At 38.6% G+C, this 128,578-nt stretch overlaps 1 protein-coding gene across 2 annotated transcripts; it reads left to right on the plus strand.

The window, feature by feature from the left end:
- The first annotated feature begins 42,968 nt into the window (after nucleotides 1-42,968).
- On the plus strand, nucleotides 42,969-118,137 carry LOC117345098 (sex peptide receptor-like). Of its 2 annotated transcripts, none has more exons than XM_033908049.1 (3): nucleotides 42,969-43,594; nucleotides 62,171-62,233; nucleotides 115,697-118,137. In XM_033908049.1, the coding sequence occupies exon 3, from the start codon at nucleotides 115,742-115,744 to the stop codon at nucleotides 116,849-116,851; it is 1,110 nt and encodes a 369-aa protein (XP_033763940.1). In that variant the 5' UTR covers nucleotides 42,969-43,594; nucleotides 62,171-62,233; nucleotides 115,697-115,741; the 3' UTR covers nucleotides 116,852-118,137. The 2 variants fall into 2 exon arrangements, with proteins under 2 accessions (XP_033763940.1, XP_033763941.1); XM_033908050.1 differs by lacking the exon at nucleotides 42,969-43,594 and adding an exon at nucleotides 50,898-51,136.
- Nucleotides 118,138-128,578: the final 10,441 nt, after the last annotated feature.

A 128,578-nucleotide genomic window follows, 5' to 3' on the forward strand; every position in this document is an offset into this window, starting at 1 on the left:
TGCCGAAATACACACACACATATTTGAAAAAAAAAAGTTTTTCTCGATGTTAAATTATAATTTTATGTTGTATTGTGTTTCGGCATAGTATCGTGATAACATATCTTATATAACATAATGCATTTTAAGGGATAGGAGATCTAACAATGCTATATAGTTTACATTCAGCACGTATCTGAATTATAGCTGTTAGATTGTCTGACATGTGTAAAGAGCTTTCAGATACCCCCTTTCCTCGTGGAATCAATTGAAATCTACTTTTACCTGAAATGGTTTTACATGTACGTCTAACTGCAAAAAAGCAAATACTTGAGACATTTAAAAACAAATATAATCTGTTTAGTATAAAAAAGATAATCTGAATTGTATAAAATAAATATGTATTGTAAAAAGGGAATGGTAGGGGAGATAAACAGAAGAAAATTAAGAGAATTTAGACTAGCGTAAAGCGAGGGTCTATACGGACGGAATAAACCACCTAGATGGACTAAATGGGTGTTCCGGGGTAAATAAATATCTCATTTATCCATACATGTAAAGTAGGTGTTATGTCACACCCGATTTTATTGTATTTGCACCAAATTCTTAGCGACACCAAACGGTGTCGGATAATTCCGTGTTTTCATATAGTAGTGCGCTCTGGCCCTACACCAGACATGGTGACAGGGCCAGAGAAAACTCGGGCTACACCAGACATGGTGACAGGGCCAGAGAAAACTCGGGCTACACCAGACATGGTGACAGGACCAGAGAAAACTCGGGCTACTAGGGACAGCATTCATATTTTGTGCATAGATAAGCTCATATAAACAAGGATGGATAGTATTGCAACAGCAATACAAAGTCCCCTGCCTGACCTAGGAGTGCACCTGTTCATTTCCCATTTTTTAAACTGTTATACTGATCATGTATACCAAGTTTCGTTAAAATCGGAGTAGTACTTTAGAAGGAGTTGTCCGGACAACAACTGTTGCGTGACAGACAGACAGACAGACAGACAGACGGAAGGACGGACGGACGGGCAGACAGACGGACGGAGGGTAAACCTAAAGTCCCCCCGTTTTTCAAACGGCAGGGGACTAATAACAGAGTTTTTTCTTTCTTTGTTGTGTTTGTTTGGTTTTTTGTTGTTGTTTTTTTTTGTGTGTGTGCGTTTTTTAAAATATTTTTTTGAAAACTGATGTGTACGCAACTGCGTATTTGCGTATAGGCAGCTAGGCGCCTGATGAAAAGGGCAGATTTTTAAGAGGGGTCATCAATCTAGTATAGATGAATCTCGTGCTTTTTTCGAAATAAATTCACTTATAATTGTAGATCAAATAAATTCTTCCTTCACAGAAAAAACCGTTTGGTGATATGAATTATGTGGTTATCTGTAATCACGGATCGCCTCCCCTGACGTCTCTGATAGGGGGCACCACCCATTCACTTCAGCCTACACGTCCAGGCGCTCAACTGGAAAACACCTCTGATCAGTCAGTCGATCAGTGTTTATAAAAGTTTTAAAATGCTACGCGTGTGGGCATATCTTTTGGACTTTAAGTTATTTGTTGTATATGCATGACGAACGAAAGAGCGCATGCTTTGCTAGTTTATACGTGCAAGAACTCAATTACATTAAATTTTACTTCATTTCAAGTTCACTAGAATATTCTTGAAATCGTTACTTTTATGATCAAGAGATAGCAAGTTACGCCCCTCCTTTCCTTCCTCCCTCCTTCTAGACCCAGAGTAACGGCGATGCTTTTGAACACCATTGATCCCGAAATTAGTTACATAACTGTAGGAGCGCTTCGTGTGACAAAATGCTTAATGCAATATGTGTATATGTGTATATGAGTGTGTGTTTGTGTGTGCATGTGTGGGTGTTAGAAGCGTGCGATATACAATGTACATGTACCAGTAGGCGACAGTTGTTTTTTGTTTTGTTTTTTTCTTTACCAATAATTCAACATTAAATCGCACTGCGCATGTGCGTTTTTAGCGACAGAATGGATGGAAATAAAAACAGATTTTAAAATTCTGATCGACTTACGGAGTGCTACCCATAAGTCGACAGTCAAATCACTATATCTCACAAGTCAACCTGGGCGTTAGTCTGTCCCTTCGTTTGCATTTTCCCATGGTATCGCTTTCCTCTGTGCCTCTACATATTTGTTTGTAATGAAACTTCATTACATAATCTATGCAAATATCTGGCCGCCTTTTGATGTTGCTCAGATTTCCTTGACAATTCTATAACTTCTTCATTCATTAACCGAATTTCTCAAACCTTTAAAATACACATTTTTAAAAACCACTATCACTTGATCAAGTTCGCATTTTTACACGGGGTTGATGCCCTAATATGTTTGTTTTTTCAATTTCCTTGTCAGCTATCTAATGCCTTTGAATCTCAATCGAGTTTCATGAAGATTAATACACTTTTTAAAACTACTATTTCCTGAATAATTTCCTTCTTGAAGACCCAGAGTTATATTTCCCTTCGTTTATTCTGCTAAAATTCACTTGTCGGCAATTTTTAAAACACTGATCGAATTTTTGTACCTGAAAGAATGCAGTTTTAGAATCGGGATTGATTGTTGTCTTCATATCCATCATGCGTCATCGTACCGGAAGTTGTTATTTCTCCACCATTCCAGGGTCATAGGTCATTGTATCCGAAGGGGGGCCGCGGTGGCCGAGTGGTTAAGGTGTCCCGACACTTTATCACTAGCTCTCCACCTCTGGGTTGCGAGTTCGAAACCAACGTGGGGCAGTTGCCAGGTACTGACTCTAGGCCGGTGGTTTTTCTCCGGGTACTCTGGCTTTCCTCCACCTCCAAAACCTGGCACGTCCGTAAATGACCCTGGCTGTTAATAGGACGTTAAACAAAAACACACCAAATTGTATCCGAAGATTGGAATATAACATGTATTGTGGTTGGCTATCCTCTCATCACCAAGATAACTTTATGATTATTTGGTAGCATGTCGCGTTCGATTCAGTATCTTTACAGTAATTTGGATATCTGAGCCCTTTCTATCACATGTCAGTTTGTCAATGACGAAACGAGACTAGATTGGACACGATGGAGCCATGACAAATCTAATCAGGAGGATACGATCTTCACATGTATCAACGTCAAATTTGACAAACAGTAATTTGGCTATTGTTTTGTCGACATTCTTTTCAAGGTTACACGGACACCTTAAATGTGTTGTGTTAATGGAACTCTATGTTGCATCGTTTTTCAGATTTGAGAAAAATCTGTCTCCCTTCAAACAGACCGGATCTGAGCGGACACGTGCCCGACACTGGGGTAAATGAAGATTCTGTCTTAATCTGATAGAATTTATCATAGACGAAAAAAATGTCTGATTAAAAGATGTAATATACTAAGTGATCGTTCTCCATTGTAACTATTCACGCCGGTGGTGGTGATTTTAATAGCGATATGAGCCAATCTTGTATGATAATGTCGGCATCGTTAAACAGCGTAGATCTACGATTTGGGGTGCGTTCGCTTAGGGAGAATGAGATCTATATATGAGGAAACGAAGAAAGCCAGACATATGATAAGGATGATTCATTACATATTCGAACTAGTTAAAGAAGAGAGAGACAGACTATCACAACGTTAAAAATATTTGTGCTGCCTTCTTCAAAAATTGTCACCCTTCTGTCTGTCAAAGACACAAAATGGTTACTGGGCAGAGAGATAATGAATTTAAATGGTATTTTAAGCATGATAATTTGAATGCAATTATTGAAAAAAAAAACACTTTTCTTCCAAAATCTTAAAGAAGAATGGAAAATTATGTCGCAAGCACTTCACGCAGACTTCCGGGACAATGTCACTTCATATTACCGAACACGTGACACATTTCCTGGTAATCTCGGCCGGCTACACGCTTGAATTGGTAATGATGAAAGACTGTGCGGTGTAATACGCGAGTTTCGGAATCATGAGCAGTGCACTGGTTAATTTTGAAGAGTTTTCAAAACAGAGTAACTGACTGAACAAGTATCACTTAAATATTTAGACGGAATAGAAATATACTCTAAAACAGTAACGTTAATCGGGTAATAAATAATATCTTAAAGCTAAAGAACACATTAAAAACCTGTAATTGCAGATATATCGAGACAATAACAACAACTGGACAACTCTGGGTAGAAGTCTCGCTGACACATAGCAGGTTTCTTTTGATAGGGGTTAGACTACCCATATCCGTCCTGTCTTTTTTCTAAATCAGTGGTTTATGTTGAGAACCCCTTAACATCAAGTTCTGAATGTTGTTGTTTAATAATAAGTACTGTATACAAGTATCGACAACAGTACATAAGCGAAACATGGATGCGCATCGTCTCTGAATCGAACCAGGATGCGCATCGTCTTCGAATCGAACCAAAAAGCCAACATTAATGTTTTATCTTCAAGCATTCACATGTAAATAATAATGACACGATGCTACATACATGGACATACATCCGGATAAATATTGTCATGTTGGTCAAAATTATCATACAAACTAGCTTATATAATTTACAACATTGAATTGCTTAAACCCCTTGCTTTTAAGCTAACATGTGGAACTCAAATTCCATCAGCGTCAAATGGTATGAAATGACTTTCCACCTGTGCCCTAGAAGGGGAACCGAGTATTACACAAATTACAATTGTGTTTTCCTAGCGTGCAAAATGGCGTGCGAATTTTTTTTTTCTTTCAATATGAAATGTTCAACTCCCAACCGTTCCACGAATCACCTTAACGCTCTCATTTAAGGATTGGTCTATCGTCGATTCCATAAAGTGATGGATTGGATTTGTCTTATTTTACAACTTTTATGAATTGCGACTGGAAAGCAATTCTTATTGAATTTGTATCAAACCTTAATCAATTACCATTCCATGAGAGCATGAAATCAAAATTCAATTTCGAATCAAGATATGTAAGTTATGTTTGGAAGTTGTAGTCCGCCTTTGAATGACTATTTTCGTACACGTGTTACAATAGATATTTCTCTGCACAGCAATTTTAAATGGCAGCAAAAATATGTTATGGTTATTTTCCTGTATTTATATTTTGATAATTTCGACATTTCAACGTCTCCTGTGGCGGATTAGGAATGGTAAGATTGGTATGAAATTAGGTACATATTCATACACACAAGCAAATGATAAATTATCAAACTCACGCAGTAGTAAACAGAAAACAGTTATTTCGTCGAGGTTCGAATATATGTATCTAATTTGGACGTGGAGATACGGATCATTATGGTTGGTGAACCCCCTCCATTATGAGTGACGGTCAGTGCTATATGTATGCTATATTGACGGTCACGTACAGACCGGCGTCCGTAATACACTTTGCGTAAATCAATTTTCCTCATTGATGAGACAACACTTTTATTACATTTGGACATGTACTGTGATTATATATAACGGTAAATTTGACGGACACTCGTCAATGCCACACACAAATAAAAACTTGTCCGGTTTGTGGCGATCTGTTAATTACAAATCCTTTATAATACAGAACATTCCTTCGAACTCCAAAGGGTCATTTGGCGGTCAAAATCAAATTCAGATTCATGAATAGGAAAGTAAACTAACAGACCAAGACAAGTAATGAATTGCTTCAGGTTAATCGGACGAATTTGTAGCTAGAAACATATCCATCCTAGAGGTCAGGGGTGTAAATCTCTGTTGGGTTTACAACACAAAAACCTTCCAAAGGTCAGTGTAGGTATAGAAACAAACGATACACTTCCGTCTAAGTTTTTTTCACCCAAACAATTAAATCGATATCGAGACAATGCCTTGGCAGCGGGTTAACGGTTTTTGTGGATAGAATGATGTATTTTGCCATCCTTTCATTAAGAACTTACAGAGTTACAACACGTGTATCTTCAACTCCGCATTTATCGCAGTCTTTGTAGTATTGTTTTCTGATCGGAAATGTTTTCTGAAATATAGCTTTAAAAGGAAATATTGAACTTGCCTAATTCACATAAAATTTCAGTAAAATTTGTATTTTGCCGGATATATATTGTACATTATACTAGATACCGTATTTTTGAGGAAAAAAATAACCTAGTTCTTATTTTGAGAATGTGATGTTACCCGGATTTGACCTAGATTTGTATTGTGGATATCGTGGATTTGACCTAGATTCGTATTGTGGATGTCCTGGATTTGACCTAGATTTGTATTGTGGATGTCGTGGATTTGACCTAGATTTGTATTGTGGATATCGTGGATTTGACCTAGATTTGTATTGTGGATGTCGTGGATTTGACCTAGATTTGTATTGTGGATGTCGTGGGTTTGACCTAGATTTGTATTGTGGATATCGTGGATTTGACCTAGATTTATATTGTTAATTTCGTGGATTTGACCTAGATTTGTATTGAGGATGTCGTGGATTTGACCTAGATTTGTATTGTGGATGTCGTGGATTTGACCTAGATTTGTATTGTGAATGTCGTGGATTTGACCTAGATTTGTATTGTGGATATCGTGGATTTGACCTAGATTTGTATTGTGGATGTCGTGGATTTGACCTAGATTTGTATTGTGGATATCGTGGATTTGACCTAGATTTGTATTGTGGATATCGTGGATTTGACCTAGATTTGTATTGTGGATATCGTGGATTTGACCTAGATTTGTATTGTGAATGTCGTGGATTTGACCTAGATTTGTATTGTGGATATCGTGGATTTGACCTAGATTTGTATTGTGGATGTCGTGGATTTGACCTAGATTTGTATTGTGGATATCGTGGATTTGACCTAGATTTGTATTGTGGATATCGTGGATTTGACCTAGATTTGTATTGTGAATGTCGTGGATTTGACCTAGATTTGTATTGTGGATATCATGGATTTGACCTAGATTTGTATTGTGGATATCGTGGATTTGACCTAGATTTGTATTGTGAATGTCGTGGATTTGACCTTGATTTGTATTGTGAATGTCGTGGATTTGACCTAGATTTGTATTGTGGATATCGTGGATTTGACCTAGATTTGTATTGTGGATATCGTGGATTTGACCTAGATTTGTATTGTGGATGTCGTGGATTTGACCTAGATTTGTATTGTGGATATCGTGGATTTGACCTAGATTTGTATTGTGGATATCGTGTATTTGACCTTGATTTGTATTGTGAATGTCGTGGATTTGACCTAGATTTGTATTGTGGATATCGTGGATTTGACCTAGATTTGTATTGTGGTTGTCCTGGATGAAGAAGAAAACGCTTACTCTTCCGCAGCATCTGGGCTTATTCTCTGTGTACTTTTTCAAGGTTTCTTTGGAAATCTATGATTTTGTTTAAATGTTGTCCTCGTTTTGTCGAATTAAGTTAGAATTACGGTTTTTGTTTTAATGTCGGATTTCTCTGTTGTTTTATGATCCGTTGATAAGTACACCCATATTAGTAAACTCTCGTGACACGATTTAATGGCTTAATAGGTTACCTGATGTCGCCAGGATTATTTAGGACATTAAGTCCCAGAAGACTATTAAACATACATTGCTATTTATTTAACGGATAAAACAAAGGAGGTCCTGTCGAAGTTGACTTTGAAATATTTATCATACACCGTGACCTGGTAAGGTTTCCCGTGAAAGCTTAGATCTATTAACATCTTATTTTCTCTATGGAAGCGTATCTCGACATAACCCAAACCATTCCGTTTGTATTAAGTCTCCACGACGTCCATTGTCAAACAGTCTCTCGTGAGATTATTTTAAACCGGAAGTTCGGTGGCGCCCTCACACGTTTACTAGACGTTGTCTCCTATCGAACGATTCATTGAAGAGAGAGAGAGAATACCACAAAGTTTGAGAGTAGTGTTGATGTGTCCTAAACAATTCAGACATGACATTACTGGTGTGGCTTTGTCTGTCCGGCTTTTATTCGGCACACCAAACACTTCCCCCGCTGGGACTCCTACATTAGTAGGATCCTGCGCCCTTTGATTTCGACAATAGAATATTTTCATCCTACTGAATATTGAATCCGTTACGTGAAAAACATATAAAAGCACATGCATGTGTGTGCGCTTTTGTACATCTAGACTGGATTAAAACAAGTCTGGAATGTAATAGAGTTCGTTATTGTATTTGAATACCTCTTAAGTCTCCATAACCCGAGTAGGAAGCAGCTTGTATATAACCAGGGCGATCTCCCATTCCAGAAAATAACTCGTCCTATAGTTTTCTAGAGGAAAGCAGCGATGCTTTTGAAAAAAAACGGTTATTCTTTTCGATATTTCCATAGTCCCTACATGTAACAGAGGTAAATATTATCTTTTTTTTTTATTGGTCCCGCACATTATCGAAAAATTCCCTGGTCGAGTCAGTGGAAAGAAGCCGGAGTCTAACAATAGTGACATATGAATTACATTTTAATTTATTTTTTCCCATTACATCTTTTGGCTTCAAGAGAAACTGGATACTATTTACAGTATTATATGGTAAAACTGACTTTACTAACATTTTTACTTTTATTTGAAAAGCCTTTTAAACAAATCAATATCTTCACTTCAAACGAATTAATTAATTTTGAACTCAAACTAATAGCTCAAAAACCCGCCTAAAGTAAAAAAGCATTCCGTTACATTATCCGTTCTATGTTTTAGTACACCAGAAGCATTTCCGGTTCATGTGAACAGTTCCTTTACATAATACGTAATTAGGTTATAATTCAATCAGTGTTAATTAGATTTTCGTTCATTAACTATTCCCTAACTTTTTACGGTTGCAGCATTCAATTCAATTCAACTTTATTCTGTAAATTTTATTCCTTATTGGATAACATAGTAATTTTACAAGAAAAATTATCACTCTATGCAAACACTGACTAATAACGCGATTCGTGTGATATTTAAATACAACGTCATTTCAGTACCAAGTATAATACTGTGTTCTCACTTACATAAAAAATCTCTATAATTTTCGGTGGCGTAATACCTGATGTTTTAAAATTCCCGTGGTTTCCAGGGTTTTCCCGTGGTTTCCTGGGCTTTCTCGTGTTTTCTTTGGCTTCCCCATGAATTCCATACAGAACTTCACCTACGGTTTCTTGGTCTCTATATGGTTTCATGTGCCTCCCCTGTGTTGATTGGGCTTCCCCGAGGTTGCTTGCCCCCCCCCCCCCCCCCCGTTTCTTGCCCCCCCCCCCGTCTTTTCTTGCCCCCTCCCCCTTCCGTCGTTTCTTGCCCCCTCCCCATTCCGTCGTTTCTTTCCCCCTCCCCCTCCCGTGGTTTCTTGCCCCCTCCCCTCCCGTGGTTTCTTGCCCCCCCTCCCCGTCGTTTCTTGCCCCCACCCCCCATGTGTCTTGCCCCCTCCCCCTCCCGTGGTTTCTTGCCCCCTCCCCCTCCCGTGGTTTCTTGCCCCCTCCCCCTCCCGTGGTTTCTTGCCCCCCTCCCCTCCCGTCTTTTCTTGCCCCCCTCCCCCTCCCGTTGTTTCTTGCCCCCCTCCCCTCCCGTTGTTTCTTGCCCCCTCGCCCTTCCGTTGTTTCCTGCCCCCTCCCCCTCCCGTGGTTTCTTGCCCCCCTCCCCTCCCGTGGTTTCTTGCCCCCCTCCCCTCCCGTCGTTTCTTGCCCCCCCCCCCCTCCCCTCCCGTCGTTTCTTGCCACCCTCCCCCTCCCGTTGTTTCTTGCACCCACCCCCACTTCCGTGATTTCCAGGGTGTCTTGTAGTCTTACATGTAGTCCTATCGCATGTCGAGGTAGACTGATTAAATTAGCGCTGCGATAAAACACGTCCCTGTCTTAGATTGTTTCGCTGAAGTTGTTTTTTTTTGTACTTTTCATTGTATGATCTTTTTATATTTGATTACCACTATGATTTAAGAGTTGGCTATATTTATTTGTGATGTGAGAGTACTCAAGTACTCCAGAATTCATTAGACAGACTGTGGGCTGGGTAAACTGGTAGGATATTGTGTCAGTTGAATTACAGAGCTACTAATTAACGCAGAATAATTTCCAGGGCAACGAACTAAATGTAACAGAGCCTACACTGCGCATGTCCTTAAACGATAACATCTACTCGGCAATATTAGCTTCATGCGAAGTTTTTGATTGTTCCACGTGAATATTGTTTGCAGGAAGTCCAACGTGGGCCAAGAAGTTATCAGAAAAAAACCTCACCATACACTGATATTTAAAGTTGTGTTAACATCTAAAGCATTACAGTAGTTATTAAAAGGTACGTTTTCTTGAGTCTATCATAAAGATAATGAAATAAGTATTAGTAACAAAGTATTTCTCGTTTTAAGTTTTCTATGGACAATGGTGAATTTTGACGAATTAGACCGAAATAGAACATGGCACTAATACATGTATCATAGCAATCTATAAGATGTGACAGTTTCTCGCTTAATACATCGTACATAATATATTTCATTTAAAGAAAAATAAGTTCAAACTTTGAAATTTAATTTAAGAAACGAAACACTGAGAGTATTACCAACGGCACAAAAGCCAACAATCTTCTTTCTACAGTGTCGAAATTTTGCATCACATCCAAGCTCCGAATATTGGTTGACAGAGAAATGACAAACAGGGGGGTAGTTTTCCGGAACACCTCGTGAAATACACGGAAAGTGGTAGGCTTCCATTTACAGTGGAGCATTCTTTCATAGCATATTCCGGTTTTAAGCACATGCGTGAAAACTACTTTCGAGTCCCGGATATGAAACTCATTTCAATTCCGTGGATTCGAATGCACTATTTCTATTCTACACCGATCTATTCTAAAGACTGTGATGTCCTTTAAACTTACTCCTTATGACGTTATATATTTTTTGATTTGTTTTTGTTTAACGTCCTATTAACAGCCAGGGTCATTTAAGGACGTGCCAGGTTTAGAGGTGGAGGAAAGCCGGAGTACCCGGAGAAAAATTTAGCAAGTATCTAAATAATGCTGATAAGCCAAGGACTTGTCGATTGTATTGTATTGTTCTGCACTCTTGATGCTTACCCAGTATTCGGAAGGTCTGGTAGCCCGAAAGCCCGATAGTCCGAAGGCCCGATAGTCCGAAGGCCTGGTAGTCCGAAGGCCCGGTAGTCTGAAAGTCCGATAGTCCGAAGACCCGATAGTCCGAAGGCCCGGTAGTCCGAAGGCCCGATAGTCCGAAGGCCCGGTAGTCCGAAGGCCCGGTAGTCTGAAAGTCCGATAGTCCGAAGGCCCGATAGTCCGAAGGCCCGATAGTCCGAAGGCCCGATAGTCCGAAGGTCCGGTAGTCCGAAGGCCCGATAGTCCGAAGGCCCGATAGTCCGAAGGCCCTGTAGTCCGAAGGCCCGGTAGTCTGAAAGTCCGATAGTCCGAAGGCCCGATAGTCCGAAGGCCCGGTAGTCCGAAGGCCCGATAGTCCGAAGGCCCGGTAGTCCGAAGGCCCGATAGTCCGAAGGCCCGGTAGTCTGAAAGTCCGATAGTCCGAAGACCCAGTAATCCGAAAGCCCGGTAGTCTGAAAGCCCGATAGTCCGAAAGCCCGATAGTCTGAAAGCCCGATATATAAATCAAGGCCACATAGATCAAGCGTGGAAATCCCACTATATAAGAGATACGTGGACCAAGAACTGTTTACCCTTAAGTTGTAATGAAGGTTTATATATGTACCAGGAATGTTTTGCCGTTGTCTAGTCGTTTGTTGGTTAAATGCTACACAATGTTTCATACTTATGATTCAGATTACGCTTTTTGTTGGTAGCCATAATTGAAGAGACATGAATTTATTAACACAGAATACCACATTTAAAAAACTTTATACACTTTTATTTAGCACCATGCAACGATTTCCAAAATAACGTCATTCAACGGGCTGAATCATGTAATCAACAAAGAGAGTTGTTTAACAACATTTTGTAAAATGCAAAGAAAGATTCACTTTTATTGTCGCATTATTATTATTACGAATGTTTCAGAGCTTTTTGGATGTTTGCGATGCATTTGCTTTCATGCTTTAGAAATTTAATTATTTGTTGTGACATGAATATATTTCTGGGTGCATCAGGAACAGAGACACAAATTGTTGCGTACAAATACAGAAATACCCTGTACTGATAAATAACGAGACCCCTAGTCCGAAGGATTCTAACTATCTGACCCCCTTAATATTGTGTTGTGACCCACAAAGCCGATCATTTAGCTTGAACCCTTCTGACATCGAGACACCTGGAATCTTTATCTATTGTATTTAAAAAAAAATTAAGCATGTCATTGACATCAACGCTTATAATTAATTTTTAAAAATGATTTTCTAATTTAAAACATGTTTTATGTACAATTTCACTGGTTTTAAATGGGATTATTTTTCTCAAATCAATACGCAACGTCAATTGTCGTATTGTGACATCACATTTTTCGCGCCATTCTCGGAATTTCTTTCATAGAAGAATGAAAAGAATTTTCCGACCAATCACATTTGAGTATTTACCATGAAAACAAAGAAAAACTAATTATAAAAGAATGTTTGCTAAATTAAAATTATTATAATAATCCACAATACCAGAAAAGATCCGGATAAATCATTGTAAACTTTCCTTTCAAACAACTACAATTATAGCCATTCGGAATATCTGGCCTTCGGACTACTGGACCTTCGGACTATTTGGCTGTCGGAGTAACGGGGCCTTTGGAATACTGGGGGAAAACCGACTGGACAGAGAGAGAGAACAATTGGCGAGCCATGGACCTACCGCAGACATCGCCTGATACTCTCAAGTAAACTCGGATGTCTTCTTTATAGCGAGGAAATCAATTGGACGCCATTAAGAATATCGATACTTTTCGCGGAAATAGGCTTGTATTTGCTGGCATCTTGTACAGAAAACACATTGCTATCATAAGTATACGAATCGGTCCTATAATCACGCATTTTCGTGTCACCCATCAACGCTCTCTGTACACAAATAAACAATGCTTTGACAACTCATCAAATCGATAGTTCATGATTGAACACCACCTGTTGTTTCACACTCAAATCATTATCGTATATGTCTGTGTGGACTTCTTCACGTAAAGGAAATATGAAAATCATTCAAGAACAATAATTTCAAAGATGCTACTTCAATTCATATGCTTTTTAAGAAATTCCTTTATATAACTTTAGAAACTTTCAAGACCTTTGAGAGCTGTAATTTTGAAATAGTTTCATTTGTAAACTCGTTTCATTCAGTGTTGTTTTGGTCTTCTTCCAAAAAGGGCCGCGATAGCCACGTCGGTTATAGCGCCGGCCACGTAAACACTCAGTGATGCTCCGAGGGGCGTTGTTCTACCTATACCCGTGCCGGTTTGTATTTCTCGGTAAGCTGAGAAACGGGTCGGTCTATACTGTTGTGGTTGTGTTCTTAGACACGACACTTTACCCTTATTGCTCTGGATGACATAAGACGGGTCTCTTGTATGTTGTTCATTTAGGTGGTCACAAACTACTACAAGGAGAACCCAAAATGACACTTCCTATCAACGGGGCGACGAACCCAGCAAATCTTCCACAACAAATGACGAATGTTTGTCTTTACAAAGGATTTCAAAACTTAGCTTTTAACAGCTAACGACCAGCTAGACCGCGTAGGAATTTGTACTGTAACACGTTCTCACAAAGCGGGTTCACTGTTCATCATCAGGGCCTGACAATTGGATTGTGGCGGGACTTCTAAGAGCCGTGAAGGCTCCTTTTTTATCGTCCATCACAACCACAAGGTGAAGTAACAATTTCACTTGACACACAAAACGTCGACTGGGACGCCCTCATTGGAATCCATTATAAATTCCCAACAGGCCATACAGAAATATTTTTGATGGATTACTTGAAAGTATTTGTATTTTATGACTGTGTTAGAGTACCATTTGACCTAATGACTACCATGAGAATTGTCTTTATTTGAAAAATTGTTTGTGTGAAAATAATGACATTTTATTGAAGCCATATTATGTGTTTGATGGTGGGGAAGATGGACTTTTAATGCCATAAATTTGGTTACGATACGAAAGATTTCGGCACGTGTCATTAGTGTATGACACGACATAGAGAAATTGTCACAACACTCACCCGTGATACACACATGAATATACTAGCGATATAAGCAGAATGACAAGGTTTTATTCCCATAAACATATAAAGTGTAGAGAATTGTATACATACAAAATTATACAGGACATATGATATAATACATGGATACATTTGTTAAGCAAGACATTATAGTGTTGAGCCATATACTTATTTGCTTAATTAATTTCACAGGTGATTTCAATTCTACGAAAGCCGGTTGGAACCATTTTCGTAGAAGAAAATGATATTTTTTCCCCGTTATATCGCGAAACTTTCGCGTTATTATGAGAAACTAACGCGTTATATCGCGAAACTAACGCGCTTATATCGCCAAACTTTCGCGTTATTACGCGAAACTAACGCGTTATATCACGAAAATATGTTAAAAATACTGTTTAAAACTACATTTATAGTCATTTGTCTTTCTGATATAATCTGCGATATATATATTGATTAAATTTCATAATATTCATATTATTCAGACAAACCAAATTGATTACGTACGTGCCGGTTTGTAATCGGGTACATTCTAACAAAACATCGTCCGACCAATTATATCCGGAATTCGACCGGTCATTTTCGATCAACTAATCCAAACCGAACCCTCTGTAAACCGAACAAATAGCAATGTCCCATGCGTGTTCGGTTTATAGAGGTTCCACTGTATATATATATATAAAGTATCGGCTACTTTTGAATAGTATCGACATGAGGCATGGCAGTTTAGTGAAATTCTATTTTTAGCTTGGCCTATCCCAAGCTTTTTTTAGCAATTTTTTTTAGTTTTTTAGCAATAGTAGATAGAGTTGTTCTAAGCAATTCAACACTTAAACGATATTTGAAACGACAGTGTTTCACAATAAGGAAATAAGTTCTCGGTTGCATTATTCATTCTCAATGAATTACAAAATTCTGGACAGTATTACTGTGACATATTAAGTTAAGCAGGAACGTCGCGTTATCAGGGTTCAATATAAGGAAGTTTGACTATCATTGCTACTTACATTGTACTTTCATTCCCAAATCTGACATTGTATACTCGAGTTTTGTGTCCATACCTAAATGTAAGTAAATTACAACAACACACGTGCTTTATGTGTCACCCGTCAGATAACGCGCATCCATCCTGATTCAGGATTCTTTCATTCATTCCCATGATAAAGTAGTGTTATTGTTTTGTACTAAGAATGACGTCAAACCTTGTACCTTACACCAAAATAGCGGTCATTACATTCTCAAACGTATGACGTTATTTTACTCCAGGGACGTCGACGTACGGCAGGATCACGTGACCTTTGTTCTAAGGGAATCACGTGTTTACTTGTTTTGGGTTGTCTGGAATGGTTGACGGATACATTACTCATTTCGATTAGTATTACATTAGATTAGTATTACATTAGATTAGTATTACATTAGATTAGTATTACATTAGATTAGTATTACATTAGATTAGTATTACATTAGATTAGTATTACATTAGATTAGTATTACATTAGATTAGTATTACATTAGATTAGTATTACATTAGATTAGTATTACATTAGATTAGTATTACATTAGATTAGTATTACATTAGATTAGTATTACATTAGATTAGTATTACATTAGATTAGTATTACATTAGATTAGTATTTTCATGTAGGAGATTATTTGGCTTTAATTGTTTATTCTTAACTGATCTTTATCGATCTAAACCGATCTTAACCGACCTTTATAGATTGCTTTTCTTATATAACACGTCATTATCACAAGAAGCGATTGATATACATGTATCTATATAGGCGAGTATATATATATATATAATACCTGGTAAGAACGTTTCAATGGCGCAATGATCATAGTTACAAATCGATTTGTAACTATGATCATTGCGCCATTGAAACGTTCTTTCCATGAACCTCGATGTGGCGCAGTGATCGGGTGATCGCATGAGGTGACCAATGTGGTGAACAGTGCGTGACCTGATCGTGAGAGACAACCAAAGTGTGACGTGACAGTGAGATGGGACCAATGTTAGGTGTGATCGATATATGTGACTAAAGTGTGACTTGATCGAGATAGATTAACAGAGTGTTGCTTGATGGTGAGATGTCACCAAAATGTGGTGTTATCGAAGGAGAAGACCAGTGTGTGACGTGATAGTATGAAGTGACCAGTGTGTGACGTAATAGTATGAGGTGACCAGTGTGTGACGTAATAGTATGAAGTGACCAGTGTGTGACGTAATAGTATGAGGTGACCAGTGTGTGACGTGATAGTATGAGGTGACCAGTGTGTGACGTGATAGTATGAAATGACCAGTGTGTGACGTGATAGTATGAAATGACCAGTGTGTGACGTAATAGTATGAGGTGACCAGTGTGTGACGTGATAGTATGAAATGACCAGTGTGTGACGTAATAGTATGAGGTGACCAGTGTGTGACGTGATAGTATGAGGTGACCAGTGTGTGACGTGATAGTATGAGGTGACCAGTGTGTGACGTGATAGTATGAGGTGACCAGTGTGTGACGTGATAGTATGAGGTGACCAGTGTGTGACGTAATAGTATGAGGTGACCAGTGTGTGACGTGATAGTATGAGGTGACCAGTGTGTGACGTGATAGTATGAGGTGACCAGTGTGTGACGTGATAGTATGAAATGACCAGTGTGTGACGTAATAGTATGAGGTGACCAGTGTGTGACGTGATAGTATGAAATGACCAGTGTGTGACGTAATAGTATGAGGTGACCAGTGTGTGACGTGATAGTATGAGGTGACCAGTGTGTGACGTGATAGTATGAGGTGACCAGTGTGTGACGTGATAGTATGAGGTGACCAGTGTGTGACGTGATAGTATGAAGTGACCAGTGTGTGACGTGATAGTATGAGGTGACCAGTGTGTGACGTGATAGTATGAGGTGACCAGTGTGTGACGTGATAGTATGAGGTGACCAGTGTGTGACGTGATAGTATGAGGTGACCAGTGTGTGACGTGATAGTATGAGGTGACCAGTGTGTGACGTGATGGTATGAGGTGACCAGTGTGTGACGTGATGGTATGAGGTGACCAGTGTGTGACGTGATAGTATGAGGTGACCAGTGTGTGACGTGATAGTATGAGGTGACCAGTGTGTCACGTGATAGTATGTGGTGCCCAGTGTGTCACGTGATAGTATCAGGTGACCAGTGTGTGACGTGATAGTATCAGGTAACCAGTGTGTCACGTGATAGTATCAGGTGACCAGTGTGTCACGTGATTGTATCAGGTGACCAATGTGTCACTTGATCGTGAGAGGTACCAATTTAACACAAGGAATCAAGCCTTCTATGATTGGTCATGTTTTGCTGTCGGGAACAGAATTGTCCGGTGTAGCGTGGGTCCGGTTTATAGTTGTATCTGTTAAACAGAACATCGATATTACTGCCAGTCTTTATTAGCGTGATTTACGAGAATATGAGGTAAATAAAACTTAACGAACTCAATTTCTGAAGAAGCGTATAAAGTCTTCAGGAAACGTTTAATTATACTCCCAATAAATGCGTCTCGAGGGAGGGTCGATATAGGAAGATCGCAGACAGGATAGGGTGGCGATCTCGCGACCCGAGGCCAGACTGAGTCCATATTGACACTTAGTGTCCAAATAACAAGGTTAGAATGTAAATCGAGTACAATGGCAGTCTTCAGAGGAAAATCTCAAACCATATTGAACTGACTTCTCGCGAGTGGGAATCAGGAGCCTGGCTTAGGAGAAACAATAACAGATACATGTATTTATAAACATGTACATGTATATTCTCTATGTTGGGTATGCTATTCAAACAAACAGCATGTTCTCTCTAGATCAGAAGAGATGATTATCGTATCTATAAACATATAGGGACCCTGTGTACTCTTACAATACTTGGTGGAATTAAGGCAGTTCAGGCGGAGAATCATATCGAGATCCTATTATAAAGTCTGGTGGATATTCTTTACGGGCACTGTTTTTATTAGACATCAGGGATGCCCCTGTCACACTTTACCGGATTGGGCCACCGGACGTGAAACGGATAACATTTTTGGATATCCGGTGATGTTCGTCAATATCCGTTTTGTGTCCGTTTTATGTTCGGTTCATTCGTTTCATGTCAGGTGATGTACGGTGCGTCCGGTGGTATCCGTTGGAAAGTTTTGTGCATGCACAAAACTTGAAACGGACAGTAACGGATAAGAATATTCGTTGGCTGTCCTGTGCATGTCCGTTTTGTCCTGTATATATCCTGTCATTGTTCGTTTATATGCGGTAGGTGTACGGGGGGCATGCGTTACCCAGTCCGTTGATGGAACTTGAACGCATACGCCACGCATAAACCGGACCTTCAGCGGACACATAACGAACACATAACGGACACATAACGGACAAACACAGGATGCTTGCAGGATTAACACCGGACACGACGAATAGACAAACGGATTGAAAACGGATAACACGCACAGAACGGATGAATACAGAATACCTACAGGATACCTATAGGGGGAGGAACTGACTACCGACAGAAACTGATTAATTATCGCAGGCATATAAAAAGGTTCTTGAAAATTGTTTTTTGTCATGTGTATTTATTTGCATACTTTTAAACATTAATTGCTATGTAAATTAAAACAAAAAATGAAATAATGTACGACATGCTTCCAGCATTTTGTCATACACAGGCCTATGGTTTTACGGTGTTGTCCTTACAACCGAAGAAATATTAGGGTTATCCTACATTAGGCATTATAAACACAATAAAAAGTTTTTTAGTAAAAGTCTCTGTGCAACATGTGTCTGTTGTTTTTTTTCTGCACGCGCGCGTTAATGTCCGTTAGGTGTTCGGTTTGTCCGGAATGCATCCTGTACACGTCCTGATTCACCGGTTCATGTTCGTTTGTTGTTCGTTACTCATTCGGAGACACCCGGTTGGTAGTACGGTAGCCGTACGTTACATGTTCGTTATTGGTACGTTTTATCCGTTCCATATTCGGTGCAAGTACGTCGTCAGTTTGGATTTTTCTACCGGACTGACAACTTTGCCACCGTATACCACCGGATAACAAAAATTTCTATCCGTTGATGTCCGGTACACCAATCCGGTCAAGTGTGACAGGGGCATTACACACAATCGGGAACCATCGGCACTTTCCGTAAACGAGAAAACTTCTCGTTTACGGAAAGTGCCGCGGTTCCCGATTGGTGTTACACGGTGCGACATGTTGTAATTCCAACAAATGATTACGATTTATGTCTCTAGGAAGAGAAAAACAGTGTAGATAAACTTGGTGTCTCATCTGTGAGCATTTAACTAACGAAGTTTAATTTTTCTGTATAACTGAGCTATGCTGTTCTCCAACAGCTCTTGTTCTATTAAACTGATAGCGACTGAACCTGATATCGGACGACACTTTGTTGTATTTATACTGGTTATGGAGTATACATGTATAGTAGTTAAAGAGAGGTATGTATTTGTTTATCCACGTAGCCCGTCTCAGAAAAACAGGACCATGTAGTCTGGTCAATACACTATGATAAAGAACTTACGACTTGGCGACTCTTGCACTTCCATTTTGTATTAAGGCATTGCGTTTATACGTTTTGCCTGCTTCACGTGGTTTCTTTTCAGCTTCACTATTTTCAGTTATAGTTTGCTTCATTTTTTTTTTATATATTTATTTATGTATTTTTCAAGCCTCACGTTTTTCATTTTTTGTTTTTTTTTGTTTTTTTTTTTAAACATGAACACATTTTTATTTATTTTTTTTCGTGTATTTTAGGCTTCAAACTTTTGCTGTTTTGTCTTGACATTTTTTGTTTTTACGCTTCACGTTTTTTTACGCATCACGTTTTTTATGCTTCACATTTTTTGACTTCGTTTCTGTATTTAAGCTTCACGTCAGGTCTTTTGTATTGTTATATCTTTGTTTATATTGTAGATGCGTTTTATGTGATGCTGTTAAGAAAGATGTCTGCAATGTTGTTTGTAAATGAGTAACGTTCTAGTGGACAATCAGTCTCTTGTCTCCGTATGAGATATTAATAGACTATCAGATTCGTACAATTCATGATTTAGAACAATGTAGCTTTGTCTATTGTTGTTTTGGGGAAACACTTCTCAGTACAAAACTTGTCAATACGTTTATGTGTAAACCGGACGTATTTATCGGAAAATGCAATTTTACAGTTTTCAAGCACAAAATCGGCTGGATCACTCAGATGTGACGAACAATTAAATGCGTAATATGTCGCCTCATTATAGGAAGGCGTGAATATACATTTCACATGTGGAATCACACCAAGCGCGAGACTTATTATCACGGAATGATGTGTTGGTTACAAGTATGTATATTATCGTACTTTTGTCCCACAGTAAGAAAAATAACCCTAAGATTAAGAAGTCTTTCATGACACCAACTGAAGATCTTCGTCATTTCGTCTCAATAGGAGACGGAACGGCGAGAATCTTTATTTCGTCCAGCGGGACACAGAACGAAAATTGTTACCACATCTCGTGGTGAGATAGAACGAAGATTATCGGTATTTCGACTCGTTGGGAGACAAAGAAGATAATCGCTATTTCATCTCGATAGGGAGACAGGGAATCGAATCCCCGAACCAGTCGCGCTGATTAGTTCCGGATGATAGCTAGTGATAGAAAGTGTTAATCCGCCAGTAAATCAACACATGTTTTAAACCAACATTACTCCCAACATTCACTTAATTGGTTTCCTTTTCAGCAGTTAACGATTTCACTGCCAACCCCTAGTGTATGACTTTAACTTAGTGCACACGTATTTTCAATAACTTCAAAACAAATTATTGGTTTTGGTGAAGAGTTGAACGCCTTCGCGTGTTTTAATTATCTTGTTCCCAAGTTATCGCCATACTTTTAACAAAACATGAAATATTTTTAACAAAGGAACTGATATTAATCCAATTAATCAATATTTCAATTTGAAAGAGCGGGTCAATGTAATCTCGTTGGGACGATTGTTTCTCTGATTAAATCAATATTCAGAATATTTTCTTCTAGAGAGAATCTGCCGGTCATTCTCAGAAGGATTGATCTGTATAATAGTCTGGTGCTAACAATAAATCTTAAACCACACCTGATAGAACAGCGACATTTAAAAATTATAGTCTAGGTGACTTCCCTGCTCTTAAATTTTAGTCGCGCGAATGAATTGATCTTTCGAAACTTTTGAGCACGATGAAAAATATTGTTCCATCAGAAATAATGCAGCTTTTAACGTCTGAAAAAACATTAAGTGATGACTACCGAAAGATATTCTACGGCTCAGGAATTCAAGAAGGCGTTTAACATATAGAGATACTACAGCTCGTGACTCCCGACAGAAATGATACAGCTCGTGACTCCCGACAGAAATGATACAGATCGTGACTCCCGACAGAAATGATACAGATCGTGACTCCCGACAGAAATGATACAGATCGTGACTCCCGACAGAGAATCTACAGCTCGTGACTCCCGACATAAATGATAGAACACGTGACTCCCGACAGAGAATCTACAACTCGTGACTCCCGACAGAAATGATATAGCTCGTGACTCCCGACAGAAATGATATAGCTCGTGACTCCCGACAGAAATGATACAGCTCGTGACTCCCGACAGAGAATCTACAGCTCGTGACTCCCGACAGAAATGATACAGCTCGTGACTCCCGACAGAAATGATACAGCTCGTGACTCCCGACAGAAATGATACAGCTCGTGACTCCCGACAGAGAATCTACAGCTCGTGACTCCCGACAGAGAATCTACAACTCGTGACTCCCGACAGAAATGATACAGCTCGTGACTCCCGACAGAAATGATACAGCTCGTGACTCCCGACAGAAATGATACAGCTCGTGACTCCCGACATAAATCATACAGCTCGTGACTCCCGACCGAGAATCTACAGCTCGTGACTCCCGACAGAGAATCTACAACTCGTGACTCTCGACAGAAATGATAGAACTCGTGACTCCCGACAGAAATGATACAGATCGTGACTCCCGACAGAAATGATACAGATCGTGACTCCCGACAGAGAATCTACAGCTCGTGACTCCCGACATAAATGATATAGCTCGTGACTCCCGACATAAATGATATAGCTCGTGACTCCCGACAGAAATGATAAAGATCGTGACTCCCGACATAAATGATACAGCTCGTGACTCCCGACAGAAATGATACAGCTCGTGACTCCCGACAGAGAATCTACAGCTCATGACTCCCGACAGAAATGATATAGCTCGTGACTCCCGACATAAATGATATAGCTCGTGACTCCCGACAGAAATGATAAAGATCGTGACTCCCGACATAAATGATACAGCTCGTGACTCCCGACAGAAATGATACAGATCGTGACTCCCGACAGAGAATCTACAACTCGTGACTCCCGACAGAAATGATATAGCTCGTGACTCCCGACATAAATGATATAGCTCGTGACTCCCGACAGAAATGATAAAGATCGTGACTCCCGACATAAATGATACAGCTCGTGACTCCCGACAGAAATGATACAGCTCGTGACTCCCGACAGAGAATCTACAGCTCATGACTCCCGACAGAAATGATAAAGCACGTGACTCCCGACAGAAATGATACAGCTCGAGACTCCCGACAGAAATGATATAGCTCGTGACTCCCGACAGAAATGATACAGCTCGTGACTCCCGACAGAAATGATACAGATCGTGACTCCCGACAGAAATGATACAGCTCGTGACCCCCGACATAAATCATACAGCTCGTGACTCCCGACAGAAATGATAGAACACGTGACTCCCGACAGAAATGATAAAGCTCGTGACTCCCGACAGAAATGATAGAACACGTGACTCCCGACAGAGAATCTACAGCTCGTGACTCCCGACAGAAATGATACAGCTCGTGACTCCCGACAGAGAATCTACAGCTCGTGACTCCCGACAGAGAATCTACAGCTCGTGACTCCCGACAGAAATGATACAACTCGTGACTCCCGACAGAAATGATACAGCTCGTGACTCCCGACAGAAATGATAGAACTCGTGACTCCCGACAGAAATGATATAGCTCCTGACTCCCTACAGAAATGATATAGCTCGTGACTCCCGACAGAAATGATACAGCTCGTGACTCCCGACAGAAATGATAGAACTCGTGACTCCCGACAGAGAATCTACAGCTCGTGACTCCCGACAGAAATGATACAGATCGTGACTCCCGACAGAAATGATACCGCTCGTGACTCCAGACAGAGAATCTACAGCTCGTGACTCCCGACAGAAATGATACAGCTCGTGACTCCCGACAGAAATGATATAGCTCGTGACTCCCGACATAAATCATACAGCTCGTGACTCCCGACCGAGAATCTACAGCTCGTGACTCCCGACAGAGAATCTACAACTCGTGACTCTCGACAGAAATGATAGAACTCGTGACTCCCGACAGAAATGATACAGATCGTGACTCCCGACAGAAATGATACAGATCGTGACTCCCGACAGAAATGATAGAACTCGTGACTCCCGACAGAGAATCTACAGCTCGTGACTCCCGACAGAAATGATACAGATCGTGACTCCCGACAGAAATGATACAGCTCGTGACCCCCGACAGAAATGATACAGCTCGTGACTCCCGACAGAAATGATACCGCGCGTGACTCCAGACAGAGAATCTACAGCTCGTGACTCCCGACAGAAATGATACAGCTCGTGACCCCCGACAGAAATGATACAGCTCGTGATTCCCGACAGAGAATCTACAGATCGTGACTCCCGACAGAGAATCTACAGCTCATGACTCCCGACAGAAATGATACAGCTCGTGACTCCCGACAGAAATGATATAGCTCGTGACTGCCGACAGAAATGATACAGATCGTGACTCCCGACAGAAATGATACAGCTCGTGACTGCCGACAGAAATGATACAGATCGTGACTCCCGACAGAAATGATACAACTCGTGACTGCCGACAGAAATGATACAGATCGTGACTCCCGACAGAAATGATATAGCTCGTGACTGCCGACAGAAATGATACAGATCGTGACTCCCGACAGAAATGATACAACTCGTGACTCCCGACAGAGAATCTACAGCTCGTGACTCCCGACAAAAATGATACAGCTCGTGACCCCCGACAGAAATGATACAACTCGTGACTCCCGACAGAAATGATATAGCTCGTGACTCCCGACAGAAATGATAGAACTCGTGACTCCCGACAGAAATGATACAGCTCGTGACTCCCGACAGAGAATCTACAGCTCGGTACTCCCGACAGAAATGATACAACTCGTGACTCCCGACAGAAATGATACAGATCGTGACTCCCGACAGAAATGATACAGATCGTGACTCCCGATAGAAATGATAGAACACGTGACTCCCGACAGAGAATCTACAGTTCGTGACACCCGACATAAATGATACAGTTCTTGACTCCCGACATAAATGATACAGCTCGTGACTCCCGACAGAAATGATACAACTCGTGACTCCCGACAGAGAATCTACAGCTCGTGACTCCCGACAGAAATGATACAACTCGTGACTCCCGACAGAGAATCTACAGCTCGTGACTCCCTACAGAAATGATATAGCTCGTGACTCCCGACAGAAATGATACAGCTCGTGACTCCCGACAGAAATGATACAACTCGTGACTCCCGACAGAAATGATACAGCTCGTGACTCCCGACAGAAATGATAGAACTCGTGACTCCCGACAGAGAATCTACAGCTCGTGACTCCCGACAGAAATGATACAGATCGTGACTCCCGACAGAAATGATACCGCTCGTGACTCCAGACAGAGAATCTACAGCTCGTGACTCCCGACAGAAATGATACAGCTCGTGACTCCCGACAGAAATGATATAGCTCGTGACTCCCGACAGAAATGATACAGCTCGTGACCCCCGACAGAAATGATACAGCTCGTGACTCCCGACAGAAATGATACCGCTCGTGACTCCAGACAGAGAATCTACAGCTCGTGACTCCCGACAGAAATGATACAGCTCGTGACCCCCGACAGAAATGATACAGCTCGTGATTCCCGACAGAGAATCTACAGATCGTGACTCCCGACAGAGAATCTACAGCTCATGACTCCCGACAGAAATGATACAGCTCGTGACTCCCGACAGAAATGATATAGCTCGTGACTGCCGACAGAAATGATACAGATCGTGACTCCCGACAGAAATGATACAGCTCGTGACTGCCGACAGAAATGATACAGATCGTGACTCCCGACAGAAATGATACAACTCGTGACTGCCGACAGAGAATCTACAGTTCGTGACTCCCGACATAAATGATACAGTTCGTGACTCCCGACATAAATGATACAGATCGTGACTCCCGACAGAAATGATATAGCTCGTGACTGCCGACAGAAATGATACAGATCGTGACTCCCGACAGAAATGATACAACTCGTGACTCCCGACAGAAATGATATAGCTCGTGACTCCCGACAGAAATGATACAACTCGTGACTCCCGACAGAGAATCTACAGCTCGTGACTCCCGACAGAAATGATACAACTCGTGACTCCCGACAGAGAATCTACAGCTCGTGACTCCCTACAGAAATGATATAGCTCGTGACTCCCGACAGAAATGATACAGCTCGTGACTCCCGACAGAAATGATACAACTCGTGACTCCCGACAGAAATGATACAGCTCGTGACTCCCGACAGAAATGATAGAACTCGTGACTCCCGACAGAGAATCTACAGCTCGTGACTCCCGACAGAAATGATACAGATCGTGACTCCCGACAGAAATGATACCGCTCGTGACTCCAGACAGAGAATCTACAGCTCGTGACTCCCGACAGAAATGATACAGCTCGTGACTCCCGACAGAAATGATATAGCTCGTGACTCCAGACAGAGAATCTACAGCTCGTGACTCCCGACAGAAATGATACAGCTCGTGACTCCCGACAGAAATGATATAGCTCGTGACTCCCGACAGAAATGATACAGCTCGTGACTCCCGACAGAAATGATACCGCTCGTGACTCCAGACAGAGAATCTACAGCTCGTGACTCCCGACAGAAATGATACAGCTCGTGACCCCCGACAGAAATGATACAGCTCGTGATTCCCGACAGAGAATCTACAGATCGTGACTCCCGACAGAGAATCTACAGCTCATGACTCCCGACAGAAATGATACAGCTCGTGACTCCCGACAGAAATGATATAGCTCGTGACTGCCGACAGAAATGATACAGATCGTGACTCCCGACAGAAATGATACAGCTCGTGACTGCCGACAGAAATGATACAGATCGTGACTCCCGACAGAAATGATACAACTCGTGACTGCCGACAGAAATGATACAGATCGTGACTCCCGACAGAAATGATATAGCTCGTGACTGCCGACAGAAATGATACAGATCGTGACTCCCGACAGAAATGATACAACTCGTGACTCCCGACAGAAATGATACAGCTCGTGACTCCCGACAGAAATGATAGAACTCGTGACTCCCGACAGAGAATCTACAGCTCGTGACTCCCGACAGAAATGATACAGATCGTGACTCCCGACAGAAATGATATAGCTCGTGACTCCAGACAGAGAATCTACAGCTCGTGACTCCCGACAGAAATGATACAGCTCGTGACTCCCGACAGAAATGATATAGCTCGTGACTCCCGACAGAAATGATACAGCTCGTGACCCCCGACAGAAATGATACAGCTCGTGACTCCCGACAGAAATGATACCGCGCGTGACTCCAGACAGAGAATCTACAGCTCGTGACTCCCGACAGAAATGATACAGCTCGTGACCCCCGACAGAAATGATACAGCTCGTGACTCCCGACAGAGAATCTACAGATCGTGACTCCCGACAGAGAATCTACAGCTCGTGACTCCCGACAGAAATGATACAGCTCGTGACTCCCGACAGAAATGATATAGCTCGTGACTGCCGACAGAAATGATACAGATCGTGACTCCCGACAGAAATGATACAGCTCGTGACTGCCGACAGAAATGATACAGATCGTGACTCCCGACAGAAATGATACAACTCGTGACTGCCGACAGAAATGATACAGATCGTGACTCCCGACAGAAATGATATAGCTCGTGACTGCCGACAGAAATGATACAGATCGTGACTCCCGACAGAAATGATACAACTCGTGACTCCCGACAGAGAATCTACAGCTCGTGACTCCCGACAAAAATGATACAGCTCGTGACCCCCGACAGAAATGATACAACTCGTGACTCCCGACAGAAATGATATAGCTCGTGACTCCCGACAGAAATGATATAGCTCGGTACTCCCGACAGAAATGATACAGCTCGTGACTCCCGACAGAAATGATACAACTCGTGACTCCCGACAGAAATGATACAGATCGTGACTCCCGACAGAAATGATACAGATCGTGACTCCCGATAGAAATGATAGAACACGTGACTCCCGACAGAGAATCTACAGTTCGTGACTCCCGACATAAATGATACAGTTCGTGACTCCCGACATAAATGATACAGCTCGTGACTCCCGACAGAAATGATACAACTCGTGACTCCCGACAGAGAATCTACAGCTCGTGACTCCCGACAGAAATGATACAACTCGTGACTCCCGACAGAGAATCTACAGCTCGTGACTCCCGACAGAAATGATACAGCTCGTGACTCCCGACAGAAATGATACAGATCGTGACTCCCGACAGAAATGATAGAACTCGTGACTCCCGACAGAGAATCTACAGCTCGTGACTCCCGACAGAAATGATACAGCTCGTGACTCCCGACAGAAATGATACAGCTCGTGACTCCCGCCTGAAATGATACAGCTCGTGACTCCCGACAGAAATGATAGAACACGTGACTCCCGACAGAAATGATATAGCTCGTGACTCCCGACAGAAATGATACAGCTCGTGACTCCCGACAGAAATGATAGAACACGTGACTCCCGACAGAAATGATATAGCTCGTGACTCCCGACAGAAATGATACAGCTCGTGACTCCCGACAGAAATGATACAACTCGTGACTCCCGACAGAAATGATACAACTCGTGACTCCCGACAGAGAAACTACAGATCGTCACTCCCGACAGAAATGATACAACTCGCGACTCCCGACAGAAATGATATAGCTCGTGACTCCCGACAGAAATGATACAGCTCGTGACTCCAAACAGAAATGATACAGATCGTGACTCCCGACAGAAATGATATAGCTCGTGACTCCCGACAGAAATGATACAGATCGTGACTCCCGACAGAAATGATACAGCTCGTGACTCCCGACAGAAATGATATAGCTCGTGACTCCCGACAGAGAATCTACAGCTCGTGACTCCCGACAGAAATGATACAACTCGTGACTCCCGACAGAAATGATACAGCTCGTGACTCCCGACAGAAATGATACAGCTCGTGACTCCCGACAGAAATGATAGAACTCGTGACTCCCGACAGAGAATCTACAGCTCGTGACTCCCGACAGAAATGATACAGCTCGTGACTCCCGACAGAAATGATACAGATCGTGACTCCCGACAGAAATGATACAGCTCGTGACTCCCGACAGAAATGATACAGCTCGTGACTCCCGACAGAAATGATAGAACACGTGACTCCCGACAGAAATGATATAGCTCGTGACTCCCGACAGAAATGATACAGATCGTGACTCCCGACAGAAATGATACAGCTCGTGACTCCCGACAGAAATGATATAGCTCGTGACTCCCGACAGAAATGATAGAACACGTGACTCCCGACAGAAATGATACAGCTCGTGACTGCCGACAGAGAATCTACAGCTCGTGACTCCCGACAGAAATGATACAGCTCGTGACCCCCGACAGAAATGATAGAACACGTGACTCCCGACAGAAATGATACAGCTCGTGACTCCCGACAGAAATGATAGAACACGTGACTCCCGACAGAAATGATATAGCTCGTGACTCCCGACAGAAATGGTACAGCTCGTGACTCCCGACAGAAATGATACAGCTCGTGACTCCCGACAGAAATGATACAGCTCGTGACTCGCACAACCATTTCCTTGTCGCCATTATCATCAGATCGTGGTGTGTCCCTCATACAACCATCGCCTTGTCGCCATTATCACCAGATCGTGGTGTGTCCTTCATACAACCATCGCCTTATCGCCATTATCACCAGATCGTGGTGTGTCCTTCATACAACCATTGCCTTGTCGCCATTATCATCAGATCGTGGTGTGTCCCTCATACAACCATTGTCTTGTCGCCATTATCGTCTTATCGTGGTGTGTCCCTCATACAACCATTATCATCAGATTGTTGCTGATACCACACGATTTTGTGGATATTTTTTGTTAATTTCCCGGATTAATCGAAACAATCCCTAACACTATATAACATAAGATATTGTTCTGGGAACCTCCTCGGTCATTAGTTCAAACCATATAATGCGGTCCTGAACTCCCGGGTGACTTCCGGCCGTGACATACCCCCTCTCTGTCACAAAGATTACTCCACATTTCTACGTGGATTTTTTTTATTCTTTGGTAATTTGGGACCCGCATATCGTAGCTGAGTATTTCCTTAGCGATTTGTCAGCGAAAAGACATGAGAGTGCCTCCCCTATCACGCCTCAGTTACCTAGGAACGTCAGGACTTAATTACAGTTGGTGTTCGTACGAGGTATAACCATCACCTGTCCTCGCCAGTGTCATCGTCTGATTGGTCGATTAGGGTAGTGATAACAATAGAATTGGTAATTGTACTATTATATCCTTCTGTGACGTACATGTACAAATTGTGCCATCAACAACTGACTTTACGACAGTGGGTACGACAACCTCGTTCGCTACATATAAATAAACCCGGTATATCTAAAAGTACGACACCTCCCGTTCACTACATATAAATAAACCCGGTATATCTAACAGTACGACACCTGCCGTTCCCTATAAATAAACCCGGTATATCTAACAGTACGACACCTCCCGTTCACTATAAATAAACCCGGTATATCTAACAGTACGACACCTCCCGTTCACTATAAATAAACACGGTATATCTAACAGTACGACACCTCCCGTTCACTATAAATAAACCCGGTATATCTAACAGTACGACACCTCCCGTTCACTATAAATAAACCCGGTATATCTAGCAGTACGACACCTCACGTTCACTATCAATAAACCCGGTATATCTAACAGTACGACACCTCCCGGTCACTATATATAAATAAACACGGTATATCTAAAAGTACGACACCTCCCGTTCACTATAAATAAACCCGGTATATCTAACAGTACGACACCTCCCGGTCACTATATATAAATAAACCCGGTATATCTAACAGTACGACACCTCCCGTTCACTATATATAAATAAACCCGGTATATCTAACAGTACGACACCTCCCGTTCACTACATATAAATAAACCCGGTATATCTAACAGTACGACACCTCCCGTTCACTATAAATAAACCCGGTATATCTAACAGTACGACACCTCCCGTTCACTATATAAATAAACCCGGTATATCTAACAGTACGACACCTCCCGTTCACTATAAATAAACCCGGTATATCTAACAGTACGACACCTCCCGTTCACTATAAATAAACCCGGTATATCTAACAGTACGACACCTCCCGTTCACTATATAAATAAACCCGGTATATCTAACAGTACGACACCTCCCGTTCACTATATATAAACCCGGTATATCTAACAGTACGACACCTCCCGTTCACTATAAATAAACCCGGTATATCTAACAGTACGACACCTCCCGTTCACTATAAATAAACCCGGTATATCTAACAGTACGACACCTCCCGTTCACTATAAATAAACCCGGTATATCTAACAGTACGACACCTCACGTTCACTATATATAAACCCGGTATATATAACAGTACGACACCTCACGTTCACTATAAATAAACCCGGTATATCTAACAGTACGACACCTCCCGTTCACTATAAATAAACCCGGTATATCTAACTGTACGACACCTCCCGTTCACTACATATAAATAAACCCGGTATATCTAACAGTACGACACCTCCCGTTCACTATAAATAAACCCGGTATATCTAACAGTACGACACCTCCCGTTCACTATATATAAATAAACCCGGTATATCTAACAGTACGACACCTCCCGTTCACTACATATAAATAAACCCGGTATATCTAACAGTACGACACCTCCCGTTCACTATATATAAATAAACCCGGTATATCTAACAGTACGACACCCCCCGTTCACTGTATATAAATAAACCCGGTATATCTAACAGTACGACACCTCACGTTCACTATAAATAAACCCTGTATATCTAACAGTACGACACCTCCCGTTCACTATAAATAAACCCGGTATATCTAACAGTACGACACCTCCCGTTCACTATAAATAAACCCGGTATATCTAACAGTACGACACCTCCCGTTCACTATAATAAACCCGGTATATCTAACAGTACGACACCTCCCGTTCACTATAAATAACCCGGTATATCTAACAGTACGACACCTCCCGTTCATTATAAATAAACCCGGTATATCTAACAGTACGACCCCTCCCGTTCACTATAAATAAACCCGGTATATCTAACAGTACGACACCTCCCGTTCACTATAAATAAACCCGGTATATCTAACAGTACGACACCTCCCGTTCACTATAAATAAACCCGGTATATCTAACAGTACGACACCTCCCGTTCACTATATATAATCACCCCGGTATATCTAACAGTACGACACCTCCCGTTCACTATAAATAAACCCGGTATATCTAACAGTACGACACCTCCCGTTCACTATATATAAATAAACCCGGTATATCTAACAGTACGACACCTCCCGTTCACTATAAATAAACCCGGTATATCTAACAGTACGACACCTCCCGTTCACTATAAATAAACCCGGTATATCTAACAGTACGACACCTCCCGTTCACTATATATAAATAAACCCGGTATATCTAACAGTACGACACCTCCCGTTCACTATAAATAAACCCGGTATATCTAACAGTACGACACCTCACGTTCACTATAAATAAACCCGGTATATCTAACAGTACGACACCTCCCGTTCACTATAAATAAACCCGGTATATCTAACAGTACGACACCTCCCGTTTACTATAAATAAACCCGGTATATCTAACAGTACGACACCTCACGTTCACTATAAATAAACCCGGTATATCTAACAGTACGACACCTCCCGTTCACTATAAATAAATAAACCCGGTATATCTAACAGTACGACACATCCCGTTCACTATAAATAAACCCGGTATAGCTAACAGTACGACACCTCCCGTTCACTATAAATAAACCCGGTATATCTAACAGTACGACACCTCCCATTCACTATAAATAAACCCGGTATATCTAACAGTACGACACCTCCCGTTCACTATAAATAAACCCGGTATATCTAACAGTACGACACCTCCCGTTCATTATAAATAAACCCGGTATATCTAACAGTACGACACCTCCCGTTCACTATAAATAAACCCGGTATATCTAACAGTACGACACCTCCCGTTCACTATAAATAAACCCATTTAAACGGGTCATTGATATACAGTACACTTTGGCATTTAAACGGGTCATATATATACTGTACACTATACAGTACACTTTATTGTACACTATGACGTTCCACGTGGAGTTTTAGGTATATGATTGTTTGTTTCTACGCTAACTACAGCGGCTTATTCGTCGTTTTCTCCTTTAAAATCTTACTTTATTGTATTTCTAACGTTTTTTTTCATTCCTTAAATCTTGTATGAAACACAAACTGATCGCAGATGTTGAACATATATACATTTATACCCGAATGATTGATAAAAGAAATACAAATATGATTTCAGACAATAAAGTTATGGGTATCTTATTGTAGAATAAACAGGGCAGATACAAAATTCATGTAATTACCAATGCATAAATACACCATGCCATCGGTACAGGCAATATTGTTCTGTTAAATGATCAATAAATGTGTTCTTTTATCCATTCCGCGGACTACAATACTATCACATATACATGTATATTCCTTACTTTGAAATTGATTGTAGATCACATTTCAATTGTACTGTAGGTCACATGTCGGATCTTACTGAAAATGGCAAAATAAATCAATTTATTATGAAAGGCGTGTAATCAATATGAGATATTTTTTCCATTAAACATTTTCCTATAGATTATTCAAAAATTGGTTAGTAAATTCCGAATCATACGATTCACATTTAAACACATCTGTATAACACCGATTATGCGCACTCCAGCGAGAGCCACGCGCAACATGCTACGTTTTGTGCAGATGAATCGTTTTTTTTCCTTAACTCGGACTAACATGAGTTTTATTTGTAGAACCACGAGACGCTAACATAATTACACTAGAAGCTGTAGCTGCGAGTTGGACAGTTATTGTACAGGTTTGGCTGAAATACGTCAGCTATACAAGACGTTTGGTTTTAAAACTGACACTGTATTAGTCTAGGGACCACAAATGGTGTCTATAGTACCACATACAATAGCTCCGAGTCCTCTAATTTGTCTCCGTCGTTTCCTTTGGTGAGTGATGCTCTTAATGTGCCTTTGTCACGCTCTCGAAGACGACGGAGAATACCATTATTTACCTTTAACGTGCTAGTCCGTACCGAAATGTGTCTTTAGGCGCGTGAAATGCATGCTGACGACGTGTTACGATATCCAGCTGACGTGCAAATCGTTTATTTATTGGAGACCATCCATTTGTAACTCCACTTGTCCCACCGGTAACAAGTACACATGATGATAGGTTACAATATTTCCAGATAAGGACCTATGTTTCTGTAGGTTATTGTACCTTGTACATGTATATCCCGGGGCATGCAACAATTAATGTCTGTTGTATTGGCTCGGAATGGTACATGTGTATCATATACGTAAGTGTCAAAGAAAAAGAAAAAGCATTAGAAACAAACATTTTCGTCAAAATCTTAAAAGATTCGATAAAAACAACCTACAATTTAACAACAAAAACAAAAAACAAAAACAAAAACAAACAAATCAAAAACAACAAAAGAACAGTTTCCTAACGCGATGACAATGGCACGAATAATCGAATGTTCCTTTAGAATCTTTGTCAAAACAACAACAACAACCAAACAAACAAAATTTTAAAAACCAAATAAAAAAAAAACAAATAAAAAAAAAAAAAAAAAGGTTTAATGATCACTTTGCCTTTGTTGCTGCGGAAAGGCTAAAAGCACACCTTCCTATCTAATTTTTCAAAGATTTAAAGAGATCACATTTCGCTTTTTAGTGGTGACAAAGCACCAGTTAATGAAAGCGAATTCACTGTTTTTGCGGCAACAAAACGGTTGTTTAAGAACAGAAAAGGCGGTTTTCTCGGCGACAGAGTGGAAAACTAAATAAATCTTCCGTCATGTTAGGATGAAACTGTACAAGATCGAAAGCACCACGAAAAGAGTGTCAGATAACGGGTCGCTATAACTCAAGGGTCAGGATGCCATGTCATACTAATATCGGACCCAATACCTTTCCCGACTTCCTTATTTACGGAGTTAATTTCCGGCACCAGCCTCAACGATTGAAGACAATGTAAATATGTTTTGTCAGGATTGGTTGAAATGTGTCACGTGATTGCCGTGCATGAGATAGTCATCTATACAATTACCGGATATTATCTTTTGTTGATGAAACCATATCAAAGTAACTTGTCCTCCAGTATTGTCTCACAACGTGAATTTTTATCTTACCTGTAAACATACACAACGCAGGCTAACTACACATGATATCATCTTTATTTAGCATTCCATTGTTAAATAAGACGTTTTCACACGTGTAAATATAACTGTAATGATAATTTAACAACATGATAGAGTAATGTCCCCTTAGTGAATGACCTTCACCCTTATGTTCCTTTGTACGGAGACCCCGCCCATTGCCTTTAGCTTAATCTGGAATGAGGTCTGTACTACATATTACCTTGCCCAGGGATAAGACGCCTTATTGTCTCCCAAAACTGATCGAAGCTCACTTTTTCGAAGAAGAATTTACATCCAATATTTATCAGATGACCACCATTCTGGTCGGGGCTTCAGTTTACCCTGTGAAGAATTTACGTCACATTTCGGACTCATTTGTCTTCATTTTAGATATAATGGCTACCTGTTTTCGAGGACAACGTGTGTTATAGGCAGATATTCGCCGAAAATGTGTAAATTCTGCCCAACAGTCTATCTTAGAATGTTTCTTATCTAGTTACGTGGGTAAGGTCAGATGTATATTAGAGATAGCCGGCGCCATCTTTGATACATTTAGACTACCCTGACCAATATTACTCACTGTACTCTGCTGAACTTTCCAAATGAATGCATGTATCTTTTATCTCCCTATTTAATCAAAATTTATAGTTAAGCTTTTCTCATCATTTTGTAAAATCGATACCTTGATCACTTGGACCCAAAATTAATTTCCTCGTTATCAATATTTGATGCTAGATAAATATTACAAAATGATATTAGAAATGTGTTAGAGAGCTCCTGATTACAGTTCCGGATTTAAAGCGACCACGAGTCCCGCTCGACTCCCTCGTGAAAAGATAATATCTGTCTTATTATTTTTCCCCATCAAGAGGCTACAGTTACGTTAGACCGTAATTGTGAATGATGCCAATCGCTGAGAGAGGTATTAAATGATAACAGGTGATACCCCAGTAATCAGGAGGATTCACATTGCGATATCAATTCTGCTTATTAAACATTGTACATGTATACTGTATCCGTCGAAATGCGGCCTTAAAAAGTCGGATAAACTTACTTTAATCCGCTTTCTGGCTGGTGGTTGTAATCACAAATAGCTTCAAATATGACGTCAGTCATAGATCACGTGACGGTTCTACAGAAGTAAATTACGATACATGAGTATCTGCGTACAGACCTCGCAGGAATTGGTTGTCTTATTTTTTTATGATTTCATAATCTCATACTAGGTAATCACGGACATACGGACAAAAAAAAACGCGAAAGAGAATCCAGTTTCGAACACCTAACCGAGCACGTGGCATCTACACGTAGTGGGGACTGAGGATAATGATAACAACAATATTGGAAGAAAATGCAACAAGATGGATTTAGATATGGATGGGCATTATCTAAACTCCTCCTGTCCAACATTGTGTAATCAGAGACGTAATCGTTTAGATCACTTCGGTCCTGACGACATAGCAAATTAAATACCAAAACGTGACATTCGTCGACATGTGTCTTGTACCCCATGGTCGGTATCACGCTCGTCACGTTTCTCCTTCAAGGTCGACATCACACTTGTCACATTTCTCCTTAGAGGACTACATCATGCTCGTCACGTTTCTCCTTCAAGATCGGCATCATGCTTGTCACGTTTCTCCTTCAAGGTCGGTATCATGCTTGTCACGTTTCTCCTTCAAGGTCGGTATCATGCTTGTCACGTTTCTCCTTCAAGGTCGGTATCACGGTTGTCATGTTTCTACTTCAATGTCGGTATCATGCTTGTCACGTTTCTCCTTCAAGGTCGGTATCACGCTTGTCACGTTTCTCCTTCAAGGTCGGTGTTACACTTGTCATGTTTCTCCTTCAATGTCGGTATCACGTTTGTCACGTTTCTCCTTCAAGTTCGGTATTACGCTTGTCACGTTTCTCCTTCAAGGTCGGTATCACGCTTGTCACGTTTCTCCTTCAAGGTCGGTGTTACACTTGTCATGTTTCTCCTTCAATGTCGGTATCACGTTTGTCACGTTTCTCCTTCAAGTTCGGTATTACGCTTGTCACGTTTCTCCTTCAAGGTCGGTATCACGCTTGTCACGTTTCTCCTTCAAGGTCGGCATCACACTTGTCCGTCATAACATCAGTAATGACTAACAAAATCCATGAAAAATTTATGTCAAAAACTTATCCGTGTTTTCTGATCAAAACAGTATTTTCGAGTCGATTTTTAAAGAAACACTAATGCAAAGCCTGATTGATTTTGACAATAGATGATAACGTTTTCCCCGTCTCCATGGTAATTAGCAAACCTACCGCATTGCACGAAGTATTGCATCGACACGTTTGAATCACACATTCTATCATTACAGCACAAACAGATACTTCCCTTAAGTAAGTTCAATTTCAATGTCGCCGGAACTAATTTCACTCTAATGTAAAGACAGATATTCATTCTGCGACTTTCTTCTGCACAAAAACAAACGCGAGTAACAACGACTGATTGGTTATAACACATGATGACAGTTTCCAATTTTCAAAAAGTAATGATTAGAAAATAAAAACACGCTATAACATCGCCCACAAGCATTATCTCCCTCCCGACCCCACTTCTCAAATTTAAGTTTGTTTCAAACTCATGGATATTTTTATTTTAGTCTATCAGTTTCTCTAAAATCAATTACAAAATTACATGTGTATGTTCGTGCTTGGTTGGGTTACTGATTCCGGTTTTTCCCCCTATATGACTCTGGGTTTCGTCTTACGGAAGAAAGTCAGTGTTCTCTGCGTGAGATTTTCATGTTGAAAGTGTCAAGGTTTGAACGTGTTTTTTTCTGTAGATGAATTCATAACAAAGAAAAATTCGTCTGGTGGCTAACGTGTGCCATATTTTTGTTTGGTCCCATCGTCCTATTCAATCGAAATGACGATAATTTTCACGCACAAGATCGAAAAAAATCTTCTCGACAACTGGCTACCCCAATTAGCAAATCATATACATTTGTACAATCATTCTTTTGTCGGCAAAAATGACAAAATCACCCGTTTGCACTTAATAAAATCTCATTCTTTTAGGTCGAAAGTTAGAAAATAAGAATTATTTTAGTAGTAATTTCGGGACAAAATAACAAAAAGATGAGATTTTGAAAAAAAAAAAACCCATGTCAATGCACTATAAAAATCGTCCTTTGGGAAGAAAGGACGAAACAGCGGAAATTGATGGGATATGATTACCGTATTTTCGGGAAGAAATAACGAAAAATCACAAATCAGTCACATTAGGCTCTGAAGATAAGTAAGGTTTAAGAGAGAACTGAAGGATTGCTATGGTTCTACTGAATGATGGATACATTCTCGTCAAAGTTATACCTTGTAGAGAAGTACATCGCCCTCCGGTACATTGATTAAGGTTGACTTACACAATCTCACTCTTAACAAGATGATGTCGCTACATTAAATATAAGCTCCATTATGGTAAAGAAACTCAGTAATTAAACCAAGCTTTTCGTCGCTAATGAAATCTCGTGATTACCATGACTCCTGAGCATGACGATAGGTGGCGTTGATCATGTGACACATGTTTCCGGAACATTGGATTAACAGTCAGTGCTTTTATCGTGCGGCGTTTCGGGGGAGAAAAGAGCGTCTCGCTGAAGGTTCCAACATTTATTCTTTTGTTTTCTGCCTTTGGTTTAACGACAGTGTCTATAAAAGGAAACAGTTCCATTTCTATTTCGGTATCGATATCATAACGATTCATAGGCAACTTAAAAATAGTATTTCGATGTAGTGAAAGTACCATCAAACAACTTTATTTGTGTTAAATATAAGATGAAGGAGGTGCAGTACGCGGTCTCATCACAGAAATCATCCAGGGACAGACAACATTCGGAACACCTCGGCAGATTATAGGTACTGTACGGTAATCGAGACTTCAATGTACAATATTGGATAAATGCCCGAGGATCATCAAATGACGGACATTCACATGTACACCAAGGTATAGCACAAAATGTAGGATACCTGCGGAGATTATTGAATGGTATAATATTATTGTATAAACAACACATGGTTATATATCCGAAGTCATCGAAAGACATATACTACATACATATGTATGTACAACGCAAGGGTACATCTCCGAGGGTCATCGAATGACATCCGCGTATACTAGTATACAAACGCGTTGATAAATCTTATACCAGCATACAGTAGAGAAACGGAAATTAAATCAATAAGAAGAGAACCGATAGAAATGAACCGTTACACTTCTTCGAGATCCGTTAACGAAATCAGTGCTATGACGTAACCCGTACCCTATTATAACATCGAACCCAATTTGTGCCCATATTTTGTCATTATGATGGCCATTTAACCTGGAATCGGGGTAAAGATTCTTGACGAGTATTTTGTATTCTCGTTTGTCTTTATCAAGCACTACATTCGTTAAACAGAACCACAGTCAATAGAATCACGAGTACAATACGACGGGTCAATCCCAACAACACCAACAACCATCTGTTTTCCGATAAATACGTTTGTTGTGAGGAAACAAGACTTCCCTGGCACTGCTTCTCCGATCAGCGACGCCCTTTTTCAATTAGATACAAAGCTGTTCACAAGACGTTAAGTCAGTGAAACCTTTAAATCAAATATCTAGATGTCTGGGACAGCTGTGGGTCAATACTATAATTAATGTTATTGATGATGTCTATATACATGTATATAATTGTTATCATCAATTCACATCATTGAGGTAAGGCAGAATTATCGTAAAACTGAATGGATTGGTTAGATCTGCTTTATCAGCATTTTATCTTTATCAAATCGGTCATGATGAAATAAATGGGATGATATTTACATCGCATAACACGAACATACAGATTGGTCTGAATATGACAGCTCTGAAAACTTAACCAATCAAATAGCAGTGTTATAAAAACCTACGCTGTACTGTGCTGTGATTGGCTCTTCCAAATGAAGACATTTTGAAGCGCCAATCATCCCGTGACCTATCACGGACCTATTCTTTTGGTGAGAAATTATTGTAAATATATTAGTTCTTGCTTCAGTTGAAAGGAATATGACGTCATAAACGAAAACATGTATCTATACATACATAACAAAAGCCAAATGAACAAGATTAGACTCGGTTCTATAACGATGCTGGTGTATGTATTTTATGTTTGACGTCCAATAACACTAGGCTGGATTGCATGCCGTCGTCTTACTACCCTCCGCTATATACAATGTGTTAATGAACACAGCGAAGTGGAGAGAATGACACTAAGTCAGGTAATCCAGTCAACCAATAACTATCCCCCAATTACAACGCAATTCGCATTTTAAAGCTAACATGCGTCAACTGGGATTCGACAGCTGAATATCAACATAGAAGATGCACTAACGTGTCTGTATACCCGTGGACATTAGGCGTTACCACCCGGTGTAATTTGGACAGTGTAGATTAAATGGCGCAGTGATCACACGTTTTTTGTTGATCCTAACAGCCTAGAGGCCGTTTGTATTTAATGTTTTGATAACAACGCTCTCTATTTCATGTAGGTCTATGTACAAACATAACAGGACGGACTCTCCGACCTGTACATCTATGTACGGACGTAAGAGGACGGATTCTCCGCCCTGTACCTCTATGTACGGACGTAAGAGGACAGACTCTCCGACCTGTACGTCTATATACGGACGTAAGAGGACGGACACTCCGCCCTGTACGTCTAGGTACGGACGTAAGAGGACGGACTCTCCAACCTGTACGTCTATGTACGGACGTAAGAGGACGGACTCTCCAACCTGTACGTCTATGTACGGATGTAAGAGGACGGACTCACCGCCATGTACCTCTATGTACGGACGTAAGAGAACGGACTCATCGCCCTGTTTCTCTATGTACGGACTTAAGATGACAGACTCTCCACACTGTATCTCTATGTACGGACGTAAGAGGACGGACTCTCCACCCTGTACCTCTATGTACGGACGTAAGAGGACGGACTCTCCGCCCTGTACGTCAATGTACGGACGTAAGAGGACGGACTCTCCACCTTGTACCTCTATGTACGGACGTAAGAGGACGGACTCTCCGCCATGTACGTCTATGTACGGACATGAGGACGGACGCTCCACCCTGTACCTCTATGTACGGACGTAAGAGGACGGACTATCCGCCCTGTACGTATATGAACGGACGTAAGAGAGGACGGACTCTCCACCCTGTACCTCTATGTACGGACGTAAGAGGACGGACTCTCCGCCATGTACGTCTATGTACGGACATGAGGACGGACGCTCCGCCCTGTACGTCTATGTACGGACGTAAGAGGACGGACTCTCCGCCCTGTACCTCTATGTACGGACGTAAGAGGACGGACTCTCCGCCCTGTACGTCTATGTACGGACATGAGGACGGACTCTCCACCATGTACGTCTGTGTACGGACATGAGGACGGACTCTCCGCCCTGTACGTCTGTGTACGGACACGAGGACGGACTCTCCGCCCTGTACGTCTATGTACGGACATGAGGACGGACTCTCCACCCTGTACGTCTATGTACGGACGTAAGAGGACGGACTCTCCACCCTGTACGTCTGTGTACGGACGTAAGACGCTGTCTCCACCGTTTTGACACTGTCTGGAACTTTTTAATTCGAAACACTGCTTAAATTGTGATATGTTAATCTTTACTCCTCACATGTTAAGATAAAGTATTAGTGACCTTGACCTAAATTCACACCGTGTCTTTAGGATTCATGGAACTGGCTGTGGGGATGTTCTTTAGCATGTCACAGTGAGAAAATCTACTGTTTGTGGAAGCGTTGAACTTTATAGTGTCTTTGTGACCTAGATCATGTTTTGGTAGGCTTCATCGCCTCAGCCAACTTTTAATTTTCTGAAATATTAAAGTATGCAAGAAATTAATCAATTTGATTACGAATGTTGAAAACAGAAAGTCACTTGTTATAAAAGAAAACTGAGAACATTTCTTTATTAGATTTCAAGCTTTATAAAATGAAGCCTCCGTGATGAATTGAACCGAAAACAATGATATGAGGTGGTGTTCGCCGTAAACATACGTACTGTAACATGCCAGGGGCATTATTGAAAACAGCCGTAACCTTTTTTCCCTTTTCTTTCTGTAACATTTAATTTCATTAAAACCTTTTGTTTTGTTTAAATGCATTATTTCACTGTAAACTGATGTGTCCACGGCGTGTGACGTGTGTAATATTTACCACCTACTAGGAGCTCACTGGCTGTATTTGTTTATACTACAGGTAGACGTGTGATGCGCTTAGCCAATCATTATTAATAGTAATTGTTAATTGTGTAAGCCCGAGCTCCTCTTCCGATTACTATATACCTGGGTAATGGGTTATTGACAGACTTTACACAAACTCAATATTTCTGATCCCGCGTGATGGGATATTGACAAAATACACGTCAACATCCACCGAGATATATATTTTTGACAAACATTGCAAGCTTTATACAGGTGTAAGCTATGTTTTAATGAGAGTAAAGTAATACAAACTTATTATTATTCTCCAGCCTTTCTTGAAAATAATCAACTTCCACTTCGGGCGCGTGAGAATATCACGTCAGACAACGTACGCATTAATGGTCCGCGAGGTAATATAGTTCCAAACTTGTTTCTAGTTAAATTGCTGTTTTTCTTTGTTAATTTCAATAACTTGACAAACACGGTAATCAAAATCACACATTTTAACCTTGTTTTCTATTTTAAATGCTATAATCAAATAATTCGTTTAGAAGATTCTGCGAATAAACGCACGAGCTAATTAAAACCGTGTCACTGTCGGAAAACAACGAGTTTAAAATGTGGTGAGTGACAGTCCTGATTACAGAATGAATTATTTAGACATCTTTTTTTTCTGATTGGTATATATTATGACTTACATACCGTTTTTAGATAAGAAAATAATATTTGTAATTACCTGTAATATGTGGACATATGACGTTTATTTGGTTTCATATTTCTGAAACATCTTACGTCGCCGCTAATTTCCCCTCTCTTTCCTGTGTTGTTTTAGATATGAACGGTTGCCACTTCCGGAGAACCATCATCAACTAGACCTCGATGCCGGAAGCCAAAGAGGGTTTGGAAGCTGTAAAATATTGATATGAGGGGTTGTACCTGACCGTATCGATCGTTTTCTGCTATAAACCGGGTATCTGTTGCGACACGTTCACGTTAAGGGGACAGTTAGGCCCAGCCACACTCGTTTCCGGAGAGACCCATCCTTCGCTCTGCGGTAGCATTGTGTGTATAAGCGGCACCTACCTCAGTTCAGGTGGGACATTCTGTGAGGAGTATCGGGCCTCCATAACTCTCGTTCGCTGCTCTCGCTGTGTCAGGAAAGCTAAGAGTGCTAACCACAACGTGACAGAAACAGTGTAGCTCTCCGGGCTCCCGGATCTCGGCGATTGAGATATATAGTGTCATTAGTAAACATTACGAGTAAATCTGGTTTGGAAATCACTATAATAGTAGTGTGGTTTGAGTATATGTACTTGGGAAGGAATACCGTGTCAGGGGCGACGGACACTTATTTTGTCTCAAGTTTTATTGTCACTTCTACATTGTTTACAAATATACACGAAAAATAAGAGCCGACGGATTGTATACTTATTGGAGAATACTGACATGGAAATACGGAAAACTGGTAGCAACCTTCGTGCATGACAAGGTAAGAATTCATTTTGTTTGTTACTGTTATTGGAATAATATATATAGTGTATTCCATGCCTCGCTGTAATCAATTTAGCGGCAGATTTCTGAATGGAGAATATATTTGTTTACGCTTCGGTTAATTGATCATAGAAGTGAGAGGGATATTAATTCCTCATTATCGCCAAACTGGTCCAGTTTAATTGGACATTAACGTTCAATGCAATTGTACTTTCAGATAAAAATAGAGTTGTTCAAGTCAATAATATCGACAAACAGTATTTCACTCTGTCATCACAACTGACATTACAATACGACAGTGAATCGAACTGAGGCTCCGATTTAGACATAGCCTTGTATATTGAACCGTTTGTTTTAATTACAAAGAGAGAACACATCGTCGGCCTTGTTGCCGTGAAGCTGCTTTAGATTTCTGGTTCGATCGAGAGATTTTCATCCTTGATTAGAGTAGGGAACTACAAATAGTATTTCTGTACAGGTGTTTACAGACGGAATACAATATCGTACCTGTATATTGTAAACCTATTATATAGGTGTTTACCATTGTAACACTTTTAACATGTGATGTACAGGTGTAATACAGGTGTTTGTGGACCATATTATTGTCCTACCTGAATATGTATACCTGTTTTAATTTATCTTTGTCACACAATACACAGATATAATACAGGTTTTCTAAGTGTGACATTTTGAGGCGGGGTATCATTGTAGTAGCTGGTGGCTACTTCATTGAACAACAGACAGGAGGTGCGTCATATTTAGAACAATATGTGTAAACATGCCTTACCCAGGTAAAAAAAAACACGGCGCTTCATTATTCCAGCTTCATGAGAAATGCTATCGTCCTTGAATACATCTTCACTAGAGACCAGTTGGTAATATATGGTATAATGTTTAATTCAGTCTCACATAGACGGGATTAGCGATTTTATCAGTATATTATTCAGCTGTATTTAACGAAAAAATAGCTTCTACAAAATATTTCCATGTCTTTCTAAGAAATCGTCAGAAAAAAACAAGAACAAAACAAAAAACAAAAAGCAACAACAACTAAAGACTGAAAATAGGGAGGTACATAAAATGTGCGTGCTCGTTTTGATTCCTGTTATTAAGTTATGCGACTTTTTTATGTGAAGCCGTAAGTTGATAAGGCTAATTAAATTGTCTTCGTTTACCTGTGGGAAAATCTTGAGCTGAATCGGTCAGTATCGATAAATGTCCTGGTCATTGTACTGGGCATGACATGTACATGGTAACCAAGTGTGTTTGGTTCCGTAAACAAGGAGCTTGTAGGTCTCCCAGCAGACAGGTATGTTCTGTGTACATGTACCAGCATTCATATTACTATAACACCAATATCTGTGAAGTGTACAAAAAAACTGTACGATGTGCATTAAGGGACAAAACGTATCCGGTTTTACATGTTTGTCTAGGGTAACTATCTGTGTTCTGGACAAGTTTCCTAAGTTACATAACATCCGGCCACTCACTCATCTCATTTCCAACCTCCCTAATAGAATATAGTCCCTCGTTCGAGTACAATTTGAAACAGTAATACCGGTAATCACTATCAACTGTTTGTTTGTAGTATTTTGTTAGTCTTATATGTAAAATACATACGTTAATCAACTGAAACGGCGCCAAAACTTTTTTCTGAAATAAATGAAATGAAGGAAAAATTAAAGAAAATTCTTCTGGGTGGTTTGATGATACAACTTTAGTATTTACAACACTTTTGAGGTAGTCCACCCTTTCCTGCGGAATCCCTTGAACTCTCACATAAAAATTTCGCAAAAGTGCAAAGATGATTTTATGAAATTAAAACATTCTGACTAATCTGGTGCTTTTTGGAAAAGATTTAAAAAGGTGGGATTTTTAGCACCTTTTCGTATTTTAACAATCAATTTTGTGTGTATTCGTTCGGTATGTTAATTTACTTTTCACGAGATGAAAGCAAACAGTGTCAACCATTTAATCAAACACAACCTGTAACATCAGCATACACTTTAGTTATATTGTACCTTTCTGAGGCTGCAAAAATATACATATTAAAATGTAGATACTACAAAGCTTTCATATCATATTTTCTCAAGTTTGCAGGTTGAAGAAAGAAAAACAAAAACAAAATTTTACAACTCAATATTTCATTGTTGTATTTGATATCTCGTGTCCCACTTTTAGGCGTATAAAACAATATGTTTGACGTGTCACAGACTTAGGACCTGTTTGATTGTCAGGGTAGTCAGTACATCAGTCTCCCTGTTACCTATCAGGCGTTGTAATCCCCTATATGATTACCTATTGTCTCACACCTGGTCATCAACCCATTGTTACCGTGTGGTCGTTTGCGGTTTTAATATCAATTGATGGATCCTGTTCTCATCACCACAATCCTCGGAAAACACATCCTCTTTCATCATTTGTCTTAATTTCATTTTGCAATTTCATTTTAAGAACATTTTAAAATATCAAAATACATTAGTAAATATGACATTCAAAACCTTCCCGTGGGTGTTGATATTCTGTTACGAGTTTACTCATTCAGAACATATGAAGTGTATAACGGTTATAGAAATTAGTCATGCATGGTTTATTGGAATATGTATTACGACAGTAATGCATCCATCACTGCTGCGTGATATAATCATGAATATTTGGCTGCAAGTTTATTTAATTGGTGAAAATGATACCAAATTGAACATAAAAAGTGCAGAAAGAATATCATTTTTCACCCCCAACAGGCTCGGTATTTTAGTGATCTACTTGGCAACGAAGCATTAAACATCAAAACTGTTAGGAATGAAAAGTAAATGATTTGATGATTGTGCCGTGTGGTGCGTCACTCGATGCGGTGCTGTATCATGTAATTGTCGTGCATTGTCACGTGGTGTCGGGCATTGTCTCGTGGTGTCGTACAGTATCACGTAGTCTTGTGCATGGTCATGGGGTGTCGTTCATTGTCACGTGGTGTCGTTCATTGTCACATGGTGTCGTGCATTGTAACGTGGTGTCGTGCATTGTAACCTGGTGTCGCACATTGTCACGTCGTGTCGCAAATTACCACTTAGTGTCGTGCATTGTCACGTAGTGTCGCACATTCTCACGTGATATCGTGCATTGTAACGTAGTGTTATACACTGTCACGTGGTGTTGTGTATTGTCACGTGGTGTTTGTTGTCCATTGTTACATTGTAATGTGCATTGTCACGTAGTGTCTGCAATGTCACATTATGAAGTGTGACGTGTCACGTGGTCCTTTATTGTATTTCATCCTGTTGTTCTGTTTCAGGTCCTAAGTTTTAAATAATCCTACCAGCAATTAATGCAGTAACGACCGTTGATTGTCCTAATTATTCAGCATGATTCATTAACATAATCTAAATTCTTATTTTGGAATGAGGCGACTAATGTGAACCTTGTTCTAGGAGGTTCCAATTAGCTGGATATTGTCTTTTTGATTGTGTTTGGAACCTACGCAATCTAAATATCGTTGGCAATTAAAATGCAGCTGTGAAGGATAAGACAACTTATGTCAGACCTGTGAAAACCATGGTAACCAGTTAAACATTGCGAAATGTCATGATTTTAGACCCACAACGACACAATTCCCGACACATTTTTTCTGAAACCTATTTGAAATTAAATATCTCTATCCCAAAGACAGAATTAATCTTGTTTTGACATATGTTCACCATTAGATTTTTCTGCTATCTTATCTCGTCTGCTACACACCATTGTTTCCTGCAATTGATACTTTTCCTGTGTAAGCACACTTTCGAAAAATCCGGAAATTTATAATCTCGAATACTTTTCTTTTGTTTAAGCGACTTTTACGTTAGATGTCACCCTCGGGAATCGGAGAGTTTGGCATATAGATAATAAAATTATCCAAAATAAAGCGATACACGAGCATATACCGTATACTTTGCTGTTTTGTACATGTTTGCGGGGTCAAAACATTGTTCACTTCGGCCTACTTTGAGCGTCAACTATTTACTCTAGGATGTTGTTCCATTTTCATTCATGGCATTATAATGTATATACTATTTCTTACTGAATATACCAATTATAGTCTAAATTATGTTTTCATTTTTTCTGCAAATCACAAAACAGGAGTCATATCTCCTTTACAAAAAGATCACTTGCTATCCCACTGTGGTCTGCTACCTGATGTGATTGTGGTTAGTATCATGCTACCGTGATAAGTTGTTGTTTCATGCAGCTATCACACATTAAAATGGCACCATCAGTTGCCCTATCCACAGTAGAGGCCAGATACAAATTCAATTAGTTGTTTAGAACGCAAAACTTGAAATTCATCTTCCTGACTGGTACATGTGTAACTAGTGTCGTGTCCCAATCCTAGCTAACAAAAATATCACCCCATCCAGCTAGTCTATACAGAGTACATCCTTCCTTACCAGGAATGCTGTAGTGGAAGCGAGTACTTTAAAATATTCCAGTTATTATATGGATCAATATGTAATGTCAAAAATATTCAAATAAGATTACTTCAACATCCAATGTACCGTGAAAAGTTCCATTTCACCTGGTTATGGCGGACTAGAAGTATTCCCACGAGGCCACGCCCCTTCCTGTATCTAATAAAATGTTTATTACAAGGAAAGTAACATTACAATAACATTGGAATCCAATAGGATTCAACTAGAAATCATCACAATGTTTTTATTATTATTATCATTTATTCGAATTTGTCCTCCTAAACTTAATCAATTATAAACCCCGTTTAAATGATTACTTCAATTTGATTCTTTGCGCACTACAACCTTCGTCTGTAAATCAATATCACTAATACGATATGGGACTCTGACATCCACATAAAAGAGTCAGTATCATAACAGATCTTGTACATTTGGCATGTATTCATCCACAACATATTTACACGGGTTCGTTTCGAGCATACGAAATACAATTACGTTGAATTCCGTTTTATCGCCCTCGCTCTGGACCTAAGGTTATCGGCAATTACGAGGAACAATTATATACCACAGAGGTCTTGTAATACTGTGTAATATGTTGAATTTCTCTGCCAAATCATAACCAGAAATCGCTCACGTGTTGCTACAATAATAGCAGACTCCAGTATGCCGAGACCTATTGAACAGCCAAAATATTTCAAAAAAGTATCGCTCTGAGTTAAGGAAACTTTTCTTTTTGGCAGTATCTGTGTCTGATCTGGCTTGCGATCTATGTTAATACAGCACCTAGCTCATGCAGCCTATGTACACATCACTGCACGTGCTGGCTCGTGCTTTATCATTTATTCTTTTATTTGATCAAATGTTTTATTTTAATGATATAGAAATATTTCTACTAAAATAGAACGACATTATATAGATACCACAATAAATGGCCTTTAACAAAAAGATCAGATACAATATATTGTCAATATCTTGAATTAGTTTTCCGATGGAGCAAAAATCGTGCCGAGAAACATCAGCTGGTGTTAACGTCAGCCCGTTAATGGGCGGGGCCGAATAACGTTCGTTTGGTAAGTGATGTCATTAAATATAATTATTCCATAAACTTTAATTACTTAATGTCTTAATTAAACGTTAAAATGACATTTGAAAATAAGTCTTCTTTTCAAGAAGACCTCGTCCCATATCTAGTCCGAGTTTCCCTGGCCCCAATACCAGACTTTAGACATTTTGACAGACAGATGTCTGGCGAGGGATATTATATGTCCGTTAAAATGTCTAAACTCTGGTGATTAGACCAGAGGAAACTTGGACACGAGTGTTTCCCTGGTGATAATCTATAACCCTGTGTATGAGTTGATTATACGAGTTCAGATTCAGATTCAGATTCAGATTGAGTACTATGCATTTTTTTTATCATACGATAATCATTAACACCATGCGATATAATAAAACACACAAACTGTCATTTAAAAATGTAATGGTTTAACCTTCCAAAGGGAAATTCGATAAAACGTAAAGATAATTTACATTCTATGTAAGATCACTTATATCTCGGTATTTGACGATAAACGTCAGGTAAACCTTACGCGCCGTGTGACCTTGGAACACGTGACATTGATACCTCGTCCCCTCCTCAATGTTACGATACCGGCGGTAACCCGGACACCTGTCGGCCACACCTAAAATATGGATTGCTCTACTTATCATCAGTTTCATTTCAAAAAGCAAAATTTAGATTGTGCACATGTCACGTATTTCGAAGTCCGCCCTACACATTTCGATTATTTCTCCTCTCACTCTTGATAATGAAATTTACGGCAGCATTCAAGTGAGCTACGCTATGAGTAGAAAGATGATGTTGGGTTGTAAGCGCTGCTGGTAAATTATAAAGTCCGCGAGGTTTGCCGTTACCCTGCATGCCAAGTTAAAAAGATGTTAAACGCATACATTATGCGTTCTGTAAAAAGAATAAAAATATCCGAAAACATATCCCCTCCCTTCCTCTTTCTATTTACGTGTAGCATCGGTTGACCCATTTTCCCCCACCCCCTCAAACGGATAAGCAACAGCATCCGGTACGAATCCTAGAAGGTTGGAGCAGCTGTACCGATAAGTTTCATATCCATCAATATATAATTCAGCATGTTATACACAGTATATATAATTAAAGTGCTATTTAAAGATGCTGTAAGCCCGTGTATCGTTTGTACAGTTAATTAAACTACCAGGGGGTTAATTGATATCACGTGCGATATTGTTGTCCTAAAATTAAGCTGATCTTCTTGAAGTCGGAACTTTGGTTTAATTTTCCGTAATAATTAAAACAAAGTCAAATATTTGGGCATCTTAATTACCTGCATGTCGAAATTTGAAATTATGTAGAGAATTTTAGTACGATCGTCTGCAAAACAAAACCTCTTAATTTGTAACCATGGAAATCACTTTGACTTACAGTATTTATATAGCTTTACACTGGAAGAATGATTATTTAAGTTCATAACTTCATTTCGTAATAGAGGGGATATCAGAACGATCATCGATAAAATTATAAAATATTTGTGAAAAGTTATGTAATATAACTCCGCAATAACGAGCCATGAATCACTTAAGCTGGCGTTAACAGACGAGGAACATCAGGATGTTGTTATCAAATAAGAAAAATCCAATGCCACCCTTCGAACAATGTTCTCGCCAACAAGGTCGATTTGGTTGTTTGCGATGCATACCCTTATACTGCTTTGACAATGTTATCAAAACAACTTCTCCGTGACGTTAGGCGAACCAATCACGCCCGGATCGATGGGTGAAAGCATGGACATAGCAGCTGGAACGTCCAGACAGTGATGGACTGGTCAGTCTGTCGGACTGACATGGTCAGTCAGCTGGTGGAAGTGTATTCCGTAGCAATTGTAGAGAGCAGTGACTGGTAAAACATGTTAAATTTATACTAGTATTAAACGTTGATGGTGCTATACGCCAGAGCCGTGGGCTCCCTAGGATAGTATACACGGATCGGGAGCGATCTGCATTGCGTGATGAAACCACGCTGTTGTGAATGAGAGTATTTTAGAGCCCCGTAAGCTCACCACTGTCAGGTACGTATCATATATACATACGATGTTGATTTCATATTTAACAACGGTTGCCAATTAAAAACGGGGGATCATATTTGTACAGATATTTACTGCATGTGACCAGGAAGTGTCGGTGATATTAGATTAATTTATGTGCGTTATTTAAGTAGCCAAGGCTTAAATAGATATACCTGGAATATCAATATAAGTACCAGGTTACCTTGTTATATAAGTAGATTTCCGGATATTAGCAATTCTCCGATTAATAGTTAATTGATACACACTGCAATAAGAGACAAAATAAGACTATCATACGTGTACATGTTACGCCGTAGGTGTAATTACGATAGTTTTCTAGATAATGTACTACCTTGTACATTATACACGTATCTTGGTGTTATATATATAAAGGTACCCAGATGTTATGAATATAAATAATTAATGTACCCTAATTTTTTAAATGTTTTTACCAGAAATTATTATCCGAATGCTATGTTATATTAACTTTTTATAGAGGTACCCGGATGTTGTAGATACGGGGTATTTTAGATATCCAGGTGTAACAGATACCGGGTATATTGGTTACCGTGTATGTAGCTACATATGACCCATAATATTACATATGTATGTATAGATGTAGCTACATATGACCCGTGATATTACATATGTATGTATAGATGTAGCTACATATGACCCATGATATTACATATGTATGTATAGATGTAGCTACATATGACCCGTGATATTACATATGTATGTATAGATGTAGCTACATATGACCCATGATATTACATATGTATGTATAGATGTAGCTACATATGACCCGTGATATTACATATGTATGTATAGATGTAGCTACATATGACCCGTGATATTACATATATATGTATAGATGTAGCTACATATGACCCGTGATATTACATATGTATGTATAGATGTAGCTACATATGACCCGTGATATTACATATGTATGTATATATGTAGCTACATATGGCCCGTGATATGACATGTGTATGTATTATGTTTGAGTAGGCGTAGTGCTAACTACACGGAGAGTATTGCCGTGTTATTTAATGTTACAAATGACACATCACATTTTTCAAAACGATGGAAATATAGATAACATGTAGACATATGTAAACACATGATTATAGGATTACAGATGTCGGTGAGTGATAGGGGGAAATCGAACAGTTTTTCGCTTTCAATGTCACTCATGCAAATTATCCACATTTACAATTTAAAATCGAATTTGTACAATGTCGATTTTGAATAACAGAGTTGATTTTTGTAATCGTCATATAATATGAAGCTTGTGTATCACTAAGTGGTGTTTGTATAGTGATTACGATACTTAACTTACGATATTTACCTTTTAATATCGACAGTGCTGTAATGATAAAATCTGTAGATTTGTCGATGTAGTTATATATATACATTTAAAATGTCCGACATCTGTTCTTTGATTGATCCTTGTCACTGTTTAGATTTTAACGAACGAGGCATGTGTCCTCAGCTATATTTAACTAAATCACTGTGTCAGATGACCTTCGAACATATGCCGCTCGTAATTGCACGTGGGGTTAAGTGTGTTTAATTTACTTATATAAATTCCGAGCGCACGTGCCACTGTGTGGTCCTATTGTAGTTATTTCGTGACTGGTGTACGGCGCGCGTGTTTTGACGTATTCAAGTGACTCCCATTCTACCTATTGTTGTATACATTATATATATCATAGGTAGGTAAATCGCTATCACGTGTCTCGGTTGTAAACTCCGATGGTAACATCGAGGCTGTATATCATTTGTGTTATATTCGTGTAAAAAACAAGCATATATATATATGTAATTGTGTGTAATTAAAAATATATAATGTCCTTTCGATGGATATACTTAGTAACTATAATAAAAAACACAAACCAGAAATTCACACTATATATATATATATATACCTACCGGTGCATTTAGTATTTGCATTAGTCTGTTCATTGATACATGCATAACCAAGACAACGGCGATACAAATCCCCTAGCGTTCTGAAATAACTTGCAATAAGTTCTGCGGTCAACTGATTGGTGGTATTCTCATACTTGAAATGTATTATTGAGTTTGATCAAAATCCATTAAATAAGGAGCTGATCAGAGCGCTGACAAAGATTTTATATAAATAGTAACAATGACCTTGTACTTGACCTTAGTACCCCACACTCGTTCGACGCAATTTCATCAAAGTCCGTTTAAAAATAAAGTCACTTGAGCGCTGAATAATATTTCCTATGAATAGAAAGTGACATTGTTCGTGACCTTGGCACCCTGAAACACAAACTCGTTGATGGTATTCTCATGCTTGACCGTAAAATTATGAAGTTTGACTAAATTCGTTTAAAATGAAATCATTATAGAGTGCTGAAAATGATTTTCTATAAACAGCAACAGTAGCCTTGTATCGACTTGCCATCCTGAAACACGAGCCCGTTCGAGATATTCTAATACTAATTCGTTATGAGGCTGCAAGAGAGCTGACGTACATGAAAATCCAAACGTACAAGAGAGGCTTTATGCAGTGTTACTGCCGTGCTGTGTATACAGACATTACGTACAATGTACGTACCCGCGTACGGACGGACGGTAAAACCCGTCCCCGACTTCGTCGCGAGATAATAACGTCACAAGAGTAGTTTTTTTTATGTGTAATACATTATGTACATGTAATTATGAAAATAATTTTAAAATGTTTTAGAGAACAATTGGCAACTCAACTGAAAACGTCAAAAACAATCTATCACCTTTACATGTATAAGGATTTCCGGTGACGTCAGCGATAAGATTGCCTTTCCGATATGTGACGTTCACCTTAATTATAATTTTACACCCAGTTGGGCTATGTATATTTCTGAGCACTATTTTCTCACGATCGATGCTTTTTTTTCCATCATATATATACTCACACATGGACCGCAAACAATTGCTTTACATCGGAGAAAACAAAGGCACGAAATAAAGATCCCATACTGATTATGTTTTCATCCTCTCCCCGGGGTCCAAATTAAACAGGGTGTGTGTTTATACGTAGAGAAGTATATCTGTTCGATGTTACTGCCAACGACTGGGCGGACAGACGCGTCATTTGCCAATTATGCAACCCGAAAAGACCCACCATTTGAAGATTATGATAAACTTTGACAGGGAATTATATGACGTATACGTGTTAAAATGTACTCTATCTTTATATGTGAATATATTACTGTAAATGTTACGGACTGATTTAACTGATTTCGGATAGTTTGAACAGGTTTGCTTTCGTTTTTTTGTTTTTTTGTTTGGTTTTTGTTTATGGCTGGGGTTTTTCTTTAATATCCAGAATCCACTATTATGCCTGCCGTTTCCCCTGAATCATGTTATGATAAAAATCTAAAATGTTTACTTAATTTCTTTACAACAATTGCAAAAAAAGTGATATCAAGATACATTAATCACGCTTGTTGGCCCGGATGTAAGTGCACGAGGGGTCTTACTGTGCGATAAAGTCTGTGTACCCAGAGAAAGCACACGTGACCCCATACCTTCTCACGTCCGGTCGGGAATCGAACTCCGGCCGCCTAGGTGAAACAACAGTGTGCTAGACAAGTGTGTTACCACTGTGCCAACCGATCACCCATTCGGTTATGATCGTGGAAGTGTGTGGTTGTTGTAATGTATTACTAACAAATGGTTATAGAAATGACGAAGACTTCCGCTAAGCTAACGAAGCCGTAATCATTACTCAAAATCGATGAAACGAGGAGAATATGCACACAAAATATATGTACGAGACGACCCCGCAATGGCGAGCGTCTTCATCTTTGACGTCACCTTCCATGCGTATTTAGACATATATGTGTCTAGCTACATGTAAGAACACTTTTCCTTGTCAGCAACAAAACAATATATTACCGCGCCGGTTACTACACCAGGTGGCGCTCACTTTATCACAGAAATGCATTACTATCCGAATTCAGCGAGGCCCCCTCCCCCGTTTTCCCCCCGATACATTATCGTCTTCAAGCGCCACGTGAGTCGTACAGATCAATATATAGGAGTGTTGAAAGTGCTGAGACGCGAAATCTGCCAAAAATAGAATGAATTTTCGCCCGGTATGGTGTTGGTATGGCAGAACTGATGTAGAATGTCCAGGGAATTCAGTACGGAAAGTAAAAGGCGAAGTCTACTTTCAATTTACACTTAAGCAGGATATTGCGTCATCGCTTAATTAATCTTTTGATGACAATTAATTTGGATGTGATTTCTCTAGCAAGCATAACTCAGAACTCATTATTTATTTCGCGCCGAAAGAATGGACAACATCCATCCATAGACATGTCAGATCCCAATTCATTACCATAATTCGAACAATATGATTCGCCGGACTCCCCCTCGACCTTATTACAGATGTTTTTTCCTAAAACATACAAATTCGACAGTCGGACAAATCATTGATCAACATATATCTACGTCACGAAGTACCCAGATAAATCCGAACACTAGCTTATCTCCCCTAGTTTGAAACTTTAAATACAACAATGTTCAAGTTCAATTATATGTATAATTATGATATTCTAGAGACAAATGTCGGTTTTCAGAGTGACACCAGCCATTATATTAATACGTTTCCAAAGATTCGGCACAGCCGACAAAAGAATTTAATGAAATGATGAGAATAAACTAAGGTGAAAGGTCACATCATGTTGTGTTGTCAACCAATCAAGTGTTTAAGCTTGTTAAGACGTCTTCATATTTCTATAAAAGATCCGACATAGCACATTATGAAGAAATTATAAGTGAAAAGTAACAGAAGAGGTCAACTCTAGTTGTCCAGGATTCCCGTCCGGACACCAGACATATTGTTAACAGGATCGGACAGATTTAGACGCGGCGGTCACTTTGTCAGGGAGACCGGGCAACTGCTAATCTTATCATATTCGTGTCTCACTTACAAGTGACGTTTAGAGTCATGTCGGCGCTTGTAAGATACGTACAGTACATGGAAACGTTTGTAAGATACGTACAATACACGGAAACGTTTGTAAGACAAGTACAATACACGGAAACGTTTGTAAGATACGTACAATACACGGAAACGTTTGTAAGATACGTACAATACACGGAAACGTTTGTAAGATACGTACAATACACGGAAACGTTTGTAAGATACGTACAATACACGGAAACGTTTGTAAAATACGTACAATACACATAAACGTTTGTAAAGTTTCTGCTACACTGTCATGATTGGGGTCACAAATTACCAAGAGTACTGGCGAGTTGTAACCAGCGACAATTAAAATACGAAACTCGTCACAATATGGCATTGTCCTCATAAAATGAAGCCTAGCCTAGAACTGTTGAATAATCAAGCTCTGTACTCGTTAAAAAACAAATTATATCGAATTGTATACGACAGTGTGTTATTTAAGAAATGCCATCTCGTGAAACTGGATCAAATACCCCAGTATGACCTAATACACTAATAGTACTTTTATACGTATAGCTAATGTCAGTAATTACTTACGAGAGGACATCCGACAGACACTGCTGCTTGAAGCTCCCGTTTTATTGTCCCTCGGGGAATCTACAATGAAGAATGGCACATATTTGGTAACTTTGCATATATATAACGCCATAGAAGTTAAGAACGCCGGGGAACGTTAAATCTTCTGGCTAGCGAAGATTTATGACGATGGCTTTACTTAGCCTAAATGTTCTCGGCATTCTATCGCACACAAGAAATACAGATAAGGTCATTAAAGTGGAAACGATTTTGAAAAAAAGAGTGAATTACAAAGATAATCAAACAAGATCTTTGTCCTAACTAGACAGACATATCTGTCGGATAATGGAGAATTTAAAGAAGGGTAGATATATTCCCTGAAAGAAATCCAGGGATCAATGGCTTAGGTATAATATATGAACCTTACAAATAGCCATTTTATAAAGTCAGTGTCCGTTACAATAGGTAACGAGAGGTCATAAACCGAATAAGTAAGAGGTATATGTGTTTCCTGAGAACTGCCCTCTGATTATCTACATATCCTTTAAGTGTTTTCTGTATCTTGCGGACTCTGGCTTTACTACAAATACGAGGAAAGTAAGAGATAAGTAACAGTGACGTCATTATAATATCAAACGAAAGTTGTGACTCTCACTTCCGGTAAACGCCTTAGCCAGAAGTTTGATGAATGAAAGCGTAGGGTTCAGAGCCTGGCGCAAGAACAGGTGTACACACGAAACTCTGCGTCTGGTTGGAGAGGTAAGGCAGACAATCGCCATTGTCCTGACTTCACCTGGTCATATAGTGCTGGGTTTGGGGAGGGGACAGAGTACAGAGTACGCGTACAGAGTAGGGTGGGGTAGAAAGGTTTGGGGAGGGGGCAGAGTACGCGTACAGAGCAGGGCGGGGTAGAAAGGTTTGGGGAGGGGGCAGAGTACACGTACAGAGCAGGGTGGGGTACAAATGTTTGGGGAGGGGGCAGAGTACACGTACAGAGCAGGGCGGAATACAAAGGTTTGGGGAGGGGGCAGAGTACACGTACAGAGCAGAGTAGGGTACAAAGGTTTGGGGAGGGGGCAGAGTACACGTACAGAGCAGAGTAGGGTACAAAGGTTTGGGGAGGGGGCAGAGTACGCGTACAGAGCAGGGCGGGGTAGAAAGGTTTGGGGAGGGGACAGAGTACGCGTACAGAGCAGGGCGGGGTATAAAGGTTTGGGGAGGGGGCAGAGTACGCGTACAGAGCAGGGTGGGGTACAAAGGTTTGGGGAGGGGGCAGAGTACGCGTACAGAGCAGGGCGGGGTAGAAAGGTTTGGGGAGGGGGCAGAGTACACGTACAGAGCAGGGCGGGGTACAAATGTTTGGGGAGGGGGCAGAGTACGCGTACAGAGCAGGGTGGGGTACAAATGTTTGGGGAGGGGGCAGAGTACACGTACAGAGCAGAGTAGGGTACAAAGGTTTGGGGAGGGGGCAGAGTACGCGTACAGAGCAGGGCGGGGTAAAAAGGTTTGGGGAGGGGGCAGAGTACGCGTACAGAGCAGGGCGGGGTAGAAAGGTTTGGGGAGGGGACATAGTACGCGTACAGAGCAGGGTGGGGTACAAAGGTTTGGGGAGGGGACAGAGTAAGCGTACAGAGCAGGGCGGGGTACAAAGGTTTGGGGAGGGGACAGAGTACACGTACAGAGCAGGGCGGGGTACAAAGGTTTGGGGGGGGCAGAGTACACGTACAGAGCAGGGCGGGGTACAAAGGTTTGGGGAGGGGGCAGAGTACACGTACAGAGCAGGGCGGAATACAAAGGTTTGGGGAGGGGGCAGAGTACGCGTACAGAGCAGGGCGGGATACAAAGGTTTGGGGAGGGGACAGAGTACGGGTACAGAGAAGGGCGGGTAACAAAGGTTTGGGGAGGGGGCAGAGTACACGTACAGAGCAGAGTAGGGTACAAAGGTTTGGGGAGGGGGCAGAGTACGCGTACAGAGCAGGGCGGGGTAGAAAGGTTTGGGGAGGGGACAGAGTACGCGTACAGAGCAGGGCGGGGTAGAAAGGTTTGGGGAGGGGGCAGAGTACGCGTACAGAGCAGGGGTGGGGTACAAAGGTTTGGGGAGGGGGCAGAGTACGCGTACAGAGCAGGGCGGGGTAGAAAGGTTTGGGGAGGGGGCAGAGTACACGTACAGAGCAGGGCGGGGTACAAATGTTTGGGGAGGAGGCAGAGTACGCGTACAGAGCAGGGTGGGGTACAAATGTTTGGGGAGGGGGCAGAGTACACGTACAGAGCAGAGTAGGGTACAAAGGTTTGGGGAGGGGGCAGAGTACGCGTACAGAGCAGGGCGGGGTAAAAAGGTTTGGGGAGGGGGCAGAGTACGCGTACAGAGCAGGGCGGGGTAGAAAGGTTTGGGGAGGGGACATAGTACGCGTACAGAGCAGGGTGGGGTACAAAGGTTTGGGGAGGGGACAGAGTAAGCGTACAGAGCAGGGCGGGGTACAAAGGTTTGGGGAGGGGGGCAGAGTACACGTACAGAGCAGGGCGGAATACAAAGGTTTGGGGAGGGGGCAGAGTACGCGTACAGAGCAGGGCGGGATACAAAGGTTTGGGGAGGGGACAGAGTACGGGTACAGAGAAGGGCGGGTAACAAAGGTTTGGGGAGGGGACAGAGTACGCGTACAGAGCAGGGCGGGATACAAAGGTTTGGGGAGGGGGCAGAGTACGCGTACAGAGCAGGGCGGGGTAGAAAGGTTTGGGGAGGGGACATAGTACGCGTACAGAGCAGGGCGGGGTACAAAGGTTTGGGGAGGGGACAGAGTACGCGTACAGAGCAGGGCGGGGTACAAAGGTTTGGGGAGGGGGCAGAGTACGCGTACAGAGCAGGGCGGGGTAGAAAGGTTTGGGGAGGGGACATAGTACGCGTACAGAGCAGGCCGGGGTACAAAGGTTTGGGGAGGGGACAGAGTACGCGTACAGAGCAGGGCGGGGTACAAAGGTTTGGGAGGGAACAGAGTACGCGTATAGAGCAGGGTGGGATACAAAGGTTTGGGGAGGGAACAGAGTACGCGTACAGAGCAGGGTGGGGTACAAAGGTTTGGGGAGGGGGCAGAGTACGCGTACAGAGAAGGGCGGGATACAAGGGTTTGGGGAGGGGCAGAGTACGCGTACAAAGTAGGGTGGGGTACAAAGGTTTGGAGAGGGGACAGAGTAGGCGTATAGAGCAGGGTGGGGTACAAAGGTTTGGGGAGGGGACAGAGTACGCGTACAGAGCAGGGCGGGATACAAAGGTTTGGGGAGGGGGCAGAGTACACGTACAGAGTAAGGTGGGGTACAAAGGTTTGGAGAGGGGACAGAGTACGCGTATAGAGTAGGGTGGGGTACAAAGGTTTGGAGAGGGGACAGAGTACGCGTATAGAGCAGGGTGGGGTACAAAGGTTTGGGGAGGGGACAGAGTACGCGTACAGAGCAGGGCGGGATACAAAGGTTTGGGGAGGGGGCAGAGTACACGTACAGAGCAGGGCGGGATACAAAGGTTTGGGAGGGAACAGAGTACACGTACAGAGCAGGGCGGGGTACAAAGGTTTGGGGAGGGGGCAGAATACACGTACAGAGCAGGGCGGGGTAGAAAGGTTTGGGGAGGGGACAGAGTACACGTACAGAGTAGGGTGGGGTACAAAGGTTTGGGGAGGGGGCAGAGTACGCGTACAGAGCAGGGCGGGGTACAAAGGTTTGGGGAGGGGACAGAGTACACGTACAGAGTAGGGTGGGGTACAAAGGTTTGGGGAGGGGACAGAGTAAGCGTACAGAGCAGGGTGGGGTACAAAGGTTTGGGGAGGGGACAGAGTACACGTACAGAGTAGGGTGGGGTACAAAGGTTTGGGGAGGGGACAGAGTAAACGTACAGAGTAGGGTGGGGTACAAAGGTTTGGGGAGGGGACAGAGTACGCGTACAGAGCAGGGCGGGGTCCAGCGTCTCTTAACGAGATCTGTGTAGAAAATGAGATGATAGTATTATTGTCTTTTTTTATGTTGCTAAGCTGAACATGTTTAGTAATTCATAAGAGTGAGCTTAACTTTATACTTTGTTATAATGAACTTGACATTGTTTTACTTTGTTATAGTGAACTTGACATTGTTTTACTTTGTTATATAGTGAACTCCATTTTGTACACTGTCAGAGTAAATGTATTAATAACACAGTGACGTTTTGTAAACGAATAGACACACCTGAGGGTTCTAACTATGGGAAGAAACCGGGGTACCAGGAGGAAATCCACGTGGTTGGGCTTCGTGAAAAGGGAGTGCGTTACCACTCCGACACCCGGCCACCCCGAACGTCTGTGACTTATAAACATAGTCCAATATCTCACTAGAAAGTGAAGTAGGGTAACATCGCATATTAATCATAAAACATTTTTGTAATATTTATGCAACATGTGGTATAAAACCACACCAATCTCGCCGACATTTATTAGTTTTTGTATATATTTTATTATTGATCAAAACTGTTTAGTATTCAGTAAACTGAAACATTGTATATAATATACATAATTACATACTGTTACCATGCATATACGTGCCTATTTCAATGTCACTTGATATGTACACATATTGTAACGGTTTTTAGGTTAGCTGCCATGGACAGTAAACGTTGATATGATCATGATTAAAAAATAAAATAAAAACAAAGGCGGTGACGAGACATGTGTTGTAATATAACCACGGAAAAGATTCGACCCGAGACGAACAAATAATTAAATAAAAATCACAATAAATTATGCATTTTTATACCCCATTGTATGAGACATGCACGAGCTGCTGGGACTACGTGTTTGACTGACGGAGGGGTAAACAAACGTTATAATGTACAGAGTATAATGGTGATCTGAATGAGCTAGATGGATTCCATATCATACACATACTATAACGAAATCATCACTGTGTCATAAAACAATTACATAACCCTGTCAATGAATGTGTACTTAGAACTCGATATTGCTGAAGAATCATTGCCCATTATTTATCATACTTCATCATTCGTTTCGCATGCTGCTTTATTGCATTCGAATGTATGTGTGTATGTCTGTCTGTCTGTCTGTCTGCCGTCTATCTATCTGACTTGTCTGTCTGACTTGTCTGTCTGTCTACTTGTCTTTTCGGACGTGTGTATTTTCTGGCCAAGTGAGTTTAGGACACGTCCCGTAACCACAAATCATGGCACAAATCGCCTTATGTACCCTTGCAGGCCGTACCAGACCCAAGGGTCGAACTCCTTGACTGGGCGATGACGTAGATAAAACGGGGTAACCCCGTCTGTTTGTAGACCTAATAATTGGATGGCAATTTGGCGAGCTTTCGCTATTTGTACTACACGATATAGGATAGTATGTATTTGGGTTTCGGTGGTTACGAGATTCACACGCCTTGACTACCATACGGGATTGTGAGCGTGTACCAGTGTGATCTCGTGCATACTGTGGTTTGTCGGAAGCGACCATTTAGTATTTAACCCAGACATGTTACTTACTCAGACTGTTTTACACTTTCAGTGCTTGCAGACGTGTCTTTTGGATATCGACGTTGAATTAATAATTCGATACCGGAAGTTACAGGTGAGTAACTTCCCTTGTCATTTTCATTGTCATCAATTTTTGTAGTACTAAAGTACTCTTGATTCAAAAGATTACTAATGCTGATTGACCATGTACAATATGAAGGACATTTATTGTCATTTTGGAAGTTTTGGGAAATTCGGAATTCACTGCACGTATTCGTCGACGTAAGAGTTTTATTTTAGTCCTGCCCCTATCTTAAACGTTAGCTTGGTCCGTAATTTTGTAAAATCTATTTAAATATAGACACTTGCAATCCTATGAGTAACATAAATGTCACTACCTATATGATTAAACAGGAACACTGCCAAAATGCATTGTAGGGTTTAGATTTGACATTATGGAATTCGACTCTGATTGGCTTTGATGTCATTTTTTTTATTCATGATTATAACCAGAGATTAGTATATAGGTCTCTGGTATAACTGAGTGAATATGAAATAGTCTAAATACCAAGGTAACATCGCCGCGATATTGGTCGAATTTAAAGCCATCAATGGTGCTAGTGATTTTTTCGAAGCGTTCGGAAAACAAATCTTATAAGGAAAACTAGTATTTGTCTTTTTCCAGGTCATAAGCTATATAGCACAGAACTTACCTTACGACAGGCTATAAAGAAAACATTCAATTGTGTGAGGATTTCTCGTGCTATGAGGTTCTGTGAGGTAGTGTTGCCAAGACCAGATATCCTGATGCCGCCCCTACAGAGCTAATGCTATAATGGAGATTTAGACTTTTACACTTGTCTCGAAGTCAGTGTAATGGTTCCTATGGATCGAATAAAATTCGTCGAATTAAAGGCTTAACCTTTTCGCTTACTCGGCGAAATATCAATTCAACTCTTGGGGCGTGAGTACAGTCATAAAAATCCTGGATTTGTATCTATTTGACACAAGTTCCATTTCAGTGAACTTTTGCCTTATTCTCTTTCAGCCTTTGAGAGGTCTGTAGTATAGACTGTATAAATACTGAGAGTTACCAGTATAGACTGTACAAATACTGAACGTTACCAGTATAGACTGTATAAATACTGAACGTTACCAGTATAGAGTGTATAAATACTGAACGTTACCAGTATAGACTGTACAAATACTGAATGTTACCAGTATAGACTGTATAAATACTGAACGTTACCAGTATAGACTGTACAAATACTGAACGTTACCAGTATACACTGTATAAATACTGACGGTTACCAGTATAGACTGTATAAATACTGACAGTTACCGGTATAGACTGTATAAATACTGAATGTTACCAGTATAGACTGTATAAATACTGACGGTTACCAGTATAGACTGTACAAATACTGAACGTTACCAGTATAGACTGTATAAATACTGAATGTTACCAGTATAGACTGTACAAATACTGGATGTTACCAGTATAGACTGTATAAATACTAAGAGTTACCAGTATAGACTGTATAAATACTGAACGTTACCAGTATAGACTGTACAAATACTGAACGTTACCGGTATAGACTGTACAAATACTGAATGTTACCAGTATAGACTGTACAAATACTAAATGTTACCGGTATAGACTGTATAAATACTGTTACCAGTATAGACTGTATAAATACTGAATGTTACCAGTATAGACTGTACAAATACTGAATGTTACCAGTATAGACTGTACAAATACTAAATGTTACCGGTATAGACTGTATAAATACTGAACGTTACCGGTATAGACTGTACAAATACTGAATGCTACCAGTATAGACTGTACAAATACTGAATGCTACCAGTATAGACTGTACAAATACTGAATGTTACCAGTATAGACTGTATAAATACTGAACGTTACCAGTATAGACTGTACAAATACTGAATGTTACCAGTATAGACTGTATAAATACTGTTACCAGTATAGACTGTATAAATACTGAACGTTACCAGTATAGACTGTACACATACTGAACGTTACCAGTATAGACTGTACAAATACTAAATGTTACCGGTATAGACTGTATAAATACTGAACGTTACCGGTATAGACTGTACAAATACTGAACGTTACCGGTATAGACTGTATAAATACTGAACGTTACCAGTATAGACTGTATAAATACTGACGGTTACCAGTATAGACTGTACAAATACTGAATGTTACCGGTATAGACTTTACAAATACTGAATGTTACCGGTATAGACTGTATAAATACTGTTACCAGTATAGACTGTATAAATACTGTTACCAGTATAGACTGTATAAATACTGAACGTTACCAGTATAGACTGTATAAATACTGAACGTTACCAGTATAGACTGTACAAATACTGAACATTACCGGTATAGACTGTACAAATACTGAAAGTTACCAGTATAGACTGTATAAATACTGAACGTTACCAGTATAGACTGTATAAATACTGAGAGTTACCGGTATAGACTGTACAAATACTGAATGTTACCAGTATACACTGTATAAATACTGACGGTTACCAGTATAGACTGTATAAATACTGACAGTTACCGGTATAGACTGTATAAATACTGAATGTTACCAGTATAGACTGTATAAATACTGACGGTTACCAGTATAGACTGTACAAATACTGAACGTTACCAGTATAGACTGTATAAATACTGAATGTTACCAGTATAGACTGTACAAATACTGGATGTTACCAGTATAGACTGTATAAATACTGAGAGTTACCAGTATAGACTGTATAAATACTGAACGTTACCAGTATAGACTGTACAAATACTGAACGTTACCGGTATAGACTGTATAAATACTGACGGTTACCAGTATAGACTGTACAAATACTGAATGTTACCGGTATAGACTTTACAAATACTGAATGTTACCGGTATAGACTGTATAAATACTGTTACCAGTATAGACTGTATAAATACTGTTACCAGTATAGACTGTATAAATACTGAACGTTACCAGTATAGACTGTATAAATACTGAACGTTACCAGTATAGACTGTACAAATACTGAACATTACCGGTATAGACTGTACAAATACTGAAAGTTACCAGTATAGACTGTATAAATACTGAACGTTACCAGTATAGACTGTATAAATACTGAGAGTTACCGGTATAGACTGTACAAATACTGAATGTTACCAGTATACACTGTATAAATACTGACGGTTACCAGTATAGACTGTATAAATACTGACAGTTACCGGTATAGACTGTATAAATACTGAATGTTACCAGTATAGACTGTATAAATACTGACGGTTACCAGTATAGACTGTACAAATACTGAACGTTACCAGTATAGACTGTATAAATACTGAATGTTACCAGTATAGACTGTACAAATACTGGATGTTACCAGTATAGACTGTATAAATACTGAGAGTTACCAGTATAGACTGTATAAATACTGAACGTTACCAGTATAGACTGTACAAATACTGAACGTTACCGGTATAGACTGTACAAATACTGAATGTTACCAGTATAGACTGTACAAATACTAAATGTTACCGGTATAGACTGTATAAATACTGTTACCAGTATAGACTGTACAAATACTGAATGTTACCAGTATAGACTGTACAAATACTGAATGTTACCAGTATAGACTGTACAAATACTAAATGTTACCGGTATAGACTGTATAAATACTGAACGTTACCGGTATAGACTGTACAAATACTGAATGTTACCAGTATAGACTGTATAAATACTGAACGTTACCAGTATAGACTGTACAAATACTGAATGTTACCAGTATAGACTGTATAAATACTGTTACCAGTATAGACTGTATAAATACTGAAAGTTACCAGTATAGACTGTACACATACTGAACGTTACCAGTATAGACTGTACAAATACTAAATGTTACCGGTATAGACTGTATAAATACTGTTACCAGTATAGACTGTACAAATACTGAATGTTACCGGTATAGACTGTATAAATACTGAAAGTTACCAGTATAGACTGTACAAATACTAAATGTTACCGGTATAGACTGTATAAATACTGAACGTTACCAGTATAGACTGTACAAATATTGAATGTTACCAGTAAAGACTGTACAAATACTGAACGTTACCAGTAAAGACTGTACAAATACTGAACGTTACCAGTATAGACTGTACAAATACTGACAGTTACCGGTATAGAATGTACAAATACTGAATGTTAACGGTATAGACTGTATAAATACTGAATGTTACCAGTAAAGACTGTACACATACTGAACGTTACTAGTATAGACAGTACAAATACTGAACGTTACTAGTATAGACTGTACACATACTGAACGTTACCAGTATAGACTGTACAAATATTGAATGTTACCAGTAAAGACTGTACAAATACTGAACGTTACCAGTAAAGACTGTACAAATACTGAACGTTACCAGTATAGACTGTACAAATACTGACAGTTACCGGTATAGAATGTACACATACTGTTACCAGTATAGACTGTATAAATACTGAACGTTACCAGTATAGACTGTACAAATACTGAACGTTACCAGTATAGACTGTACAAATACTGAAAGTTACCAGTATAGACTGTACAAATACTAAATGTTACCGGTATAGACTGTATAAATACTGAATGTTACCAGTATAGACTGTATAAATACTGAATGTTACCGGTATAGACTGTACAAATACTGAACGTTACCAGTATATAGACTGTACAAATACTGAATGTTACCAGTATAGACTGTACAAATACTGAATGTTACCAGTATAGACTGTATAAATACTGGATGTTACCGGTATAGACTGTACAAATACTGAACGTTACCAGTATAGACTGTATAAATACTGAATGTTACCAGTATAGACTGTATAAATACTGAATGTTACCAGTATAGACTGTATAAATACTGAATGTTACCAGTATAGACTGTATAAATACTGAATGTTACCAGTATATAGACTGTACAAATACTGAATGTTACCAGGATAGACTGTATAAATACTGGATGTTACCAGTATAGACTGTATAAATACTGGATGTTACCGGTATAGACTGTATAAATACTGAATGTTACCGGTATAGACTGTATAAATACTGACGGTTACCAGTATAGACTGTACAAATACTGAACGTTACCGGTATAGACTGTATAAATACTGAATGTTACCAGTATAGACTGTATAAATACTGACGGTTACCAGTATAGACTGTACAAATACTGAAAGTTACCAGTATAGACTGTACAAATACTGGACGTTACCAGTATAGACTGTACAAATACTGAAAGTTACCAGTATAGACTGTACAAATACTGAAAGTTACCAGTATAGACTGTACAAATACTGTTACCGGTATAGACTGTACAGATACTGACTGTTACCAGTATAGACTGTACAAATACTGAATGTTACCAGTATAGACTGTATAAATACTGGACGTTACCAGTATAGACTGTATAAATACTGAACATTACCGGTATAGACTGTACAAATACTGAATGTTACCGGTATAGACTGTACAAATACTGACAGTTACCAGTATAGACTGTATAAATACTGAACGTTACCAGTATAGACTGTACAAATACTGAATGTACCGGTATAGACTGTACAAATACTGAACGTTACCAGTATAGACTGTACAAATACTGTTACCAGTATAGACTGTACAAATACTGAATGTTACCAGTATAGACTGTACAAATACTGAATGTTACCAGTATAGACTGTATAAATACTGAATGTTACCAGTATAGACTGTATAAATACTGTTACCAGTATAGACTGTATAAATACTGAATGTTACCAGTATAGACTGTACAAATACTGTTACCAGTATAGACTGTACAAATACTGGACGTTACCAGTATAGACTGTATAAATACTGAATGTTACCAGTATAGACTGTACAAATACTGTTACCAGTATAGACTGTACAAATACTGAATGTTACCAGTATAGACTGTATAAATACTGAATGTTACCAGTATAGACTGTACAAATACTGAACGTTACCAGTATAGACTGTACAAATACTGAATGCTACCAGTATAGACTGTACAAATACTGAATGTTACCAGTATAGACTGTACAAATACTGACAGTTACCAGTATAGACTGTACAAATACTGAACGTTACCAGTATAGACTGTACAAATACTGAATGTTACCAGTATAGACTGTACAAATACTGTTACCAGTATAGACTGTATAAATACTGAATGTTACCAGTATAGACTGTATAAATACTGAATGTTACCAGTATAGACTGTATAAATACTGAATGTTACCAGTATAGACTGTATAAATACTGAATGTTACCGGTATAGACTGTACAAATACTGAAAGTTACCAGTATAGACTGTATAAATACTGAATGTTACCAGTATAGACTGTATAAATACTGAATGTTACCAGTATAGACTGTATAAATACTGAAAGTTACCGGTATAGACTGTATAAATACTGAACGTTACCGGTATAGACTGTACAAATACTGAATGTTACCAGTATACACTGTACAAATACTGAACGTTACCAGTATAGACTGTATAAATACTGTTACCAGTATAGACTGTATAAATACTGAATGTTACCAGTATAGACTGTACAAATACTGAATGTTACCAGTATAGACTGTACAAATACTAAATGTTACCGGTATAGACTGTATAAATACTGAACGTTACCGGTATAGACTGTACAAATACTGAAAGTTACCAGTATAGACTGTACAAATACTGAACGTTACCAGTATAGACTGTACAAATACTGAATGTTACCAGTATAGACTGTATAAATACTGAACGTTACCAGTATAGACTGTATAAATACCGAATGTTACCAGTATAGACTGTACAAATACTGAATGTTACCAGTATAGACTGTAAAAATACTGAAAGTTACCGGTATAGACTGTATAAATACTGAACGTTACCGGTATAGACTGTATAAATACTGAATGTTACCAGTATAGACTGTACAAATACTGAATGTTACCAGTATAGACTGTATAAATACTGAATGTTACCAGTATAGACTGTATAAATACCGAATGTTACCAGTATAGACTGTATAAATACTGAACGTTACCGGTATAGACTGTACAAATACTGAATGTTACCAGTATAGACTGTATAAATACCGAATGTTACCAGTATAGACTGTATAAATACTAAACGTTACCAGTATAGACTGTACAAATACTGAGAGTTACCGGTATAGTAGACTGTATAAATACTGAACGTTACCGGTATAGACTGTACAAATACTGACTGTTACCAGTATAGACTGTATAAATACTGAAAGTTACCAGTATAGACTGTACAAATACTAAATGTTACCGGTATAGACTGTATAAATACTGAACGTTACCGGTATAGACTGTACAAATACTGAAAGTTACCAGTATAGACTGTACAAATACTGAACGTTACCAGTATAGACTGTACAAATACTGAATGTTACCAGTATAGACTGTATAAATACTGAACGTTACCAGTATAGACTGTATAAATACTGAATGTTACCAGTATAGACTGTACAAATACTGTTACCAGTATAGACTGTATAAATACTGAATGTTACCAGTATAGACTGTATAAATACTGAATGTTACCAGTATAGACTGTATAAATACTGAATGTTACCAGTATAGACTGTATAAATACTGAATGTTACCGGTATAGACTGTACAAATACTGAAAGTTACCAGTATAGACTGTATAAATACTGAATGTTACCAGTATAGACTGTATAAATACTGAATGTTACCAGTATAGACTGTATAAATACTGAAAGTTACCGGTATAGACTGTATAAATACTGAACGTTACCGGTATAGACTGTACAAATACTGAATGTTACCAGTATACACTGTACAAATACTGAACGTTACCAGTATAGACTGTATAAATACTGTTACCAGTATAGACTGTATAAATACTGAATGTTACCAGTATAGACTGTACAAATACTGAATGTTACCAGTATAGACTGTACAAATACTAAATGTTACCGGTATAGACTGTATAAATACTGAACGTTACCGGTATAGACTGTACAAATACTGAAAGTTACCAGTATAGACTGTACAAATACTGAACGTTACCAGTATAGACTGTACAAATACTGAATGTTACCAGTATAGACTGTATAAATACTGAACGTTACCAGTATAGACTGTATAAATACCGAATGTTACCAGTATAGACTGTACAAATACTGAATGTTACCAGTATAGACTGTATAAATACTGAAAGTTACCGGTATAGACTGTATAAATACTGAACGTTACCGGTATAGACTGTATAAATACTGAATGTTACCAGTATAGACTGTACAAATACTGAATGTTACCAGTATAGACTGTATAAATACTGAATGTTACCAGTATAGACTGTATAAATACCGAATGTTACCAGTATAGACTGTATAAATACTGAACGTTACCGGTATAGACTGTACAAATACTGAATGTTACCAGTATAGACTGTATAAATACCGAATGTTACCAGTATAGACTGTATAAATACTGAACGTTACCAGTATAGACTGTACAAATACTGAGAGTTACCGGTATAGTAGACTGTATAAATACTGAACGTTACCGGTATAGACTGTACAAATACTGACTGTTACCAGTATAGACTGTATAAATACTGAAAGTTACCAGTATAGACTGTACAAATACTAAATGTTACCGGTATAGACTGTATAAATACTGTTACCAGTATAGACTGTACAAATACTGAATGTTACCAGTATAGACTGTACAAATACTGAACGTTACCAGTATAGACTGTATAAATACTGTTACCGGTATAGACTGTATAAATACTGTTACCGGTATAGACTGTATAAATACTGAACGTTACCGGTATAGACTGTATAAATACTGTTACCGGTATAGACTGTATAAATACTGAACGTTACCGGTATAGACTGTACAAATACTGAAAGTTACCAGTATAGACTGTACAAATACTGAACGTTACCAGTATAGACTGTACAAATACTGAATGTTACCAGTATAGACTGTATAAATACTGAACGTTACCAGTATAGACTGTATAAATACTGTTACCGGTACAGACTGTATAAATACTGAACGTTACCGGTATAGACTGTACAAATACTGAAAGTTACCAGTATAGACTGTACAAATACTGAACGTTACCAGTATAGACTGTACAAATACTGAATGTTACCAGTATAGACTGTATAAATACTGAACGTTACCAGTATAGACTGTATAAATACCGAATGTTACCAGTATAGACTGTACAAATACTGAATGTTACCAGTATAGACTGTATAAATACTGAAAGTTACCGGTATAGACTGTATAAATACTGAACGTTACCGGTATAGACTGTATAAATACTGAATGTTACCAGTATAGACTGTACAAATACTGAATGTTACCAGTATAGACTGTATAAATACTGAATGTTACCAGTATAGACTGTATAAATACCGAATGTTACCAGTATAGACTGTTTAAATACTGAACGTTACCGGTATAGACTGTACAAATACTGAATGTTACCAGTATAGACTGTATAAATACCGAATGTTACCAGTATAGACTGTATAAATACTGAACGTTACCAGTATAGACTGTACAAATACTGAGAGTTACCGGTATAGTAGACTGTATAAATACTGAACGTTACCGGTATAGACTGTACAAACACTGACTGTTACCAGTATAGACTGTATAAATACTGAAAGTTACCAGTATAGACTGTACAAACACTGAATGCTACCGGTATAGACTGTACATGTACTGACAGTTACCAGACGTTTGGTCGGAATCGAAATCGTTAAACTAAAAGTAGTTTGCTGATGCTAATGAAACTCGAACTTCTAACACCTCTGATGAGTGGAAGGAGGATTCAGGAGTGATGCAAATTTATATTAATTATTTAGCATATACGGCTGTATTACTAAATTCCTGTTGTCAGAATATCATCAGTTTATACAGTCGGGACTTGTAATCTCAAAGTCAGCACCGTTATAAAAACTCACGAGATATACCGGACATTAATATATTATTTGTTGTCCGAATACATTTTTTAAGCAGGGATTTCGAGTTACCAGAACTCGAGATAAGTTTGGTGATATATATATTACAGAAAATGGGTTGCGCGAGGTACAGAAATCTCATCTCCGAGGCGATGTTACTCGAGGTTTGTAGGCTCAGCGCCGAGTCTATTGTCAGTGGTGTCGGACTCGTCATGGGAACCGCCTCACTACCGTATACCTTTTGTACAGAGAAAACAAGGTTTGATGGTAAATTAAGGTTAATGATAGAAAACCCCTGTTACTCCGAACGAAAGAAATGGTTATTTAATAGGCTATCATAATGTCGAAAGCTCTTTAACGTTCGTTATTACGGAAAGTGAAAAGACAGGCGTTTCTGGGGGAGTTGATTGATGTGTGATCGTGTTATCTAACATTGCCTCTGTTCTATCGACTGTGCGTGCCAACATACATCCACAAGTATCTCAAAATATAATCTTCTGTTATCTCACTGACCGATATCATAAACAGAAGTGGTTATTTTAGTCCCTCATCGGAAATATCCCTTTCAAACTAATCTGACCAGGGCGGGAGAGGTCAAGGTTATTCGTATCGTAAGAATCTGTTCTGAATACTACTTCGTCAAATTAATATTTGAAAAGTACGACTGGACAAAGTTTTCAAAGTCATAGTTCAGACCCATTTTAAAATGCAGCTTTTCATTTAGTCTGAAAACAACCGTATGTGGACATAATGCCGTTCTTTTCACCTTGCTTTCAAATTTTGCTAATTCATTTATCCAACAAAAGCTTTATCGATCTGACATCTCCCGAGCCAAATGTTCTTAGAGTATATATCATTTGTTGTTGGCGATTTAAATATATTATGTAGACATACACCCCCTCTTCTCGCCACAGTAATCCATTTTTTAACATGACCTACTGGGTTCTAGGTGAAACGGAACGTGTGGTTACTGTCTGTATAAACAAACGTGATTACTTTCCCTGTCGTTCATGAACGTCTTAATAAAAGCGAAACAAAACGGTCGGGCATTAATACGTTTGTATATTTACGTAGAGATGGTATATTTATAATCGTTTTAATTGGATAGCTCGTGTTGGCACGTGTTGGCACGTGTTGTAAATTGACCAGTAGATGCCTTCCGTCACAGTTGTTCGATCTCCCAGTGTGTTGACAAGGCGTTTACTCCGTATCTCCAGGAATGCTTTTGTACTTCAGGTGAAGACGTGTTTGTTTATGTTGCGTCTTTCGTCAAATCAGGACCTTTGTCCAAACAAACCTTTTACACTTTTTATGTACAGATGTACGAAGTTACGCTCAATACCGATAAAGGTCATTTGATATACCGCCGTCACAGTGTACAGCGCATTTGTGACCATAGCAGAACTGTTTGTTAAAATGGAATTTTATGAATATACAAGTTTTATCAATTGGATGAAACCGTAAACTAGTTTTAAAATAATGTCTTGGTGATCCTTTCTTTGTATTTTAAGATAAAAAAAAACAGTTTTTTACGTCTTAAAAATGCAATTTTGTTCACATGGTACGCCATTAAGCTACATGTGTCGCAGTGTTTTGAAAATTGCGCAACACAGTCGTAGATTATTTCTGATATCTCTCAAAGACACCTTCGATACACCTTGGTTGCGTGCGATAACCGTTTTACTAAAAAAGATACTTTCAAGAACAGTTACACTAAAAGCAAAATTCCTCACATTGTAGGCAGCAATGGTAGTCATGTAGGTATTATCCAATACTGTGGCGTGTTATCTGTGATCTGCCGATTGTAATGTTTTTCTTTTTTGTATGTTATTTCAAATTTTGAAAAATACTGTAAATGTTGTTTATCGCTAACATTCTATTTCGGGTAAATACTAAATTATTGTTAAGAGTCCCTAACACTATCATATCGCCTATCTGTAGAGACTACAGACATGTGTACTTTACGGAGGGTGTTAACATCTACACTTGTTACGTAAAGTCTCACACCATAAACCTCCACAGTTGTAATCTGGTGATAGATCTACATTACAATATCGGACAGTAAACGACTTCTAACACCTGTGGTACACTGTCATAACGTACGGTTTGTTTTTGTTTAACGTCCTATTAACAGCCAGGGTCATTTAAGGACGTGCCAGGTTTTGGAGGTGGAGGAAAGCCGGAGTACCCGGAGAAAAACCACCGGCCTACGGTCAGTACCTGGCAACTGCCCCACGTAGGTTTCGAACTCGCAACCCAGAGGTGGAGGGCTAGTGATAAAGTGTCGGGACACCTTAACCACTCGGCCACCGCTGCCCTAACGTACGGTTCAAGAACAGTTACACTATCACTATCTCTTCACGTAAATATGAAGACTCATTAGTAATTAACTCCGAAATTACGGGGTTGGGTAATTATACCTTTCATTTTTAAGACACGTTCCTCACGCAATATACTAATCTACAAACGTATGAAATCACGTGATTTCTCCACATGGCATCAGTACTGTGTAAGCAATCACGTGACTTGCCCCTGGGAATCTTTTGGAATTGCTGTTAAAACTGTCATGCAAGTCGATACTTGTTGTGCAGTTTCAATATATTTCGTTACAGAGAGGTAGATTTTTTCGTCGTTCTCTGCAGGGAAAATGGATTTGCCATCACTGCACGTGCAGACATGGTCCATTTTGTAATGTTACAATCCATCATACAGTGATTGTTTAACAATACAAAACCTTATCCAAACCAAATCACCAAAGATAACGGGCTGGAATCTGTAATATGTTCCAATCACATGATAACGGGCTGGAATCTGTAATATGTTCCAATCACATGACAACGGGCTGGAATCTGTAATGTGTTCCAATCACATGACAAGTCCATCAGCATGCTGGCATGCTCCGTCATGGTCATAATGCTTCACAGGTCTCGTACGAGACGTCATCAACTTTGAATTCAAAAGAAGCCACTTTTCTTTAAAATTCACGGTAATTGGTTTTGCCGGCGCATGCTGATTCAACAAGTTTTGAGTTCCAGCTATCACGACCTTGTGGTACCAACCGCTAACCATCTGGCGGTGCCATGCCGTGATGATTGAGGATAAAGTAAATGCTATAATATCCTCTGGCAAATAACTGCAGTCGCCTGGTCCCAAATGTAAAAGAACAAAAAATAGTATCACACACGTGCAATATCCTGCTCCGACAAAAGCGCCGTCGTGATACTGAGAACTGCTTCAAACAGCAGAAGACCAATGCGGTACTGGTTTTGATTGGATATTCACATGTATTGATTAAACTCTAATTATACAACCACGCATAATGTACTTAGTGTGGGCCTTCCGTCGAGAACAGACCCGCTGGTCGGTGAGAGGGACAGTTCGGAGCCTGGATATCGTTCCCTAGAGTTTGGACCATAATAGGGTAAACTCTTGTTGTTACGTACTCATAGTTTATAATGGAAAAATCTATTAAAATAACAATGAAAATCACCTACTTTCTGAAGTCTTTGCACTTTATGGAATCAGGCGAGAAGATGTATGGTTCATAGTATAACGATGCGGGGAGGTATAGTGGCCAAATGTCTCATTAAATTTCTATGAATATTTCTATGAAAAGGTGTCAAAATGATAATATAGAAACAAGTCTTTAATATAACGTTTTACATCGAGGTATCCTAGCTATATTATCTTCATATGAACAGCAAGCAGTGCTGGGTTAAACTACCTCGTCATTTTGGAGCCATGTTGTTTTACGTTTCTTCGACGCTTTGCATGTCGACTGAAAAAAACACAGATGGAAGTTTCTATCAAACATTTAGACGACTCTGGTTTTCAGGACGCTTTCCAGCAAATAAACAAACACACAAAAATACTGTATATTTCATACAAATACAATGATTTTTGGTAACATTCCATAGAAGATATAATTCATTACATCAGGTATACCAAATATGTTAGTTGACTGATTAACACACCAAGAAAACTACATTGCGAAATGTTTACATATCCATATTGATATAAACTTGTTAGGGCTCAGCACATAATCAGGGATACTATGGGGTAAGTTTGTAAACTGACTACTTTTAGGAGCTTCTTCAGGTATGACATTCCGTGGCAAGGAAAACTGACCAATGTCTAGAATTCAAATCGGAAGAGGTCACATTTTTCAATGCGTCGATTTGGAATCAGAATTGGGATTCTAATTTACCATTCTGATGCTCTACCTAATCAACATTGTATGACAGTGGTTTAAATCATTATAAACATTGTGTGACAGTAGTTTGATTGATTATAAACATTCTATGACAATAGTTTAATTGATTATAAACATTGTTTGGCAGTAGTTTGATTGATTATGAACATTGTATTACTGTAGTTTAATTGATTATAAACATTGTATGACAGTGGTTTAATTCATTATAAACATTGTATGACAGTGGTTTAATTCATTATAAACATTGTATGACAGTGGTTTAATTGGTTTAATTGATTATGACGAAGTCGTAATGCCTTATAAGCATTATCCAGTAAGAGTTGCTTGTTCATTAACGAGTCGTCTGAACCGTGGACAATTAATCTGATTTTTGTATGAAATCTCTGCGTTAAGTGTAAAATCGAAACATTTTCATTTCTAGATACGATATACCACTAACACAGAACAATGTAGTATTGAATCAAATCATAGACATACCGGGAATAAAAAGTCTCCAGATTCAGACATTGCCTCTTACGTCTAATGGACGCAATCATTGCCTGGGGATTCATGAATGGCACTTGTTAATAGTGAGAACAATCAAGTGAATGTTCCGATAAAACAATCAAATAAAATACCTCGACAATTATCCGCCTCACTTGTACATACAACTCTCGCGCTCATGCGGGAAGCACGTGTGGCCTTGCTAGGACTGTTACAGGGATTAGTATAGCTTTGATTATCGGAACCGAGATGTGATGGATTGTTATAAGTAAGATATTATCTGGTTTTTTTTCGTGTGATTGTGGGCCTTTTCCTGAACTTCAGTCACTGTAGCTGAACAACTTAGACCCGGTGAACTTTTGACTGCCAACTAGTTTGCATGGTTTTACGGTTGAGTGACTTGGAGGAGAAGTATGATACGGATGAGAGTTTTTCCTGTAGTCCCTGTGGAGGGTAATGGGCCGAACATTTGGCGATACACTATCCATATCTACAATAGAATGAACTCGATCATTCTTGTGCCTAACCTGACGTACCTTTGTATGACGTCAGAAGGGAGACGGATGGACTTCTGTGGATTTTGAGAGTATAGATAATGAAGTATATATTCTTTGAGTTATCTTAAAAAGGAACTATATTTTTAATTTGAAATCAAAATAGTGTTATACCTGTCATGCGACGATTTCGTAGTGTCTGCCGATTACAGGGTCTTACTGGATAAAGAATCGCCATCTGATCGATAGATAACGGATCAAGGTATGTAATACTCATCTAATCGATAGATACCTGATCAAGGTATGTAATACTCATCTAATCGATAGATACCTGATCAAGGTATGTAACACTCAGTTATCATTGAATGTTCTACATCACATGTAGTTTATTCCCGATGTTGACAATGATGAGTTTCTACATGATATCAATTATGCCGATACGTCATTAGATGGACAGACAAAGGTGATAAGCCATTGTTGATGAATTACATAAGTGTTCCGTAACATTTCTCCCTTTGTTAGAATGTGCGACCTGACCTCATTACATGTCTATTATCACCCCTGGTTAACCTTTGATGGTTTCTAGTAATAAACCATCTAGTTGTACCTGTAATTGGTGAAAACTAATTAGTTACTAGTCCGTAGTGTGCCACGAACGCAATACTTACATTGCATGCCTTATTCTGAACTGGTGCAAGTATTGAAACGTATTTTGTGTGTTCTTTAAAAAGACCATCCACTGTTTTAAAATACTAGATTATGGCGTCAATGTACAACGCTATGTATATTTCAACACGAGTTTACTGTTAGGAAATATTGTTCACTGTAGTGTTTAGACCCATTGTTTACTGTAGAGTTTAGACCCATTGTTTATTATGTTTAGACCCATTGTTTATTATGTTTAGACCCATTGTTTATTATGTTTAGACCCATTGTTTACTGTAGTGTTTAGACCCATTGTTTATTATGTTTAGACCCATTGTTTACTGTAGTGCTTAGACCCATTGTTTACTGTAGTGTTTAGACCCATTGTTCTATAGTTTAGACCCATGTTTATATGAGTTTTTGACCCATTGTTTATTATGTTTAGACCCATTGTTTATTATGATGTTTAGACCCATTGTTTATTATGTTTAGACCCATTGTTTATTATGTTTAGACCCATTGTTTATTATGATGTTTAGACCCATTGTTTATTATGTTTAGACCCATTGTTTATTGTGATGTTTAGACCCATTGTTTATTATGTTTAGACCCATTGTTTATTGTGATGTTTAGACCCATTGTTTATTATGATGTTTAGACCCATTGTTTATTATGTTTTTAGACCCATTGTTTATTATGAGTTTAGACCATTGTTTATTATGTTTAGACCATTGTTTATTTATGTTTAGACCCATTGTTTATATGATGTTTTAGACCCATTGTTTATTATGTGTTAGACCATTGTTTATTATGATGTTTAGACCCATTGTTTATTATGTTTAGACCCATTGTTTATTGTGATGTTTAGACCCATTGTTTATTATGATGTTTAGACCCATTGTTTATTATGTTTAGACCCATTGTTTATTATGATGTTTAGACCCATTGTTTATTATGTTTAGACCCATTGTTTATTATCATGTTTAGACCCATTGTTTACTGTAGAGTTTTGACCCATTGTTTATTATGTTTAGACCCATTGTTTATTATTATGTTTAGACCCATTGTTTATTATGTTTAGACCCATTGTTTACTGTAGTGTTTAGACCCATTGTTTACTGTAGTGTTTAGACCCATTGTTTATTATGTTTAGACCCATTGTTTACTGTAGTGTTTAGACCCATTGTTTACTGTAGAGTTTAGACCCATTGTTTATTATGTTTAGACCCATTGTTTATTATGATGTTTAGACCCATTGTTTATTATGTTAAGACCCATTGTTTATTATGTTTAGACCCATTGTTTATTATGTTTAGACCCATTGTTTACTGTAGTGTTTAGACCCATTGTTTATTATGTTTAGACCCATTGTTTACTGTAGTGTTTAGACCCATTGTTTACTGTAGTGTTTAGACCCATTGTTTACTGTAATGTTTAGACCCATTGTTTATTATGTTTAGACCCATTGTTTATTGTGTTTAGACCCATTGTTTATGATGTTTAGACCCATTGTTTATTATGTTTAGACCCATTGTTTATTATGTTTAGACCCATTGTTTATTATGTTTAGAACAATTGTTTATTATGTTTAGACCCATTGTTTATGATGTTTAGACCCATTGTTTGTTATGTTAAGATCTATTGATTACTGTGCGGTTAAGACCCATTGATTACTTAACTGCTTAGACCCTTTGTTTATTATGTTAAGAACCATTGTTTACTATATTGTTCAAACCCTTTGTTTATTTTCCCGACTTCACTTCTAAATTTCCACACTGTTTGCCCCTAGCATCTCTGAAGAATCTTGAAGGAAATTATAAAGTACAGTTTATATTCATTCTTCAACACATCCTGTACAATTCAAATGTATTGTTAATTTCTTTTGTCCACTCTTGGTATATCATTTATAGGCTTTTTCGATGGAGTTGCTATGATGGAGACGAATTTGATAGTATTGCCCTAAACGCTCTCTGTGATCCAGTGGTAAATCCACTGTAAGGAGGCGGCCATTTAGTGGTGCTGAGTGTACCACGTGACCCTCTTATATTGTTTTGTTTGTGACAGCGGTCAGTTACATTCGTCAAATCTTCTTTGTCAAACCATCTGATTCAATATGAATAAGCACAGCACTTCTGATATCCAGACCGTGTTATATCCCGCTGTAGGCAGGTGAATTTGATCAACAGAGCTGAAGTGCCACGCTCAAAGACGGAATCACCTCCCCTGGGATCCGAATCTACAATCTTTTAATGATTAACCAGACATGTAACTTTTGAGCTATGAAGTCCCAAGATATATGCAGTCATAAATGCGAATTAGGGAATTAAATACCGGCGTAAATAATATTCTGACGACGATGGGTTGGGGCTACAATGGCGTCGATAAGAAATTGAGACCAATCCATCTGTTCTGCTATTGAGTTCTATGATGTCACCTAGTGCATTTTACTTGTTTTGAAGTTTTCTAGAAGTGGATCTGGTATGTTCGAGGCGTATATCGAACGAGACAAGGGCAAGCCTAGATACAGGCCCCGGAAACCAGATAAATATCGTATCCTGGTTTTTCGTGACTCGTATCAATGACACTCCGTGTATATAGCCATCAAATTAATAAATGACATCGTCAATCTTACATGTGGTTAGTTCTATTGACAGGATACGGGTACTAATGACTTTATGATATACAACACAACACGTGACATGTGTGAACCAATGACATCAAAATATATAACAACACGTGACTTGTGTGAACAAGAATGACATAACTATATACTACAACACGTGACATTGTGAACCAATAACATTACGTTATGCTACAACACGTGATACGCGATATGTGTTTAACAATTGACTTACAATATATTACAACACGTGTAATAACATTTTAATTTTCAAATAAACAATCATTTGGATAAAGATGTTATTTTACCATGCGCTATGTGTGAAATAACGATGTGTACATTAGGATGGAAACGCTGTTTTATACCCTTTTAAGCTATCAAAACTCAATTTCTGGTAATCTCCATGGACTGTTTAGTTATTTAATCAAATTCGTTTCGTTTTAATTTTTGAAGACTTTAAAAAATTGCTGTGTATTTAATTGTTGCGCGGTCACATGTATTCTTCGTAACTTAATTCTAGGTCGACCACGGCACGCGATATTGACGTGCAGGTGTCAGCCCCTAGGACACTAATTAAAAAACTGATATGATTTAATCTTTTTCTGTGACGTATAAGCGTACGTTTGCTGGGACTCCTTGGGTGGTGTTCTACTGTTGATTTCGTGACTGACATGACAAGTTCTTAGTACCAATTGTCGAAAAGTCACGTGGACACGGCCATCAAATCATTTTCTCTATTGTTTATTTTTTTAATGATGTATGTAAAATACGTGTTCGGCCCGATTGACCTTTTAATTAATTACTCACTCTGAGGCCTCAGGTATGAGTAATTTTCCCGAACTTTCTAAAACAGTAGTACATCACCCGCAATAACTCCAAGAGAGCAGAAAACATGATTCCGAAGAATAGTACGACGGTTCATTAATGATTAAACGACACTCAGTATTTTTGTAATGCGAATATTATTGCCTACATTCGGCAACTTCTGCCAGATGAAACCAAATGTGATGAATGTTTACACTCTGGCCACTTACGGTTTTAATTCCAACGCAAAGAGGACCACAGAGAAAGTTTGTTTTAATTGCGCTGCGGTTAACGCCTATATCGCCCGAACAGGAAATGAGTGTACAGTACTTTAACAGATACGTAATAACCTACACTAAAACATAGATATGATATCTTAAAAATAATAGTTCTTCAATAGTATCGATATGTTTCCAACAGTTTGGACCAGCCCCTGTTTCGATATATTGTGGAGGGAAATAAAAACAAAAACAAGGCTTCTCTTCGAAAATCCCCTGGCGTATTGAAGAAAAAACGAGCATTAAGAAATTGGTGCGTTTCTTAAGGTAAAACGGTTAAAATGTGTTTGTCTTAATCCTACTTGTCGTGGCAAAAGGACGCCTCACCCTATCAAGTGGTTGTGATGCCTAGCCCACTTATTGCTGCAAGCATTCTTACTGCTTTGCACGGAAGAAGATTTACGAGCACGCGACACGAACAAAGGTTTACAGCCAAAACGACATGGAACAGAAACTGTTAGCTGTGCAGTATTCTAAACAAGAGCTTAAGACTGAATTCATTGCATAACTGCCGCCCACCTGAGAATAAATTTTTGTATTAATATTACCATCTGATTTTAATACGGTGCGCCAAGACGGGGCATAAAATACGAAAATATCGCTAAGATTTGGAATGCTGTCTCCGTTCGTTTTTATGTGATATTCCCGGAAGATATAGTGATGGTTAAGCAGGAGAAGGAAACGTCTGGAATCGGAAGCTCTGTACGCGCATGGCCCCAAACGACTCCAGTTGTCGGTGAGCTGTAAAACAATACAACAATCAAGACCTATACATATATGTACGCGCCAAGTTGCAGGTGATTCGACTTGACAAGTCTGGAAACTTGTCACATCGCGTATACCTGTTGTCGTTATGGTAAGGATAGAAGGTGATGAACGACAGTTTCAAGATAAAAGCGACTGGTTACAATTTGGATGCAGATTCTTTACCACCTTCAAACAACAAGTAACAGTTTTGCGAATTATCTGGGGTTTTTTCTTGAACATTTCTCAAGTTTCTTACAACCGTGAGCTGTCGACTTTGTCATGAAGACCTGTCATGAAGGACCTGAAGACTCAAGGGTTGGTAGATTAGATGGTATATCGACAGCAGAACCCTTGGATTTGAGAGGTAGTATTGGTTGTACCCTGATAGATAGCCACAACCACATAAAGTGATAACCAAACACATCCGATTATATAGACACATCGTGGCAGGGGACTGATTTACGATTTATTGCTTCAATTCACGATTTCCGAAATGAGTCTGATATCAAAAATGCAAACGGCCTTTCTCGAAGTACTTCTTGTGTTTTGGCCGAGTAGTACATTACATAGTCTGTCTCACGCGCGCACTTTAATTAGTAGCTCCTGCACGTGTCGTGACATGGACCTACAACTACTATAACCCAAACAAACAACTCGCTCACCGCAGCAAATGATACAGATTAAGAATGGTATTAATTATTAAGCAACCCTGGGGCTGATTAAGAAAAAGAATAACATTTTCCAGGTAATTCAATCAGTGTGATGATGTTATTACGTTTGTATAAACACGTAACGCTCGCGTGGCCCGTGTATAAATAGTACTAACAAGAAAGAGTGCACGTGGTGGCCATAGGTATAATTATATATCGTTATAGTTTTAATTAATACAAGCTATAAGACAGTATATACAGTGCGCCTGAGAGGTTTAGGAGTGGTACAATTATTTCAGATACCTGGTATTTATTTAGACCATGGCGGTGTACTTCACAACTTCAGGTACTCGCCTCAACGCTCTGAAATACAGTATAGCAGTCATTACAGTAGTAATGATATTCTAACTATAACAACTAGCCTCCTCCTATCACACTCATCACTATTGCTTGTTTGCTGGATTTCTCTGAAGTGAGCCTTCTTGTAGTAGCTGGTGAGTTGCTCATGAACACAAACGCAGCATCAGATAATGACCAATTACTTCAGCTCAATGAGAAACGCAGTAGGGATAGCATAGCACACCTGGGATCTGCTGAGCCTTAAGTTGCATCGGTTACTCTTGGCCATACGAGTAACATGTTCGCCATCGAATCATATAAGGTTTTTAAAATAAATTATTTATTTTGTTTTCTTTACGGAAAGATCGTACTTACGTTTGTTTTTACTTTCGGCAGGCAACAAACGGCAAAGTCAAACCATTCGGGAAATTTCGTTGTTTTCTTTTTTCGTCAGGGCCGTCAAACGCGGATTTGAATTTGACATCACAAAGTGAATTTAATTCTGCATAAAACATTAGAAAGTTTTGGTTGTCGACATCAGACATATACACGTTATTCAATGTACACTAGTCACACCTACATACCTTGAGTCTAGGTATCTGTATATAGGTATACGGTCTTCATGTATAATGGAGTTTTATTGGGTACCTTGGTTACGGAAGTTAAACAATAAAACGCATGGTCCTCCCAAAGCTACAATAAAGAACAGGTACGGAGAGAGCGCGCGCTCCTTCCTAGCACTTTTGGCTGTTTCCGGGATTACAATTGTCATTTAATAACTCCCCGATGAGGAGAACGATCTCTCTTTCTCACGTAGATGGAATCTGTGTTTTCTTGCTGTGACTTTGTTTAGCATTTACTGACGTCAGAAAGCCATGGCGTCGTTAGATGTAGGTTCTTTTTGAAGAATTTTGTTAATGGTTTGGTAGATGTAATTAAATAAGGAACTCAATTGACTATATCTAAATCTTAAGGTCATTTTCATATTCATTAATACTTTTTTTCTAATGAATTTATTGTTGATTAATCACAGTAATTTCTACTACTTCTACTCCAATTGACATGAGTTTGAAATTTACTGCTTTTAGACCAGTAAAAATCTCGATTCTAGACCAGTAGAAATCACTCGATTCTAGACCAGTAAAAATCTCGATTCTAGACCAGTAGAAATCACTCGATTCTAGACCAGTAGAAATCACTCGATTCTAGACCAGTAAAAATCGCTCGATTCTAGACCAGTAAAAATCACTCGATTCTAGACCAGTAGAAATCTCGATTCTAGACCAGTAAAAATCACTCGATTCTAGACCAATAAAAATCTCGATTCTAGACCAGTAAAAATCACTCGATTCTAGACCAGTAAAAATCGCTCGATTCTAGACCAGTAGAAATCTCGATTCTAGACCAGTAGAAATCACTCGATTCCGCGAATTTTCAATATTCGTTCTGGTCGTAAACTAGTGGATAACTATATTGTGATATTTTTATCCATGCGTGATTAATTGTCTTGATAGAGCACTTCTTATAGCGTGTTAGGGGTGCATCCTCGTTCTGTCATTAGCGTAATCAACAAAGTTATAATTGATCAGCAGTCGTATAACATTACCGAAATAGACTATAGAATGGCTGCTAACAGAACATCCAAAGTTTCTAATGATATATAACCGTTCTCCCTGCGATTGATCTTACTGTTCGAACGCAAATTACATAAGTTGTGCTTTGTCTGTGTAGCATTCTTTAAACCTTTTAGCTTTTCTTTTGACGAAGATAATTATAGAAGAGCTAGCACACAATACGATGCTTACCTGCAAAGTACTGTCATTCACAACGACTATGAATACCATTACAAGAAAGTTCAATGCTTAAAGGTCTTTTCTTCCTTTTTCATGTTTCTAGTTTTTTTCTTTTATTTTCTTTGTGTATGTATGCTCGTTCTGATTTGTATAAATCTTTTATGTTTGCGCGGAGAACGCCGTTCTTTGCACGCGAACGAAGAAATTTTAAAACGTTTGCGAACTGTCTAGATCTCGCTACCAAAGGCGCCTTAGATTTTAGAGGGAATCATTATGATAACGACTCGATAGTGGGGCATTTCGTAGGGAGATAGTTTAAACAATCAATTGATTAGGTGTTAATGTGCAAATGAGGTGTAGGGTCGAACACTGGAAATTTAAAACTGTGAAACATTAACACGCTTTCTGTTAGATGGGGCAGATCGGCATTTCAAATAACGCCACAGAGGACACGTCAAACGAGAGTGTCGAATCAATGCTCTATGTTAACATCAGTATACCATTGTCTCTTGTCTCTTTGGGGGAACAGTCAAAACTATCATCCCGAGATAGTCGGAAGTTCTGGGGAACTGTTTGCCCGAGGCCGGGAGCCAGATTACAGTTCGTCTTTCCGTGAAAACAGTTTTGAATTTTCATGACAAAATGTCAGAAACGGTAAAACAAATAAGATATAATTTATATAGAGTATTTGGTAAGTACTTGGGTTAAAACCTACCGGACAGAAGTGACCAGACAGTACATCTACATTCGGCAATATACTATTAATCACGTGACCGTTATGACGACAAAGCTATGGGGACGGCGACACCGGTCAAATGGCTCTTCTATCTATGCTAGTTTCAACCGAAACAAACTCTACAGCAAATGGCGTAGAAAGCGTTAAAATGATTACACGCATTGTGTTTATACAAAGTTGTGTCATTAATATCTCAATAAATGCCGTAGTAAGACGGTTCAGTTCTTGAGTATCAGCAGTAACTGCTATTCAATGTCTCGTCTAGGAATCTTTGGTTTACGAGTCTGACTCTCGGCTAAAAGCACCGAACAGAAATTCTTTAGTCGAATTGTTTGGGAGCAACTAGCATTCCACCAAAGTGACATGCTCCCCACCAAAGGAAAACAGCAATGAATTTCAACATATCTGTACATGTACGTAAATAGGTAAGGACGAAACCACGATTCAATTCAAATCGGTAAAACTGGCGCAAAATATGAACAAAATATAGATTTGCATTGAGAACATTGAAAAAAGAACAAGGAGAACAAGACCATATGTTCCGGTAGAGTAAGCGTCTTCTGCTTCATTGACGATACACGTCATACAAATACAGGTCAGTTCTTGGTTACGTCACATTATCAAAATGAGCACTAGAGTGGTGACAACGGAACCACGAAGCTATCAACGGAGCCACGAGGCTTATCAACGGAACCACGAGGCTTATCAACGGAACCACGAGGCTTATTAACGGAACCACGAGGCATATCAACGGAACCACGAGGCTATCAGCGGAACCACGAGGCTTATTAACGGAACCACGAGGCTATCAACGGAATCACGAGGATTATCAAAGGTTTCCCGTAGTAACCAACGCCGTTTGTCAATATTGACAGTATTCCTGGGTCCATACACGGGTGTCTATGTAACTAATTCGTGTATTTTTCGGATATCTGCTCCAGGGATAGAAACAGGGGTTTCTGGTTCATTTGTCTAACGTTCTACAGAATTAGTTGAGAGAGATGGCCTCCATTGTCGACTTGTTAAGAAGCGGATGATATTGATCATGGTGACGTCATATCCGTTAGTTACATGACAGCTGTCGCAAAATTACGATATATACTTTTATACATTTAAGCATTGATGTCATTTTTTTTTTAGTTTCATCGGGGTATGAAACAAATTTTGTTTGCAAACTGTATGAATCCGCGTAGCGGACCGATGAAACTAAAAAATAATTGACATCAACGCTTATAATTAATTTTTGAAAATGATTTTCTAATTTAAAACATGTTTTATGTACAATTTATCTGGTTTTAAGTGGGATTCTTTTTCTCAAATCAATACGCACGTCAATTGTCGTATTGTGACGTCACATTTTTCGCGCCATTCTCGGAATTTCTTTCATAGAAGAATGAAAAGAATTTTTCGACCAATCACATTTGAGTATTTACCATGAAAACAAAGAAAAATTAATTATATGTACATAAATATGTATATTTAAAAAAAAAAAATTATTCTCATTGTTTTCCGTGTGAAAACATGAGCTAAGCTGGAAAATGGTGAAGGCTGTTTGGCAAAAAGAGTAAAATAAAAGATGAGAGATAGATTTTGTAATGGTATTGGCTTTGGTCTCGCGGCAAACCTAACTAGGTCTGTGACGTTTGCTTATCTAATGATGGTGTCACGCTTCCTGTCATGTGGTGTTTTCGTCCTAAACTAGTGAATAGCTATATTATGAATATACATTAATTGTATTTTTGCCTTTCATCAAGGAAAGAACAAAATTTTTAATTATCACCTCGGGCAAGAAATAATCTTGACATATAATGTTTTTTGTATAATAAACAGGTGTTTGCGTCCTGGATCTGTTGTAGAGTCATTGCGGACTCCGAACCTCGAGGCTACTGGTGTATGTCGCTATTGCCTGACTTTCCCTATTTTGTCGCTAAAGCACGAACAAACCAAAAACGAAATTAGACTGCATGCACTTTTGTTTAATTAGAGTTATTGTTTGGGGACACGAATCTACGATGTGACATGTGCCGAATTGTCATTAGACGCGCGTGAGAACGTGACATTATCAGTACAGAACTACCTATCACAAGATACCACGATAGTAGGTGTCGAGATTTAAGTGTTTCTATCTGAATATAAGTTGTGTGTCGACGTGTACTACAAGTGTCGGTAGTCCCCAATAGATCACTCCGATGGAGATTCGTATGTGATGAGTTTACCGCGGAGATAGGAGCCTAGATTGGCCGTCTGAGTGTGGACTAAGGCAAGGAGTAATAGCACTGCTTCATAGGGATTAATTAACTGGCACGTGCTTGACGGATCCGATTAAACAAGCACGTTTAAGAGATTTTTGTTGTTCTTTTAATTTTGAAGAACTTGTACGATTTTGTACCATACTTCGTCGGATACCCAAGGTTAATTGCTACTTATGACATGGTGTGATCAGTGAAGCGTAGCGAAGTGCAGTCAACCGTGGGTATATCCGACGATTATATATATATATTAGTATTTATAATACGATGATAGATCGCCGATGTAAAATATATATTTGATTTAGGGAACATAGTCCATGGACGTGTATGACGTCACTGCTATCTGGTTGACGTTATTAATTTACGTTTCACTTTCAACAGAAAATAATTGGTATTTCGATATCTGTTAAATTGGAAATAAAAGGATGTATATGTAAATAAAAGATAACAAGGACGCTATCTTTATTTCCTAGCCAAGTTGTCCGTCAGCTTCGTCTATTCACCCTCCGATTTCATGTTTCCCTGGCTCCAAGATTTATCCTTAAGTAGTATCCAATGTTGGCCAGGTCAGTAACCTCGAGTATTTACATGTAACTGGACAAGTCCGACAGTGCCTGCTGTAAACATGCTGACGATTAGGGAGGAAACTGCTATATCTGGCAGTAGCGGTATGTTGTTTTTTTTCTGACAATTTTATTGGTCTTATCTCTATGTTCGTAGCAATCAACACGCGGGACTATGATCATAAAAGTGCGTGTGTCAGATTAGATATAATCAGGGCAGATAATCACCAGTGATTGTAGTAATAGATACATTGTTTGTCAATAAATTGCGGTATATTTTGACAGCCTTGTAACACACATTTTTCAGACGAGGAAGTTGTTGATATCAACAGGTGCCCGTTGCTAATTGTTCCATGGCCCATTGCACGTCTTTACGAATGAAACACACCTGGTTATTTGAGGGTTTACTCAAAAATATATCATACAGATTCAGATTCAGATATGGTTATTGAAGTGTCACCTTTACGAGGACCTCTTGGAATCCATACCGATTGACCGTGATTCTGACCAATATCTCAAAAACATATCATAACGGACACATTACCATACAACTAGAGCAGACAATGGATGTTTCTCATTACAAAAAAAAATCACCGCATTCTGAGTTCAGATTATCGTTTTGTTTTTCCCTTGTACAAATTATCTAATGGTATGCCTGTCGCGTGTAATTGTTAAATCGATGAGTTAAGCTGTGTGCCAAGTCCCTTGATAACTCTCAAAGACACTACTGTTTTTACTGGCCCCATCCCTCCCTCAGTCCACAGCCGTACAGTAAGTGTTGGCGTTATTCAAATGTCTAAAGCCATTTTTTGTGTCACCTTCACCATCTCGAGTTTAAAAAATATGGTGAAAGTCTTAATTAGATCAAGGAAAACTTAAGCTGTACCCTGTAAGTTTCTCAAACATGTATTCTGTGATCGCGTCATCAAGATATTAATTGTATCGATACATGACTAACCCCGACGCTGCATTCCGCACACTCGGAACTCAGCGAGTGTGACATTCGGCACCTATTGGCCGTGATCCTGTTTTCCTTCCTTTTTATCAAAACCATAAACGTTACATGTTTCTCTTCCTAGAGCCGCTGTATATACTTACAGGGTATTGTTTCCGTGATATAAAACATTAATATTTGAAATACATGGGTATTTTCAATCTAAAATCTATCATTCTCCTAATATAAAAGTGTTTTTCCGGCCAATAAAATGTTTGAATTTCTTCCATATTCATACATCTATCACACCCGAGGTGGTAGGTGAAGGTTACCCGAGGAGTTCCGATTAGCATTCCGTGGGTCAAGATAACCAATATGTATATAATACACAAAGCCTTTACGACCTAGTTTATTAGTCCGGCCTTGATTTCCGCGGAAAAAGCAAATCCTTAAATATCCCGTCTCCCACATACCTGGACAATTAAGTCTGACTTATACTACCCATCACAAATCACGTGATTCTTAATAGCCTCGTTTTGACATTAATTACACAATATCGCATCACGGATCTTCAAGTACCGCACAGGGATATATACTGCTGTCCATCAGCTCTACACTACCTGACCGAGTGGATTGATTGGTCACTCGAACCGGACACTAATACTGAGAACTGCACGCGCGTTTAATTGTATTGCGCGTTCTGTAAGAAGCAGATCAGCAGTCCGAGTCCATTGTTCGTGTGGATTAAGGAATTTTCCGTGGAATTCCGGGTCTCTCTACAAGGATTTATCAGAGGTTTTCAAGTGATCGTGGCTATCATCTGCGGATATTTCTCTGAAGGCAAAGCCGCTCCGGGAACGTTTTATTTGTGATTATGATATCAGTTATAACACAAGGGATATTGAGGCGACAGTCCAGGCTAATATTGAGTGATTCTTCGCCACGTACACCAAATGGTTCCATACATTGTCAGCATCACAAAGCTATTCAATCTGGCCCTAACGTGTGTCGTTCTACCGTTTCTGGCTTACAAGATTATTTTCTATATGTCTCTGACTGTACTATACTGGTTACATATTTAACTCTACACGAGCCGTTTGTAGCTTTACGCTAAGTAGGGGTTTTAACTGTACGTATCGTCTTTATTGTATCAAGCATGGTTTATCGGCAACTGATAAATACTATGGACGAGTCATCTTGGAAAAACACATTATACACATCTTTATTTTCAACAGAGAAACTTGCTAGAAATGATTATAATATACCACGTTATTGTTCGAGGTCAAACATGGCGGCTGCGGCGACGTGATTGTATAATCATAATTTTCATAAACAACACACACGATCATCATCTTCAATAGTTCTAATAGTGAATTATTTTAAATTTATCGGGAAAGATTACAAGGTGTTCCTAACCGATAGTATCCAGGGTCTGTCTAAAATCCAAAATAGAAGTCATATTATTCTAAAAATATGAAAGTTCGACGTCAGCATAAAGTAACGCACGGACTATTTCAAACGATAATGATATGAATTAGTTCTAGAACATAGAATATCTTTATGTTTATTTATTTATTTATTTATTTATTTATTTTGAAACTGTTTGTGAATTTAAGAACTCGTAATTAGAAGAAAATACATTAGTATCAATGTACTTTTAAATAGTTTATAGCTTCTTACTGATAGGGATAAAAAGGGATATAAATCTTGCCATCGAGTCCCTGTAAGCCCGATGTTTAAACGTACGGTGATGATTTCAACATCATTTAAAAATGATTGTGGTGTTATTGTGTTACCGTGTAGGCCTAGTGAAATAACAAAACTAGTTGTACAAACGTCTGAAGATTTGATATGAAAGTGGTCACACTTTACTGTTATACCCATACTAATGTAATAACTGGAGTCAGGTTACGATGCCGATTTGTCGATCGATGAGAAGGAGGGAAATTGTGTAGGTATATTACTCCAAATGTTCTCCTATCAAGTCTAGCAGTAACGTTTTATTACGTTAGACGGGAACGTATCTCGATGATCCGGGCTGCGGTTTGACATTAAACACCTGCTGGTGTTAATACCACTGTAAATTGTGTCCGTGATTACCTCCCCTTGGATGCAGGAGTAACTCACTTTGGTCACATGACCAGGTTGTGGACGTATAGTATTTAACAGGATCGTAAAGGATCAATGACGTTAAACAATACTCGTAAGCCCTTTCCCTTTAAAGCTTATTGATTTATGAATATCAAATTGTTTCTTCATATTCCGGATATTGAGAAAAACCGGATAATTCAGTCCCAGAGGGACCCCACATGTAACGAGGTCACGTGGACTCGCACAGATAGAGGGCGAAGACAGAACTTTATTTCTAATGCTAGACTGTAATCCATCACATACACTATATCTATTCCGCCCTTGAGATTGGTTGCAATGGTGTGAGCCTCGTATTGAAGGAGGTACTCAAGGATGGTCTTTTTAAGTCCTACTATTCTCTGACTATATAGGGTCGTGTACCCAAGGACTGGTCTCATTTGGTTAGTTTATATCGACGAGGTAGCCCTCTAAATTAAACAAGACAAGCGGCTATTGCAAAATGGACAAAATCGGTGAAAGAGCAGTGATCTAATATTTGTATAAAGAGTTAAACACTTAAGGATATACATAATGCTATGGTAACAGCGTTAGGGAAGGATACCCCTTCATGCTACAGTGAAAAGGTGGGTGGTGGAATTTAAGCGCGGCCGACAGAGCCTTGAGGGTGACCCCCGTCCTGGAAGGTCTGTCAATGTTGCAACTCAAGAAATGGTCAGTAAAGTTCATGATATTGTTATGACTGATAGACGAGTCACAGAAAGATATATAGCCAGAAGAGATGGCATTTCTCAGGTACAGTACATTCCATGCTGACCGAGGATCTTGCAATGAGCAAGCTTTTGTGGCTTTAAATTGATTGAGCATCCGCCTTCTTCACCCGCTCTCGCTCCATCAAACTTTCATCTATTTCCAAAACTGAAAACAGCCATTTCAGGCACCCACTTTCAGTCCGATGATGACGTCATACAAGCAGTGGTGACGTTCTGAAAGTTAAGGAAAAGAGTTCAGTATTGATTAAGTAATGTGTACAAGGGGATATCAACTTAATTGTAGTTATATATATATATATATATGATTGAAAATATTTGACAACCAACTCGTGTTGTTATTGATTTTTATCGAATCTTGTAAATCTTGGTAATGTAATCTTTATTTCGAAACATCCAATTTTTATTACAATGTGTAACAGGCAATTAAACTGTAAAAACCAATCGGTGGATTAAGTTCATAGTCCGTCAGTTATAGTTTTTATGTGATTTACACGACTTCACCTGTTAATAAGCTGATAAAATAGCTTAATTATATTGTTTCATACACCAAGTTACTTAAGCCCGGAAGTGGTGAATCTGATCTTGGAGTCTATCTAAGTAGTCCCGGAAGTCGATACTATGATAGAGACGTACTTTCTAAATCCATTAACACACGCTGTGAAGGATCATCCTGAAATATTAAGAACGAGCTATACGATAACAGCATGACAGTCATTAGTTAAGTAGCCTCGCCATCCATTTTATCCATATATCGTCGTCAATTGATGGAATAGTGGGGAATTTCTTCATAACATATTCCACCCGTTAATAAATCAAAATTGGCGTGTTACGGAAGCTTAGACTTCCGTCTCGTGTTCCAGCTCGCGCGAATGACAAAAGAACCACTAACCTGGTAGGCGTATGATGTTAACGTAAATCAAATTTTTAAAAAGCTCAATTTTTTCCCCAATTCACAACAAGAGCTGATAATTGCATGTTTTAGAAATGTTTTGATGATAAGGTTCAGATTTTACATATAATAATTTCAAAGCTTTTTGATATACACCAGTTATGACACGATTGCATGAAATTACACCCACGGTATGGGTATAGATCTAATTAACACCAACAAATGATTAAAAATTAAAACCAACATGCCAAAATGATGGATTATAACACCCGGAAGTTATAAACTAAATATGGATGCGGATAACGATAGAATTTCTTGCGGCTCTGATTAATTATAGATTCGCTTTTAATTTAAACGGTAAAACGAGAAGCCAAATCATATGGAGGGTTAATTATGCATCGCTTGGGCTATTATACTGTACAAATATATCATGGTTACGGCATCGTGTCAATTATTCCGAGTTTTTGCATAAACACCCATGATATACTTGTTTTATTACATAATCACTAGAACACACTTAGAATGCCTAGAAGTCGTCGTGACTGTCGTCTGGCAGTATTGACATCTGACTGACTTAGACGCTTGAAAGGGTAGGACTAAATTCCGAAACGTCACAGGAGTTCAATAATTTGTGCAATAGACTTTTTAGCTTTTTAAACATATTTTATTTACACATATTTGCAAATAGGATTTGGCACAAGTTATTACAACTTATGAAGCCATTTCCTTACAATAGTTACATAGACAACAGATGATATTTCAGACTGATCAACTGCAGTACGAAAGAGATATAGGCCTACATAACATTAGGCACTCACACAAAATAATATAACAAAGTCAATAAAATTTTCAAACATGTTAAGTATTGTTTAAATCTTGTTAAAATCTTCCGCTGGATTTTATAAAATTTTGTACTTTGTTAAATACAACACAATTTAAATCCAAAGACATATTTTCATTTCCAAAAAGTAATAATCTTAAAGATATATTTATATCTAAATCACTTAAATGATTTAAAAGCACAACTCGAGCATTTGTGTAAGATTGACATTCAAAGAAGAAGTGATAGGCATTCTCACAATAATAGCCACAATTTACACAATTGGAGTTTTGGACCAGATTTGAACGGTAAAGATCATGATTAAGGGAACTGCATTCATGTCTTAATTTAGTGTGAATAATATTAAGTTTTCTATCACCAATTAAGTAATAAGGGGGTACTGAGCATGGTAAGTTAGGGGCTAAAGCTGACTTGAAAGCAGAAAAAGGCATGGATCTAATATCAGAATGTATAGAGTTCCACATCGTCAAAGAGGAAGGTAGAAAAGATTGGTTTGTAATAGACAGTCTGAAATTTGGGATTCTATATTTTTCATTATTTCTTAGATCCTGTCTGTTTTCACCGACTGTAGAGGGAAGTAAATTTGTAATGTAGTTTGGAGTTTGATGTCTATCCATTTTGTAAACTAATTGTAATTTCCGTCTTTTCCTTCTTACTGAAAGTAATTCTAGACCTGTTTCTGGATACAATGACTCGTTTCTAGCAAATAATGGTAACCCTGTTATTATCCTAGCTGCCTCCCGCTGAACCTTCTCTAACTTTTCTGAATCACTTGAAGTGCACCCATCCCAAACTTCACACGCATATTCTAAAACTGGTAAAATATAAGTTTTATAAATTCGTAAAAGAGCATCACGCTTTAATGTATATTTAAGTTTTCGCAATATATTTACTTTTCCCATAGCCGACTTATACATTTCATTTATATGATCTACCCATTTAGCATCTGAATTTAATGTAACTCCAAGATGTCTATGCTTACTACTAAAATTTAAAAAATGGCTATCAAAAATCAGTTCCAGATCTTCATCAACGTTATCCGAATTAGAAATAAAAATAACTTCCGTCTTATTTGGATTAAAAGTAACTAGCCAAGTACTTGCCCATCTGTTTAAAGCATCCAGGTCTCTATTTAAAACTGTTTGTATTTCTAGACATGAAGATGAAGAGACTTTCAAAGAGGTGTCGTCAGCGAAAAGACGTGCAGTAGATTGAAGAATTTCTGAGATATCATTGATAAATATTAAGAAAAATAGAGGCCCACGAATGCAACCTTGAGGGACGCCAGCATGTATCAAACCAAAATCCGAATAACAATTATTTATAAAAACTTTTTGTCGTCTGTTGGTTAAGTAGTTATCAATCCATGATAGAAAATTTCCGCATATCCCGTATGACTTTAGTTTTACTAATAAACCTTTATGCCAAACCCTGTCAAACGCTTTAGAAATATCACAGAAAACTAAACAAGAATGTTTTTTTTCTTCTAGATCAAGGCAAATGTTATGATATAAATCAATTAATTGATATACGGTCGAGTGACCCGGCATAAATCCTGATTGATACTGATAGAAAAGTGAATTTTCAAGAAAAGAATTATGTAAATACTTGAAGATAACTCTTTCAAATGTTTTACCAACAGAGGACAAAAGTGATATAGGTCTATAATTAGAAGGAGAATGCCTATCACCCTTCTTAAAAAGAGGTATCACTTTAGCAAATTTCCAAGTATCGGGATAAATACCAGTTGATAACGACAAATTAAAAAGCAATTCAAGTGGTCTACATACAGTTTTAGCAGTATACTTCAACATATGGTGGCTAATTTCATCAGAGCCAGAAGCTTTACCAAGTTTTAAATTCATCAAAACATCAGATATGTCATTTCGACTTATTACAGGTAACTCAAAAGAACTCTCTGTTTTAGGTTCTAACAAAGGAACATCGTTATTGTTGTCATCTATGCTAGTGATACTGCAAAAATAGTCGTTCAATGCATTACATTTGGCCTTATCATCGACTAATAAACGTTCCGAAATTGGATCAAGTAAAGTAGGGATAGGACGTGATGTCTCAAAATTCCCGATCAATCTTTTGACAAGTCGCCAATAGTTTTTAGGATCAGACGAATGATAAAACTCAATAAGATTTCCAACATTTTCATAAAAAGACTGTCGTGCATACTTTTTCATATTATTCACTTTATTTCGCTGATTTTTGAATTTAGCTATGTCCCGTGGATGATTGGTACGTTTGGCTATTTTCCGAAATCTATCACGAGCTCTCATATTTTTTCTAAGGTCTGAAGACATCCAGGGCTTATCGTTTGGTCTTACAGTAATTTCCTTATGTGGTATCGATCTACGAGCAAAATCAAGAAAAATTTCAGTAAAACGTTCACTGGCCGAATTAACAGAGTTGCATGTAGCGAAAAGAGTATCCCGATCATATTCTTCAACAAGACGATTAAAAAGTACATAGTCGCCTCTTTTATATAACCAAATTTTACGTTTATATGTTAGTTTCTGAAATGACGGAACAGAAATATATACAACACAACCTTGGTGGTCAGTAACTACATTTTCAGTAGATACTACAGAGGAATAAGTGTATGAAATTGATTCTGATACCAAAATTGGATCGAGTAAACTTGACCTCGTGGGACTTATACGAGTAGGTTCATTTATGACATTTATAAAATTAAACGAATTTATTATATCAGATAAAACATGATTCTGTGACATAGTAAGCATGTCAACATTGAGGTCTCCAAACAGTATGACATTACTGGATATTTCCACCGCATCACTTATTGAAGCCTGAAGATTTTCCCAGAATTGATTTGTATGAAAGGAAGAACGGTACACAGTCCCAATGAGTATGCTTTTTTAGCTGTGTGATAATTTCAAATATACCTTATGCCTATAGGTAAGGAAAACCAACCGCATGGTGTAATAATATCACTTAGTCCATAGATACATTATCATTTGTATCGTAATGCATTACCTATAGGATATTTAAGAAATAATTAACGATGATTCGTATATTGTTGCAGGATATACAACGAGGACGAAGATATTTTGCAATTAAATTAATAACGAAGGCCGCAGGCCTGAGTTATTAATTAAAATTGCAAAATATCCAAGTCCGAGTTGTATACCCTGCAACAGTGACAATACACGAGTCAAAGTTGATTATTTCTATTCTACCATGTACTGTTTAGTTCTGAGATCTACTTCTTTCTAATAGAAAAACGGCAAAGAAACCCCGGGAAAAACTTGTAATTTATTTCTTGAGTATTGAATTATTTTGCTGATAAAATATACATTTCTTTACAGGCACTACAGTACTACAATCAAGAACATCTATCATATGGCATAGATTTTTTTAAATTAAAAAAAAATGGGATGGAAAAAAAAGCGGCCTTCGTAGGATTCGAACTCGCGTCGTGATAAAAAAAATGAGGAAAGACTAACCCATTAGCCCACTCGGCTACAGTAACCGTATTCTTTCTTGGTGAATATTAGATACATAACATTGTAACAGCCGTGACTCACGAGCGTGTGTAATTGATACGAGCGTGTATTATTGGAAAATAATACATGATTTTAAACCAATCAAAACTGGCGTTGCATAGCAAACATGGTAGAATCAATATTATTACATGATACTTACCTATCATACATGGTCACATTTAGTCTAGTCATTGGAACTATCATTCATATAATATTTAGTCTGGTCATTGGAACTATCATTCATATAATATTTAGTCTAGTCATTGGAACTATCATTCATATAATATTTAGTCTGGTCATTGGAACTATCATTCATATAATATTTAGTCTGGTCATTGGAACTATCATTCATATAATATTTAGTCTGGTCATTGGAACTATCATTCATATAATATTTAGTCTGGTCATTGGAACTATCATTCATATAATATTTAGTCTAGTCATTGGAACTATCATTCATATAATATTTAGTCTGGTCATTGGAACTATCATTCATATAATATTTAGTCTAGTCATTGGAACTATCATTCATATAATATTTAGTCTAGTCATTGGAACTATCATTCATATAATATTTAGTCTGGTCATTGGCGTAATTTACAGGAATAGTTCCGAGTCAGATATACCATACATGTGATATCATCAGGGGTCTGGAGGAAGTAAATGGGACTGTTCTGTTAGATCTACATAATAGGCATCACGGCGGCCTACATTAGGATTCTGAAAATATAAATGAAATTTTCAACAAGTACCTAATTCCCGCTCCAGAATGATACATGATTTTGTATAGGCCTATATTCAGAATTAGCTCATAATTATTTAAATTTGCCATTTATAATAAAAGTTAATTCATAATTATCACGATCCGATTCTATCCAGATCTTGCAAATCGTCCGAATTGACAGTGGACTTGGAATCAAGCATTCGTGTCCCTGTGTGACAGGCGGTCGAAATAACGCCTCCATTTGCATAAATGTATCCAAGGAAGTTTGATTGATCAAAAGGAAGTATCAGTAAACATTCAATAAATGAAGGTTCGCCTTTTAATCAGTTGTAGAGCTCGTATCAAGGTCAAAACCAACTCCTCGTATCAAGGTCAAAACCAACTCCGTAACATATTTCGAACCGTAAAGATTGTTCAGTTCGTATCGAAGCGGGAGACAACCGGATAAGACAGACTAGTCATGTTTCTTCCGCGCAGCTGGCGGAGCTATTTTATAATAATTTTTAAATTCAGCGGCAATCTTAATATTTCATTTAAATCATGCTATTTTTGATATTGTTTTATGGCTAATGTGTTGCGTAATCGCATTTTGTCTTAATGATACAGTTTGGTCAGACTAGTCCGTTCACTTTTCTGCTCTTTCCGTAATTTTGCTCTGTCCTCTTCATTTGGTAACACACGTGATTTGCGTGTCACGATAGGCCACATGTAAATACACGTGTGTCTGTTTGGTGAAATCTCCTTATGGTGTTTATAGATCAATATGTTGTTAAAAACACAAGCTCTTCCAAACATATATCCAGAGAAAGACAAATATTTTTCTATATAATAAATAAAATCTCTCTTCTGTTTTGTGACATTGCTACCGCCATATAAATCAATCTTTACTTCAGTGTGTTCTAAAATTTCGGTTTGACATAGACCCGTGGTAGACAGCTCTCACAACGCCAACGTTTTGCCCATTTTTGATATTTTTTAAAGATGAATCCATTTTACTAAAAGCGCATTAAATCCTGGCACCACTGATATATGTTTCGAAATCTGACGGAAGTGTATTTCAGATAAGATTCTCCTAGGAATTATATGCGTACAAAATGTTTATCAGCACCCTCCCCTCCCTCCTCCCCAACCTCCACCACCACCACCCTTAGAATCGTTAGGTTGTGTCCTAGGTTACCATTGTGTCTATGTTGATCACGTGACATCCGGGCAACAACAGTACAAATACGTCACGCGCTCCTTACATAACCGCTCATATCTGAAATCAATTTACAATCCATTTCCGGTTATCGGACAAGTTGTTGCAGATTGGTCCACATTTTGTGGCTTCTCTTTCACCACCTTATGGAAGTTTGATTATGTTTACGTCCTGTGATCCTATCAGTACGACATCACCTTAATCACTGCGCAGTGTCATAATCCCAGTGTTTTCAACAGTTGATGAGGAGGTCACATCAATGGCGACAACAGAACCATCCATCATAACCCTGATAAAGTCAATGTTTTAATCGCCTAAGCTGTAAGGCGACCAATACAACGCCTACCTCGCCCCCGCCTTACGACATGGATTTAGTCGGGGAGGGAGGACAGTTAATGGATTAGCTTCTGCTACAGACCCGCATTACCAGTATTAGCGACACCTGATTGCGCCATCAACGATTGGCTAACATGCAATCATTTGGTTACGTCGCGAGAGACGAGGTCAACAGGGTAATTTAGTCTGTGATTGTTCCTTAATGATGTGCGTTACCCGTAATCAAGTTAATATCTGTTGTTGATCATTTTCACACGCGTATCACATTGATGAACAAACAAGACCAGAGAATAACAATGGTACGATCCATCATAAAGACATTGTACGAGTTACAGTACTGTTAATACAATAGACAATGGTCTAAGTCAACGTAGAGGTATTCAGTTCTATATACGGAGCATTACACGATAGGTACAAAGAGAGGGTAAGTACTTTTTGACTTGTCAACAGCACTTTAATCTGTCAACACTTCATTACAATCACGGGTATTTAAAACAGCTTTGATAATGGCAACGAGAAAAAAACATTAACTCGTGAAAATTTGTCTGATCTGCTGACCTCTGCTCACTCCATGTTAGTTTCCGTGTCTTTACGACGCTTGGAAGTTGTAGTATGTCGTGTTTGTGACGTTTCCGTGTCACAATGACGTTTTGATGTTTTAGTGTGTCGTGTTTCTGACGTTTCCGCGTCACAACGACGCTTGGATGTTGTAGTATGTCGTGCTTGTGACGTTTCCGTGTCACAACAGCGTTTGCATGGTTACATTGTAAGTGAATGGCGTTTTCGACGTTTCCGTGTCTCTACGACGATTGAATGTTTCAGTGTGTCGTGTTTGTTACGTTTCCGTGTGTCTTCGACGTTTGAATGACTTAGTGTGTCAATGTTCCTGACGTTTTAGCTATGTTGATTAAGAATATTTTTTGGCGTTTTCAAGTTTTTTAGTTATACTCTAAATGGTATAATTTAATATGGCTTAATGTCCTGTCAATAACTATGGACCATTAAGGGATGTCTCCAGTTTGCGCGAGATGGATGCAGGTTGTGAGTGTGTGTGCTTTGTAAAGCGGCGGTATGTTAGTGTTTGTCTCCTGGTGAACGGAACTGAAACCGACTTTATAGTGCAATCTCACTGAAGCATACTGCCGAAGACACAACACCGTGTCACATTGCACTGACAACTGGCGCACAATTCGTCCCACCCCAACAATGACAAGCGCAAAGCAGAGTAGAAACTACCATTTTAGAGACACTGAATTGTCGAGGCCAGGAGATAGAACTGAAGAGTTTCCTTATACGAACAAGTGCTCAAGTAGTCTTGGGGTTTCTTGTTTACAACGTTGAGTCTTTCTTTTGTCGTGTTTGAATGCCTGGTTTCCACGATAATTATACCGTCTCTTAGATGTTGGGGTATGAACCTGATAATAGCGGTAAACTGATTTGTTTTTTATTCCAGTGATTGGTGTATGTGATACGTAACTCAGACTAGAATGTTGAACGGTGTTACATCACATGGTGTACAGACTAATTCGCATTTATTGGTTATTTTGAGCAAAATTTCAAATATAATATTATGAGATGAAATAACAGTTAAAAGGAACAGTGCAAATTTATTACGACAGCAGTACCCGTACCGCAAAGTGAACTGCGCTGGTACATATCGGTTAATTGAAATATTATCAAATAATCTTGCGTTGAAGTCATCTCGTGTACCATGCGAGATTATACAAGCCGACATTGATCATGTTGTTTTAATGTTCGAATTGATAGTAAAACGTTCTGCGTTGCATCATGCTTCGTTGTTTTAAATGTTTTGGGACGGGTTTGGTTCGCATTGTTACACATGACGCTGTGTGGAAGTCGCTTTCACGAGATAGTTTTGCGATTGTCTGATTCTTAAAACGCGATGTACCAACTTCCCAATATAGCCGATAAAAGGTCTGAGCCACATCGATCTAACTGTTGGGGATTTTGTTGAAAATCATGTCAAACAACTGGCAGCATAGTCGTTTTTAGTCACATTAAAGCCATCTTAACTTCAGATTTCATACTCGGTGAACGTTGACTTCTTCATTTAGAAAAAAAGGCACGTGCTATAGTGATACAAGAGACTTTACCTAAAACTTCTTTGTATTACGATACATGTACATCCCACATGTTTCCGGGTAAGTATTGTGGTATATAAGTATAATGTTAAGCAGATTTTCAGATAATTATTTTTCCACATTTTAGTGACTTTAACAAGATTGTAGACCCAAACAGGAAGTTGTAGACCCCAACAGGAAGTGACGTCTGATGCTCTTAGGTTGCTCTGATCTGTATGACTTTCTTCATTTTTTATGTTAAACAGGAAGTGACGACATATTTTCTATATCATACTCTCACTAACCCATAACCCCACAGGAATGGAAGCTGATAACCCTGTATCATACACAGGAAGTGACGACTGCTGCTTATAACAATATAACTTATAATGTGAGCTAATTTCGTCGTTTATTCACAATGTTCGTTGTGTTCGAAAACTCCCTAGAGTTCTAGTAAGTAACTTTTGTATACTGTCTGCGACAGCCTCGTTAACTAGGCCTATAACATGGCAATGTTCTATCATCTTGGCACTGGTCATTATCCATGGAAACGACCTTTGGTCAGACGCAGGTGCGTGGCCATTAATTCTAATGATTTCACCCTTAGTCAGAGTACGTACAGCTATCCGTGTTACCAAGGTTACGATGAAAATCGATATTTGATATTTTCTGGCAATTCGGCGATAACTGTATATTCAAAAATTTGAACGAAAGAAGTATCCATGATTCAGTAAATTCGTACTTATTGTAGAATACGTGACCTTTGACTCTATTCCACGTGACGATTCCGTGACGAACACGTGAATTTGACATACTCTACTCGAGACACAAGGCCAAGGACAAAGTAATGAGTGAGAGCCTTGAATTTAATTGGCATTGAATTCATTTTACATTGGCTATAATTGACGTTGAATTCATTTAACATTACCTGTAATTGGCATGGAATTCATTTTACATTGACTCGAACTGACGTTGAATTTGATGTACTCTGACGTTAATTGGCTAATTCGTTGATCGCCCGTAAGGCGTTTGTAAAAATGTGAGATATTTAGTACGACGTCAAGACAAAATGGTGAATTATATTACAGTCGTCCTTTTGATAAGATTGTACAGCGAAAATGAATTGAAAAGCATTTTTTAAATTAGGGATATAAAATACATTAATGGGGGAGTTTTTATACTGGCATTCGCCTGTTGCTGAATTTGTGTATTCATTAAAATCTTTGTGAAATGAAAAACAAAACATTGGTGGTATACAATAAAGTAATGATATCCATTTACAATACGTCAGTAAGGTAACAATACATCATTGTCTTTATTCAAAACAATAATGGGCATTTATTAAATGAGTTATTAATGAGGTTATACAATAAGTTAATGAAGTCATAAAATACAGTTAATGGAGTCATAAAATACAGTTAATGGAGTCATAAGAGTAAAGTAAATAGAGTCATAAAATACAGTTAATGGAGTCATAAAATACAGTTAATGGAGTCATGAAATACAGTTAATGGAGTCATGAAATACAGTTAATGGAGTCATAATACAGTTAATGGAGTCGTAAAGTACAGTTAATGGAGTCATAAAATACAGTTAATGGAGTCGTAAAGTACAGTAAATATAGTCATAAAATACAGTTAATGGAGTCATAAAATACAGTTAATGGAGTCATGAAATACAGTTAATGGAGTCATGAAATACAGTTAATGGAGTCGTAAAGTACAGTTCATGGAGTCATAAAATACAGTTAATGGAGTCATGAAATACAGTTAATTGAGTCATAAAATACAGTAAATGGAGTCATGAAATACAGTTAATGGAGTCATAAAATACAGTTAATGGAGTCATGAAATACAGTAAATGGAGTCATAAAATACAGTTAATGGAGTCATGAAATACAGTAAATGGAGTCATGAAATACAGTTAATGGAGTCATAATACAGTTAATGGAGTCATGAAATACAGTTAATGGAGTCATGAAATACAGTTAATGGAGTCATGAAATACAGTTAATGGAGTCATAAAATACAGTTAATGGAGTCATAATATACAGTTAATGGAGTCATAAAATACAGTTAATGGAGTCATGAAATACAGTAAATGGAGTCATAAAATACAGTTAATGGAGTCATGAAATACAGTGTTTTGAGTTTAAAGTTCGTAAACGGGGTTAACACTATATCATTGTGGCTTAATGAATTAATCGGGTTATACAATACATTACCGAGTGTGTATACTATCATCATTTTGACTCACAGTTTCTTAATTCCCAGTATTGACTGTAACCTATATAAAACCGACCATTATTATCAGATAAAACGTCTTTATCTGTCAAGTCTGGTTCCGTGGTATAAAAACGTTATCATGTCCTTCTTTCACGGCGCTTATTTTCTCCCCTATTTTAGAAACTACGTAGTTCTGGACAGAACATGTAATTGATTTTTTTTTTATCCCTATAGAAACTGACCTTGAGGCATGTTCTTGAATCTGGCAATGTGGCGACTTGTTTGTGTTTGTCTGTTTGATTATCACAGCTCAGGAGAGGGCATACCTTTTGGTCTGCACTTTCCAGGAGAGCGTATTTAAGTAGACGATTCCCGCGGAGAGCACTTCTGACGTCCCTTCTCCCAACTGTTAACCTGTCGCCCGCTCTACCAGATCTTCACGCATTCGCCAAATACCGAATGCTGGTTTGAATTATATCGGATAGAACTATCTGATAGACCTTTATAATATCTAGCATTTCTTTATCAACAGCGTTGTAGATTTCTAGGTGGTCCTGTTTTCGAATAACATTTTCATGAGCGGATTTTGATTTGAAAGTGGTTTAAAATTACGGTAAATTGAATTGCAGAAAAAAAAGAAGATTTTGTGATAGAATGGTTAACAACCTCGAGGAGAAAATAACGTAAAGATATCTTGTCGGTGTTGTTGTACTGTCAGGCCAGCCATCAAACACCCACCCCTCCGTATCATCGCCAAATTTACTACCATAATACTTTGAATTCCATTTCATGTTTTGTCAGTTTTGGGAAAATACGTCATTAAATCTTATGTTGCTAGGTGTTGAAATGTCGATTAGTTTCTCATGTAGCCGGCAATCTAACTCTGTAGTATAATAACTAGTCTGTCCACCTGCCCCCAAGTCTTTTGTTAGAAATACTCCACTAAATACTAGTACCAGATTATCTCCCCCTAGTTTGAAACTTAGAATCAGACATATCCTCGAGACCAAAATCATCAACCTCAATTAAATTTATAATTTTAATATTCAATAGACAGGTGGCCATCCTATATAATTACTTGTCGTGTCTCTTTACTGATTACTGGTAGATGTAAAGAGGTTAGCTATTGCAATAGAGCCATGATAAACAAATCGTCGAATATATAAACAAATAGAGAATACCTGTAAATGTGTACAAAACTTAAACTTCATCAGACGAGGACAACATATAAACGAAGCACCAATTTTCCCGGAGACTTTTGAAAAATGGAGGTTGTGAACATTGAAAAAAAATGAAGAATAAAACCAGTTTTTCCTGAAGGGTGAGAATATTGAAAAGAAGGAGAATAAAACCAGTTTTTTTCCTGAAGGGTCAAAACACTGAAAAGAAGGAGAATAAAACCAGTTTTTCCCCCTGAAGGTTGAAAACATTGAAAAGAAGGAGAATAAAACCATTTTTTTTCCCTGAAGGGTGAGAACATTGAAAAGAAGGAGAATAAAACCATTTTTTCCCCCTGAAGGGTGAGAACATTGAAAGAATGGAGAATTTTTCTAGTTTTTCTTGAAGGAGATTAAAAATAGTTTTTCTAAAGGGTAAGAGTCTTACCATACAATCTTTTGAAAGCAGATGCATGTTTTCTTTCAATTTTCCCTCTATGTCACATTGTAGCTACTATTAACATGTTGTTTTCAGTCATATCTGTGTGGAACAGAAACTCAATCTCAGTGTTCCTATCAAATATCCAGTTCTTCATCGCAATTTTATTATTAATGATGTTTTTAACCGGGGAACAAGAAAAAGGTGAGCATCACATTGTCACAATGCTATTTGATAACACTGGGTTCGTGTTGTTGGTAGTAATATCATGTTTTGCATCAGGTGTCACGTGTGATGCTGCCAGCGCTTAAGCGGAAATTCATGTTGTTAGGCCCATACATGACCTTGAGTGAAATTTAAACTGTTTCAACGTCATAATGGCTGATAGCTTCTCTGTTCGGTTTTGAATATCTTTTCGCAAGCAAATGTGCCTTCACTTAGAACTAGATGTTTGACTGGTGTTCTCGATGTGTATGACTGGTGTCGTCGATGTGTGACTGGTGTCGTCGATGTGTGACTGGTGTCGTCGATGTAGCGGAAGACGCCTACTCTTCCGATACACCTGGGCTGATTATCAATGTGCTTTGTTAAGTGGCTCCGTGCAAATCTTAACTTAATGTATGTATTCTCTGTTGTTTCATTTCTCAAATTTCAGTTAAGTTCCAAATTACGCATACTCATTTTTGAGACTGATCAAAGAATAAAATGGCCACTATGCATTCGTCTTTGATTTCAATCCTTGAAGATCGTTATCCCTTTTTCTTGGGAATTACTAAAATTATCTTCCGCTTGATACCCTTTGTTGTCCTCATTAAATTTCAAGACTCTTAGACAAACGTGATCGATATCGTCTAGTCATCTCGACTTTTTCGAAGAATCGCTAGAAGATACTTAATCTTATTTTACACGTGCTGGTTATAGAACTGTTTTTGTTTTTTCATATTAACCATTAGTATTAGTGAATTTCCTGCGCAATTGCATCTTGGCATGTTTTGTACACATAACTTGCATACACCAAGACCATTGTGTTGAGGACCTGTTTGATGATCTTGTATTTAGGATATCTTCAGAGCACATTTCATTTGAATAAACAGTTCTTCTATTGATTTTACCACTCTCAGTTACGACCAGTAGGGCATCTGTATCACATTCATATAACTCTCGTTTCTTTCTCGATATTATCCGGCAACTCTTTCCCAGGAGATACGACTCCACTGATTTACTTACTCTAAAGAACACGGTACCTATTAGAACTCTCAGACTACGCTGGGGAATCTAGTCTCGCGATGACGTTACGTCCAAGCGTAGGCGGACGAGAAAATACAACCCTCTTGGACATCACATCATCTTAGATTAATTTAGATATCCCGGCGTATGTCCCCGAACTCTCCTCGTACTTGTTCCCGATCGGTCCGCTCTCCCTTGATACACCCTGAGACTTACGCTAATCAGAGATTCGTCACCGATATTGTGTTTTACATATATTGTTTCTGCTTCCTCTTAAATGTTTTTTGAACGACACTGGGGTGCATACTGAAATCTCTGAGATGAGCTCTTCCGTCAGTGAAGCAGTTTTGGTACTTAACGAGTGATTTGGGTTAATGGCTTCATGTACGCTGCTTTAGAGCCAAAACAATTGAGAGGTTCCGAAGGTTCACTATAAATCAATTTACCTAAAGATTTTCTCTAAAATGATGTCGTTTGTAACACTGCGTGTTTGAAGAATAACGAGTAAAATGCAGACTATTCAAAATATTACAAAACCGATACGGAATAATTATCTCCAATCTCATCGATCTTTTTTTCTGCGTTTTATTTAGTATTTTACCGTTGGGATATTTGAATATCCCATGAACGAATGCGACCTATTTTAACTGTCTCAGACAGCGTCTTGACTTCAGGATTCCAGGCGTTGTAACTATAAAACGGCTGATCTCCATTTGGGTCGCGTGACGAGAGTATTTCGCTGTCGTGTTCCGTTAAAAGTGTACGTGTCTCTATAATTAGTAACAGCAGCTAATGACTATTGTGATTGGATCCGGCTAACATTTTTGTTTTTCCTTTTTTGGCCAAAATCCTAAAACATTAAAGATTGTACAAAGGCCCTCAAGAGGTTAGTATCGTTCAATACAAAGTTCGATAAAGTAGAATCAAACATATATTAAACTGCGTCATACAGCTGTATCGTAGTTCTAGGGTCCGTTAGTGATGATAGGGACATCATACAGCTGTATCGTAGTTCTAGGGTCCGTTAGTGATGATAGGGACATCATACAGCTGTTTCGTAGTTCTAGGGCCCGTTAGTGATGATAGGGACATCATACAGTTGTTTCGTAGTTCTAGGGCCCGTTAGTGATGATAGGGACATCATACAGTTGTTTCCTTCTTGGACTCGTCAATGATATTGAGGACACCATACAGCTGTTTCGTAGTTCTAGGGTCCGTTAGTGATTATAGGAACATCATACAGCTGTTTCCTTCTTGGACTCGTCAATGATATTAAGGACACCATACAGCTGTTTCGTAGTTCTAGGGTCCGTTAGTGATGATAGGGACATCATACAGTTGTTTCCTTCTTAGAGTCGTCATTGATATCAAGACCATCATACAGCTGTTTCGTCCATCTAGGACTCGGGACCCGCTAGTGATGTATTCCTAGACGAGTGAAAAACTCCGAGTAGACCAAAAGATATATCGAAATCTGCATATGGAGGCATATGTACATTTTTTCCCCTTTTCTCTCTCTGTTCGATTTTACGGCAAGGTACTTTTTTTTATTAATTGAGTTAGGGAATGAAATGCATTCAACTAAGGAGTGAAGGTCACGTCTGCGTCACCGAATGACGTCATAGTAGTACACATTTAGAGAAATAGGGGTAATCTATTCTCCCTTTTAGTAATATGATATTTGTATTGAGGTAACCTGAGATTTGTTTACACTGATTTCTCATCAGGATTCGTGTTACACACCTGTACATCAGATCTATATCGACACCAGCTGTCTACATGGCTTATTTTTTCGCGTTTACGGTTTCAAGGTTTTTATTCAATCTGTTGTGTTGTTACCCACGCGTAAAATAATATATACGTGTACATACAAAATACCTATATGGTATACACGGCCTAAAATAGTAACAAAAACAAACCAAGTATCCGTATTAATGGTTTCCCTGGCACTAAATTAGCTCTGTGTCTCTAGAATATTATGATTACATATATTGTTTTAACTATGTGATATCCTAAAGATATGGGTGATTCTAGAAGGCTAAAGTTTAAAACAAGGGGAGATAATTCATTATCATTTTTCATGCGTTAGAAAAATCGAGGAAATACAGCTACAAAATGTTATGTCTAAGTCAAATTTGATGGAACGATTGCGAAATAGGGGCAGAATAACGAGTAACTTTTAACAGTACAAGGATAATACGACCATGGGTTTCTGGGGAGTAAGCGTCTTCGTCAGCGACGGAACTCAATCTAGGTCAAATAGAAGTGATAACAGTACACCTAAGACTATAAACTGTCATTTACTCACACAAAGTTGAACATACAGTCATAATATATCTTTATGTCGCCATCTTAAAGAAGTTCATCCACGATAGGCCTACCGAAACGCGCACTTTGTTCCTTTGCCATAGAAAGTTAATTCCTCAAAGCTAACAGCAGCTCTTTTTATAACATTGAATAGCTTTCAACAATTAGTTGTTTACTTAGTAGATCCATGCCACCTGGCATTCTGGCATCAATTACCATGGCAACCAAAACGATCGGGTACACGACAAGTGTTTTAGTGTGTACCGTTCATGTGACGTTTTTACGTGTTTGGCCTTCGTTCTTTATAAAACAGTGGCGTACATCTGTCCGTCTGGCCAGTCTCAACACGTGCTAACGATACATCAACGTAAAACTTTTTTTTGTGTGAAATGTTTCTGTTTATTTATTTTAAGGTAAAACAATATAAAGAGAGTTTGTGGAGTCCAGTATTCCATGTTGCTTATTTGATAGGTGTGTATCAACTACCGACGTGTAAACGGAACTGTAATTATAACTCCGAGTATATAAAACGAGGAGAAAATATGGACAAAGTATAGCTTTTCTTGGAGTCCCGTTCACAAGTAAAGGTGGCTCAGGAGGGCAAGCGACTTCAGTTCCACCATAAAAATCTAGGTCAAATCCAGCCACGTCATAATATATTGGTGTGGGAGATGTGATATACAGGTGGGGATTACGTCATAATAAATCATAGAAACTGGTATGGTAGGTGTGATATACAGGTGGGTGGTTTGGTTTTATTTGTTTAACGTCCTATCAACAGCTGACCTCACCAGGCAATTTCTTCACAAAATACTGTTTTAATTGAAATGAAAATGGTGTGTAATGAAAAAAAGCATGGAACTTTATTTTACCTCGAATATTACATGAGAAATGCGTTGTTTTCTGTTTTTGTTTGTTTTGTTTTATTTTTTGTTTTGTTTTGTTTTGTTTTGTTTTGCCGATACGATGATAATGAGTAGGCGGTACAGAATTGTCATTGTCTCCTTGGTTTAATTAGGACGATGAAAACGAGGCATGGTATGGTATGTTTTAAATCCATTCATTCACCTTGAGAGCTGTTTCCCAGAAAACTCTACTTATCTTTTTCAAATAATATCTAAGTTCAAATATGACCATTCGTTAAAACTCGGTTTATTCCGTAACGGCATATATATGACGGGTACCGGAATCAGCCGAAGGTGGCCGATTGTGTGTTCGGCCTGGAGAGGGATGATAACTAGTTACAACATAAGTGCATGTAGCTTTGTAGTCGTAGCATCTCTATAACACTCAGATATCTTGGGATTCTGTAAATCCCATGTTCCGTGGACCTGGTCTCAAAAATTTTGATAAGAAATGTATTTGCGATAAGTAGTGTGTGTTTTTGATAAGTTGTGTGTGTTTTCGATAAGAAGTGTGTGTTTTCGATAGGAAGTGTGTTTCGAATAAGAAGTGTGTTTTCGATAAGTATAGTGTTTTCGAGGAGAAGTGTGTTTTATCGATAAGTAGTAGTTTTTTTCGATAAGTGTGCTTGTTTCGATAAGTGTTGTGTTTTCGATAAGAACTGTGTTATCAGTGATTGTTTACTCTGAATTCCAATCCGTGTGGGAACTCTGAGCAAAATTAGTGCACGAAATCACCCCCATGACTGGTAAAAAGAAATTAATAACATGGAATGGTTTTCGTAGAATTTCTCCAATTAATATGACAGAGATACTGATGTGTAAGATACGCGTGATAGATAAACACAAGATTTAAAGATGTTTTATTATCGATGTATCGGAACGTGACATTAAAGAGACACGATAAGGTCAATATTGCCTGTTCTTGATCGGCTATTCGATAAATTCAGTCACTTATGAAAACAAAAACGAGTTGACCAAGTGAAGGACGATGTCGGTGTAATAAACACTTTGTTTTCTTGAAACCTAAACCCAAAACGTATTGGACAAGGATTCTTACAAATTGATAGGTACCGAGTTTGTTCACGTCTGCTCAACTTTCAAATTCAACACAACACACTACTTTTAATACCTTGTCCTCCGAAATTGGCTATCTTCCTTCCCGGATATAGTATGCCTCGGACATTGATCGAGTCACGTGACTGATAATAGGACATTTATGCGGCACCCTGTGTGTCTACCTGTCCGCTATCAGCGCCACGTCACATTAACAATGATTTATTGTCTGGTAAATTAGCACTAGTTAATATGTTGTTAAGTAACGCCCCCACTGCACCAGTGATGCTGTGACTATTAACTCTTATGTACGGCTGGCGATTAATGTGTTGGACTTCCGCATCGTATTAATTTCGAAATATTTATTGTTATGCAATTAGAATGTGCCAATAAACGATATTTATAAAATGTCCACTAAAATATTACAAAGTGGCACGGATAATTATCACACGACGTGCATTTAAAGGTGATTTACACGCGCTGTAAACAACAAAATGACGTAGATTTCGTCAATATAAGTCACGTGTCGTTAATGCACGGCCAATACAGGAGAAAGGGTAAGTGATATGTACCATCCATCATACGAAATGTGTACAATTGATTCACAGTTAAGTAGTCATCACCCTCGATCTCCCGCGAATGTTTTACGGGACGAAATCAGCATCACCCTATCGCTCGGTCTACCACCAGTCAGATTTAATGGAATACGCTATTCATTGTAGTCTTCGTTTAAACAGTTAATCGATTTCTGACTAAATCTTAATATTAACAACTATTGAAAATTATATCGGCAAATTAATGGTTATGAAACTATTGTATCGTGATGTGTAGCGTCTGATATACACTGGGAAGGCGTGCCCTGTCGTATTTCTTGTCCACTATGGAATTGTTCCGAGTGATTTAAATCTATGCAAATTGAACCCGATAACATGGTAATAATACACAAAATGTATTATGTGTGGAATAGATTTCCTTGATGAACACTATTGCCAGTAATTGCAGTTTCCGTGAGAAGTGATTACATTTGACTTCTCGATTAACGTCTCCCCGCCATTGTTTGGGATTCAAAATCTGGTTATCTTACAAAGCGTGTTTATAAACGAAATCATTTCCTCGTTTAATACTGTGTTATTAGTTTGTCGCTAAGTTCAGATTTTGTGTGTTTTCTAGTTTGGATCAATATGTTTAATTTTGTCTAAACAATTCATCAAATAAATCAGCTGTTTCCAATCAATCTATATTAAGCTTGGGGATATGACACATGCTGTACCCCCAGCATGTATTATAGAGGCATGCGCACTTTAATATCACTGAAGTCAGACTGATTTATGCGTTATTGACTTCATTCGTACTTAGTTGATCAAGTAAATGGCTTTCTCATTATTAAGTTTGATTTAGAATCTGAGTTTTTATCTTCTATCGCGAAACTTTCTGATACTTGTCGAATTCTTTATCAGGGCGGCACGGCGAACACGCTATTTAAATGTTCTAGACTGCAGGCTCGCAGTTTTAGGTAAACCTGGGCATGCGCCTTGGGTAACTATGTATATGTTCATGTTAGAAAGCTGATTGTTATCTCAGAAGTAATGATAAATGTCAGATTTTCGATTATCACACTTACAACGTACATAGATTACACATTACACGTGGAAAGCATATGCTTCCATGAAAATAGACAAGACCAGGGTTATCTCCCTTTTACGAACTCGCAACAGGAAGAGACGGCACTGCGAGGGGAGAGTCGGGACTGTTTCAACCATTTCTGGACGTGTATGAAATTAATGCACTGGCACAATTCTTGGCTTCATATTGTAATACAAGTAAAGTTATCTATCGTAAGGTACATTTGTAAGTGTTTCTGTATTTTACAGCATATCACCACATAAATCCGAAACGTACTTGTAAACGTGTATCATTGCAGTAAAGCAATACTGAAAGTGTTTAGGATGAAACTGCGTCGACCCAAAAAAACATTTGTCGTGGCGTACTGTAACCCTGGTAAATACTAGCCGCAATATACCGATCTTCTCTTTAGCTCGATCGGTTGAGCGTAAGACTAGTAAGCCAGAGGTCCCGGGTTCGATCCCTAGCGGAGGCAGTGATTTAAATTTAATTAATCATGCGCTCTTTTATATTGGCGCCCATGTAGGGACTCGGGAATGATACTCACGATTCTATCAGTTATGTTGGCGTATCTTTCAGCCGTTCATTTCGTACAATTGTCCTCGTACAGTCTGTAAAGGATACACATCGGGAGGCATCAGTGTCATCACATCTGGTTTGCTGTCAAGAGTGATCGCCCCTGGTTACATCAGTAACCGGATGTTTATGACTCGGTATCTTAGCAACAAGTTTTGGACATGTTCATAGGAACAAGATGTTGACTCTATGGACCTACATGTACGTGATTATTGTATGTCCATATGACAGCAATAAGACACCAATTGCGTTTTCATTATCGCAAAATGAATTATAACGCGTTTTTGGCTAAAGAACATCCGGTTCTTGGAGTAATAATTCTTCTTTTAAGTTTATCTCTCAATATATATAAACATAGAAGTACTGTAATAGGACACCGAACCTCCCTAGTTTTGTCAGCTTATCCCTGTCTCTGGACAAAATACACCGTCATGTGTTTGACATCAAATATATGAAGATGACCATTGTGTTCCGTTTGGTCCTAACATGAACCAGCGGTCATCATCATGCTTCTTATTGGAGATCACTAACCGGAAAGGTCACTCCACATGTCATACTAAATCGTACAAATAATTAGTGGGCCCTTGATGATGTTGATGTTGCTGTCTCGATTTAGGTTACAACCTCTACTCGCGACTCTAGGTTAGAACATTAGTTCGGGGTGACTGTTAGATGTTGTCAGTTGGTGATCCCCTCCTCCTTTCTCAACACGGGCTTGGGACCGGCTACAACGGAGTTATTAGTGGGCCCTGTGACTCCCGATTGTATATAACTCGGATTATCACGTGATCTTAATGTTAGGTAGTAAGGAATTCAATGCATTCAGTCATTGGCACCGTTGGAAAGCCTCTAGTTTTTAGGGGTTTCGAACGTAACCTATCATTCCGTTTATTAGCAGATTCAATCCTCACTCATCACTGCATTATTTTGAATCATTTGCAAAAAGTGTTATGATTTGGAGTTAAAGTTTGTATATGTAGCGTTATAAAAGTATCATTGTGTGATTTTGTGACTTTTACTGTAATGCTGGCGGTAAAAAGAGCGCAATGGAAAATAGACCACTTTTAGGGTGCCAGTTTATATGTATAGTTATACGGTATAGTATGTAAATACTATTTACTCTATACATAATGCTAATCGACAGCGCGTGGCATGAGAAACCATTTCTGTTAGAGATCCTTCTCTATACGTGTCTAGATCTGATGAGAGTAATGACAATGGCATGTGTTAAGCTATCCTCTTTTAGAAACCGCCCCGGTTTGGAATCCGGATTTGGCCTTTTCCCCTCTGAATACTCGCGTATCAATGATAAGAAGAACATTTTACCGTTAATGGGACTGTCGTGTTCTGTTGATCATATATTTAGGTATACTAGAAGGATACAATACCAAGTGGTTTACATGTGATAAGGGTCAGACAGATATCGCCTATTCATCATAGGTTTACTTAGGTCAGAAAAACAACATACAGGTCAGATTTAGTACGATAAAAATACCCCTGTTTAATCTGCCTAGTAAGCATGTGTAGGGAACGTATTATCACAGTTCCAAGAAAGCTGATTGTTAGTAATTGTTTATTTAGATATTCGGGGCCTCATCTGGCTACAATCGACATCGGTTTATATTATACAATCGAAACTACTTCGTTTTCCGCTAATGTCAAACGAAGGTCGGACTAGAGAAACTATCACTATTTCAAGATTAGCTGTATTCGTGCAATCAATGACAGGCAAATCCATTTCCATAATATGATTTCAGGCCGGGAGCCGACGTGTTCATCAAGGAAGCATGCGCAATCACAATTGGATTGATTTAAACTGCTTTAACGATAGGCTATTGATGACACTACCTCACATAGACTATTGCTTTTTGAGTAAATAAATCGATATGATTGCGTGCCGTTATTGATAGTATCCATACCTTAATAATTTGGTGATCACTTCCAATGGAAGATATTTTAAAAGATATCATCATATAAAACGGTTTGTTCTCTACTTTCAGGCAACCATGTTTACTGAGCGGGATGTCAGAAGTTGATATATAGACATGGAGGCGCCTAATGTGACCAGTCCAGCCCCAGGGTCTGGTATGGATAACCCTGTGCCACCCTCCTTCCTGCTCGCCTTTTCACACTGGTTCTCGGGCGTGCATGGCTACGCGTCCATTATTGTGTGTGCCTTTGGTATCTGTACCAACGTTTTCAACATCACGATCCTAACACGACGAGACATGCGCACTGCTACCAATCTATTTCTGTGCGGACTGGCTTTCTCTGATATCCTAACTATGATGCCCTATATGCCTTTTGCTATCCATTTCTACTGTATCCACAAGCCGGACGAGGTATCGGCAGAAAAGTACTCCGAAGGTTGGGCCACTTTTATGTTGATCTCGGTAAACCTTGCGGCCACGACACATACCATTTCTATCTGGCTAGGGGTGTCGCTTTCTGTCTTCCGGTTTATGCAGATGCGTTCCCCCTTGAGGGGCCCCCAGGCCAAACAACGTAGCATACAACAAGTTAAAGCTGTGATGTTGTTGGTGTACGTCGCATCCACGCTTGCTATGGTACCGAACTACCTCACCAACAAGATCGAACGCCAAGACTATGGAAATACCAGCCTTTACGGACTCCGCGATCTAAAACTCGCCACCAACGAGACAGAACCGATTGTGTTCGCCAACGTTATTTCATACGCCATACTGGCCAAGCTCGTGCCCTGTGCACTAATGGTAATATTCGGTGGTTCCCTTCTATACAGTGTTGGCATCAAAGGCAAAAAGCGAAGGCGGAGACTTTCGTCAACCAACTCCAACTGTAAACGAGAAGTACGTCAATCTAAAACTACCCGGATGTTACTAGTTGTGATGATTCTATTTTTGGTGACTGAGTTCCCACAGGGAATTCTTATTCTTGCAAGTGCTTTAGTTTCCGGGTTCTACAACAATGTGTACATGCCTCTTGGTGACTTGATGGACTTCATTGCGCTCGTTAACAATGCAATTAACTTTGTGTTATACTGCATAATGAGTCAGCAGTTTCGGCAAAGATTTATAGATATGTATCTGAAGCGGACGTCACGGATGAAATATTTCGAAAAGATAAGTTTAAACAATCAATCTTTCACACGGACAATTGTCACAGACGCCACATGACTAGGCGGGGATCGTAATAATTCTAATCGGAGATGACCATTTATACGTGTGTGCATGTGTGTGTTTGTGTTTCTTGGCATGTGTGGAATTAAAAGTCGTGTAATGGTGGCGATCAAGTCACAATGGATCGAGCTAGTCCACATCAATTAAGCATACCGACTAAAACACAACACGGTTACCATAGAATCACGTGAATACTAAAGTATTACCATGGCTATTTGTGTAGTACGTCACACCACGTGATCACCGTTGATGTCACAGTGACCCGTTAGAACCGGTGATAGCAGGTAACTATGGAGACAACGATAATGACATGAAGATTAGTGATGAAGGTTGGACGAACTTCTATTTTTGTAATATCATCGGTCACCATGGAAATACTATTTGTTTTCTGTCTAATGCTGGTGATCTGGTGACAATCCAGTGATCTGGTGACAATCCAGTGTATGTGTTTGTACATCGTTTGGATACCTATCGCATGAGGGGTCACTTTCCAGGTCATCTTATAAGGTTTCATGAATTTGTAAACTTCTCTCCTCAATCCTCATCCTCCTAGTTTCGATATTTGCTAGGATATATTATTCATGTAATTGACCTGAGTGACCGAACATATGTCTAGTACTTCTACAATATAGATACATGTACAGGTTTATCCGTCTGTCCGTCCGTCTGAAATAATCTTTACAAATAGCTATGGCACGGCGTTGTGCATTCGTGTTGATTCGGAAGGAAGCACTGACGTATGACGATCAAAATTGTAATTATACATTTCATATATACTTTTTTCATAATATTTATAAATGATATTTTTGATCAGTCTCAATCTGAAAATATCAGCATTATTCGACAAAGTCGCACTGGTCCATCACGTGATATTTTTTATCCAATAGAATCACAGGAATTTGAAACTTGAGTCCGTGTGTTGGGGACGCTTTGATAACTCATTATTAGAGACCAGTGGATCGAATAAGTAATGTCCTATGATGTTGTGAAACCAAAATCTGGTTCAAAGCTTCCGACCAAATCAGTAGGATGCTATATTAAGGTAGATGATTAGAAATTGATTTTATCAGTACAAATAGGTCATTAGTTAAAGTAGAACACTAGTAATATCCACGTTAGAGAATTACTTATCATTTTATCAAAACAAATATCAGATTGTTATTGATACGTTTGACGATTACTAAAAAGCTAGAAATAAATTTGACGACTAACAATAACTTTGAATATTAGTAATACTTTGATGTGATGAGTTTAATGTAATAAGTTTGAACATTAGTGATAAGTTTGAAGTAAAGTTTGAACATTAGTGATAAGTTTGAACATTAGTGATAAGTTTGAACATTAGTGATAAGTTTGAACATTAGTGATAAGTTTGAACATTAGCGATACGTTTGAACATTAGTAATAAGATTGAAATAATACGTTTGAACATTAGTAATAAGTTTGAACCTAATAAGTTTTGTCACTTATAATAAGTTTGAACATTTGTAATTAGTTAAGAAATTAGTAATCAGTTTGAAAATTAGTAGTACGTTTGAACATTATTAATAAGTTTGAAAATAAGTCATAAACTTGAACATTAGTAATAAGTTGAACTTTAGTCATAAGTTCAGAATAATAAGTTTGTGAACATTTGTTATTAGTCATGTTTGAACAATAATAATAGGTTTGAACATTACTTATAAGTTTGGACATAAGTAATAAGCTTGAAGTAAGAAGTTCGAATATAATAAGTTATGCCACTGGTACTGAGTTTGAGCATTATTAATCACTTAGAAGACTTAATATTCAGTATATTGTTATAGGAATAAAATACATTATATCGCTACACGTTCTTTTTTAATCGATAATACGAAATGTTTTAATATATTTTGGAATGGCTATAGAGATTTTTATGTATGACAAGGAAGTGAGAACGCAATGTTTAGAGGGTTTACGAGTGGTGTCTGTGATAAAACTAAAACTGCACACTGATGCATGATGGGAACGACTAGTTATACTTAATTGCAATAATCTAAAATAAAACTTTAACATTCCTGTAAATGGAGGGGGCAAATGAAACTATCTACTAGTGTATGACGTCATTAATACGTCATCCTGATTTAATATCCCCTTTCAGAATAAAAATCACGAGAATGGTGAGAGAGCGCATGCGTGAACACCTTTACGTTAACCTAGCCAGTGCCTTTATGTGGTGATTTACCAAGGTATGATGGGAATAGTCATTTGTTGGCACCACCTTGTATTGTTTATCGTCAATTAAGTGTTTTGTATCAGACAACTATTTCGCCGCGTTTATATCAAATGGAAAGAATGATTTAATTACTAAACAAAGTGTTATGGTTTAAAGTATTTATTACATTGTCCTGTTTATATTTGAGTTAAACTGTTGTTGGTGACCTTGAGGAGGAGTCATGACCTCGAGTCTTTGACACGAACGGATTAGCATGATAAATATCTAGTACTTTTTGTATTACGTCTCTTTCTATTAATAGACGAAATCTACCCAATTATGCATCAAAAAAATCTTTGTTACAGAGCACAGTTCAATAATGTTAAAAGGTATATATCCTTAGTTAAACATTGACGTCGGCTGCTCGTATACCTGTCCGAAAATTGGACGGGCGAACGGCCAATATCTCGACTCATGGGGCGTAGTCTTTTGTCCATGATCTTGTGGGGTGCATCTCCTAAGTCATTCTTGATTTCTATAAATCGTTTTAATTCCTGTTCATTTAAAAATCACCTGCACAATGATGTCTAATGATGAATCGTGCGAAAATAACAAAATAATAAAGAAACTTTAAAACAAACTATTTTGACGGAATGAGTCGCGAATGTACTCAACAAGTACCTGTATATACAGCGTGAGTACGCATCAGTTATAATGTATCTTTATTCGAAATTGCCATCGACATTTTGAATGTGGTTGACATCAAGCCTTGATACCAGATTTAGAACTATGTGTCCATCTGACCGTATTTTGTAATTGTTTTTTATATTGTCTGTGTTCCCGTGTGATTTAATTGGCATCAGTTTATTTTCGCGAGCATGATCGTGAAAAATGAGGATCGGGAATGTGTAAATTTCGGGTTAAACAATAGCTGTCACCATCTTAATGATTATCATCCAGATTTCCGGATAAAGAATGTACAATGATATTAAGTTGTCTCTCAAAATCTCTACAATCCCGCCTGTAGATATGTTGTCTCGGTGACGTTACATAGACATAGTGTAAACTAGCTGTCTGACCTTAGACCACGTGACCTATGTAAGGTCAAGTTCACACTGAAGTGGTAAATGGTCCCTTTGTCATTCATGTTTGTACGAAACAAAATAAATACATACTTGTCACATGTGATGTCTTTGTTTATCTTTTTACGATGGTGAACACTGGGAATAGTGCACAGTTAAAATTGAAATTTCAACATTTCACCAGTATTTACTGGTTTGTACGACCGATGGTCGGTAATATCTCCATTACTAAAAAGAAAACTTCTCATTTTAAGGACAATTCGCTGGTCTAAGGAAGGCTTCTGTTGGGTTTACCTCTCTTGGCATTCGGAAAACCTCGACAGATTCCGGTACTTCATGCTGTAAGGCCTACTTCGAGCGTCAACGACAGTGGCTATGATATAACTATTGTACAGGCGAACTCGCTTTGGTTAAATATAATGCGCACGTGTAGAGAAACACGATGCGCATGTCTAGTCGACTTTGCTAAAACCACCTGACAATGGTAAATAGTTGACGCTCGAAGCAGGCCTACCGGAATCTGCTGAGGTTTACCGAATGCCCTTTGCGGTAGATACATGGAAATCAAGTGTTTTAGTGACTAGGATTCAACAACCGGAAGCTAAATGTAAATTATAAGGATGTAGATTACCACACAATATGAATGACAACAATAGAGGAACATCTCAAACAAGAAATATCTTTTTTTTAAAAGATAAACGGCATAGTTTAATGCTGGTGGTTGATGTATACAATGTAACTGCTGGTGAAATAATTTAACGGACTAATGCATTTCAACACGGATAACAAAATTATATCAGTTTGAATCATTTTGGGTGGTAATAAGACGGCATTTGAATCAGGAATATAATTTTATTAATGTGTCATTTGAAAAGATGCATCCGCTTATTCAGCTTTCAGCTTGCATTCAATCTTGACTTTGTTTCGTTTTTAACTGTATATCTGCATTTTGCATTTACCGCTACATTGACCAATCACATACTTTATCTTGACCAGTAACGCCACCTGTCGCGTCATATCCGGGGCCAAAAGAATATTATACGGCTATGCGAATCATGGCTCTATGTATTTCAAAGCAGCCCATTGCTGATAATTTCAGTTGAACTATTGATACAGTCATGTCGTGAATAAGCATCCTTATAACACATGGGTCTAGATGCACGTCAGGTACAGTTTGTATGTATTAATCTATAATTTCGTCGTTGAAATTGTATCAGTCGTAAACGCTGTATACAACAAAGTTCCAATGTAAGTCATTGTTTACAGTACATTGTATACGAATGTTATCAATATTGTATACATCCATTATACAAAACACTTATGGTATGGCGGTACAGTGTATATTGTATAATACAAACCGTAGGACATCAAATACAATCCGACTAGCATAATGTCACAATTCGGATATCATACATAAACAAGAGGCCCATGGGGCCTGTATCGTTCACCTGGTTGGATTAGACCAAATGTCAAAATAATCTTCATGTTTAATTCGTTTTATTTGTCAATCTCAAACAATGCTATATATAGTTATTGCGTAGGGATCCCAACTGACGAAGTCCAGACTCTCTAAGGGTCTAAAAGACCTCAAGAATTGATTTTAGAACATCCATTCCATAACTTTATGACTAGAAGCGATTTAAAGGAATTAACTCTATTTCCCCTATGGGGCCCTGCCCCTTTGGCCCCTCGGGGGTCGGAGTCACCAAGTATGCAAATTCTGTTCATCTTCCCTAATAATGTTTCTGACCAAATTGGGTTCAAATCCATTCATAACTTTATGACAAGTAGCGATTTAAAGGAATATTATCTCTATTTCCCCATTAGGCCCCACCCCTTTGGCCCCTTGGGAGTCAGAGTCACCATTTATGCAACATCTGTTCCCATTCCCCCAATGATGTTTCTGACCAAACTGGGTTCAAATCCATTCATAACTTTATGACAAGTAGCGATTTAAATGAATTAACTCTATTTCCCCAATGGAGCCCTGCCCCTTTGACCCCTCGGGGTCAGAGTCACCATTTATGCCTGTTCCCCTCCCCCAATGATGTTTCTGACCAAATTGGCTTCAAATCCATTCATAATTGTATAACTAGTGGCGATTTAAAGGAATTACCTCTATTTCCCCTATTGGGCCCCACCCCTTTGGCCCCTCGGGGGTCAGAGTCACCATTTATGCAAAATATGTTCCCCTTCCCCCAAGAATGTTTCTGACCAAATTGGGTTCAAATCTATTAATAACTTTATAACTAGTAGCGATTTAAAGGAATTACCTCTATTTCCCCTATTGGGCCCCACCCCTTTGGCCCCTCGGGGGTCAGAGTCACCATTTATGCAAAATTTATTCTCCTTCCCCCAATGATGTTTCTGACCAAATTGGGTTCAAATCCATTCATAATTTTATGACTAGTAGCGATTTAAATGAATTATTCCATTTCCCCTATTGGGCCCCACCCCTCAGGCCACTTGGGGGTCAGACCCACCATTTATACAAAATTGGTTTCCCTTCACCCAAGGATGTTTCAGAACAAATATGGATCAAATCCCTTTATTCCTACAGAAGAAGAAGGATTTTAAAGAATGTGCTATATTTCCCCCTATTGGGCCCCGCCCCTCAGGCCCCTGGGGGGCCAGACCAACCGTTTATACAAAATTGGTTCCCCTTCACCCAAGGATGTTTCAGAACAAATATGGATCAAATCCCTATATTCCTACAGAAGAAGAAGGATTTTAAAGAATTTGCTATATTTCCCTATTGGGCCCCGCCTCTCAGGCCCCTGGGGGGCCAGACCAACCGTTTATACAAAATTGGTTCCCCTTCATCCAAGGATGTTGCAGAACAAATATGGATTAAATCCCTTTATTCCTACAGAAGAAGAAGGATTTCAAAGAATTTGCTATATTTCCCCTATTGGGCCCCGCCCCTAAGGCCCCTGGGGGGCCAGACCCACCGTTTATACAAAATTGGTTCCCCTTCACCCAAGGATGCTTCAGACCAAATTTGACCCTTCGGGCCAGGTGAGCTAAAAATACATGTATAAACAAAGAAAAAACCCCCAGAACTTTAGGAAATGAAAGAAAAAACTTACACTTGCTAAAACTTCGAATAACACAAAATAACCTTCGAATAACACAAAATAACCTTCGAATATAACAAAATAACCTTCGAATATAACAATATAAAGCTCAGAGAAAACAAACACAAAATAAAACTTCGAATGACACAAGATTGAACTCCGAATAACACAAAGTTACACATGTCGGCGATAAACGTTTGCTTTCTACCACAGGGAGTTTTCAACCCATATATATAGACCGTGGACTGGAAAATCGTGCGAAGGCCCTGTGTCATCAGCTCATATCCAACATAACCATCACAAACAAGAGGCCTAGTGGCCGAATCGGTCATCTTGGTTCTGAAGAATACTTATAGATTATCATTTTGTTTTTAAACCAATATTTAACTCATATCAACTCTGTAACCTTGAAAATGAAACAAGGTTTGACCTTACCAATCTGGTTAAAATCATCTGTCCATGGTCTCGTTATTGTGTTGATATGCGTAGTCGAACTATGAACTGGTGATTTTAAACAGATTTTCTTCATCCCAGCATACTAATCGAGAAATGTCATGACCTAGGTCTCTTGGGTCAATTGAGAAGATATTGAATTATTTCATCACACTTGAACCTTCTGACCTTGACAGTAGATCAAGGTAATTGTTGTGTGCAAACTTGATAGCCTTTCAACCTAGTATCCGATTGGCCTAATATATTATTACCCCAGGTTTCTTGGATGTTGAGAAATTCGTTAAAGACATGAACACATTTCACCCCTGCGACCTTGAACATACTACTGTCCCAATATTATAACCGTAGGCTTTTTTTCCTCGAGAAGAAGTCGTTTCAAATTGGAATACATTTGACACATTTGACCTAGAAAGTCAGGCAAGTCGTTCATTTGAACAAATTTCGTAGTCCGCCAATATCACGGCCTAGGCGTCTTGGTTCTGGAGAAGAAGTTGTTCAAAGATTTTAACACAATTGACCAATGTGGTCTTGAAAGTAAGTAAATGTCATTTATTCAAGTATGTTACTGGCCAAACATCATGACCCTGTGCCTCTCTGTTAATAAGAAGACGTTTAAAAAAATAACACATTTGACCCCTGTGACCTTGAAAGTGAGTCAAGTCATGGATGTGAACAATCTTCGCTGCCCTTGACCCCAGCATGGCACTTGACGAATGTCATGACCTTGGGTAGCACACCACAGTAAGACAGCCTGGCCATGGGCAATTTTTTTGTTAAGCAAATAACTCCTGTATTATGATATGTATAAAAAATGAAAAAATAAATGTACACTATAATTGGTATATCCAGTATGAAGTAGTACATACAGGCTTCACATTTATTAAAACAAAAATCAATAAATTGGTTCCGGATTTTAAATATCCGGATTTTCCGAACGTGTGTTTACACAGGAAATTTAGTTTCGCCTACAGCGCAAAATGGAAGCCCACAGAAAAGGTAAGATAGCGGAAAAACTTAATTTACAACATATGTCCAAACAAGATTAATTCTGTCTTTGGGATAGAGATATTTAATTTTAAATAGATTTCAGAAAAAAAATTGTGTAGAGAATTGTGCCATTTTGGGTCAAATATCATAATATTTTGCAATTTTTGAGAATTTTTTAAGCTGTTACCATGGTATTCACAGCTCTAAAAATCACAGAAAATATCAGTTTACTTATCCTTCAGAGCTCTATTAAAATTGCAAATGTTGTACAGATTTCAAATATATATACTTTATTAGAGGTTATATGTAAGGTTAACTGGCAATGTTTACATATCTAAAGCATGTGCCATATTTTTCAGAATTTGGCATTTTTACTGTACACTGCTACCTTATAAGGGCTGAAAAATGTTATTTTTTGGAAATTGTGCTTAATTATGCTTGATTAAGCTTCATTTTAGTTCATTATTGCTCAAAAATGCATAAAAACAATTTAAAACTTGTTTATTATCAGGCTTGTCATATTAGAGGAATCAAGGGAGGTAACTCGCATATTTACCCATTTTAAGGGTGGGTTAATTAAGCATAATGTTAATGAGTCAGTGTAAATTGAAAAGATATTCTATGTTTTATAACAAACCCAAAATAACTTATTGGGTATCTAACAAACCATATAGACTGAATTCTGGTTTGTTTTACCTGATTTATTACCCCGTATCCATGGAAACTATTACAGTAAGTGTTATTTTTTGAAATATTTGGTGAAACCATTATTTTCAATTTATTTATACATTGGTAAGCATGTAATTTCAATTGATGGAGTGTACGGTTGATACAATATTGTCAATTATTGTCACTTCCTTCGGTAAAGCAGAAAAAATAGCATTTTCCGCATAAAATGGGATCAGCGGACACTTTCATATGATCATTGGTACATATCTGAATTACCGGGGTGGAAACAGATGACTGTGATGTCATAGGCATGACATTTTGAAATCTTGGATGTCATGTCATGATTTATCAGTTAGAATATTGCATGTGTTGCTAAGCTGAGGTTTGGAAAGGAGTTTGGTTATCTATTATGACACCATTGAGTATTTATGACGTCATAGATACCATCTGATGACGTCATAGTTACTGATGACGTCATGGTAACTATGACGTCATATTACAAGGCTAAATTTGATAGTTGTATAGTATTTTTTGCTTGATTACATGCACAGAGACTCAAAGTACCACATTCAACTCAAAACACAACTTTATTCAAGAGATATACAGAATTATGGGAGTTTTCATCTTTAAAATTACCTCCCCTTATTACTGGATTGAGAGAAAAAGTTGTCAAAATACACCTCTCAGGGAAATCAGCAATACTCGGTGACTATTAAAGATACACAGTAACCCGATATGTCATTTTGTTCGTCGGAACATATTCTAGACATTCATGGGGTTTTTAGTAAAATTAGAATTAACAAAAGTGATGTATAAGGTAGCACACCACAGTAAGACAGCCTGGCCATGGGCAATTTTTTTGTTAAGCAAATAACTCCTGTATTATGATATGTATAAAAAATGAAAAAATAAATGTACACTATAATTGGTATATCCAGTATGAAGTAGTACATACAGGCTTCACATTTATTAAAACAAAAATCAATAAATTGGTTCCGGATTTTAAATATCCGGATTTTCCGAACGTGTGTTTACACAGGAAATTTAGTTTCGCCTACAGCGCAAAATGGAAGCCCACAGAAAAGGTAAGATAGCGGAAAAACTTAATTTACAACATATGTCCAAACAAGATTAATTCTGTCTTTGGGATAGAGATATTTAATTTTAAATAGATTTCAGAAAAAAAATTGTGTAGAGAATTGTGCCATTTTGGGTCAAATATCATAATATTTTGCAATTTTTGAGAATTTTTTAAGCTGTTACCATGGTATTCACAGCTCTAAAAATCACAGAAAATATCAGTTTACTTATCCTTCAGAGCTCTATTAAAATTGCAAATGTTGTACAGATTTCAAATATATATACTTTATTAGAGGTTATATGTAAGGTTAACTGGCAATGTTTACATATCTAAAGCATGTGCCATATTTTTCAGAATTTGGCATTTTTACTGTACACTGCTACCTTGGGTCTCTTGGTTATTGAGAAGTAATTGAAAACGTTAATTGTTAAGGGACGCACGATGCACACCGCACGAGGCACGGCGACGGACAAAGGCGATTAGATACAGGAAACTCTCCCTCAACTTGTTCAGGATCGTATCTCGACTGTTTCTAGAGAACAAATATATGGGTTGGTCCGTGACAAAATTGCAACATAGAACTAAAGAATGAAGTCAAATCACGAGATGACGAAAAAAGAGACTACAACATGTAGGGATATCGCATATTGTCTCTCCCGATGTCCAGTTATAACCGTGTTAAGGAGACTGTCGTCCGATGTCCAGTTATAACCATGTTAAGGTTGTCTCTCCCGATGTCCAGTTATAACCGTGTTAAGGTTGTCTCTCCCGATGTCCAGTTATAACCATGTTAAGGGGTACTATCGCCCGATGTCCAGTTATAACCATGTTAAGGTTGTCTCTCCCGATGTCCAGTTATAACCATGTTAAGGTTGTCTCTTCCGATGTCCAGTTATAACCATGTTAAGGGGACTGTCGCCCGATGTCCAGTTATAACCATGTTAAGGGGACTGTCACCCGATGTCCAGTTATAACCATGTTAAGGTTGTCTCTTCCGATGTCCAGTTATAACCATGTTAAGGGGACTATCGCCCGATGTCCAGTTATAACCATGTTAAGGTTGTCTCTCCCGATGTCCAGCTATAACCGTGTTAAGGAGACTGTCGTCCGATGTCCAGTTATAACCATGTTAAGGTTGTCTCTCCCGATGTCCAGTTATAACCATGTTAAGGGGACTGTCGCCCGATGTCCAGTTATAACCATGTTAAGGTTGTCTCTCCCGATGTCCAGTTATAACCGTGTTAAGGAGACTGTCGTCCGATGTCCAGTTATAACCATGTTAAGGTTGTCTCTCCCGATGTCCAGTTATAACCATGTTAAGGTTGTCTCTCCCGATGTCCAGTTATAACCATGTTAATGGGTACTGTCGCCCGATGTCCAGTTTTAACCATGTAAGGGGGGGGGGGGTTTCGGATGAGGAATTTTAGCCTTAAAAACGCCTATGCTATGCCCCCCCCCCCCCCCCCCCCCCCCCAACCCCCCCCCCAACCCCCCAACCCCCCATCGAAAATCTTATCCCCGAAAGATTGCAAAATTTCATTTCATTTTCCGAAATTTTGGCTCCCAGACTTCTCGCCAAAAAAAATTCGGCTCGCGGCTCTGGATCCGCGCCTGGGTATGGTCAATACACTTTGATACTCCATCGGAAGTAAGAAATCGTCAGGATGGCTTTAAAGCCAGCTAACGTAACAAGGGGAATAACCCTGACAAGATATTTTATTTTTATTGACTACTACGAACGAGCCACACTTCAGAATATTAGGACAAACAAACATTCATAATTAAAGCTCGGAATGTGGGATGAATTAAATTTCAAAATATACATATTTTTTTTTCCAAGATTGGTTCTTTTGACGTCAAGATGAATAGGCAGGTTAGTGAAGACGTTACAGAGTAGAAAGTTAATTAATGTGATACAGAGACTAGGGATTCATTATCACCTCCATTTGTTAATCAACAACACAAATTATCTTCACTGGTCATAATTAGGTTAGTTACAAAACTAAATTGACAACACAATTAATTAGTGTTGGTGGAAATGTTATTAGAAGGTGGTGACAAAAAGATGTCATTTCTCTGTTTCCTATTGCCTATTTCCTATTTTCAAAATATCGTGCTCTCACGCGATCTTTCATTCTAGTGTGGTCATGTGATCTTTCAATCTCGTACAGTCACGTGATCTCTAAACTCCCCCTACCACGC

This window comes from Pecten maximus, chromosome 16 (assembly GCF_902652985.1).
Source record: "Pecten maximus chromosome 16, xPecMax1.1, whole genome shotgun sequence".
Taxonomy (NCBI): domain Eukaryota; kingdom Metazoa; phylum Mollusca; class Bivalvia; order Pectinida; family Pectinidae; genus Pecten; species Pecten maximus.

Excerpts from the sequence above, each read along its gene's own strand:
- LOC117345098 (XM_033908049.1), top strand. The coding sequence starts at position 115,742 with ATGGAGGCGCCTAATGTGACCAGTCCAGCCCCAGGGTCTGGTATGGAT.